Source organism: Gallinula chloropus (assembly GCF_964237585.1).
Source record: "Gallinula chloropus genome assembly, chromosome: 7".
Classification (NCBI taxonomy): Eukaryota; Metazoa; Chordata; class Aves; order Gruiformes; family Rallidae; genus Gallinula; species Gallinula chloropus.
The window spans coordinates 25,633,893-25,778,071 of NC_140092.1; the positions used below are offsets into that span (position 1 = coordinate 25,633,893).

Genomic DNA, 144,179 nt, shown 5'->3' on the forward strand with positions numbered 1-144,179 from the left:
TGCTGAAGTCAAGGTAGATGACATCCACTGCTCTTCCTCCATCCACCCAGCCTGTTATGAGATCATAGAAGGCTATGAGATTGGTTGGGCAAATGGAGTTGTTTGTAACAGATGTATCTTGATGTTCTCTAGTGGGTAAAGCAGATATTATCTTCAATCCTGGTCATTGGAGTACCTGGGCCATGTTTCTAAAATGTCTTGGCAAGTGTTGGTGTAGGCAGCACCTTTTTGTATTGCACATGCAGTTTTACTCTTCAAGCCATTTCTGCTGCAGCAGTTGGTTTTCAGTATGAAAAAAACCTGACCTTTCCTTCTCATCAGTGATGGTCCTGCTGATCTGTAACCTGAAAACCATTTCTTGTGCAGTTCTGTAAAGCAGAACAGAGTTAATTATCTGATGAATTAATTGGTAGACTCTTGTTCAGCATCTTAAAAATTGCTGGCAGGATATTAGTTAAGGCTTTATGCAAAACTGTTTTTAGAGAGCCTGACTTTCTTCGTGTGGATACAGTGAAATGAGTGGTTTGAAGGTTCTGTGCTTTGCTGAGCTTGGGCAGGGTGCAAGTGCAAGTATAACTCCCCTGTGAGAGGACTAGTTCACTTGGAGTCTGTGAATGGAGCTGAATGGGGATGTGGGTCCCAATAAAATATTTAAGACATTTGGATGCTTGACCTCTCTTTACTAATTATTTTAATTGGCAGCAACATTTTAAGTTTGCAGTGATATGAAGACCTGCTTTTTACTTTAATGCACCATTCTGAGAACAAAATCAACACAGTCCATATTAATAACACCTTACAAAAGGTAGTGCAGGAAAGGATTGGAGTCCTCAGAGTTCAGAGCATGCTGGGCTGTGTTCCATTGTGTTTCAATGTCAGGTTACATCTCTGAAACCAACATCAGCAAGTGTAGGAGAACATTTTGATCAGCCAAAGGAGTTTTTGGGTGTTGTTTTTGTTTATTTGCTGAGCAGTACAACATTGATGCAATATGAGATACTGAGGCTCTCCACATGTCCTGAAGGAACACTTATGTTTTCTGGGTGAGGAAGGCTTTGGTGGTGCTTTAACATATGATGGCACTGCTCATGAAAAACATCTGGTATGTGAAGCTGAACCAGCCTTCCACTTCTGCTTGTAATAATTTCAGCATGTAAAACAGCCTGCTGAACAGACACCTAATCACAGACTACTTGGTCCCTTGTCACAGCTCAGAGCCACAAGTTTAATCAGCATTTTAGATGGTTGAGGGTCTAAACTGAAAAAAATCATCCATATTATGTTGAGGATAAGTGGGTATTGACATGGGAAGAGTTGCCAATACCAGTAAAATGATCAGCAACAGTTGCAATGTCAGCAGTGGAAAATGTTCAGAGTGAATTTCAAATTGAAATCCTAGAGCTTTCATCTGAACACCTGCTGCTTAGAATCAGAATACAAAGCATGAACTGTGATTGCTTCCCCCTCACACGCCCAAAAGGCACCCCAAACTGAGCAGCTGTTTCTCCTTAAATTAAGATTGTTTAACATCACTTTAAAAATAGTAATACTAGGGCTGTGGTTGGATTGTGTACCAAGTTCCTAGGGTTCACTCTTTATGGCAAAGTAAAATTACAGTCTGCTGATAGATCATTGAGAAAATAGATGTGATTTCTTGTGAAATGCAGCCTGTGAGAAATGAGGACACCGGCCATTTTGCAGTAAAGTTGAGCAATGTTACTGTTCACTATGAGGGACAAGAAAAGAGCCAAGAAATACTGCTTTGGTGCCAAATTAAAAGGCAGGTTTTATGTTCCATGCTTAAAGCACCACATATGTTCAGTGAATATCACCAGATAAGTTTATCTAGTATACTCATAGCCAGGATATGTGGTAGATATTGCAGTATAGCATGGGCTTTACAAAGAAGTGCTCTTGATTTCAGAAATAGAAATTAATGTTAATATGGACAGGGCTCTGTTTCTGCTGCCACATGTGAGATCCTTCCCTTTTTAGCTGTTGATGGCATTTGTAGAAGGCTTTGAATCATTTTTGTACAAGGGACTGAGATGACATTTGCTTAGTTGCCCATGGTATTTTGCACTTGAGATTGTTTTCCTGTATCTTTAGTTTGTAAAGTACAGGAGATGTACAAGACTTGTCAAGTACTTGGCAATAAATGGCTACAACATATTATGCTGTGATCTTCTGTATTGATGTGAGATTCACACAGAATCACAGAGTGGTGGGGGATGGACCTCTGGAGGTCCTCTAACCCAACCCCCTGCCAGAGCAGGATCCCCTCGAGCAGGCTGCACAAGACAATGCCCAGGATCATGGGGTTTGGATGTCTCCAGAGATGGAGACTCCCCAACCTCTCTGGGCAGTCTTACCCAGGACTCTGCCACCCTCTCAGGAAAAAAGTTCCTTTTCAGGTTTAGATGGGGCTTCCTCTAGTCCAGTTTCTGCCCATTACTTCTTGTCCTGTCCCTGGGCTCATTGAGAAGAGTCTGACCCCTTCCTCTAGATAGCTATCCTTTAGATATTTACAAGCACTAAGATCCCCTCTCAGTTTTCTCCAGGCTAACCAGCCTCAGCTCTCTCAGCCTTTCCTTATGCCAGAGATGCTTGAGTTGCCTGATCATCTCTGTAACCCTCCCCTGGCCTCTCTCCAGTACTTCCTCATCTCTTTAGAACTGAGGTAGCCCAGCATGGAACAAAGCACTCCAGCTGTGGCCTCCCCAGGGCAGAGCAGAGGGAGAGGAGAACCTCCCTTGACCTGCTGGTTATGCCTTTCTTTGAGTATAACATGGGCTTTAGAAAGAAATGCTCTTGATTTCAGCAATATAAATTAATAAAAGCGGGGCTCTGAGAGGTATTAAAAAGCTACCTTTATTTTAAAACTGAAGTTAAAGCAAGGTTCTCAAGGATTCCACTCACTTTTGAGTTCCTAATGGAGGAATACTTTAGAACCAATAACTACCCTGTGCCACTTTCTCTGTGTATTTCCCATAGTAGAGTATGGATTACTGGAATTGATTTAGTTTATCTGACTGTTCCAAATATCCGTATGGATATGTGATTTATGTTTGAGATTTCCAATTCTACCCTCATTTATTTGGTGTAGAATAGCCTTGTTGAGAAACGCATGTACAATAGTCATTTACAATAATCTGAGCACTCCCAGATCACTGCAATGTAAAAATTCCAGCTCAGGTAAAAGCTGCCTCATCTGGGATTGTTGGATCATTTAATCTCTGAGCATATTGTGTTTTCTTAAGAGTTACTGGTTGGGTCAATTATATTCCAAGCTGTTTGTCCTACTGCACTTTATTTCCTTCAGTATGTTATCTTCTCAAAATGCATCTGTTTGTAGGAGGTCTTTGTCATAGACTGAAGTTTGCACATAAGTGATTGAAGATGTAATAGCTTTTTGAATTCCCTTTTGTGTTTTCCTTAATGTGGCACAGCACCCATATTTTACATGACAGATCTTCCTCATCTGACTTCTGTTTATTAGTATGTTCCTATGGTGAGAAGTAATTTCTGACTTTCCTTTCTTGGCTCTGGTGCAGCGTGTTTGTGCCTTAGTTAATGGTTTGGAGATAATATTTTGCAGGAGTGGCAATTGTTACATAGGAAAACAAAATTGAAAATGTCTTAAGGGTCTGTGTTATTTTTGGTTTACTTTGATATCAGTGCTTCTCACTTTCTTTAATACAGTAGAATTTGGGGAGCATCTTACTAAGATTGTGATGAATTTTCTATAGATATTAACATGCTAATTAATCTGTGAGATGTCCCTTTATTTGGAGACTTTCCTATATTTGCAATGGCTTCATCACTCTTTATCCAGGTTGCTGCTACTTTCTGTGCACATTATGCCATCCAGGCCATACATAGGTACCATATAATAAACACACTCACATCTATCTACTGCTAGCACATCTACTTCGGTTGTCAATGTCTGGATCCAGAACTGGGTTCCTGCAGTGTGTAAAAGCTTAAAATGCCACTTAAGTGGCCTGTCTACAATTCCAAAATTCCATGGATCATGGTGGTATATTTAATATCAACTGCAGGAAGGAGGAAGAATATAGTTATTGTAATAAAAACACTTTGGCAGTTGACTGGTTAAATGTTTTCATACACATAGGTTGATCTATCCTGGAGAAGGTTCAGATAAGCAATGTGCTGTGAGATATGAATATTATTCATATGCTTTTTTCCCCTTGGAACAGCTGTTGATATTTTAAAGACAGCCAGAACTATGGTTGCCTACGGCCCTTCCAGATGAAGCTTACTGTGTTGTATCAACAAAGTAATGTTATCTATTGTAGAGAAAACAAACAGAATAATAATGAAATACGAGCAGCCTGGGATGATTGTCCCCATTTGATTTTACAAATGCTTGTGTTGATTTTAGGGCAAAAAGTATGGCTTGAAGCTAAAGGAGGAAGAAAGTTTTCACTCTCGAAAGGAAGATCAATTAGTAAAGTAAAGGAAGGTGGTCACGGAGACATCACTACTGCAAGTAAACCATAGCTTTCCAGGTCAAGTTTGACAAGGTGCCACACAGAGCACAGGCTGATCTCTACTAGCTGTTTTATGCTGTGCCTGTAACTTTACCACGCAGATTAGTTGTTTTCAGGGAAATTTCTCTAGACAGTTGCAATAGAAACTGAATTTTATTTTTGGTTATGACTGTGAAAAAAGTGTCCTTGCATGAAGATTTAAGGGTTTTTTTTTAAAGACTAGAATTTAGGACAACCAGTGAAATAATGAAAGGGACATTCTATTCTGAAAATGATTAGTATCCTTTCCATTTCTTCACTGATTTGTGAAACAGTCAGTTCCTCCAATTTACATTTTGATACATTGAAAACACCCTTGTGTTTTAACCCCAGAGGAAAAAAACCTTTCAGAACAGTATCATGCCTACCTCTTGAGTCAAACTCATTTCTGGAATTCATTTCATAGAGTCATTGAATCTTCCTCAGGCTGAACATCCCCAGTTCCCTCAGCTGCTCCTCACAGGGCTTGTTCTCCAGGCCCTTCACCAGTTTCACTGTCCTCTGGACACACTCCAGCACCTCAGTGTCCTTCTTGTAGTGAGGGCCCCAGAACTGAACACAGTATTCAAGGTGCAGTGCGGAAAGAACCAGCAACTCCTGTAAACTCATTACAGCAAAGAATCATTAAGGATATGATCAGACCTGTTTATATCAGATTCACATTATGATAAGCTTTCAGATTTTCTGTGTAAGTAGAAATGCTGTAAAGAAAGTGTCTACACAACTTAAAGACAATCTAGGGACAATATTTGGGAGCAGGAACTGTTGCTCAAGGGGGCTCAGCTACAAGAATGAAGCTCTGTAGTAAAGTCAGACCAATTAATTTTTAAAGCAACCACCAGTGCCCATTCAAGGGTAACTACAAGATGGGCTGCTGTCTGAGGAAAGGAAAATATATTGACATTTGATTTTTTTAATGCTTTAAACTCAAGCTATATGTAAACACATTGAATGACAAGAAGAAAAAAAAATGCAGCTTTTCTGAAGGAAGACCATCTGTTTAGGCATTTCTCATTTATTCTACATTTTGTGTATTTGAGGTGTTTTTTCTGTATGCACGTATCAGGATGATCAGACACAGTTTTGGTTGTAATATGCTGCAAGATAATGGCCCTGTCCTTCCATCCATACTCCCTTCTTGTTATGGCTTTTCACAGATATTTTTCTGTCAATGGATCAGACTGCGTTACTGCTCTGGAAAGTTCTTTGGGTTGGCTTTCTATAGGTTTCTGCAATTTGCTATTGTCTGTCCAATATTTGTGCTATAGTAAGGTGTCTGAGTCTGGTATGAGATGTGGGTAAGCTCACACTGGCCTTTTTAGACCAGAGTATGACATACAAAATAGCAAAGTGTGTCTGTCTCTGGTCTGGTTTCTGGTACAAGACTGTCTATAGTTCACAGTCCATTCCCTAAACCATGGCTTATTAAATGCTTTGACTGATGTGGCATCACCTGAAAGAAGGGGGGAAGCTGAAAAGTCCCTCTTCAAGAATATGTCCCAAGGCTCAAAATAGTTTTGTTCTGTGTCAGTTGGAGCTGAGTTTCAAGGGGTTGGTGAATTATGACCGTTTCAGTTGGTTTGGTGTGTGTTAGACTGAGTTGCTGTCAGAAACGTTTGTTACGGGGCCTTTGGACCACTTTCAATGTTCACTAATGGATTATGACACCTGATGGAATTACTTTTATTTCAAGTGATACATTGTGCATAAAGTTGTCCAGATGTTTTACAAAACTGGTAAATTCGTGTAAAACAGTTTTTGGCATTTTGTTTTACAAGGGAACTATCCTCCTTTACTATCCTCATCACTATTAAATTGCAATTGTAGAGTAAGAGGCATCATAGGCAAAGATATTAGAACTTCTGCCTTCCCAACAAAGTTTTTCATACCAAGTGTTCTTTTTTTCACCTCAGGGAACCTAAAAGATTAATCTCCTGAATGCACTCTGGGGTCTTACATTGTTTTGGCATGCTAACAACATCTGTTGCTTCTCTAGAATGTGTGATCTGTGGATCAAGCTGGTTAACTTTCTTATTTTTCTCTTAATGAAATTGCTTTCTAATAGTCACGTGTAATATTTTAAGGAGTGGAGAAACAGATTGGCTAGACTTGAACTGTCCTAACATTCCCAAGCTCGAGAAGAGGGCTAAGAAAAAGCTTGTCTACACCAGACGTGTTGTTTCCCTTAAACAAGGACAGGCAGAGAGGTATTGTCTTAAGCTTCTTCCCATGTTGTTTGGCTCAAAAAGTAAAGTTACTTAGATTGGTCCAGCAAATTGTAGTTTGGGAAGTGAAATAACAGGCTGTATTATAGCTCTAACTTTTATTTAAGGCTGCAGAAGGGATTTTTTTAGCTGTTTAGGGCACTGAAAAAAATCCCAAGCACATCCATGTTTTCTAGAAACAAATTTTTATGTTTATCAAGTCACTTCATCAGCTGCTTAGTGCTGAAGTTCTGCTGCAGTGCTGTGTTTGCAGTGACATTATCTGTGCTGCACAAGACACAAATATCAGGGAATTTCTGCTCCAGTGAACTCCCATTCCAGAAATCAGACACAAAGAACAGGTTGACTAGCTGTACATCCCAGAGGAAAGAGGTGATTGTAGATATAATTCCACCTAATTAAATAATTTCTGGAAGGTTTCCCTTTGCTTTCAGCTTTTAGTGATTTTTGGTTGGCAGATACAGTTTACAAAACAATTGGTAGTGTCTGGGGGCTTTTCAGAGTGGTTTCAATAACCTCAGGCAGGGTGTAGAAGAGTTTGCTCCTTCTGAAACAAGTTATAGTTTTGTGCTTTGGTAGTTCCTTACTTCCAGTAGTCATGTGGGATTGGCAAGGATTTCCTTGCCTGCTGACTTAAGTGGAACGCGTCCTTACCTTCAGATGTTAAGGACTTGTTTCAATTCAGTGCCTAAATTCTCTGAAAGTTGAAGGAAAAACTGCTCACTGAAAGAAGTCAAGGTCCCTTTTCCTATTTGTATAGAATTGTGCTTCCACTGATTTGACAGATAATCCTATCATGACAACAGCTGTCATGTGACTACTGTTTGCTTGTTGTGGGAATAATGGGAGATAAATATATGTTGAAATAACAAAGATGTGTGATGTCCTGCCTGAAATGGACGTGGATTATCTATCTAGATTGCTGCTAAAAAATAATTCACCTTCATAAAAATAGACTACTCATATAGCTGTATCACACAGCTTTTTTTTGAGTCTCACTGGAGAGGGATGGATAGGAAGAGCCAGTATGGACAAATTTTTCTCTAAGGACTTTATTGTCTCTAAAATTATAATCAACAATTTAATAAGTTAAAATCTAGTGAGTTGAGAACTCTGGCAGTGAACAGGCTCATGGGGTGAGGAGAAATAGGAGTGAGCCCTACAACCCTGAAGGACATCTGGAGGTGCCTCTCTTTTTTTCTCAACAATGCCCTGGCCTGCCCTTTTGGTCACTGTAGCAAAGTTAGGAATCCTAAGATCATTAACACCAATAATGATAATATGATAATAGAGCATTAGAAAAATAAAACATAAAGATACAAAGTAAACGTAATCAATGTGTATTTTCAGCTTTCTAGTTGTCATTTTCATTTTCTTTCATTATTTTCTTTCTTTATTGCTGTGCTACTTACTGCCATTTTGGCTAAGCACCTCTGTGAGGCACAGACCCCGTCTTTAACATGTGACTGCTCTATGAGAACTGCTCATATAGCAACTGCCATAAAAAGCTCTGCCTGCCTCCAGCTGCAGTGGAGCACTAACAGAGCTTTCCTGCTCAGGCGTTTCGTGCTCGATCTACAAGCTGTGAAAGTGGGCAATGCTGTGCCACAGCAATAGCTTACATCATCAACTGCTGTATTGTGTCGTACTCTTAATAATGAATTCAGCTAGTTACCTGGCCAGACAACAGATTTTATTGCTAAAAATCCATACAAGTAAATTACTCCAGTTAACCCACAGGGAGATTTACATGGCAGCTGAATGTATGCTCAGTTATAGAGTGAAAAATTATAATCAGTCCTAGAAATCACAACATTAGCAGTGTGGGCGATAAATATGCTCTGCAATATTTGTTTCTGTTTGCCTCTTCTTCACATAGGTTAGGACCAGGCAGAGCCTCCAGACTTGGTGGTAGTGAGGTTAGAGCCTTAATGATGCTTCTGAATTTCTTGTCCAAGCTTACCTGCTGTACCAGTCACAGGTAGATGACGACTGTGGTTGTAACTGTTTACCTGTTGTCTTTGTTGCAAAAGGGAGGATGTATTTGCCCGAACAGCATTCTGCTCTGAGCAAGTCAGCACTGTAGTGGTCTGCTCCCTGTAATCCAGACTGACAACTGTGCCAGACATCTTGGCAGTCCTTCAGAAGGACAGCGTTTATGTTTAAGGAAGGTGATGCATTGTGAAAGCTGTCCTGTTACGTTGTACTGATGGAGGAGCCAACTGGAATTACAGAGACAGAGCTTTCTTCAATCATAGTAACCTGTGATTCCTGAACTGAAAAGCTTTTTAAAAAAAAACAAAAAACAGTGAAAATGCATCTTTAGACACTTGGAGCTACAAAAACTATAAATACTGACCATTGCATACCTAGGGATCTTTGTCTAAATATGTCAACTGCAAGAACGATTATGAATGAATTTTTTGTCCAGGAAGACAAACCTATGAAAAAAAGATGTAAAAAGTAACTGAGTAATGTTTAACTAAGGTGCATGGTATCTAGGTCAACCAGTTAAATTTCTGACTGGCGTGCTTTTAGATACTGCCTACAATCTAAAATAAAATTCTTGGCCAAAGAAAACAATCTGATCATACCTTTGGAGCTTCAGTGTTTGCTATTGAGATGTCTCTCAGCAGCATTCATTATTTGGGGCTCGTTGCTGGTGGGAAGCAGTTGACTTATGGGATCCAGCAAGGAACTATTTGGATTTGATCATGCCATCATACAGCACATCATCTGCTCACCATTACTGTAGGACTGGTTGCTAAAGTCAGCTTAGAGTTGCCAAATCCCAAGTCGGCAGCCTTGTCCTGCAGGCTGTTCCTTCATTTGCTCCAGTCTGATTTATAGCATAATGTATGAGAGGCTGTATTCAGGTGACGTGGTTGAATGTAGGGGTAGAGGCCTTTGGTACTGTATAAAGTGAGGTAGGTGGCTCCTACTCATTTCATTGTCTTGCTTGCCTGCAAGTCCCGGACGGATGAGGATTAGATGAGGAAATGGCATCGGCAGCATGATAGGACTTGTCTGTGACTGTGCACCCTAATGCGATGTGTTCAGTTGTAGTGAGCTACTGTGCTATGCAGTTACAGTTAGTAAGAGGTGGCACCAGACGTGGCTCTCCCATGAGGTATGAGCTCACTGCGTGAGCAGTGACAGTGTCAGGAGGTAAATCTTGTAGCTGAGTCACTGGTTTTACAGACCTCTGGTGCAGTGCTACCTCATCTGCTTATGCTTTTTCAGCTTTCTAGAAGATGCGATGTAGTAATGGGTATGATTTTCTTACTAGCAATACATACTGTAACTTATCAGTCTCTTGGAAACTGCTCCAGCTGCAACAGCTGAAGATGTAGCTTGGGTGGTTTTAGTGGGTGTTTAGATTTTTCTCATGGAAAAATATAGAGAACTTTCAAATATACTTTGATTGTGAGTTTTTATTTCTCATAGTTCATGTACTGACTTAGGGAGGCCCTTGAACGAAGAGTAGCTCCATGGAAATACCCAACCTTACTCTGTAGTCCTCTGACTGCTCTTCAAGCCTCACTCATTGTTCCAAGTAGTAAGAATTCAGTATTTGCAAGGTCACAGTACACCTACAAAAGCAGCTCCCACATTGGTTGGTATTCATGTTACCACAGATCACAAAGAAAGGAAGGAGTAACGACATTGAGAGAAGATGAGAAACACACAGCGCAATGCACTCGGAGGAGACCACAATTATGGCCCAAACTAAGCACAAGCCAGTAATTTCACTTTGATATTTCATGTTTTAGACATTCTGCTGCTTCTCTTATGCAAAATAACTTTTCAAAGGGTGGAAGAGGAGACAGAGCTTGAAGTGCTATTGTTCATTCACACTTCTCTACCTGTGTTTCATGCAGACCTGGGCACCAAGAGCATGAGCTAGCATTTAACTGAGAAGTGTTTGTCTGATAGAGTAAGCCCTGCAACAGTCTTTATAGTTACATTATTATCCTCTCAAGTTTAAAAAAAACAAAACAAAAACTTAGGAAAGATTCCTTTGAGTTGTGAAAGTGGCTTAGAAATGAAGGTTTGAAAATCACCAGTGGTGGAGCTTTATCTGACTTACGTGGTTTGTTTAGGGTGGGGTGTTTTCTGGAGATGTTGGGCGAGTGACGTGGACTGGGTTTGCTTCAGATGTCCGGCAGCCAAAACACTTGCTTTGTGAATCAAACTTAGTGTCTTATTTCAGGCATGTCAAAGGTGGGCAGATACGATCCTGATTCTTACAATTTCATCTGCAACACTGCTGTTCTTTTCCACGTTTGGTTGGTGCAGCATCTGGTTTCAGTAGTTGTTTTAAACTCAACACTGTTTCATTTTGTATTTTAAACCCTAGAACCCTGGTGGCAGAAAAGGTTTGTATCTATAAATAAATAATAATACTCATCTATGTCTGTGATATAGCTAATGATACTTTAGTAAATATATATTAATGTATTAAATATATTTAATTAGAGCATGTGACTTTATTGCATGCATGTATTTTAACAAAATATGAGATGTGGCCCTTCCATGACTGTTAAGGGCTTGGAGAAATAATTATTAAATTACCAGATAACCAACAGTTCACCATAAAAAATTTCTTAGCTGCCTGCTTACAGCAGCAACAGGACGACAGAGAATCGGCAGAGACTCATCTGCCCAGGGAAGGGTTCTGGCTTTTCCCGCAGTAGCAAGACTTGTTCTCCATCTATTCACTGTATTACAGAAGGAACTGTGTGTGCCAGGGTTGACTAACGTTGTCCATTCCTCTGTGGCATTGCTTCTTCACTCTGGCCATTAACTAGGATGATGGCCCAGTCCATCCTGCAGCTCGGTCAGGAACGTCACACTGATTTATGTTAAAAGGTGAAGAACCACAAGTTTCTAACTTCCTTTACTTCTGCTTTGTATTATACAGCTTGGCTAAAAATGTCCCTGACCAGTCTTAGATATTAGAGAACACTTAATTCTAATAACTTTTTCTCTTAAAATTACAAAATGTTCTTATATGCATACCACTGATGGGAAGGGAGAAGAGAGCTAATGAAATAAGGATGTTTTAGTTTAAAATTCAGCTTACCAGTTAAGCAATTTTCAGTTTGATTTCTAGATTTGTTATGTAAAGTCTTTAAACGTATCCCTGAGGAAAGTAACTCTCTAGACTAATTACTTTGCAGAATGTGGACTGTAAAACATAACTGAAAGGTATTAGACTGGTGCTGTAAATCTGAGGACTCTATTGCAAACTTGAGCACCATTTAATGGCACGATCCAAAGCCCAGTGAAATCAGTAGAAAGACATATGTTGAATTCAGTAACTCAGTGCCAGACCAAGTGCGACCTGCAGTCACCTCTTCTGAGGTTGTTGATGTGCTGTATAGTCAAAAATGAGGTTATTTAACTGGCACAAAAGAATATGCCTCAGGTTGAAACATCAATATCCATCACAGGGAAGTTTTCTATGATTAGTTTAAGAAATCTTGTATTTTATATTAATAATATAATCTAAAAATGAGATACCACTGGTATTCAGGGAGTGAGGGTCAACGATTCATATCAGCATCTGGTTGTAAAGGAAGATTTATATTGCTTTTGTTTTCCTGCTGGCCTTTCTCGAGGTTTAGGCTGGATGTTAGGAAGAGGTTCTGTACTGAGAGGTGGGGTTGTGCGCAGGCTCCCCACAGAAGTGGTTACAGCACCAAGCTTGGCTGAGGTCAGGAATCACCTGGATGATGCACTCAGTGCCCTGCTCTGGCTGGGCTGGGCCTGTGTGGAGCCAGGAGTGGTACTGAAGGGGCCTTAGGGGTCCCTCCCGGCCCAGGGGATTCTAGGATTCTGTGATTCTCCACATTGAGACTATAGATGTTAAATTTTTGCCAAGAACTTCTGGTTCTTGTTTGTTTATTTGAAAATACAGTTTCACAGTGGCATATTTTGTACTTTCTTTCCTAAGCCTGTTATTTTGTAGCTTCAATTAAAACATGAAGTAATTGAGCAACCTATTACTTCTGGCTGTGTTGAGATGACTTGGGACTGGTCTTGTACTTCTGCTTTCCCTTTGTATGTGTGTAGTTGCAGTGTTTTCACTTTATTAGACTCGGCTGTTGTGCTGTTTTTGTTTTCACTGTCTTAGTTTTGATAGAAAATAAATGCAGCCTTACAGGTGTGTTTGTATCCTTACAGAGTCTATCAAGTGCTTTGATCATGCAAATTTTTTATCACATTAGGTGAGGTTTAATGTTGCAGCATTACTGTCCGTTTCTGTTGACAAGACCACATTTTTGGTATTGAGAGAATATTAGAGCATTGTTCTTTTCCCCCCATTTTATTCTCCGTCTATTCATTGCAGATGTAATTCAATTTTTCAGATTTTTAGGTACATTGCTATGAATGGATCTTATTTTTCATTTTTTTGTTTTCATTAGTTTCTATCTTAATATTTATCTTTCCCTATTTTTAACACAATTGGTAGCAATGTAAACAATTTCTCTATATATGAAGTGCTGGGAAGCCATAATTATTTTCAAGTATCTGTATGCTTTAAACTGCTTGATGTACAGAACTGGCTCTCTTTTTAGTTCTCTTTAAATGTATGTTTGCACTGTAGCCTGTGCAGGTTTATAGTGCATGTGCAACTGGGTTTGAATTAGGCCAGCTGAGTGCTGAGAAGAGTAGAGTCTCTTCAGTATGGAACTCATTATAAGCTGCAGCAAAAATGGGTTGATGCCGAACTGTTGATGCTCATTGGCATGCTCCTGTGGCTGTTGTATCAGCAGTGCCCAAGATGGCTTGTTCAAAGCTGGTGTGCTCTGTGTACCTGAGCCGAAGCCACAGCATTCTGAACTTACTGATAATCTAACGTGAGAATGCTGAACCTGTTGTGGAGCTTGGAGTTGCTCACAACATTGCAACAAGTAATGTGAGACCTAATTTCAGAAGTTGGATTCATAATACAAGTTTGTATCCCCCTGAGACCTGAAGGCATTTGGATTTAGTGTCCTAGTCCAGTACAAACAAGAGAGAAGATCTGAGCTGTCAAACCCTGTCCTTTTCAAAGGGAGTTGGCTCCTGTGTCCTTATTTATCTGTCTCTAAACTTTACCATGTGCTCCTGTGTGACACACATGGTTGTAGCAGTGGCAGTGTGTGGCTGGAATTTTAATGAATGCTTTTTGGTTTGTTTAGAACTTTTTGATGCGCTCAAATGCATCAAGAATGTGCATATGTGACAGTACAAAGAGGTAAAGGACAAAGAGCCATTCTTGCTCTCTGACAGAGAGGTTTTTGAATAGCTTGCCATTTGATGTGCTTCATGCCACTGCAGAGGTGGAAAACCTGTAGAGTCGTTTCTAGCAGGAGTGATCTAGCAGCATGCAGAGAGAAGGAGCTGTGCTAAATCCCAGAGAGATGTTAAAATAGCTGTCCCATTGTGTTTGAAAAAGATGCTAACTGAACTTTTCTTGTGTGCCTTAAAAAATTTGCAGAGTGCTTTTGTAATCCATTTACTTATGGACAGGTCATTGAGCCAATTCCAATAGAACTTTTTATACTTGATTTTTCATGGCATGTAAAGAAACAAAAGTTTCTGCTAAATACGGATACATTTTTTCAACTGACTGTCTCCATGTTGCCAAGAGTGAGGGACCTTTCGGAGGCAGCGGTGTCTCCCTACTTTGTTTCAGGTAACAGATGCAGAAGTGTTGAGTCTCTGAAGACAGTAATTTTTAACCCTTCTCGTCTGTAACTGGTGATAACTGGATATCGACATTTCTTGCAAAGACATCAGCATCTCTTGGCTATTCATTCCTTCAGCTCCTTGAACATGCATCATCTGAAAAACCAGTGCTGAGCAGCACTTCACAAAAGGTCAATGAAGTAAAACATTAGATTGCATACAGTTTACCAAAATTACATAAATTTGAGTAACTCTACAAAAACACGTGCTTGTAAGGTCTGTGTGTTAATATATTCATGGACACCTGCTAACCTAAGCTTATCTTTATATGAGTTACGATTAGAATTTGTGTTGCTTATTGCATAGAATGCAGTGGATAAGTTTACATTTGAAGTAGTAAGTTTGTTGTGGTTTTTGAGTTTGTTTTTTTTACTTGCAACTACTGTATCAGGTAAATTCACTTCCTAGAATTTATAAGATTGCCTTCTGTTTACATTGCTGTTTCTGTTCATGTTGCCTGTGGGCAGTGACTTAAGACAATGTAATTATGATCATTTGTTACTTTTTTGAAGGACAGGTAGTGTGTGCTCATTTCTCAGGCCTGGGGAATCCCAGAGGTAACCTTGCAGGCAAGTAATGATGAGTCATTAGCACATGGACCTGTATGAACTGAAGTCTTTTCAGATTCAGACAAGGTGGCTCTGGGTGCTGTAAGTAGAGAGGATCGGTATCTGTTTGGCAGTGAGACCTAACGGCCTGTAGGTGGTGTTTCTGAAAGCATTCCTCTGGTAAGAAGTTGAGTTTATATACATTTTAAATATGTATAGTCCAAGCCTGCTATTTAGGTACTCGCCAGTGTGAATTAGATATTTATCTGTGGTTTCCATGAGATAAGTAGGAACATGGAGTAGAACATGCTGATGCCAGAGCATGAGCTTCATTCTATCATAGTATGCAGCTAGTAGTTTTATTCTCTTTGAGTAGAACCTGGGCCAGTCAGTGTAGTCTGTCACAGCTGGTTGTAGACCAGCTAGAACTGACAAGAAATGAGAAATCCAGGGCGTTAGCATGGTACTTCTGTGATCTGCAGCCACGTTCACGTGTTTGATTAAATAGTGCTCAGCGTTTTATCTGTTATCTGTTCATTACTCATCTAGTGTGAACAGAAATGAAGAAATCTCAGTGTGGTCAAAGATGCTTAAACTGAGGTTTAACTCTAAGATAAGACCAGCTTTCATTGCTGAATTGGTTATGCATCTTGTAAGAAGAAAATCCTGAAGGAACTGGAGACAACTGCAGCTTATCCTAGGTCATCTACTTGCAGCTTCAGCCATGTATAGTGTCTGCATAAATATAAGGAGGGGTGCTCCTGAAGTGCCCAGACACAGCCGTCCGTACTCAGACCAGTGCGTCACTGGGACTATGAATACAGCTGCAGGCCCAAGAGGAGAGGTTGGTTAGCGAAGCTAGGTGACTGCTGGTACTCAAAGGAAATCTGTCCCTCCTCCAGCAGCTAATTGCTTGCCTTCCAGACATGGGAGTGTAGGAAAGCTTATAAACTTCTGTCACCTACATGATCTATGCTATCACAATGACGTATCCTGACCTATAAGACTTTAAACAGCTATTTTGCAGTTTTTAATTATGTATATTTAACCTTGCTTTCTTTCTTTCCCTCTGAAGCAGATAGACAGTACCAAAATAATTCTTTGTTTTTTCTGTCTTTTGATGTGACCCTGGAGTCTTTCAGGCCCTCCTTTTCAAAAGAACACGTAGAAATCCAAAGTTTATAATTTTTGGTTGAAGTTCATTAAAAAAACCTAAACCCACCAAACAAAAAAGGTGACAAAATATATTCTTCAGAAGTTAAAATAAGGGGGTGTGAGGTGGAGAGGTTGTATCCTGGGCGAAGACCTACAGAGTAATCAAATTATTTTCAGAAGACTTGTCCGTCCAAAACCAGACCACATAGTCTCAGCCCAAAACAAGGGTGTACAGTTGCCTCTTAGTGACCAAACTAGATATAATCTTTTCATGAGTTTTTACAGCTCCATTTTCTTACTGCTTTTGAATCTTTCATAGGTTTATAAACATGACCTATTGGTGTTGTAAAAGATGTCTCCTAAACGTTTTGTCCAATCTTTAATCTTAATAGCTATTTTATAACCTGCACTGCTAGGTGCTTCGTGGGCTTTAGTATGTCAGGAAGATTCAGAGTATTATCTGTTGCTTACCTACTTTGTAGTAATTTTGCTGGATTCAGTGTCCATAGCAGAACAAGTTGTGGGTTCTGCTGTGAAACAACCCTCTGCAGAGTGAGAGCAGGGCTGAACTGCTTCATGGGGGGGGTGGTGTTTCAAAATAGACTCATTGATATTGGAAAGAAAACAGAGTCAGCTCCTCTCCCTTTTGCCCTTCTCTCCCAACTATAAGCTGCTTAAACTTTAGTTCCTGCTCTTCAGTGTTTCCTCAGTGAGCATCCACTTGCCGTATCTGGGATTCATTAGAGGTAACTGTGTAAAGGCTTTGCATGATTGTACAAGAGAGACAATAGGTCTGAGTATGGCAGCACTGGTGCTCAGGGGGATCGGATAATACCCACTGTACAAAGCTGATAAAATCTCATCTCGCTGAAAGCTCCTGTGTGATCTCAGTAGAAGAGGTCAGTGAAAAGATGAACTCAACAAACCATTGCAACTACCTTTGTGAAAGGCAGTCTCCTCTCGCACTGAACCATGGTTCAAACAAAGCTTATGTACTACTCTGAAAAGAAACTCGGAGCGACCTGATCTAATAAAAGATGCCCCTGTCTGCAGCAGGAGGGGCTGGACTAGATGATCTTTAGACATGCCTTCCAACCAAACCATTCTATGGTTCTGTAATTCGTGCTTATATGTTAAACATTCATTCTGATCCCAAAGTTTCACATCATTAGCTACTCGGATACTTGGCTGGGGCTTTAGGAGAGGAGTCAGCCAGAGAGTATACCAGTTGTACTCTGGCTTTTTTTTTTTTACCATCAAGTGTTCCAGAAAGTAGTCAGAGATTAGGCATGGCCATTGTACGAGGTCCCTAACCCTGGCAGTGCCATGATTCAGCAGAAACTTTTTACAAGGCTGCATGTGCAGAGCAGTATTTCTGGTTATTATGGGCATAAATTTGCCTGCTTACGTTATTCCGGCCAAATCTGTTATTAATACACGTGTTGTTCTTGCTGAATACATCCTGCATTGTATTGTATTGGAGTTTGTTATTGTAACAGGAGTATTATACAAAACACAATATGATGCTCCTGTAATACTGCTATTATGACAATAGTGTGCTGTATAAGGTTTTGAAGTTCAGTGTTTTCTGTTACTATCAATCTTTGAGAAGTTGTCTGGAGAAACGGGGATGACCGTTCTTATTACGGACAGCGTTTTATACTTTTCATGCAGGTCTTTTCTTTACACTTTTTCAATGTTCTTTGTCATTTTTGTCACATTTACATAAGAATAATTACACTGAAATCTCATTAGAGTGCCTCTGATGCACTGGAGTAATTTCTGACAAAGAAAATGCTCTCCTATAAGATGAAGCCCTACAGTTCCTCTTTCACATATGATTTTTTTTCAGATGATCCCAAAAGATTTCAGTGCCACACTAACACACTTTGCTTGGGCTGCAGTTGACTTATAAACTGATAAGGCTTGTGCTGCAGTGCTCACAGTCACAGCGTAGATGCGATTTCATCTGTATTCTGGCTCTGTGTTACTCCAAGCTTACTCTTGGTTAATGCTGCAGAACTATATTTCAGTGGTAACTTTTCTCAGCAGATTAATTGTCCATCCTGCTCAAATACCTTTAGACTTTACACTTATTCTGACCTTAATTTTCACAATCATAATGAAACTCTTGTATAGAGAAAAATTGTTTATCCTTCCCTAGTAGTGACTGATATCAGTCACCACTGAACCTGCTTTTCCTCCCACTGAAATAACCAGTGGAGTTTCTTTTAAGTACTGATATTAGAGGAAGGAGTCTTTTCAAGACAAAGTACCCTGAATTTATGGCTACAGGTTGGTTAAATAAGTGTATGCCTAGGCCTGTCTTTCATTTGCAAAGTGGATTTTTGTCTCCATGTACTCATAAATCATGAGACAAAGTTTCAAATTATTGGGTCATTTTGCTTTTAGATAGAGAATATGTGTTGTTGTTCCTTGTCTTTTGAGACTGTTGAACGTGTTCCCTGTTGTCTTTAAAATTCTTTTAAAGGTAGGTTAAAATTCTTAATCTGAAGCTTCTAGAAAAACAACAAATAACATTGGGCTTTGTGATACAAAGCTCTCAGCACTTGCAGTGATGGTGATAGGAAAAGAAAGTAAAGGTTGCTTGTGCTTTGTGGTGGCTTGTATCAGTTTGGGAACAGCACACACCTGAAACTGGAGGGGCTACACTGTGCTTATGGATGGGTATATGCAAATAAGTGAAACATTTCTGCTGCTGAGGATTATTTATAATCACAGCAAAATTCTGCTTCTGCACTCCTAGTGTTTGGTTTTAAAGTTGCCCTTCCATTGCAGCTTTGAAATTTGTCCAGGAAAGACTTGTGGTAACTTTGGTGGACTTGCAGTGGTCACATTCTTTTTCTCCTTCTTCCCCTCTCCCCTTCCTACTGAAAGGAAACTTCTTGCAAATTCAGCTTCCATCCTGTCAGCAGCGACAGCTGCTTTGTGCTCTGCTGACTCTGCATGTCTTTGAGAAGTTCTGCTTCAGAAATTCTCTTCCTTTCCCAGTCATGGAAGTGCTCCTCCTGTGGAGCTGGGTGTAGTGTACATGTCATTTTATTTTTATCTTCATTGAAATGCAGCCAGGACCAGGCATGAATCCTCTAAAATGTCTTGGAAATGGAAATGTCTTTCTGTGACTGGTATAATGCACCTTTCTGATTGAGAATTGCAGGCATCCATCTTGCTTTGATGAGCTTTTTAACATCTGATTCATTATTGCTGACGCTGTGAATTTCATTTTTACATCTTTTTCAACATATGGACTGCTCAACTGCATCCTGCTTAACAGTAGGATGGAGATTTCTTTTCATATCATGGTTTAATGTTCTTCAGGACTGCTTAACTATTGAGCAGCATATGCTGGCTAGTCTAGAAAAGGATCTGGTGATGATTTGTAAACATTCAAGCATTGCAGGTAAGTTCTGTCTACCAAAAATCCCCAACCTCAAAAACATCTCAAACATCACAATATGTGCTCAGTGTTTTACATTCAGATGTCACTTTGACAGCAAATACTGCCTGTCTTTTGCAGAATCACAGAAGGTTAGGAGTTGGAAGGGACCTTGAAAGATCATCTAGTCCAGCCCCCTGCCAGAGCAGGGTCACCCAGACTAAATCCCACAGGAACACATCCAGGTGGGTTTGAATGTCTCCAGAGAAGGAGACTCCCCAACCTCTCTGGGCATCCTGTCCCAGGGCTCCCTCACCCTCACAGGGGAAAAGGTTCCTCCTTATATTCCTATGGAACCTCCTCTGCTCCAGCTGCACCCGCTGCCCGTGGTCCTGTCGCTGCCATCCCTGAGCAGAGCCTGGCTCCAGCCTCCTGACTCTCACCCTTTACATATTGATAGACATTGATGAGGTCACCCCTCAGTCTCCTCTTCTCCAGGCTGAAGAGCCCCAGCTCCCTCAGCCTCTCCTCATGAGGAAGGGGTTCCACTCCCTCCATCACCTTGGTGGCCCTGGCTGGGTTCTTTCAAGGAGTTCTATGTCCTTGAGCTGAGGGGCCCAAAACTAGACACAATATTCCAGGTGCAGTCTTTAAGTATGAAGCAATTCTATTAGATGAAAATGGCTTAATTTGTAAATTTAATTGAAATAATAATTAGTCCAGAACTAATGCCCTTCCTGCAATTTAGTAAAATTATTTCACTGATAGTATATGATGGTTAATTTGGGAGAGGTTATGTTCTACTATAGGACAAATGGATACAAGTGTCAGAAGTATGGTTGCTTGTCACCCACCCTTCTGTGAAGGGCAGTGTGACTATTCTGAAACATGCCTCTGAATTAATGGAACTTTTAAGTAGTGAAATGCAGTGAGATGTTTTTGATGAAAGCATTCACTTTTGAAGAAGGGTCCTGTAAGCTGTGTCTGCCTGTGGCATACTTCATTGCTACCTGTGTGGCTTTCCTAAAACCTTCAAGATGTTAACATAGTGATGTCTTTTGCATGCCTGTGTCTGTTTAGCAAGAGTGGTATCGTGTTAAAATGATTATACAAGTTACCAGTAAAAGTGCAAAGTCAGGAGGATTATCTATGTGACCAAGGTTGGTGTGGTTTGTACATCCCATGTAGTAGCTGCAAAATAAACACAGTGCTCTTGTGCTGGAGATTTCCTACAAGTAGAAAGACAAGGGGGTAAGTAGCCTGTCCTGCTTGGATACTGTTGTGAAGTCTGTAATATAAACCTTAAGTTTCTTACATGGTAGATGTGAATCAGCATTAGGAAATTTCACCCTTGTTGAACTCTGTAGCATGCATTGGCTGTTTCACTCATCTTGCTCCAGGTCTGTGGTTTGTCTCCAGTGACCTGAAGCCAATGGCATTCTGTTTCTTAATCTTGAGGCACACAAAGCAACCCTGGAGTCACTTCACAGAAGTTGGGCCTTAAAAATGCCATGGGGAGTGTCAAGGGCCATTCCCATACCAAGGAAATGCTCTGCAGCAAGATGCTCTTTCAGCTGCCATGTGCTTTCTTGTGTCTTCGAGATGCTCTGTGACCTCTCAGAGAAGGCACCCATCCCATGCTGAGCAGAAATTGATAATTACAGTGGTTGGTTTTGAAGTGATGCTGATAATTTAAAAACAAACCAAACACCTTCACTCCACACAAACCAACCGTAAGCAGTTACGGGTTAATAGGCCGTGTCTGGCAGGCTTTCAAAATCCAGGGGCAAATGAGCATGTGAACACATTCCCTCTCAATGTTGTTAAACTCGATGCAAATGTGGTGGAAAAGTGCTTTTTGGAGCCAGAAGATGAAGTCCTGCTGGCTGCAGTTTCTCTGCTTTATTGTGAAGTTGATAGAAAAACAACTCCTTGACTTAAAGGAAACATTGAGCTCCTCTGGTTGGGTTCATTAGACTGGTTTCATCATGTTACAGAGATTCAAACACAGAAGCTGTTCAAAATGATATTTGGTATGTGTAAGGCTACTGACACAAGAGTGTAGTAAGTATACAGGCTCGTCAGTAACAGAACCACAATTTTGCAGAGGGCCAGTTCATCGTGGAGATAGGTGTGACCCTGATTAACCTTCTTGACAACGGTTTATTTGGTCCAGAGTATGTGAATTTTCTGCGAGTCCTTTTATATCTTCATGATCCTGGCATTCTGTTGAGCGCTGTTCTTCTGATGGTATGGATTTTAGTCTGTGTAAAATGGGAGCTTCTGCGCTGGGTGGGATGTGAATCACAAGGGCATGTTCCGTTGTGAAGAATAAGTTATGAAAATTTCTGTCAGAAATAATTACAGTTGATCCTGCTCTTGGGTGGGAATAGAGACTGGATAATTTACTGGTGTGTCCTCCAGGATTTTCTGTAGTTCTGCTACCAGAAATGTCAGAATTTAACTCAAAATGGTGAGAAAAGTATAAAATCACAAAGGTTATAAAAGACAAAGGTTATTACATCTTTTTGGACTTACTTTTCTGTGGCTGTGTAGAAAACAAAATGTGCTGGTGGCTGCTCGTTTTGGAGATGTGGAAGCTCTTGAATGTACTTCCCTGTTTTTCCCTGACACCTGAGGATGTCTTAAAAGATTAAACAGCTGTTTATTCCTTTTCCAGTTTATACCTTCACTCAGATGTGGTGTATGGTACAAGCCTATGCAGGAGACCAAGGGCACAGGGAGGTTGTCTGAAGGGTGTATTGTGCCAAGAGTGACTTCTGAGCAGCCTGTAGTTCAGTTAATCATGGTAATGAGAGAACATGACCACTCAATGTTCCTTGCTCATGCCCTCTGTGCTGTTTCAAACTGTTGCATGGTAAAATGGAACAAATGGTCCCAAAATAATTAACTGTCCCACCTCAGACCCAGGCTTCCCTAACCCTGCATGTCCTTGTCTCTTTTGACAGCTGTCTTCCGCCAGGACAGAGGTGAAGCTTCTCCAGACCACGGTTGTTGAGCTGTGGTCCCGATCTGCAGCTCTGCTCAGGAAGGATCTTGGGACATTTACAAGGGCATCACTCAGACAAAATGTAAAGCTTGGCTGTCGGACTGTCCTATCCCTGGTAAGGCACCTGGGTGTACTGCTACTGAGCTGTTGGGTGTTTAAAATGTTCCTGTTGTGCTGTGGTGAATATACTGTAAAAATACAGGCAAAATATCATGAGGAGAAGTGGTACAGGAAAAGAAACACTTCCTAAAGGTGTTGTGTACTTCGTTGTTTGTAGCTGTTTAGTGTAGTTTATCTCATGTGAGTGGGAACTGATTGTGACCAAAGCCTTCATTTCTGAAAAATGCCTGAGAGTGTTATGATAGAGTTGGTTTGGATTTGGCCAGTCAATGAACTGTTTAAAAAAACACTGAATGAATCTGACATTTTGCATGATAGCTCTAAGCCCAGTTAGCGTGCTGTTGTGGTCTGTAGACCTGACCTATTTAGCTGCATGTCTTCCTGGTGAAGTTTCACCTCTCAATCTAGTTCCAGCATTACTTCCCTTATGTGAGCATGACTGGGCAGCTGTGGAGCCTGTGCAGAACCTCACACATTTGCCCCTGGTCTAGAGGACATTAGCCATGCTGGTATTTCCTTTAGGCCCACATTTAAATTTTTGCAAAATTAAGGTCTCAATACACTTGCAATATTCTTCTCTGCGCAGCATAGATGTCTACTAATATGATATACATTGAATATAATAGTAATGTAAATTATAATATAAAGCATGAGTAGTACACTGTACAATGTGGCTGTTCTTAGTTCATCTTAAAGTGCCTGTACACTATCATAACAAAGATTAATCATGATAATTGATAAAACCTAGCAAGGAATAAGATAATTCTGAGTCACATTCTGTGCCAAATTAATTTATTAGGCAATGCTGAGTACAGCTACAGAAAATCAGTGTCTTCTGGTAGCTTATGTAGCCTATTTTTTTTTTTACTTGAGTGGTTTTCATGTTTTAACTTTGTTTATTGGTTCATTTTATATTTTCACTTTGATAAACATAGGTAATTAAGTATAATGTGACTGGGCAAACATAGCTTCCTAGGTACTGGTCCTACTGCAGTTACAACTGTTGACTGCATGCTATGTAAATCCATGGGAAATAAGAATAAATGATAAAGTTCCATTCTTAGGTCCCCAATACGTCATTTTAAGATGATCTGCTACTAAATCTTGGGCAATGCTGGAGAGGAGGTGTTAGTGCTGTTCCACCTGGTATCACTCCCAGGTCAGCCTGGAAACCCTGGTGCAGAGCCTGTACTGGGAATTAGCTTTGTTAGAAGCAGCACTGTCATAATAATGTTCAGATCTGTCTCACCCACCTAGGGGAGGTTAGAGAAGGGACACAACTTCCCATCAGTCTGTCATAGAAGAGTTGATGGCAGCCCAGAATGTAAGACTAAATCTGTGATTATTAAAGAGTTCCTCTTCTGTCTGTCTATCTTGAAATGGGGAAGAGGAATCAGTGAGCTGTCTCCCAGTGGGATAATTCCTTGCAGGTGATGTCAGTTCAGTTGGATTTAAGTTGATTTGTCTTTTATGCAGCTTCTATGGGAGCTAGAAATAGTATCAAAAATACTTAGGGACATTCATACCTGATTCCCCGTGCTCTTGTTCAGGGAGCAGGGTTCAAGCTTATTTATGATACAGGAAATCAGTGTCCTTCAGTGAATTTTTTCAGCTTGGCATTGAAAAATCCAGAGCTATCTGCTTATGCTTGTATTCTGGACACATTGCCTTTGTGAAGTTCAAGACAAGAGGAAATCATGGAATTTCCTAACCTGGAAACAGGAACAGAGAAAGAGGCAGTCTGTCTTAATGTCCTGTCAAGAGAGTGAGAGCAATGGCACAAGAGAGTACCTCTTGCCCCACCTGTGTCACTATCCTGACAGCATTCTGGCTTGTATCAGCAATGGTGTGGCCAGCAGGACTAGGGCAGTGATCATACCCCTGTACTGGGCACTGGTGAGGCCTCATCTAGAGTGCTGGGTTCAGGTTTGGGCCCCTCGTTAAAAGAAGAATGTTGAGGTGCTGTAGCGGGTCCAGAGAAGGGCAGTGGAGCTGCTAAAGGGTCTGGAGCACAAGTCTGGGAGCAGCTAAGGGAACTGGGACTATTCAGTCTGGAGAAGAGGAGGCTGAGGGGAGACCATATCATGCTCTACCACTACCTCAAAGTGGGGTTGTAATGAGGTTGGGGTTGGTTTCTTCTCCCAAGTAACTAGCAATAGAATTGAGAGGAAATGGTTTCAACTTGCATTGAGGAGGCTCATACTGGATATTAGGAAAAACTTCTTCACTGCGAGAGTGCTCAGGCATTGGACCAGGCTGCTCAGAGAGGTGGTGGGGTCGCCATCCCTGGAAGGTGTTCAAAAAAACCTGTAGACATGGTACTTACGGACATGGTTTAGTTGACATGGTGGTACTGGATCAACAGTTGGACTTAGTGACCTTAGAGGTCTTTTCCAGCCTTTGAGATCTGATGGTTCTCTCATCATGATAGCAGCAGCCACTAGTCTTAGAGCAGATACCTCAACGTGATCAGGACTGGGGTCACAGACTGCCAGTAGATGTAGTAGACCACAGTAGACAGTTTTTTCAGAGGCAACATACTCTAACTAGCTTTAAAGTATCTCGTTCAAATTCCAATTGCAAATTAGGGACAACAGCCTGTAGTGCTCAACTAGGTATTTGTACATTAATTTTTTCCCCGAATATTTACAGAAATTGTTAGTAGGATGAGCTACTAGCCCATGGTATTTGCCAGGTAGGTGCTGGAAGGTTGCTCTTTGCACTTCTAAGCTGGATTGCAGTGTAGAAATAAACCAATATGAGGGTAAATGATGAAGGTAAAATGAGGGAAGAGATGTCAAGAGCATGATAAATATGAATGAATTGAGATTGGTGCATATTATTAGCAGTGTTGTCAACATCTCAGCTGTCAGGTCAGTGTAATTAGCAGCAATCAAAACTGCTGTCAGTGGTGGATGCTCTTATTGCAGTGACCTGGAACTTCGTTCACTGTTTCATGTATTCATGTCCATTATAAATTAGGAATAGTAATTTCTGGAAGTTCTTCTTACTTGGTTTCCTAATTGATGTTCAGTCTTGTCTTCAGCTAGCTTGTTTTGGTGGCAATTATGGCGTTTCATGAAGTGACCTAGAAACTCTACCTCTTCTGAAGGTAGCAGCCAAAAACATTAGACCAAGGTATGGGTTACAGTACTTCTTGAAAAATACATGAAAGAGCTTACATTTCTATTTCAGCAGTAGAATAAGGTTGTGTTCTTTTACTTCTTAAATTCCTTAGTAAAAGTAACTCATGTAAAATACGTGTTTACCCTGATCATGGCAATGTATCACTTTGTGGTATGCATCTTGGCTCTTCCAGGCCGAACTCTTCTGAAGTAATACAGAGGTTTGTCATTTAAGCTATCTTTTAGTTGTTCTCTCTTTTGCTTCCCAGCATTAGTCACCACGTGGTTTTTCTGGTGGCAGAAACTTTCTCCAGGATGCTCAGCTTGTCCTTGTTAGGATGCACCATACCTTATTAATGGCAGTGTTCTGGGGAGAGGAGTCCTCAGTCCCTCTGGTGTACCCAGGTGAATTACACTTGTGCCTGTGCTGTCCTTACGCCTCACGGTTTACTGGATCAGACACCCCTATTTGTTGCTCTTCACCTTTTGCTCAGCTGTGAGGGAAGATGGGATACAAGAAAGAATACAGATGTCATTTCACATTTGAATTATATTCAGTACCTGTGAAAATCTTGATTTCATTCATATGAGATGTTTGACCTTGTGTGCTTCCATAGATTTTGAAAGCATTTTATCCCTGCCTCTGAACATCTGGTTCCCCAGCAGTCAAGTATTTCTGAAAATGTGACATCTCCCTGTGAATATAGGAGTCAGACAATTACCTGTTTATCTGAACTACCTGCATCATATCTCTGCTTTAATGCACTTACAGTGATTCTCTAACTGTGGGGGTGCCCATGCTTTGAGATGGTGCTATGTGCCTCTGCCTGGCAGAATCAATTCCACATTGCTTCTTCCTCACAATAGGGCATCTTTCCATATATCAGAAAGACATAGGAATGTCTCTGTGCCGTGGTGGTGATGAGGAGGGGGGAATTACAAAACAGCCTGTTTTGATTTCTGTTTTCTTTTTCCAAACTGTTTATTTGGGAAATTATCCAGTTTGCCTCTTTGGCTTCTTTGATTTTACCAAAGCTCTAGGAGAAGCCCTTCTGGTTAAAAGGACCATGCTAAGAGGGCACCTCTGCCCTTACACTTTGGGCTTTGTTTGCAGTGATGACAGTTTTGATGTTGTTACTGGAATGTTGATATGCTGCCTTCCATTTCAGCACTGTAAAAACTGCCCTGTTGCTGTATTTGTTCACCTCCATGAATCATTTATTCTCTTCCCCTCTCCTGGTTGTTTTAATGAATGGCTTATGAAAAAAATGCATGTAAATGTTTTTCCATTTGGACTGTGTGACACATTCTGAAGTGTCTGATGTAACAGGCTGGGCTGGAGGAGGGCAACACCTGCTGTTTGTACCCAGCCTAACTTGAAGGGACCCGTGGTTTCTTCAGCCTTTCTGCAGTAGCATGACATATGTTCTGAACAACAGCAGCATAGTTAAATGGATGCTCTCTAACAGCAGACAAGCTCTTCTTTCCAGTCTTGCATGGTATTAGATTTAATTACTGAGCATCAGAAGCACAAGGCCTCTTCTTACTCCATGAAAAATTTTCTCACATACTTTAATCAACACAACCTAGAAAGTATCAAATTATTTTCTGTGTTTTCTTAAACAAGTTGCAACTTGCCAGCTGACATTAACAGTTTGCAGTACTTTTGTAATAAATACTGTTTGCGTCCCTGAGGTGAGTAGTTCTAGTAGTGGTTTTGTTATGGGAGTAATTAAAATTGACAAATGCTAAAGCTTAGGAGGGGGAAAAGCTTTTCAGAAGGGAAGGAGTCTGGATTTTAGTTGTTTGAGAAATAAGCTTGTTTGTAGCTCCAGAATTTACAGTGTAATCTGTGCATGGCCACAGGCTTGTATTTCAGAGCTAAGCCTCTTACACTTTTTACAGTAATAGTAGCTACTGTGTTAACATGTGAATATGAACCAAGGAGGGAATGGAGCGTCCAGACTTAAGACAATTGCTTCAGTTGTTCCCAGGCTTTGAGCAGCGAGGGTAGATAATAGATTTCCCAATGTCTGTTCCCATGTGAGTGATTCTGTGAGTCTTGAATAACTGAGGTGTAAATTGGCTGGCTGACCTCAGTGGCCAGTTATGACCCATCCCTGGAGGTGTTCAGGGCCAGGTTGGATGAGGCCCTCGGGAACCTTGTGTAGCTCCAGGCCTGGATGTTGGTGACCCTGCCTGTGGGAGGGGGTTGGAGCTCTGTGATCCTTGGGATCCTTTCCAACCCAGACCACTCTGGGATTCTATACAATTGTGTCAAAGTTGTGCTGATAAATGTGGACGTGTCAGTTGAGCAAGTTACTGTATAGTCCTAAACAGGTTTTTTGTATCTCCATCATACAGACTCTGCTATAGAAAAAATGAGCATCAGTAGAGTGTATTTTTTTATCAAATAAGTAAAAGAATGGCAATTTTTTTTTTACATAATTTATTCCCCTTGAGTCACCAAAGCCATACATTTTTCCTCTTCTTGAATTGTGATTTGAAGGAAACTGTCAGAGAAATTGCTGTTTACTCTAGTGCCACAAAATGAAGGTACCCTGATTCAGGATTTGTATCTGATGTAAGTGCCCTGGCCTTTCATATATTTATCCTGAAGTTGAAGTTTTGCTTTTGACTAGGATATTCTTTTTCTTATATGCACTTTTCATTAATGGGGTGGTTAACTTGCATAATGGAGCAGCATATTGAGAACGAGATCCAACAGGATTCAGCTCAATGTATTAGAAATTAATTCCAAACTGTTGGCTCTTAGAATATCTAGTTTAGTCTTATGTATTACTTGTATTGACACTGCTTGATGCAGACACCAATTGAGTACTTTTCTCTACATATTCTATAAGATATATGTAATTTTCACTACAAAATAAAGTGGAAAGCTGCTAGCAAGGCCAGACATGGAGCTCCTCTGTTCATATCTTCTGCATGTGACCTGTGATCCTTAGTAAAACCCACTTATTGGTCCCTAATCATGATGGTTTGTATGTTCTTTTTCCTTTCATGTGTGTTTCCCCTGAAAGCTCTTTCAGTGCTGTGCCTCAATTCTTTTTTTACTGCTCACTTCTCTCTTCCAGCAGCTCAGTTTGAGCTGCTTACATGATTCTTGTGAATTTTTACATGCCATGACTTCTCACCCCAGTGGAAGATGATTTGTTTCTGCTGGGATTTAACCTCAGTAATTACTCCATTAGCACTGCTTCTTTCCCCACTTATTCCAGGAACAATTAAAATGTGGGTATAGGTGCAACAGAACACCCTTTCACAGTAGAACAATTCACCTTATCAATTATTAATCCACTTGAAAATTTCAGTTCCAATTTATCCTCTGTCAGGACCTGAAGCTTCTTGCCAAGCAGTGGGTCTCATTGAAGCCGATCCTGGAAATGCCCTGTTGTTGCAGTGCTCTAAATTACATGTGAAAAAACCTTAAGTTCTATAAAAATTGCTGATAAGCCTGAAGGTCTGGTTTTTGAAGGCCAATTTGATAGGATATTTGGACATATATATCCTGATCATAACTAGCAGCAATTATTTGAAAAATTTGGGCAAATTGCACCCTTCTTTCTTGATCCAATGTGTTAAGACAGAGCCAACATATGAAGCTCCATGGGCATCTCAGGGTCAGAAATTCCCACTGTCTCCCAGTATGCTTTCTCATGCTACGTGACTTTGGTCAGGTCTTTATTTCACACATGTGAGATACAGAGATGCTAAATGGAAGGATGCAGTATACTGGCAGTGTCCTGTAACTTTTTTTTCTTCTCCTTGTGGTGTATACAGGGCAAAATAGTCAAATTTCAGTAAAGGAGAAACATTTAGAGCTCCAGAGAGCTGATAAGCTACTGTGGTGAGCATGTACATCTTCAGATGAAGAGAGGAATTCCAGTTCTGGAAATGCATAAAATGATTCAAACACATTTTCAAAACAGGAAACATTAATAATTCATAAATGATAATCTTTGAACATTAGTGTTTTTCCAGAAGGTTTTTATGTGACAGCTGAATTGATAATTTGCCCTCTCTCATTGAAGTGGGGCAGGATTATTTTTTTTAAATAACTTTAAATGATTGTGCCATTTCATGAATTCTTTTCATGCTCTGAATCTTTCTGTTCATGAATGAAATATAGCGAGGCAGCAATAAATACTTAATTAGCCCCTTGTAGCACAAGTATAGAACTACATGTCTGTGAATGTAGGCAGCAGAGTCCCTGTACCCATCATGCACATGTGATATATTTGAGTTGTAGTATCAAATAAGCAGAAATGCTGAGTTTGGCTCTTGCTGTGAATATTTATAGCTTCCCCTCGTTACTGAGATTACCACACTTGATGGCACTGGGAATAGGTTACAGTATATTATTGGGGGATGTCCTGGGATTCTGTTAAAACCTGCTTGTTTGCAGCCATACTGTGCCAGGTTTAAATCTGATGTTTTAGATGCAGGTAGTTCTGCCTTTATCTTCAGCTGCCATTTGATTTCTGTTTAAATTAGAACTTGTACTTCCTAACTTTTTTTTCCACACAGGGTTGTTATTTTAAATTAGGATTTGAAAGGCTTGTTTCCCATTTGTGGTGGTGTAGGATGCACAAGTACCTCTCAGAGTACAGCCTTAGGAGTGTGGTTGCTGGTGAGAACAGAGCTGCTGCTAGTTTGGGCCTTGATTCAACTGCAGAGACTCTGGTTTAAATACATGTCAAAAAGCTGCTGCAGCTTTTCTCATCGTGAACCTTGTTTCAGCCTTAGATCAGTGTATTTGACAGTTGAATTTGCTGAAGGGTGAGGTGAAGAGTCCTGTTTATCTAGACTGTGATGAAGAAAGAAGTATCATGGTGGGGCAGCTGGCTCCTCCGTCTCTCTATTAAAAAGTTATATGGAACTTTCCTGGGGCTCCGCATCTGTCTTAGGAATTGTCACAGAAATCTTTACATGTGCTTTGACAGGCCAAGGCATTATCCTTTGGGCATGGCAAATTTGCCTGTTGATTAGGAGACAGAGGGATGAGAAACCACAGTGAAGATACTTTTTAAAAAGAAAGTGACTGTGATTCTTTCCCCAGACAGGAGAACTTTGTCAGTGTCAGCTAGAGAAGCCCCTTAAAGGCAGGTGCAATGCTGTGACTGTCCTTGGAACTGGACAGCAGCAGGTCAGGCTGTTCAGCATCAAAGTTTGCATCTGGTGGGCCTCAGGCATGCTCAGGCTCTCCATTCATGATCCAGAAGCCAATTAAGTGACGAATAGTTTGATTTGGGAAGGAAAGCAAGGCTCCCTTGGCCAAAAGACTGGTAGCCCTATTACCTAAACATTCACTGAGTACCAGCATCGTATAGCTTGGAGGATGAGGAAGGAATTCAAGGACAAACAGAAAGGTTTATTGCAGGAGGCTGTATTTGAGAACTACAGTTGTTATTGGTTTTATTGTCTGCTTTGTCTTCTGTCATTGTGTGGTTTCCTCCCTGCACTCAGTAATTATACTAATAGTATCAATTTAATCCTTTCAGTCTTCAAAGAGCTGTTTGAATAATAGCGAGATAATCCTCCTTACCCCTGGAGAGAAAGATAAGCATTATTAAAAATAAACATTCCTTCTCCAGAAAAGACAGATTTAGTAGCAGGATTGAGGGGAAGGGGAAGTTCATGCCCGGAATTTGGGCATGTTGTTGCCAGTGTTCTGTTTGGTAGTGTAGCTGTTGGTAAGGGAGGAGGAATGGAGCGGATAAGAGGATGGCAAGACAGCAGGCAGGGTAGGGCCAAGCATCATTGGTACCTTCTCATTCCCAGCTTACTGGGGGGCTGTGCCGCTCCACAGCTCAGGATTTTCAGGATTTTCTTACTCTTGCCTTTATGTCTGCTTTCCTTCTCCTATTTTAGTGCCTTCAACTTCTGTCTCTCCTGAAAATAGATGATGCTGTTGCTGCTGAGCCTTGGATGTTTTTATGGGTTCTGGCATACAGATGTCTTGATGCTGATGGAAACTGGAGACCCAGTTGTGGTGTTGGTGTTTCATAGCCACTTTTCTCCCTGTGATGTTACTGCAATCCCTGGCTTCCCAGTTGGATGCCAGTATGGGTTATTACAAGGTGCTTTGTTGTAAACAGAACAATGTTCTATTCTCCCAGTTCTTCCCACCCTGGGTGATTTTGCTCAAGGTCAAAAAGATAAAACATCAGTTAGGGTAAAGAATAGTGAGTGATGCTGTTTGTCAGTGGTGCCCTGTTTTATAACTGCTTTATGATAACTGCTTTATGTTGTGACACAATTATCTTGGCATCAGGCCAGTTACTTGCTTTACATGGACACTTCTTCAGCATCTCTAGTGATGCAGTGTCAGCTGGCACTGGAGGAGGTATCCTCAAGGATGTGTATCATAGAATCACAGGGGTTGGAAGGAACCTCGAGAGATCATCGGGTCGAACCCCCCTGCCAAAGCAGCTCCCCAGCTCATATTGCACAGGTTGGTGTCCAGATGGGTCTTGAATATCTCCAGAGAAGGAGACTCCACACCCCCTGGGCAGCCTGTCCCAGGACTCCCTCACCCTCACTGTGAAAAAGTTCTTCCACATGTTGGTGTGGAACTTCCTGTGCTCCAACTTGCAGCCATTGCCCCTTGTCCTGTCTCCACAGCCCACTGAAAAGGGGCTGGCCATTCCCTCCTGCAGCCCATATTTAAGATATTTATAAAAATTAATAAGGTCCCCCCTTAGTCGTCTTTTCTCAAGGCTGAACAGTCCAGCTCACTCAGCCATTCCTCATAGGGGAGCTGCTCCAGGCCCTAAATCATCTTCATAGCCCTCCTTTGGATTCTCTCCATGAAGAAATTACAAGTCACATACATATGTGATTCCTTACAGGGCACTGAAGGGAATCTCGTATGGATTCAATATGTGAAGACTCATGCTATGTAAGACATGAAGTCAAATCTGGTTTGCCCTGTGTACACAGTCTTAGAGACCTCTGAGCTACATAAAGGTACTCTAGTTCCTGGTGTATGATTGGAGGACCACAGGTGTCTAGTGATTCATTTCACATATATACAGGGGATTACAAGTATTGATGTCATACTTCTATTATTTTATAAGCAGCGACTGCATAGGACAACATCATAAATAGTAAAATATATTCCAGTTCATAAAATTCACTAGTCTATTGCTCTGCTCAGGGTGACTCTCAGCTGTTAACAGTCACTCCTATGGAAAGCTGAGGAGCTCTGGATGACTGGTAATGCGTATCTAATACAAAGTGATATACAAAATTCAAAACCCCCAGCATGCCAGGATGGTTCTCCTGCCCCTATGCTCTGTCCTGGGGAGGCCCCATCAGGACTATTGTGTGCGGTGCTGGGCTCCCTGGATCAGGAAGGACAGGGAGCTACTGGAGAAGGGACTGAAAAGGGCTGCTGAGATGCTGATTAGAACATCTCTCTGATGAAGATGAAGGCTGAGGGACTTGGGACTTGAAGGGGGATCTTCTCAGTGCTGGTAAGTCCTTGAGGGGGTGGGCTCAGGAGGATGAGTCAGTCTGTGTTCAGTGGTGCCCAGGGACAGGAGAAGGGGTGATGGGCACAAACTGGAGCAGAGGAAGTCCCACCTAACCCTGAGGAGGAACTTCTTTGCTAGAAGGGTGGCAGAGCCCTGGGCCAGGCTGCCTGGAGAGGTTGGGGAGTCTCCTTCTCTTGAGACATCCAAACCCCATGATTCTGGGTGCTGTCCTGTGCAGCCTGCTTGAGGGGACCTCCAGATGTCCCTGCCAACCCCCACCACTCTGAGTCTGTGGTACTCAGTAGACCCTTGCAGAAAATTGAGTGAGGAACCAAACTTACCCAAGTCCCTCCCCTTCCTTCACTTTCCACTGTTAAGACTGTCTTGCATGTGGCACGCTATGACCAATGACACTTCAGTCATTGGTTATTACAGCAATATAATGCATCCAGCCAACAGGATTTCATAGTGTATATATCTGTGGTGAGAGCCTATGTATCTGCTGGCTTTCCAGAAATCACTGGCGATATGACTTGCCTTAAAAGCTTTTTTATATCTGTCTGTCTTCTTCTCATTTTAATGTAAGCCCTCTGTGGAATGTAAGGCTGTGGGAATGACTCACTCAGCAATGAGGCAGCAGTCTCAGGCATCATAATGTGATGCAGAAAAGGTCATACAGTTGCTTTCATAACAGGATTATTCATTCATTAAAAATTAAATACATGTGGGAGCATTCAAGTTAGCAAGTGTTGGTGAATAGTTTCTTGTACTTTAAGTCCTGATCAGTTTGTGTAAACTGAAGTTACTCCAAATTAAGTCTGGTCTTATTTTGTGGCATTTATGCTAGTTACTTAATTGTTCCTATTGAAGAGGTGTGCTCTAAGGAGGCATGTAGTATCTTGATTATATCTTAATGGAGTCGTCATTGCATTTTTTGGTTTTATAAGTCTTTGCAATGAGCTCATATTTAAAAGAAAACCATGAAGTTCTGTATTTATCTCTCCTGGTCTAAAAGTTGCTGAGTTTTGAATTGTACTGTTAAATGGTTGGTTGTTTTTGTGAAGTGTGGTCATAGAGAAAAATCAAGGTGCTCCAAATTTCTTGTGACATAGCGACCCACGTCAGCCGGCTGGCATTGCAGTGGGATTCCTTCATTGCTGACCCATGATAGAATGTGGCTAGGAAAGGACTGGTTAGTCAGAGCTTAATTCCCTGGTTAGTCAGAGAATTAAGTTAAACCAGCTGTAGGTGGGTATGTAGGGAGGTCTGGTGTATGGCTCCCTTAGCTGGTATCAGGTGCTCATGAAAGAACTTGAAAAATAGGGTGAGCATATAGTGGCGGACTCTGACTCAGGGTTGTTTTGAATCAGACATGATATTTTGGAGGTTAATTGCCTTCAGCAAATGCCTTCTTATGAGAAGGACTTAGGATAACTTCTGGCATCCATGGCAACATGAGGCAGGGACTTTCACTGTCCCATGAAACGCTACAAGAATAATTCTTTCCTATTGCTGTTTCCAAATCTGTTCTTTGATAACTTAATTTTCTGCTACATCTTTTATTTTTAAAAACCCCACAAACAGGGAAGAGTGTTTCTCATTCCAGTTGTCAGCATGTCACTCATTTTACAGATCTCCAGCGTATCTCCATTCAGACAGCTCTTTTCTAGGCTAAAAAAACATCTCAGTCTGTGTAGTTGTTTCATGCAAGGAATCTGTATTTGCTTTGGACTCTTATTATTGCCCTTTTCTGTAACTTTTCTCATTGTAAGGTGTTAAGATGAGACCCAGAACCACACATAATATTCATAAAGTGGTTTTGCCATGAACGTATACAGTGATGCAGTCTTTCCATTTCTATAACTCTCCTGATAAATGTCAACTCAAGAGTTGTTTTCCTGCCTGTGACAAGAACTGTCTCCCATTCCTACATTCTTTAGAATGTTACTGACCTGATTTCTGGTTTTGTTGATGAGGGAGCATAGAAGTGACATGAAAAGCTTTGAGGTAATCAATGGCATCAGTAGCTGTAAAACTTTTCAGCTGTAGCCAAGTCATATTTAAAGACATAAACTTGGGAAGCATCAGAAAGAGTTTAGAGCTTGTTCACAGTTCAAGCTGATTTCTGTTTTCACAAGCTGGGTAGCAACTCAGGCTGGTTTTATGATAGAGATGTAGGTAGAGCTGCACTTCACTGCACATCAATAGACATACAAGATTCCTATGTTTGCTTTTCTTTAATTGCAGGTATTTATGAGCCGCCATTTCTTGTATTATTGTGGTGAACCTACTCTGGATGTGAAGATTGCCTTTTGTCAGGTGTGTGTTCCTTACAGGTAAAACAAGGTACAGTATATACTTGTACTTCATTTTTGCAGTTTGTTCCATAATAAAAGAAAAAAAAATAGAAGTGAATTTCAGTAGCTTACTGCAAGTAACTGTTCATAAGGATGAGAAAAAATATAGATGATCACACAAATTCCCTTTTGCTTCTTTAGTAGTTTTCTCTTGGTGATTTTAAAATTTTTTTTGCTAAAATGTCAATTAATGTTCTCCTGAAAAAGTTGGCTCTATGCTTAGTAAATCATCAGCTCTAGGATGGATCTGAGCTATTCAGTTTGACAATCTGTTTCTGTCTTTGCTGTCCTTTTTTATCTGTGGTACTTCATGTGCATATGTTTCACAGGCTTCATTCTTCTACTGCTTTTCAGAGACAGAGTTTTCTCAAACACAGTTTCTGTAATTTTTTGACAGTTTGCTTGCAAAAAATATTGCAGAAAATTGCAAAAAAGCGGTTTTTTTTTTCCTCAGATCGTATTAAAAACTTCTTACTGATGGAAAAGTTAGTTTTGCTGTGAAGAAAAGTTTTTTGCATAGCTCTGCTTGCCAACTTTCCTCTCATTTTCACTTGGACCATAACAGAACACTTCTCTTTTACACGTGTGCTTCCTCTTGTGTTCCATGCTCCTTCAGTCTTGGCATCGATCAGTGCGGGACAGTGAATAGCCAATGCTTTCTGTGGCTGCACTCTGAGTTCTTGATTTAGTGGAAACATTCCACTGCAATTATTCCTCTGCTGTCACCATAACTTAATGAAAGGGGTTCAGAGAGGCACATACAGAACCAAGTCTATTTACAGTTTGTTAGAGTGTGTGTATATATTATGAAATGAACAGCATTTTGGATGAATATTGATCACTGTAAGGAACTGATTAATATTTGACACTTAGAGCAGGTACCCAAAGTAGAGTCATTTAATAAATACATGCAAGAGCTACTGTCCTGATGTTGCCAGAAACAGGATTCCATCCTTCGAGCACTTACCACACAAATACCTCTTCAGGGTCTTCAGATCTTCACATTTATTCTCCTGAACAGGTTCAGGCTTTGTGTAAATCTATAAACAAAGATAGGCCCGAATCCAAATACCAGTTAAGCACATAGTTAGCATTAAGTGCAAGAACAGTCTCTAGATTGTGGTGTTGTATAAAACCTTAGCTGTCATAGATGCTCTTCATTTGTATTGGATAAGATGGGACATGAGTTCTATCTCTATCCTGGTAATAATTGGTCCAAACATCCAGATCTTTCTTTGCAATCAGTCTCTGGGTAGTAACAGTGTTTATTCTATGTAAATATGTAACAGGTGAGCATCAGGAGGATGGACCTACTGGAAAACTTCATTTCACACCTAGAAAAAACAGCTAGCTTCATTGCTTTGCTCTCCACTGATTGGTTGATTCACCTGGTCTAGTTTTTAATTTTACCCTAACTTTGATAAACCCCTTGAATTACAAATAATACTTTAATCAGATTGGATGGAGTTACTACTTTGACCATGAAAGAAACTGTCTTGATGCAGAATGTCCTGTGATTATGCCTCCTATTCAACAGGAGATTAACTGGTATCCACAAGCCAGCAACAAGCAGTGACCTATATCTTGGATTTCTAGTACTAAAATGATTCTTCGTGGTAGCAAGAGCTTTTTCTAACAAAAGGTGTGATTAAACTATTTAGCTTCTTATAGTCTTAGAAAAGGGAGAATCTTTTCATTAGCTGTTGTCTTCACAGTGAATACTGTAATTACGTAATTCTATCAAGAAATTTAATTTCTTAATTCATCGGTGCTGTAGTGACATGCTGCTCCTTTACCGGTCCTTTTAAAGGAAGGCATGATATGCATCGAAGCATGGCATTTCATGCAGTCAGTCTTCTGGTTGCCTTGCTTGCTTACTGGAAGAGAGCTTCTTAAACAATCCCCAGTATTTCCGGGTAATTCCAGTTTCCTGAGAAGTGTAAACCATTGGAAGTGTGCTATATTATCAATATATGCAATAAGTAAAGAGATGTTACTCCCATCTTGGCTCTCCTGTGCTTTTAACACACTTTGCTTCCGTGTTCCCTTCACTGCTGTTGATAAATTGAGTGTCCTTTTCAGTTCTGGGTGCTGCATTGTTTTGGCCAACTTTTAGTGATCCCATTTCTCTTTCCGTATCTTAACTGTATCTTGCTTCTCCCCACATTATTGCTGCTTTTTCAAATCTAGGGTCCCAGAACAAACTGATTAGTACAAACTGCAGAGTTTCTTTTCTTGCTCCTTCTCTTGTGAGTTAGATGTGGCTGCTGCTGTTGTACTCCTCTGTTTTGGACACAGTGCCTTTGCTAGCTTCCTATCTCTGTAGCTGTGCCCAAATGAGATGTTTTCAAACATCTTTACCATAGCTTTCTCACCTACTCTTAAATCTTTTTCCTGTGTTTCTAGCTACATTTTCCATTGGATCATTGATTAGTTGTTGTCCAAAAAAAAACCTTCCTTCTCAAGGAATCTTTTCTCTCAGTGCTTCTTGATCAGTTTTCTCATCCTTACCTTCACTGGTATAATGACCAGGCTTGGATGTTACCCGTGTGTCCATGTTGAATTCTTCAGGCATTGGGGAAATGAGAAATCATTTTCAAGTAGTTGTTTTGATATGCAGACTCTTGCATGTTACTCTTCTCTTAAGAAGTCTGGCCTGGAATGAAGCAGACACCTTTGGGTCACAGGGACTTGTGAGAAGCATCTCATACCACAGTTGCTAATGAGCAACAGAAATGTTATGCCTCTAAGAAAGAAACAAAAGTAGTTAAAGCTCCATGACCATGTGGTGAATGAGTGAAGAATATATAAATAGTGCTTAGCTTTGTGTTTTGAGTAGATACCAATAGGCTGTCCTAACTAGGTAAATGCCAGTTCTGAAGCTGCTGGGGTTTTGATATCTCAGAAGAGGTTAGGCAAGAACAGTGTGTTTAAACAAAAAAACAAACAACCCAAAACTTATGGAAGTTGTACTCTGATGTTTTAATATGAGTCTTTCAATCATATTTTAAAATCAAGTTTTAAAATAGAGTGAACAAAGCAAATACACTAAAAAGATCAATGATTAATCAATCAAGGTTGAGTTGCCTGCAAGTGTCAGTTGGTTTCTTGGAAGGCTGACTTCATAAAGTATTGTCAGTTGTGTCTAGGAGCTAGGACATGACAGCTGGAGAGAGAATTAAGCTGTTAAAAATCCCACTCAAAATACAATGAAATCAGGAAGACTGGGTGACTAATACAACCCTTATAAGATAGGAGTGAGGTGGAAGAATGGGCAACTGTGGTGTGATGTGGCTGATAAAAATTTGTGATACTACACCCAAACACACACTATTTTCTGTTGGAGATTTGATCACTGTCTGTGGAGAGCCAAAGTGAGTGAGAAGTCTGGCTTGATGGTGAGAAAAATAGGTATTTCTCCCATAAATGTGGCATACACAGAATACCCAACAAAAAATAAATTAGCGGGCCTTTCTATGTAAAGATACTTTGTATAAGGATACTTTGGTTTCTCAAGTGGTGGCTTCTGTGGCTACCCAAATTTACACTGCAAAACATGTGGCTATTGAATCCAAAGCAGAGGGTTCATCCCAGAGTTCTGGTGCTTGAAGATTCTGAGAATTGCAGTTGTACATGTGGGAGGATAGCCGTTAAATGAGTCGTGCTGCTGCCTTATCAGATGCACACAGCCGAGCAGGGGTTGCCTTTGTGTGTGTTTTTGGAGCTGGCAAGAAGACTCTGAGGATTTTACCATCCTTCAGAATTTCAATTTGTATAATCTCAGCATCTGCCTTTGAAGGTTAAATCGTGGCTTTAATTTATTATTCTTTCAGACTGTGAGGGAAGCGAAGGGCATCCACCTTTGAAACGTGCTGTCTCCCATACTCGTCTCTTTGTCTGAGATAGGGTGGAGGCATGGGCACCCCTGGGGAGCCGTTGTGATTGCTAGCTCAGAACATCTCTCTTGCATCCTGCTCATCTTTGGTGCTGTGCCAACTGCAAATGAGGAGTCGGTCTTTCAGTCTTCCACCTAATTCTTTTCCTCAAGCTGCACTCAGGCATGTGGGGTCACTTAGTTGTTTTCAGTAGCTGTGAATCATAGCACCCTTAAAAGTTTGATGTGTTCCTGTAGGTATTTCTGTGTGCAGAGAGGGAACAATTCTAATATTGAGGTAAAGTCTCTCCGCAACTGATGCCTGCTAATAGGCTCTGTGACAGCACTCATCTTAGAAATGCAAATGAGAGCAATTTAGCTTAAACTGCCATTAGCATGGTTTGTATTTGTGAAAGCTAAGATGTATGAGTTACAGAGCTGTAAGAATTTGTGATATTATTGAGCAATACTGTTCAGAAACAAAGATGTGTTGGTGAAATGTAATAAAACCATTTGTGGGGGAGAAATGGAGAAGTAAAATGGGCTATCAGGAAACAATTCACCTTATGGTACAGAAAACAACATCATTTTGTTTCTGTTAGGGTAGGTAACCTTGTGTTTGGTCTGTATGTTGTGAAACTGCATCGGGGCCAGTTCTTTGATATCTTTATCAGTGGTCTGGATGAGGGCATTGATTGCAGCCTCAGTGAGTGGTGTTGACACCAAGTTGGATGGGAGTGTTGATGTGCCTGAGGGTAGGAAGGATCTACAGAGGGATCTGGACAGGCTGAATCCATGGTCTGAGGCCAGCTGTATGAGGTTCAGCCGGGCTCAGTGCTGGGTACTGCACTTGGGTCACAACAACCCCACACAAGGCTACAGGCTGGGGGCAGAGTGGCTGGGGAGCTGTCTGGTGGAAAAGGACCCGGGCGGTACTGGTTGTCAGCTGGCTGACTGAGCCAGCAGCATGCTCAGGTGGCCAAAAAGGCCAATAGTATCCTGACTTGTATCAGCAATGGTGTGGCCAGCAGGCCCAAGGCAGTGGCCATCCCCCTGGACTAGGCATCGGTGGGGCTGCACCTTGAGTGCTGTGTTCAGATTTGGGCCCTCACTACAGGAAGGACACTGAGGTGCTGGAGCAGGTTCAGAGAATGGCAGCAAAGCTGGAGAAGGGTTTGGAGCACAGTCTGATAAGGAGTGGCTGAAGGAACTGGGGTTGTTCAGCCTGGAGGAGGCTCAGGGAAGACATTATTCTCTACCACTTCCTCAAGGGGGTTGTAGTGAGGTGGGGGGGTTGGTTGTTTCTCCCAAGTATCAAGCAATACAGCAAGAGGTAGCAGCCCCAGGTTGTGTCAGGAGGTTTAAATTGGATATTAAGAAAATTTTCTTTACAGAAAGGCTGCTGGTGAAGGTGTTTGAGTCACCATCTCTGGAAGTGTTGAGAAGCCATGTAGATGTGGTGCTGAGGGACATGGTTTGGTGGTTGGACTTGAGATCTCTTCCAACCAAAAGACTTCTGAACCAAAAAAAAGGAAAAGAATACAACTTGCAGCTGTGTGTGAGGCAGTAAATCATCTGGGCTTCATCAAATCTTTAAGTGATTGTTCTTTGAACACAAATGTATGTTCTAGCATCTAGTACTTGTGAGTGTATCTTTTTCCTTCACCTCAAATGCTTAAGCCTTGAAAGACAATTTCCTTTGCTCCTCCCCAGTTGTTGGGATAGAAAGCAAACATCAGTGCAGATATGGCTATGCATTTAAGTGACCCAAGAAGGAGAGCGATGTTTTCAGGTCTGAGAAGCTTGCACTCTTAAATTTCTCAGTATGGAGGAAAGAGAATGGCATCAGGTATGTGATAGAAGTTTACAGGTAGATACTGAAAAGAGAAAATAATGTGTGTGCATTTCTCTATATATGTGACATGACACAATTCCTGGTCAGGGTTGACACAATGTGATTCCATTGTCCAAATATTTATGGAAACCAAGAACAAATGAATGCATGCTTTGTCTCTGAGAAATAATCTTTCATGTTACCAGAGGTCAGAGAAAATAGATATATTTTGTTCAGTGTGACAAAATGAGAAATTTACCTTTGTTTTACACCTGCAATGTTATCTCTTTGGGGCCCCAGTATTGCAGCTTGCACAAATTTATTTTAACTTCACCTGAAAATTTATTAACTCTGTTTTCTGTACACGATCCATGTAGCTTTAGTATGTAATCCTGGAAAGTAACCCTGATCACCACGTGCATGTATACCCTCCCTTTCCCTAGCTAATTCCTGATGAAGTATTACTCCCTACTTTCTCAAGATGTCAGCATCAATCAGATTGGAAAGAACTTTGATTTAGGTGTGTATACTGGAAACTCCTAGCCCTGTATTCCTTTCTGCTGTGACATAATCATAACTTTAACTGAAGCTGCCAGTAAAGAACTTGTAAGCATTATACAGTAAAAGCTGAGTCTGAAATGGCCTATGTGGTGTAGGTGGGTTAGGGAAATGTGATATAACTCTTATAGCAACACCAAGGCTTCTGGAGGGGTCTGAGAGAGCATCAAGTGTGTAACAGAATGAGACCAAAATGTGGTGTGTAGGGTTCTTTAAACTCTATGGTTTGGAAGACTTTGAGAATACCATTTTAATCAGGTTTGAAACTAAAACATCCATGTGTTCTAGTAAGAGTATGACTTACCTTGCTAATGAGAACAGCTTTCTTAGCTGAATTTCAGAGGGAAGCAAACCTGCCCTTTCCTTATCCTCATTTAGGAAGTGGCTGTTGTGTCAACTTGGAGGTGGTTCATGCTTTGATTTCGTGCCATGGTGGTTTGGGATCTGATCAATTGTGATTAAACCAATAATGCCTTTAATTCATTGGTTTAGGGATTTGATTTAAAGTGTGATTGACAGGGGTAGGTTACTCATCTCCTGGTTCTCAATGAAGTAAGCAGCAATTTGGACTTAAGCACTAGGCTTACTCGTAATTTTGTTTATTTAGGCTTTTGTAAAAATCAGCAAAATATAGAGAGTAGGGTTTGGGAGCTTTTATGGGGTTTTTTAGCAGTTTGGGTTTAAAAGGAGGAGGCAAATTAGTGGATGCCCTGGTGACCATTTGGACTGTCCACTTCACAGCTCACAGATTTTTAAGCAGACAAGCTTTGAGAAGAATATTAATGTAAAAAGAAAAAAAATCTATTAAATACAACAGCATTTACCTTTCCTACTCACAGTTAGGGTGGATTGTCCTAGGAACAGTTGTGTTATGCTGAGGAGAACTGCTCATTGGGACGCTTGTGTGCTGTGGCTTGTGCTCTTCTGTGTCTTGGTCAAGATGGCTTTAATTGCTGTTGGAATGACTGAAGCAATTGCATACATCAGGTATCTGAGGTGCTACAGAGTGGTGGTTCTAAGCTGGTTAAATTGATTTTTAAGACATTCCTAGATTTCAAATAACCACCTGGTGGTATGGCAGCAGCTCACAAAGCCTGCTGTTGGCAGCATGGGATTCCTGAGGCCAGCAGGTCACGGAGTCAGTCTGTCTTAAAAGCAAGTAATTTTGATGTGTACAGGATTTCTAAATGTAGTGTGATAAAGGATATTTTCCCATGTAGTTCCATACCCCATGAGGAACTCTTGGGTGCCTCAGGAGTGAGGATGCGAACAAGTTCTGGCAGGCTTAGCTCACCCAAGCCATAACACAGTCATCTGGCTTGCTTAAAGAAGTCCCTCCATCTGTCCTTCCAGGGGAGCTGGCTGCGGGTCAGGCTCACTAAGGAATGCAATTTTTCTGCTGACACTTTATATAACATGGGTTTCAGAGTAATGGGTGTTAATGCTGAATATAGTCTGCATTGTTCTGATAATGACATCAGAAAAAACCACGCTGCAAATGTGTTTGTCTGGCCAGAGGGAGCTGGGATTATTTCCTGTCTGTCAGGAGCATATTATTAGGATAAAGCCTCTCAGTTCCAGGCCTGGTCTGAATAGCTGAGCTAGCTAGATGTGTGTGCATCTCTTCATGTAAGAGAAGGAGTTTTAAGGCTAAGGCTGCACAGTGTGAATCAGATGCAGTCTGTCTGTCTTGAGCTCAAGCATTCAAACTTCTTTTGGAGTCATTTCACTCTCTATAAGCTTGAATTTAGCACTGTGTCAATGTCTGTAAGTCTCTCACTTTCTGTGTTCGAAAAGAAAACAGGTGCCTTGTCCTGTGTCTGGTTACCAAGTAAATGTCATGTTTCTTGTTGCTCTTCTGAAATGAGGTTTTCATATTTGAATGGACAGCTGCATTTGAGTGTTTCAAAGTCTCTAAATGAGGTGGTTAGGATTAACCAGCACTGTCCAGTGACAATGGGCAGAAAAAAGAACATTAATTGTCCCGAGACATACCTGAGAATCCAAGTTCTCAGTAAGGTCAGGTCCCCATTTTTAAAGAGCAGCTTCATGGAACAAAGAAACTACGTCCTTTTAAACTGAAAAAGTAAGATTCTCAAAATTGACTTTTGATTGATTTTTTTTTTTTCCCTGCTCCATCAATACTCAACTGAAGTCCTAAGTCACATCATGTGGTTGATTATTCAGATTTTGGGGCAAAAGCAGAGGCTGAAAGAGACACATCTGGGTTTTGCCTCTCCTTATAGAAGACATTTGGAAAGCTCTTGACTTCTGTCAACTGCTTGAGGACAGTTCTGTTGTAATATGTGGAACTGCTGCATCCTGTGCTCAGCATCGCACAGGACAGAATCCTAAATTGCAAACACTAAATTCTGAGTTTTATTTTATAGGCTTTGCTCCATGGTTTTGATGGAACTGAGTTCACTAGCAGTCAAAACATGGTTATAATGTAACTTTCATCACAGTAATTGTGCAAATGTGGGTGAGGTTATAGCTCTGCAGCATTAGCTTCAGGGCAAGCAGAAGAAATTTAAAATAGCTTCTATTGGTGTCATGAAAATTAGCCTTTGCTCAGGGTGTTTGTCAGGTCACGAGGGCAAATCTCCTGTCCTTAGGAACTGAGGACTTTGGAAGGTCTCCTGAGGTACTGAATACTCTCCATGATTCTGAGCCATGTCAGGTCAAAGTTCATCTCAAACAGCTCTGTTTCTTTTCTAACTCCTGCTACAAGGTTTTCAAGGCCTTTGTCATATACCTAAGGAAAGTTTAGCCCTGATGTGAATAGACTCATTTGCTCTATCTGACCAGCAATGAAGAGCCTAGTTCCTATGTCTCTTGTCCCATTGCTATGCTGATATAAGTCTTCTAATTTTAAAGATATTTATTGCAATACAAATGAGGGCAGAATCACCACAAACACATAAGCTAGTAGTCATAAATCAGCAGTAAGGGCAAGCAGAGACCAGTAGGTGAGAGTTCTGTCTCTCAAACATCAGCTGGAGAACTCACTGTCTGTCTTTAATGAGTAGCTTTTTAAGGCTCCTTCCTGGGTAAGTGTGTAGGCTCAGTCTTAGAGAGCGTTCGAGGATTCATGTAGATCTATAACAACGAGCCTAAAATCACAAGAATTTGCAAATTAAGCTGACCATGTTTTATCAGTATTTTGATGTTTCACCAGTCTTGCTTTCTGTGTTTTTTCCACTCCCTCCCCCCTTTCCTTCTTCTGTACAACAGGGATTTGGGAAACAAGTGGATGTGTCATATATTGCCAAACATTACAACATGAGCAAAAGCAAAGTTGACAACCAGTTCTACAGCGTGGAAGTAGGTGACTCGACCTTCACAGTTCTCAAACGCTACCAGAACTTGAAACCTATTGGCTCTGGGGCTCAGGGAATAGTTTGGTGAGTATCAGCAGTTTCTCTTATGCTTTAAATAGGATTTGCCTTTTGCATTTCTTCACAGTTTGCTAACCACAGACATTGTCTAAAATTGCAAAAATAACAGTTGAGCAACAGACATCCCGAGGCAGGAGGATCCCAGTGGATTGCTAATGCATTTTCCTGCTGGTGAGAACGATAGCACTAGGTTTGTTTCTCCACAGAGCAAAATACAGCTAGCAAGGAAGCAGGAGACAGATCTTATCATAATTGACAACTGTGGCACTGTTTCCAGAGGCAGCACAAGGAATATCCCAAGTAAACCCTGTAATTTTAGTCTTTGTACAGTAAAAACAAAAGCACATCCCATAATGTTCGCAAGTATTCAGAGTAGAAGCCTTGGGAATCAGGGTAACTGCTAATGAATATGTCCTTTATTTCTTAAGAGACATTGCAAGGATGTGAGTAACATCCTTGATGTTGATGCAAAAGATGCAAACTCAGTGGCTCTCCTAAGTAATGCAAAAGGTTTATGGAATCCAAAATGATGATGTTGGAAGGTTGTGATACCCAGGCTGGCTTCGCCTCCGCATTTTTAGAGACAGCTCTTACATTTCAGTGACGTGTATTTAAATGTCAATGTCCAGGCTTTTGTTACCTGCTTAATTGTCAGGCATTAGCACAATCTTTTACCTTTGACATGGTCAGAGATCAAGTCTAATTCCATCCATCATCTTTATTTCTGACATCGATGTAGTGTGCTACCTCACAGTTGGAAGCAATGGTAAAGCAACAGGTTCCTTTAGGGGTGAGTGGGCTTCCATTGTTACACTGCCAACTAGAGTGCCAACAATTAGCAACACATCCTTAGGCCTCAGTCTGTCACCTCCAGTGTTTACAGAATCACAGAAGCTCAAGGCTGGAAGAGACCTTTAAGATCATCAAGTCCAACTGTTCCCATCCTGTGCTAAACCATATCCCGAAGTACCTGCTCTAAATATACTTTGTTTAATATACTTTGATGCCATGCAAGTCCAGTTTATCTAAATGATCAAGCACTTTTAACACTCTTTAAGATCTGACAGAAAGGTTGGTATAAAAATCAGCTTGGGGAAAGAAACATACTTAGAGTACTATTAACATTCATTTTGCACTATTTGTCAGCTTCCATATATAGCAACAGATGTTCTTCTTCCCACTTAGTACCCTTTATTAGTTTTATAGGAAAATCAGATTTTGTTGAATCTCTAACTTCTTAATTGCTGTACAGAGCAATTGCAAGCAGCAAAAAACCCCATAGAACTTAAGCTAAACAAAATCAATAACATCCTGTGAATTTGGCTTTTATACTGGGCATTGACAGACAAAAATTAAGAGTTTCTTAGGAAAGAAACTCAAATGAGGAATAAGGGAGTACAAGTGAAAGTGAAACAAATCCCCTGAAGAGGCTGAGTGGCATGGAGAGGCCATGAGGCCTTTTATGGTTTGATGATCCTGCTGGAGAGGGGTTACATGGTAGATGTAACAGAAATACATAAACCAACTATAAGGAAAACATGAAGAATCAATGCTGAAGGGATAAATCAATGAAAAAATTGGAATAGATATATGTAGTTATGATTAAAAAAACCTTTCAGTTGTGTATCTCCTTGCATAATAATGATTATATTAATAAGTTTACATAGTGTAAGTTTCTGTTGTGGAAACACTCTTGATAAATGGTAGGTATTTTGATGGATATAGGGATACATCTAGAAAAAGCAGATTAATTTTAAAAATATATTGGAAAATCTGGCTATTTGTGGAGCACTGCTGGCTCTGGTTGGGGAGGGATGTCACCCTGCTCTTGTTATTTTGCAAAGAATACTCGTGAGTAATGTCTCTCCATAAACAGTGTGAAAAACACAGGTTATTGTTTTTTCTGGATCCAGTGGTCCTGTTGATACTTCATGACTTGTTGTGCAAGAAGTGTAACAGATCTGGGGTCTGATTCTGTCGCTCAGTGCCAGAATTAGTAGAAGTGTAGGAGTTGAATGGGGCTTCTCATTGTTCCCTCTACCAAGGGCAGACACGAGATGGTTCAGAGGGCTTTAGGTTCAGACTTCTTACAGCTTGCACTACTTCTGGATTTTGCTTCTGGATAATTCTAGATAAAAGGACTCTACCTGTTGTCTGACTGGTTACCCAGCTACTGGAGGTAGCTCTAGTGCACAGAGACATCTGTTTTTATAGAGTGGTAAAAGTATTATTAGTAAATGTTAACTACCCTTTCAGGACTGAGCTGCTGCCAAGCAGTTGCAGCCAGTGATCTGCTTCTTGACTAGTATAAAGTTTTGTGGCTCACTGAGTGGAGTCCAGGCTGCCCTCCCCATGCTGGAAGAGCTGAACTGCTGATGACTCTTCTGCTTTGTCTTGGATTTGGCCACACAACCATAATTCCCCCATCTTGAAGGAAAAAGTGGCCTATGTAATGAAAATCAATTTTTCAGTAAGTTGACATCAGATGTCTCAGTGCCAAGCAGTGCAAGATACTCCATGCCTAGGACTTAAGGATTGAAGGTTCTTTCCTGGATGTGGGACCCCATGTGCCCAGTGCACTGGCTGCCTCAGCACCTTGCCAGATATACTTGGACAAGCAAGCTGTCTGCAGCTTGAGATGCACAGGGGGATGGAGAGAGATGATGCTTTTCAGGCTGCACTGGAAGCGGGTGGTTCCTAAGCAAAGCCACAGAGCACTGGGAACTTTCACATACATCTCTAAAAATAGATGTCAACATAAACAGGGTAATTTTAATGGAAAATACTTCATGTTGTAGAACAAGAAGCAGGCATGGGAAGTGGGGAGTGTGGTTCTGAAAGCACTTGGGCCTTGATTTCGCTTTATTATTCTGAAAATTACATCACAACCAAAACAGTTTTCTTCATATGGCAGCATCAATGGTATTAAGGTCTTCAGGGTATGATAACTTATTAAGTTGTGTGAAAGAGTGAGAGGTGTGAGTGCTGGTTGTAATTGTCATGGTGCCCATGTGCAGTAACTATCATCTCAGTGGCATTGACTGTAGACATAGGGCATTCGGTATCCTGGGGAGTGAACTGTGGGAGCTTTCAATGGGATCTGTGTTAACTGGGTTCACCGCACTGTTTTTGCCAGCAGGAGAGGAAGCTGCTGGGAGTCTGTTGAGCAGGGAAGTTTGTCTTCACTCTGAAAAGCTGCTCTTAATGGAAGTGTGGACTGTTTGCTCACTGTACATCACACTGAGAAGGACTATGTGGGGTGTGTTTGTGTAAAACTTTCACATTGTTATAGGCATGATGACAACAGGATGGAGCTGAAACAGAACCTGTAGCTTATTAGACCAAGCTGTAGTTGTAAAAACCATGCAGGCTTTCAACTACACGAGTCTGTGACAGAAACAGAAAGTGTCAAAGGTAAAATGAGTTGAGAACAGTTTCCTGAGTTCAATTAGATACCACTTGCACCACTGAGAAAAGAAGTAGTTGATAGCCCTCTGCAGTGTTGGGAGGGAGATGACAACTAGCTTGTTCATTAAGGGGGGCAGGAGTGGAGAGACAGGACACTTGCAGCCTGCAAGTATGGATGCTGCAGATGAGGGTGGATGGGAAGAAATTCTTACATTCCATAAAATCAACAGGAATATGCTGATGTTGGAGTGGGTGTTTCTTTGTGTTTTAAATGATGCTTTTTACCTGGAAGCAAGGCAATTGATCCATAGGTTTTCTGCTGTGCTTTGCAAGCTATCATTTCTTTATATTGCCTGTGGTATTTTTGATACTGCCTGTGATGTCTAGAAAAATGATGTTGTACAGGAATATTTCAAAAGCAATTTGAAGGGGCTGTGATAGTTTTTGAATTTATGATGGAAGCAAGGGTGAAGTCTAGTTTTCCATGGCAGGCAGCGAAGACATTACTTATAGGCTTGAGGTTACAAGTAATTAAAATCTCAGAAGCAGCTTCTGAAGACATTTGTCCTGGTTTATGACTACATTGGTGACTACACCTCTGCGCATTCAGGAAGAAGTGTTAGCATGGAAGACTAAGTTGTTTAAGTGTCAAATACATGAGCCTGATGGCTCTTTTCTGAAGAGTAAAAGCAGGCTGTCATGCTGCATGATGTTGTGATGTGGTCTCATGATGTCAGCTGTACCCCATGGAGTGTTACCTGGGAAGTACTTCATGCTGTCTAGTTTATGGAAGAAGTTCTTGTGTCTTGGAGTACAGTTTGGGGGGAGGAGAATGGGAGCAGGAGTGATGGTTTGAAGATAGTTTTGGAGAGTCTTGGTAGCTCTTTCAGTGAACACATGAATTTAGAAAGCTATTTCCTCTGTAATATAAAGGAGACTATGAATATATTCTCAAAGTGGTAAATCAGGTAATTTGTTGTTTGTTTTTTCTTGAAATTAGTGATTTGATAATATTTTTGAGCATGAATATGAAGGAGACTGCAGTCTTTCTGTGTTCCCTGTAACCGGCAGAGTCAGCAAGTCAACTGATAGCTTGCTGTGTTGCCTAAGGTTACTGTAGGTTTTTCTTTGCTGGTTTAATTGTAATTTGGAGGTTGAATCTTAAGGGGTGGAGAGTTCTTTCAAATCAGTATGTTGTGATGGTGGTGCTTGTTGGGGCTAATGTAACTCCTTGTTTTTTCCCTAAAGTAATCTTAGAGCCATAAATAATTTAGGTTGGAAAAGACTCTTAAGATCGTTGAGCCCAACCATTAACTTAATGTTACCAAATCCACCACTAAATCATGTCCCTCAGCACCACATCTACATGTCTTCTAAATACCTGCAGGGATGGTGGTTCAACCACTTCCCATAGTGTTCAAAGGCTGAAGGAGGAATGCAATAGGTACTGTCCAGTACCTGATGTCCAGTATGAAGTATTTATTGTTGCTGTTCTTGGGACTATCACAGAGAATTGTCCTGTTGTGTCATGATAGTATGGAAGATTTGTTAACACAGAGTTGGCTAAAACTTCCTTTAATTCTCTGTAAATTCATGTAACATATATACTAAGTCAATTATAGGGAAACCTCTTCCATCCCATAGTGCTCTAGTGGAGGTCTGTGAAGATACAGGCATTAGTCAATCATTAGAACCACTTAAATAGGTTTTAATTTGACTGCCTTGAGTGGAATGTGCCTGTAAATGATGGAGAGGATCAGATCTTGGAGTTTGCAAAAGCACTTGAACTCTTTCATATGACGGTTGTCCTCCAGTTCTGGTATTGTGTGGCACAATTGACTCCTGGTCTGAGCACAAGGTTCTAAAGGGATATTGCAATGAGAATAATGATAAAAGCCACAGAAAAGAGGAGCAGACACTTCTGGGCATAACCAATTCGGAGCCCACACTGATCACAGAAGCACAGGCTATGCTTCTGCTGTGGTGCAGTGGAAAAGAAGCAGAGAATAGTAGGCATTTCAGTGTCTTACAGGCAAGCACAATTTTATTTGTATTGTTTAGCTGGACACTAGTGTATCAGAGCTCTTGAGAGATGAATGTGTTTCTCCATTGTGACCCTGCTGTGCCAGTAATACTGGTTTGGTTTCTTGATGCCATTGGATTGAAGCACTTTATTCCTTGAGGGAGGTCAGCATTTCTGCTTGTATAAACTGGCATAGCTCTGCAAAGTTCAGAGGTGTTCTTATCATGGGATGGATCACTCATTTTCCTCACAAGAGGAGAACCAGAGATACATGTAATTCAGAGGAAAAACCAAAGTGAACCATGTGGTCAGAAGTGCCTCAAATTCCAGTGGCCCTGAAGGCAGTGGCAGCAGTTATGTTGTCATTCCTGGCCTCTCCTGTTGAACCGCTGCTGAGTGATTTCACTTACTTGTGACTGTGTAACTGAAGTGCATCTTGCAGAGCTTTTGTGCTTGCTACCCTGTGGGCTGGAACTCCAGATTTCTTCTGTTCTCTAGAAGATTCACCAATTTGTATCCATTAGTTCAGCTGCATTCTCCTCGCACTGCCGTGTGATTCACTGATGTGCTTTGACACTCTGCTCCCGAGGAGGCATTTGAAGACAATCTGTAGAGGTTCTTACAAGTGTTTAGTGAGAGTAATGTAGAAAATAGCTGTCAGTTTGTGCTGTGAACTGTTAGTGAAGCAAGTGTGTCAATTTAAACAAATTATTAACATAATCTCTTACAATGGCAACACCTGATTATTTTTTTTCCTTCTCAGAACAAGTGGTTTAAATAATTGCCAGAGTTTTTTTCCCCCCTTTGGAAGTTCTTAAATTTTTAAATACCATAAGTAGACTCAAAGCCTCACACATTTATTTGTACACTGCAGGGTTTTTCTCCAGCTACCAATTTGCATTCCCCTTGTAGCATTCTTGGAAATTTCTGGCATGCTGTTGCTCTGAAATGCCAAAAATTTAATTGCATGTATTCAGTTAGTTGTTGATCACCATCTGATGTACATCTAGAACAGCATGTTTTGCTTTGTTGTTCTGATATATCCATGCCTTTGATTCTTCCCAAATGTATTTGGAATCTGAATCACAAGTTTGTGAATTTTAGGGTGCCAGTGGGAACAGCAAAGATTGGACTTGAGCTCCAGAATATTAAGTGAAGATGCTTAGCTAAATTGGCCAGATTTGTTTCTTAAGGTGGTGATGTTAGAAATGGCATAGGAGCATATTCTTAGGGACAAAGATCTTAGCTTGGATGTGTAGGAAACTGCCATTAGGATCATAGGGAACAGCTACTGTATGTCAAACTCTGCATATCACCTCTGAAAAATGAGATCAATGCCTTTATGAATAAGTGACTTCTATTCCATGTTTGTTTTGGTTCTTACAGCTTCTTCTGTCTACTGGTATCTTCACTGTAAGTGGGAAAGAAGCAAAAAAGTCCAGTAGTGGTACATAAAAACACCTGAGGCAGGAAGAGGAACCATGTAAATACTTGCAAAAAATATTTATCTTTTTTTTTATCATGTCCTTTTTCTACCTTACTGCAGAGATTCTTGTTAGGCAGGAAGTCACCACTATTTCATCTTTGTCTTCTCAAGTCTCATTTCCCTTTGCTAGTACACAGAAATCTAAAATGTAATTTAGGTTCTGTTAATCCCAAACGATGTGTAATAAAACATGCCACAGTTTGCTCTCCTAGCAAAAAGATCAGGGTCTCTGTTTCTAAAATCACTCAGACTGCCTAATTTCTGTTCTTTTTTATTTTCTTTTCTCCTTAACCTGTACAGTTTCCGTGACAACAACCATTAAGCAGACAAAATATATTCAAAATTTTCTTTCAGCAGCCTTATGGAAACAAATGTAAACATGTTGGTGTAGAAACTATCTCTGCACAACCTGTTGTTGTGAACCCTGACAGAAATATTCTTCATTTGGTCATAAACTACAGTACTGTAAAGGTACTGTGAGGCTCCCTTGAGAGCGCTGACACCCAGGATTTTCAGTTGGATCAGTACAACTCTTTGGTATAGAGCAGGTTAGTTCATAGCTATGACTGGGTAAGCATCGTCTGAATCAGAATCACAAGGTGGGAAAAGCCCTTGAAGATCATAAAGTCCAAACATTCCTGTCCTATGCTAAACCAGATCCCTCAGTACCTCATCTACCTGTCTGTTAAACACAGCCAAGGGTGGGGACTCAGCCCCCTCCCTGGGCAGCCTGTGCCACAGCCCCACAACTCTGCCAGGGAAGAACTTTTCCCTCCCATCTGAGCTGACCCTGCCCTGGCACAGCTTGAGGCCATTGTCCCTTGTCCCATCTCCTGTCCCCTGGCTGAAGAGCCCATCGCCCACCTCTCTGCACCCTCCTGGCAGGGCAGTGGAGGTGGGGAGAAGGTCTCCCCTCAGCCTCCTCTTCTCCAGGCTGAACACCCCCAGCTCCCTCAGCCGCTCCTCAGAGGATTTGCCCTCCAGCCCCTCCCCCAGCCTGGTTGCCCTTCTCTGGACACGCTCCAGGACCTCCATGTCCTTCTTGTGGTGAGAAGCCCAGAACTGGACCCAGCACTGATCCTGTTAGAGCCATTAAAATAATGATCAGCTGTTTGGAAAGTCTGTGGCTGTGGAGAACTAACTGATGTTTGTGCAGCTTAAGCTCTTCCTGTGTTGCCTAAGCAAAAACTCCATTTCATTTACACTTTTCACTATGGGGCAGTAACATCTTATAACGCCCTTTACCAGTGTCAGGCACCTATCAGCTCCTTTTGGTCACCGCCAGACCTCCTTTCTCTCGCATCTGTTTTCTCCCACACCTACACTTTGACACTGATGGATTTTATTGGAATACTGTCCATGCTTCTCCTGTTGTCTTCAGTTGTCCTTCTGGACTTCATTTGCTGACATATTTCCATTGAAGGAGGAAATAGAGGTTCTAACTAACTGCTGCCAGTGTGTTGCAGCTGTTCCTTAGCTGTGTTCAGATTTATCCTTTTATTTACTTTCATGAAATCCTGCTACCACTGAAATGAAGACTGTTGCATCATCACGAATGATTACCATGTGTTTAACGTGAGAGCAATTGCACTAAACACTTCTGTTCCCCCCTTTAGGACAAGGGTTTTCTCCCATGCTAGGAGAACAGCTGTGACCATATGGATTCAGAGAGCTGTAGGACAGAGCACCCAAATAAAAGGGCACATATCAAACCAAAGAATTAATGGAACCAGAAACTGAAAGACTTTTCTGGGTTTCCTGGAAGCATGCAGGCTCTCTTCCAAACCCAGTAAGGACAGTGAAATGCTCTTATTCATTGCAGTGGCCTTTGACTTGTATTGTCTGGGGGTCAAACTGTTTCTGCATGTTGATGCATGTATGGAATTCTTCCCTTTTACGCTTTTTCCCAGGAAACATGCACTATTTTTAAAGGTACTTTCTGGAGAGAAGTTTCAATGTGAAACACAATTCTTTTTTTCTGTTTAAAGGTAGTGATAGGAGAGAGGAATATGCCCTAGAGAAACCCATCAGTGTCTGCTTTTAGAAACTCCCAACTTACGTGTCAGAGAGGGGAAAAAGAACAAGGTCTAATTTCTTAAAATTTGGTCTGATGAGATCAATATCAAAAGGAAAGAAACAAAACCCACCAAAAAGAATGTACTGGAATACATGTTACTTAAAATTTACTCAAAGCAAATACATTTTTCACTTTTTGATAGGGTGTTTGCCTGAGATTGGACCCTAAGTAGAGAGAAGAAAAAGCATTAAAGTACTTTACAGTTGGTTTCTTAAACTGCTTTTACAGAAATTCTGCTTGATAGAGGAAAAAGAGATTTGACTCTTGTCATTCTTAAAAAGAATTTCTTTGGAAAGTGCAGTTGTGATAGTTGTCTGAAACCAAGGCCAGGGATTCTGAAGGCAAGAGAAATTACTGTGAGAAGGGTTTATATATACAACCACCTATGCTTATCTTGTTATGTATATGCGTGTAAATGTTTCGATGTGTATCTGTCTGTGGATAGAACATGTTTCCCTCCATGTATCAGTGGTGGTTTTTGAGGATGAGCTATCATTACTGCTCTTGGTAAAGGTGATTTTCAAGGTTACCAGTGACCTCCCAATGGAGATCTCAGCATTAAATAACTGCAGTGTTTCAGATAGACCCATCAGTGCTTTAACTAGATCAGTTTCAGGTCTGGGATGAAGGAAATAAGGTAAAGTGCTAATGTCAGTGGCAAAACTATGTTACATAGAAGGATCAAATAATGCAGGTCTAAATAACAGTGATTCATCACAAACTGAGTTGCAGCTGGAGTCTTTCTGGAGGAAGACAAAGATGACTGAAGCTTATCACTTAATATCACAGTCACTTTCTAAAGTAGCTTTTCATATTTGTTGCTATATTTATATGTATTTATTCTGTGTGTATATATATATACATATATATGTAGTGATAGGTGAGAGGAACATTTAGTGTGCCTTGGATTTCTACAACCTTCAGTGAAGAGGCTTTCTTAACATAGAAAGCTGTTTGCTGAGATTGCAGAGAATCTCCATTTCACAGCCTGCCCCGGGAGACTGGAAGCTGGGAGTTCCCTTCCTGTTTCAGGCTTCCACTCCATCATCTGAGAGCTAGTAATAGTATTTTAATGAAGTAATAGCTTGAGAAAGGGTAAGCATCATGAAAAAGATGTGAGTGACCCATCCAAAGACTCTTGAAACCAAAGACTCACCATTTGTTACCCTAGGAACCCATCTCTAAAAGTCAATTTAAAAATATGTGCAATTTTGGCAGTCCATTCTGGGGTAGAATATCATGGAAATGCTAAGTATTAAGTTTCATTGCTGCTTAAAAGAGTTATTCCTGTGTGGGAAGAGCAATTTTAAGTATTTAATTGGTGTCTGTTGAAATAGAAACTTGGACATGATGCTAGAATGTTTTCCTTTGCTTTTCAAAGCAGGTATGGAAATGAATGCCTGATTCTTCCAGGGTACAACAGAGCCTTGCTCACTTATCATTAGAGCCTGAACTTGCATACAGTATTAGTGACAAATGATGATCTGGGTTTATGTAAATCAGTCTGGAATGAGTTTCATTTATTTCCTTTTCTTTTTTTTCCTGCTGAAGTCAGCAGATAGTCTTGTTAAATAGCTGTAATTATATATATCTCTTGGTAGTCATGAATTTATATCTGCATCTGGCTAAAATTTTTTCTCTCTCCTAAATAGGTTTGTTTCAAATTATTTACAGTTGAAGAAGGCATTTTTAACACTAACATTTACCCTGTCAAACTAGCTGTAAACAGAATTTACAGGGAGTTTATTTACTGTGCAGCATCAGCCTGTACAGCTGCCAAAGGTGTGGTAGTAAACTTGGAGGATTTTTCTGAGCTCATGTTGCTGTAAAACTATCGTTTTATTACAAGACCAGGGTGAATTATGTTCTTTGTTATAAAAACAGGGCTCCTGTATAAATTAAAAAATCCACTCATAGTTGAGCAAGAGCTGTTACAGTAGTTTCCAGAGAAAGAAGCAGGGGCTTTTAGTTGCAAGTCCAGTCTCTTATTGGAGAGCTTTCAACTGACTTTCACGCTCAGCCTTTTCCTAGCAGTTGGCAGATGCTCATTACTCTGTCTTGGTCTTATTCCTTGCTCCCTTGAGTCATCTGTTTACACAGCCAGTCTTCTGCCAGTGACTGAAGTTTGTCTTAAGAAGGCTGATATATTATCAATACTAACCTTGGCGTTCCGAGGTAAGGATTTTGTGTGGCAAGCACCAGAGAGGGCACCTACGTGTGGTATCTGTAACTTCACTGTAGCAAAACACGTAGTTGGCTGTCTGCAAACAAAAGCTGCTCTCTGGTGAATAGAAAAAAAATCAGTGCTATTAATTTCTTCAGTGCAATGAATTTACCTATTGACTTCCTGAAGTAGTTGGACACCTTCCATTTGCTAGAAGACAATGATAAAACTGTAGTCAGGATCCTTGTATCTCACAGTAAATATCCCTGTACAAAGCATTACTTGAGTTGTTTTATACTCCTCCATGGTATGTAAGGAAGCCTTTGGTTTTCTGGTACTGGATGGGTGGGTTTCTTGTCTCTTGCTTTGATGGAGAGGTAATTTAGAAAGACAGAGATCAGAAACTGGAGGAAAAGTCTGCCCAGACAAACCTTCAGTGTTACTGTTTTCTAACTTGTAGTCAGTAGCTTTATGATGTAACTAATGAGATTAATAATCTTTCTTCTTATTATTTTTTAAGTGATCCAAAGTACTCGTGTAGTCTTGTATAGGCTTTTCTTCCTAAAAGAAGTTGGGTGATCAAGCAATGTGGATTAGCAGAGAGATTTGTCATCTGAAGTATATTTCCTGAGTTTTATGTTCACAGAAACAAAACATTTAACTGTAGAAAAATGATGTTTTTAAAATCCTTTGGCTTTTCATGTTGTTTGTTCAATACTTTCTTAATGGAATTAAGGGGCATTTTAGTTGTGGCTTTTATGACACCCTGTTGTGGATGAAGTAAGTGAGAGTGAAAGACACAATTCTGACTGGTACAGAAGGTCAGCTGTCTGCTGCACACTCTGAGGCTGTGAATTCCTCCTAATGTAAGGTTTAGTTGAGAGAAATTCTCCAACCAGAATGAAGTCAAGTCAGACTGGAACTTTGATAGCTGTATGACCTAAACGACTTTAGCAATTCAGTGCCTTTGTTTATCCATGATATTAGCTGGGTCATAGGTTATATGCCTTATTAATGGAAAAGAGAAAGAATTGTGACCAAATGACAGAACGGGATGATGTTGGAGAATGCCTAGTCCGACCCACCTGTTCAAAGCAGGTTTGCTTGGGAAAAGCTTGACTCCATCATCTTTACTCCTCCCATCAGATACTTAAGAACAGTCATAAGGTTCCCCCGAACCTTCTCCAGGCAAACAACCCCAGCTCACTCAGCCTCTTGTATGACAGATGTTGCAGTCCCTAACCATCTTCACGTGTTATCAGTGAAATTGCTCCAGTACATCCCTATCTTTCTTGTGCTGGTGAGTCCAGAGCTGGACCCAGCGCTCCAAATCTGCCAAATCTGGCCTTAGTAGTGGTGAGCAGAGCAGAAGGATCACTTCCCTTGACCTGCTCCCAACAGTCTTCCAAGATGCAGCCCAGGATGCTGTTGTCCTGCTTTGCCATGAGGGGAAAATTGCTGGCTGATGTTCAGCTTGTTCTCCACCAGGATCCCTGGGTCCTTCCTTGCAAAACTGCTTTTCCAGACTGTTGGCCTCCAAGCCCACAATGGTGCATGGACTTACCCCTCCCCAGGTGCAAGACTTGGTACTTCTCAGTGTTGATGATTTGGGAAGATCCAGTATTTACTTTTTCCTGTGAAATAACATTTTAACTGGAATAGTTTCACTATGAAGATGTTAAGAGGAACTTGGGACAGTTCTCCTGACTGTCCTTGCAAGTAACCTGAGCTTATTGTTTTTCCCTCTGAACATATTTTTGGGGGAAATCCCACCACACTGCTCCAAATGTTAACAGCAGACTGAAGTATTCTTTGCAAAACACCTCATCACCTTTAGTCAACATCTATTCTTATTTATGGGATGCATTTGGTGTGTTATTTTTGCAGGAGCAGCATAACTGAAATATTTCTTAATCTTCTCCACCTCTATGGTTTCCAAGATATAAATTGCCAACACTTTTTTACTACTTTAGATCTTCTTTTTTTGTACATCTGTGTTGGCTTTGAGACTAAGCTTCTGATGTTTGCATGCTTTCTGCTCTGTACTCACTCAGTAAGACCCTGTGAGGGAATGTCTGTGAATGTCTAGACTAAGAAGGAATTAATAAGAAAAAATTACAGGATTTAAAGTATTTAATGCTTTAAAAAGTCATTCTTTTTAGAACAACTAGTGTTTGGATTGATTTGTCTTTTGGGGAATACACTGTTGCTCTTGGAATAGCAGAAAACTTGTGCTTTTCCTTGTTCTTGGTAACAAGGAAGATCAGGAGGAGAGTCTGAGAACTATTGGGAATATTTAGAAGAATTAATGTGCTTTGTGAAATGTAGAAGTCAAACTGTAAGTAATGAGATTGGAACCACCAAAATAAGTGTTTCAAGTTCTTAGGAGCTGAAGATTTACTAAAATAACTGAAAATTGTACAAAACATATAAGGGTTTAATGAGAATTTTAGGAGCCCAGCTTTAAAAGTCAACTTTGAAAACTAGAGCCTGTATTTCTCCATGTTTTCACAACTTTTAACTAAGTGTATGTAACAATTTTTTTCATTAGCAGAAGGAAATGGTAAGGAGGTTTTGTGAAATGGCTCTGTTCCTAGGTATGTTGTTGGAATTGGATTATATGGTCTTGAAGAATGATTGAGTGACTTCATTCTGTGAAAAATATAAGGAAAATACAAACTTCATTCTAGGTAAAAGTGGGAAATTGTTCATTGAGCAACTTGCTGAAGGTGTCCTTAATCATGACAGAAGCAGAAGCCTCGCCACTGTACCCAACACACAGAGTTGCTATATGAAACATTTTTTTTTTTTGTCTCATAGATTTTATTGTATTTTTATTTGAAGTTTCTTGTTTTTTTTCTCACCCCTTGAAAATAAATGTTCGATTTCCTATGGAACTGGAGTTCACAATTAGTGATGCATGCTGTCTTCTGCTGATGTGGTGGTACATGTTTCCTTTTGACTTCGTCTCTTTTTCTTGCTTGAAACTTTCCTTCTTTTGCCACAGTATTTTTCTCAGTGGAAAAAAAGGGCACTAGTAGACTTGAGGCCCAGGTATTTGCCATGAGAAATGTAGGCTATCCTCTAAGACACGTAACACCTACGTTTGTAATTGCTGCAGTGCTGCATATGATGCCATCCTTGACAGAAACGTGGCCATTAAGAAGCTCAGCAGACCATTTCAGAACCAAACTCACGCCAAGAGAGCTTACAGGGAGCTGGTCCTTATGAAGTGTGTGAATCACAAAAATGTAAGTTTTCAGCAGGTGACTGGAGCGCTGGTATGTATATTGGTTTGTTAGAAAGAAAACGGGTTTGGTGGATGCCTTTTTAAAACAGAAGAAATGGAAAGTAAATTATGCTCAAGGGCTACAGCCTTTCTGGTACTACAGGCCCATGAGAGGGGGAGGATCATCACAAAGGCTATGCCAGATTGAGGTGTTGATAGTAGGGTGATAGAGGGAGAGCGCAGAATGTGTTCTTCTTAACTCATTATCCAGAAATGCATAAGTGGTGGTTGGAATCCTGTCTCTGTCCTCTAGTCACTGAGGTTTGTGACTCAATAGCAGTGTCTCTTGAATTGGAGTACCTATGCATACACATCTTTGTTCTGGACTTGATCTGAAGCCTAGTCATATAGCATCATCACAGCATGCTTTGGTTTGAAAGGGACCTCAAAGATCATTTAATTCCAACCCACTGCCGTGGGCAAGGATGCCCTCGCTAGCCCAGAGTGTACAGAGAAGTGCAAAAGGAGGAGAGAATTGTCAAGGCACCTCTGCAGAGGCAAGAATCAAACAGGGTGTGTTGAATAGACAGAAAGAATATTGAACCACTCCTGTTAGAAAGTCTAGAGCGGTGATGGAGGTGAGGAGGGAAACATTTGGATGTTGCCTTCATGGCTGCTGTGCTGAGACCTTCTACCTCTCTTGTCACACAGAAGGAAAGCATAGGAAATCCATCCCAATGGATCCCATTGGAACATGACCCAATCCCTGGGGTCGTGTTTTTCCTCTGTGCTGTTTCACACATACTTATCAGTGTCTTTCAACACCCCAGCCCATTAAAAACCCAGATGAACCAGGAGTTGAAGTATGCAAGATCTCTTTGCCCAGAATGTGTCTACTGTTTTAAAGTGCTTCTACTAAAAACTGGTACCCTCACAATGGAGTTTGTGTCAGTGTGTGCACACACGTGCTCCCAAAGGAATCAAGGCCATGTCAGAGAGAAGGAAGGACTTCTAATTGTTTTTAATAAAATGGTCCTTGATTATTTGCCCCCTCAGATGAACATTCTTCATATGTATTTCTGGCTGTAGCACAAGGACTGCTGTGCTAGATTGAGCTGGTCTTTGAATCTGTAACCTCAAAATTCAGAGGACTGTCTCGCCCTTAGTGTTTTGGTTTGTCACTGGCCACTAATCCTTTTCACAGAAAGCATTTCAAGTTCTCCTAGAAGAAATCTTTGAGATCTGTGGTGGTATATTTTGAATGTTGCCAACTTTTTATTCTTCTGTAAAGTGTAAATTAAACAGTGAAAAAAGTTTATGCTTTAACACACATGTCAGAACGGGCTCAGCTCCTTACATTTATCACTTCTCTTTATCCTTTTGTCTTGCCTTACTTTTCAGATTATCAGTTTATTAAATGTCTTCACACCACAGAAGTCTCTGGAGGAGTTCCAGGATGTGTAAGTAACACAGGCAGTAATTAAACTAAGGCTTTAGAGACCTGTGGAGCAGGTCTTGAATACAGTAACTCAGCAAAATACAAAGGTTAAAAGCCCCTCTAAAAACGATCGTGTGTAGCCCATGCTGTGGGTCAGTAGATATTCGGCATTCCCACACTAAGAACACTTCTGATGCAAGGTGCCAAATACTGGGTTTTCTGAGTGTTATAATAGTTGCTGGTGGCCCTTCTTGAAAGGGTTGGTTGTCTGTATTTGCCTTCACATAGAGAGGAAGGGCTCTGGGAAGGCTTGCTAGGATGCTCAAAGAATGGTGTCTCTACAGTGAGATGGTGCAGTGAGAAACAGCCACCACAGTGATACCGTTGTGAGTGGGCCCAGTCTCCACCTGTGTTATTTCCACTCATCAGAAGTGAATTTTGAAGAAAGGAAAGGGATTTTTATTTAAGATGATGCTGCAGTTCCTCAATACAGACCATAAACCTATGACTTTGTTTTTTCATTCAGTTACCTGGTAATGGAGTTAATGGATGCCAATCTGTGCCAGGTCATTCAGATGGAGCTAGACCATGAACGAATGTCTTACCTACTGTACCAAATGCTCTGTGGTATCAAGCATCTTCACTCTGCAGGAATTATTCACAGGGTAAGAGGCCTTTGGTTTGAAACTTAGAAAAGCATGTATCGTTTCCATGAGGATAGAGTAGCTTTATGCTCGTGTTAGGAATGAGATTTGTGAACTCAATCAGACAAAAAGGTAATGTGATGAATGAAACTGTATAACAACCAAATAGTAAGTACTGGAAATAATCAAAGCGATTATGATCTCTGAAATGTGTAGATAAAAAATATTATTTCTCCTGAAAATGCCTCTGGCTACCATGCATGACAGACAGATTCTTTGAATTAACATTGTGGTGTGGTCCAAGTATGCTTGATGAAGATCTGCAGAAGTCAGGACATATGGAATTGGTGTCTGCCATCGTTTGTGTGTGCTAAAACAAATGAAAAGACTGCTAAGTCTGTATTAAATGCATCCTCTCATTTTGCTTTCCCACATCAGAGTGCTGTGTCTGATATTCACAGCCATGCACCACGTCCATGTCAGACATAATGCCACGTGTGGCTGTTGACAACAGAAGGGACGGTTCATGTGACTCTGAGCAGGAGGCAATTCTGAATGGATGGAAAATAGCCCGAGTTTATAGAAATGTGCTTTACTAGTTTGGGATTTCCAGCTGAAAAAACAGATCCAAAAAGGTTTCCCTTCCATTAAGAGAGGAAGAAAAGTAGGGCTGATAAGGTTATAAAGTGGACATTGCTTTACAATATGCAAAGGTCTCCTCTCTTGGCATGTTGTATGGTTAGCAAAGGATGATGCGTTTGGCTTCCAGGGAGTCATCCAGCAAAGGATGAGTTGAATTATTATAATTGAAGCATTAAGGTGTGTCCACACAGACAGTTGGAATGTCTCTATTAGGCTCACAGCAGTATAAAAAAAAATACGTACTCCCAAATAGTACTGCAACACTAGTCTCAGTTCCTGGAACTGCTACCTGCAGTGAACACCAGCAGGATCCTGCGATCCAGGTACAGCCTCACAGTATGCCAAGTTAGAACATCTTCCAGAAGAGTTTGCTAGAGGAACAGGACCAAGGTTTTGCTGTGTATTTAGAAGTATTAACTGCAAGTGTCAGAAGAGTAAAAGGATATCAGACCATATCACAGCTCTGTGGGGCTTTGCAATGGACAGTCATATGTCTTTTCACTATCTCTTGCAGGACTTAAAACCAAGTAATATTGTGGTAAAATCTGACTGCACGTTGAAGATTTTGGATTTTGGTCTGGCCAGGACTGCAGGCACTAGCTTCATGATGACTCCATATGTGGTGACACGTTACTACAGAGCACCAGAGGTCATCTTGGGAATGGGCTACAAGGAGAACGGTAGGGCTGCAATTTCATACCAAGCACTGTGCAACCTGAAGTGTAAGGTCTGCCTTACACTTGTAAGGGGCAGCAGAAGGAGAGAAAGAAAACAGAATGGGAAAGGACCCCTTGAATTTAAAAGGCAGGTCATCTAAAGCAGTTTCTTGCTGTTGCATACTGCAGCTGGAGAATGTAGCTGGAATGCGATGCCAGTGAATTTATCAGTGGGAGATTGCAGAAAAAGGAGGAGCTTGTTCTTTGTTATGTTTGAACTTAAATGCTATTAGCTCTTTCTGACCAGAAAGTCTTTGGCATCTGTGGCTGTGAAACAGTGTGGAAAACACTGGAATTCCTGAAGAAGTGATGTGTTCTAAATTTGTCTGGGTCTCTGAAGTAATTGTTTGAGGGAAGAAGTACAAATTGAGATGGGGAAACCTGGTCCTTCCAGAGTTTCTCCAAATGTAGAGCTAGATGTGAGTTTCAGGAGTGGTTTCTGTCTTTAGGATTGGTTTAACTGAAGTCCCAGGTTTTGCTGACAGGTTTCTTGTGGTCCAGATCTAGGTATAAATTTTACAGTTGGAGTCTCTCTTCTATGGAACGTAGAGTTGGAGAGTTGAGGAAAAAGCTGAAGCTAAAAAACCATGGGACTAATTTGTATGGTTGGGTCACCCTAAATATAAATAGGAATTTGCTCTCAACACTGCATGAGGGATCTAGATACCTCTTGGTCCCTGGAAAGATTGGGAAAGCAGATAGGGGTGCTGACTAGGGAGAAGCAGCCAAGGAAGAATTCACGTTGCAAAGGATGAAGGTGACAAAACTGAGAATTCCATTGGAGTGCAGGGCAGACCAGGTAGGAAAGGAGGGGATACAACATACAGTGAAGAAAAATCCACTATGACTCAGCTTCTGCTGTCAGAAGAATCAACAAGGAGACTTTGCAGTGAGAAATACGGCAAATGTCAAAACCAGAAAGTTATTAAAAAATCTCCTACTTAATTTGTGTTAGAGGTTAGCTGACATGGGAGAACTTCCATTGCATCCCCTAAAGGCCAATGATTTTGAGACTTGATTCCGTGACTTAGGCAAGAATAAAGGTGTGCTCACACAACCTCTTCCAAAATTAGGAAGTGTCTGCATGAATTATTTGAAATGTTTACAAATTTATAGTACACATTTTAGTATGGAAACCTAAAAAGTTGGAGAATGATTAGGCAGAGTCTAAGCCTACAGAATAATTTCTAGAAAAGGAATAATCTTCTTTCAAGTATTTTGTACTTGATAATTCTGATAAGTGCCACTAGGAATTTGAAGCAGGCTCAGAATGTTTTAGATAGTTCCTTAGTCAGTATTCAGAGTTCCTTATGTTGTGAAATGAATTTTGTCATTTATTTTTTTCTCTCCAGACGTTAAGTAGATGATTACTGTTGTTGTTGTCCCTGAGAAAGGACAGAGAAAGCACTTGCTTTTCACATGATTAAAATTGCACTAAGAAAATGTTCGACACGCTTTTGTGATAAAGTACACAGCTGGGAAGGTACTAAGAATGTCTGCCACGTCCAGAGGTCCCTGATCAAATGTCCATTGAAGTTAACGTAGAGGCTTCCTTTGACTTCCCTGGGCAATGAATCTGGCTCAAGATGAATGGTCTTGCCTTGTACAAAGGGAAAATAAAGTAAACTGAGTAAGAAAAAAGAAAAATACTTCAAAATGAAGGTCAGCTCTGAGGAGCTGGTCTGCAGAATGACTTTGATCAAGCTCCCAAGGAAGTCAACAGAAAGGGTTGGTCTTTGCTTCCCTGCTCTGGCCTACGCTGCCACATTACTGAAGCTCCCCTACTCCCCCCACCCCAACCCCCCCTTTACTATGTACACTGCCTGTGTAAGGACTGTTCACTGCTTTCATTTTCTTTCTGCACTTGGTTGGCTAAAGATGCATAATTATCACCAGTTTGCTGCACTTCTGCGGGAGGTCCCAAAACTGTCACTGGGAGGAAAAGCCTGCCACTGCCTCAGGCATGCTCTTGCTGTCCCATGCCCCAATCCCTGTACCCTCCTTTTCCCAAGTGGAACATTTCACCTTTACTTTGTTTTACCAATTGGTTGGTTGTTTCTTTGGTTTGTTTTGGATTGCTTTGGTAGAATAAAAAGGGGGAAGAAAAAGAGGAGAAACTGGTTGTGTAGGTCAGATGTGAGCACAAAATGAGGATTCAAAGCTCAGAAACAACATAGTCTTTGGAAAGGTTAGAAAGCAGATTTTTCCCCTTCACACAGACTACAGGTTGTCTTTCTGTGCGTGCTGTGTCACCATCGATCTGGCCCTTTTTCTTCTGAGACTTAAAGGGCAAAATAAGCCCCCCATTCGAGTCAAGCAGAGAGTGTAACTGTGGGTGTTGCATCTAAAACCTGACAGCAGGATCAGGAAGATAAGAAATGGTCTCAGTCTTGGTGGTACTTCTCCTGTGAAGCATCTGTTGTAGCATTCAGAGTGCTCATGCAGTAAGAAGCAGAGTCCACACAGGTCACACTTCCAGTTCTTCCCAGTCAGTATGCCAGACCAGATGCATATGGACAGGGGCTTAGAGATAGGACATAGGTACCGGGCCTGAAGCAGGAGCTTTAAATCACCACTAAGAGTGATGTTTATCCCTGTGGCCTTTCCTTGTGTGAGCAGTTCTGGTTGGAAACTCGTGTACTGTAGAGAGACTCAGTCCTGCAGAACAAAGCCTAGAAACTGCCTGGCTCCGCATAGGATTTGTTCCAGGTTATCATTGTCTGGGTTTGCTTTTTCTGCTTTTGTTTTTTCACCATAAACTCAGTGTATGCTAAAGGTCTGTGCAGTTGTTACTTGATCTTTACTTGCTAGCTGTGGGCCTTTTCCCAAAAATGTGGATTTTAAACTTTTTCCACCACTGTTCCTACCTACTGTTGAGCTGACACAGCTGTGACTTATTTATTTTAGCTTTTGGTGAGGCATGAAAAAACAACAAAAAAGCCAACAAAACCACAAAACAAACTGTACTGTTCTGATCAACCTGCTCTTTTTCCCCTCCTTTAGGAGTGAAATGTCGTAGTTAACTTTGCTTTTTTTCCTCCTTCTTCACTTCCCTGTCTCTGCTGTTCTAGTGGATATATGGTCTGTGGGATGCATTATGGGAGAAATGGTTCGCCACAAAATCCTCTTTCCAGGAAGGGACTGTATCCTTGTGCCATTTGCTGCAGCTTCACCTATTATTTGTTCCTCTCCTCCACCCCATCCCTTTCACCATACAGTGACTATACCAGGACTGTAAAGATAGAAGCAAAAAAGTCGAATCCCAGAGGTATGAGTAAATAAAAACAGTGCACTGCTGATAGGAACAAAACTGAACATGAAAAACAGATGCATGGAGTTATTTCAGTCAAATAAATTGCTTTATTTTAAAAGCTGTAATCATTCCACGGTATGTAGTCTTTGTTGTACCAATAAGTGATATAAAAAACAAACATTATGATTGCAGATTGGATTGCTGTGCTTATCCTTCAAGGAAAACCAAGCAAAATTAATAAGGAAAGAATCCTAACTTGGCCCACCTGGTTCCTGTAAATCTGTTTTTCTGCTTTGATGTTTTGGAAATAGTGATTTTATAACATTTGTGGTGACATCATAATCTTTTTGCTTGCTAATGCATCATGGGTTTGGATTCATCTCGATGCTGTATGGGCTCAGAGCTGAGTCAATACAACATTTTTTTCTTTAGAACAAAATGAAGAATTTGACTCACCCAGTTTAAGGCAACAGTTTATCTGCTGTGGTTTCCAAATTGCCCTGAAATCAGCTTCTCTTGATTTAAAAGTGAACTTTCCTTTACTTGCATGGGGTCTTGTGTCATTAATGAAACTGTATTTCCCCCCCATCTTGTTCTTCTCCTCTTGGCTCATATTACTTTTACCATTTCCAAGGTGGTAAAAGCAATATTAGAAAATGAAAACAAAAGAGGAGGCATCTCCTTAGCCTTCAGTTTATCACAGGCTAAGCCAGGTAACCTGCTTGGGGTGGCTGGGAGGTGTAAGTACCGTGTATTCTGCCCATTGGAATAAAAGGTGGGGACACAATGCTTTCAGAAATAAAGCAGCATCTGATTTTCAGCAGGTTGTTGGGAAGGCACAGCACAAATCTGAGAGAACCCAGCTTTTACAGACACGTAGTCATGGGAGTAATGTGGGGGTTCTTACTGGCTCTTGAGTGATTCCTGCAGTGCCTCTACTGTTTCCACCTAGCCTGTTGAATTTCTCTGAGGACGGAGCTCTGCCCCATAGACAGGTTAAGGTGCAGTTATACATGACTTACAGGTGGATGGGGAAGCTGCAGGTATCTCCTGTCTGCTGAGGAGGAAGCAGCAACCTTGTACTGCCTTCCAGTCTTATAGGAATATGGACTGGAAGGTTATCCAGTTGCAAAACATGACAAAGAAGTAATGTTGGGTGGGGTTGTTTATTATTATTAGTGGAATAGGAATGGTGGTTTTTACTCATAGTGGGTAGCTTTGATTGTCACTCCTTTGGTGCTGAGCTTTTCCCACAGGGTGTGGAGCAGGCTGCACGCCCGCCTTCTGCTGCCATCTGAAGGTGCAGAGCAGCTCCCAGTGCTCATGGGACCTCAGTCGGTGGGATAGCTGTGTTCCAGGGGTAACACCACCTCAAACATGCTCAGAACTTCCTCCACATCCAGGCCTCTTTTCCTCTCTTTTTTTAATGTACATAGAAAAACTAAACAATCTATAATATACTTGAGGCTCAGCTGTAAATACTGAGGATATTTCCACTGAATCTATTTGGAGAGAAATCTGAGCTTTCAGTTGATAAGACACAAAATACAGGAAAAAAGCTATTTCAGTGCAAAAACATAGCACTATGGACAGTAGGATGTTATTCTTTTTCAACAAGAAAATATGTTTGAGTCATGTTCTTCTGCCCATTTCCAGATAAAAATAAATGCTGTGTAATTTAAACAGCATAGGTTTAAGCAGTCATTCAGAGGTGAGAATCGCTTTGTCTGGCTCTGGGAATGACGTCTTGTGGCAGTGTCTGTGTTCATCCCTTCTGTATATCCCTGACTGTATTCAGCAGAGTACTTTTTAAATCCCATTTCAGTGTCAGTTACAAATAGCAGTTGAAGTTTTGAACAAGGCAGAAAACATTTTGTAAATAGTGGGATAGTCCTTGTTTTTAAATCATTGGAAATCCCAGACCCTGACATGCAGTGTGTGTGTGGGCCAGGTCGCAGCAGCTGCCATGTTTTAGTGGTGGGTTTATTCAGGTGCACTGGAAGCTTAAAAATAATTTTTAAAAAACAGAGAAAAGAAAAACATGGAATCTGCACGTTCATTTCCAAGTCAGTTCTCATTTGCTAACCAGTTTGACCCCATGAATAAGAGTTTTCAGTGTTAGAAAGGCTGGTTTGTGTATGGTCCATATTATTTCCCTTCTCTCTATGGCTGTTGATGAGCATATCTAGTTTACCTCCCAGGTACAGGAAGAACTGGAGAAGCATTTATGCAGCTGCAGGTAAACTTCACAAAGCAACATGACAATAAGCTTCCCCTAGGCTATGAGAGGCCTTCCAGCAGTGGGTTTTCTGGCTGAAAGAGAAAGGTCTGTCTAGAAACTAAAAGTTTCAGTCCTTTTCAATTATTCAGAAGAATGTCTACTGTGTGCTTGTGATCAACAGAATGAGCTTCCTCATTTCTAGCCTGGAGTAAGAACATTCACGTTCCTATGGCACAGTGTTAGAAAAATCTCAAAGCTGAGATGTAGGGGAAGAAAAATGTTAAAAAAATAACTAACCTATTGCCCTGAGTTATTCCTGAGCGCGTAGGTACTGCTGACATGAAATGAAATGGCAGTTTTAAAGTCTTCATGGAAATTAAGCTGTGAAGAGTAATTTCAGATCATCTCATCTCCATAAAAATGAGGCAGTTAATATAAGAAGGCTCTGAATTGGGCATAGGCCAGAGGTACCAGTGTGTGATGACTGTTTTGCTTAGTACCACCGTGAGCGATGCATTTGCCAAAATAATGTCTGTGATTCTTATCTTTATTAAAATATTCTCTGAACATGTGTTCTGTTCACTGCTGTTTTCATCAGCAAAAAGCCAAACAGTCCATGAAAGCGATTGCTTGGTGAATACTGCTGAGGTATTTAATCTATCTGACCTAGGAGGACACCTGAGATACAGCAAGGCTACAGGATTGCTCCAGTTAAGTGGATGAGCTGGATAAGCTGGCTGATTTTTAGAAAAATAAAACACCTACCAGCATCCTGGAGACTACCAGGGAATTGGACAGCAGATTGTCACTCACCTAGAGCAGACATATCAAAATATTTGTCAGAAGTCAGACCCTTGTGAGAAGAAATCCATCTTTTGATCCATTTCCAGATAGATTTACAGAATGTTCCTGGCAAGTTCTAGTAAGCTGTTGTAGTTCACTTCTGAGCTCAGTATTTCTTTGATGCTTATTCCACTGTTTTCTTAGTTAAGTCAGAAAACTTGAGCAACTAAAACTCTTGGATGTGACTGGAAATGTGTTAGAGAACTGCAGGACCTTCCCCAAGGTGGTGTTCAGCTCCAGCTAAATGTCTTAAAAATCTCATAAGATTTCAGTTTAAGGATTGGAAATATATTTGTGTTTTGTTTTTCCCTTTCTTTAAAAAAAAAAAAAACAACTTAAAATGGACTGAATGCTTTCATAATGCTATCTGCTGAGGCCATGGTGATGTCCTAAAGGCACACGTGATTGACTGGGGAAATGAAGCAATTCAGTACTCTTCAGTACTGGAGAAGCATGTAAAGGATGGTAGGTACTCTAGCAAGTTCATAGAATCCTAGAATCCTCTGAGCTGGGAGGGACGCGTAAGGCCCCTTGAGTCCCACTCCTGGCTCCACACAGCCCAGCCCAGGCAGCGCAGGGCACTGAGCGCAGCGGCCAGACGCTTCTTGCCCTCAGCCCAGCTCGGGGCTGGGACCCCTTCCCTGGGGAGCCTGTGCCAGCGCCCGACCCCCCTCTCAGCACAGAACCTCTTCCTGACACCCAGCCTGACCCTCCCCTGGCAGCTTCACGACGTCCCCTTGGGTTCCAGCCCTGGGCCCCAAAGAGAGGAGAGAGATCGGCGCTGCCCCTTCGCTCCCCTCGGCAGGAAGCCACAGACCAGTGAGGTCTCCCCTCAACCTCCTCTTCTCCAGGCTGGACAAACCAGGGGACTCCTCAAACAAACCAAACTTCTTGTGAGGCTTCCCCTCCAGACCCTTCATGTGTGAGTCCTTCAGCTGATCCAAAGGGAAAGAAAGATATAGTCATAGAAATGTGCTGTGATAACAGCCAAGCGTTGTAATTTTGGCTAGGCCTGGATTACAGTGATCAATATGGAAGACAAATCTCCTACAGCAAATAGCTTAGTCTAAGGTAGTCAAAGGATAAGATACCATTAAGAAAGCAAGAAAGAAAAAGCCCCAGTCCTACTCTGTGTAACTGTGAACAGCCAAACTGGATTATGAAGAGAAATTAATGTTTTCTATGACCAGATCTTCAAAAATTCCTTTGTCTCCCAGCTGTCTTTGAGAATAGTGGGATTAAGAGATGCTCTTGACCTCTGTCAGAGAGTAATCTGTTGTATTCTCCCAGGAATTTGTATGTTACAAAAATTGTTTGCCTTAGGGGGGAGAAAAATTAAATCAAGAAAGAGTTTTAGGAAAAGGCGTTGCTGTTCCACCACTCAGCAGAATATGTCTCTGCATTTCAATTACAATTTACATTTTTTTAGTGGGTTTAGTCCTAGTTTTGATTGCGTGTTGGGGTTTTTCTGGAGCTTTGGTATAATAAAACACCTGCCCTTTGGTCTTTAGTGCAGTCTGTTGTTTTTTCTGTTCTCAGTATTATTCCCTTAAGGCCAACAATGAGCATCAGGATTACTTAAAAGTCGCTGTTAACAATGGTTGGCCTGGGTCTCCAAGTTGGATCAGCCAGTATGCATTAATGGGCTGCCTAAGTGTCTGCTGCCTATGATGGCATTGATGTCTATGTTGGGATTTTGTTCAGCTGGATAATTCCTTCCTGGGTATTTGGTTTTGGACTCAGGATTTTTACTGGGAATATAGCAAGGGTTTGAGTTATGATGATTTTGTTGGGGAAGATTTGCTCATGTGAGATGAGGTCGCTCCCAAAGAGAGTTCAGTGTAGCTGTGAACCCAATTCAGCTGTTGCCATTCATTTCCTTTTTAATTCAGATGTGTGTACTCTAACAGTTTACAGTGCAATTTGCATGTAGTATTAAGAGCCCCATGCTGTTTGTGATCTGCGTGGCCCTTGGAGTGGATCCCAGCTGCTGTGCTGAAGATGATCCATGGCTCATTTCCTAACACTCACCTCAAGGATTTGCAGCGTGGGTCTGAACATGCAGATTCAAAAGCTGCCAAGTGTTGACATGTAGACATGTGCTACACCTACAGCTGCCTCATATGAATTTCAGCCAAGGCAAGTTGTTTGCCTTTTCAGACATGTAGGAAAATTGGATAGTCTCAAATGCCTTTTTTATTTCCCCCCCTCCCTTTCTTTCTATGCCATTAATCAGCTTTTGCTTGATGACAGCTGGAGTAAGTTGAGCAGAGTTTCACTGGTATGGTCAAGCTGAGAGGTTAGAACTTGTCTATGAAACAGTACTGAAGTGTCTGTCAGAAGTGTACTGGGATGGAAGTAGAGGACTGGAACACACTCAAAATCATACGTCATTTATCAGATATGAAAATATGTAAGTATACTTAAATGAAATGCTAATCTGTTTGCATTGTAGCAGGAGAGACTACTTGAGGGGTTCCTTCTGGAATAGGAAAAATGAGTGCACTTGAATACTCTTTGAGACCTGGGAAGAGGAGATACTTCAAAGTCAAAATTCAAATTAAGCTTAGAGGGTCTGAAGCTAGCAACTACAGGATCTGCAAAGCATGTTTTAACTGTTAGTCTGTTAGACACTATGTGGTGTGTTTACATTCCTTGGCAAGATTCACCATGGGGGATCTCTTACCTCAATGATTGATTTATTTTTTATATAGTTCTATTCAAAAGAAAATGGGAGACAGGGAAGGGTATGAGTTATTCCTTGTGCTTCCCCTCATTCTTGAGCTTGCATCTCAGGACTCCTGTGGCCTTTTCTTAATATATTGCATGTGCTTCTTAATATCTTGTGATATCCCTCTGCAAGCTCAGCTCTTCTGAAAGGGACAGTGGACCACAAATTCCCAAGGAGAAACAATAGTTTTTTCAAGCACTTGTTTGGCATTGCAACCTAGGAGCCAACCTTTGAGGAAGAGCACGGATTTCTGGGTGGGATTTGTCCTTTCTTCTGCATTTTTCCAGGTGGGCCAGGCTCTGGCCACTGCCTGTCCGCTGCAGATCAGTTCTGTCTTTGCCAAGTGAAGGTGACCATCTGCTAGTCTTAATCCCAAAAAAATGACAGCTCAGCTATGTCATAGTAAGGCACAATGCATGCCAGTTTGGAACTCGCAGAAAGCTTAATTAAAACAAAGAGAAAGGTTCACAAACTGGTTTGAATCACCCCACTTGTAAAGTGGTGGCAACTCCCTTTCTGTTCCATCTAGAAACTGTCAGGACAGTGGCTGTGCTCTGCGGGGTTTTGCAGCTTTGGTTGCAGGTAGTAAATTAGAAGCCAGGGATGCAACGTTCAAACCCTTTAGAACCCTGCTGCTGAGAAATATTAAGCTTTTAATAACATCTTGTGGAAAGGAGGGTTTCAAATTAGAAAGGCAAGACTTTCTCAGGAGGTCTTAATGGATTGAACTGATACTGCTCTGAGCACGTATCAAAGCATGTTGAAATCCATGTGTATAATAAATACAAGCATGAAGGGGGAGGGTTTTGGTATCTCAGTGAGAAGCTGAGATTGGCATAGCGTTCCTAGGATTTACACAAAATGGAGGGAGGAAAGGGTTTGGTGGGTTAGGGGAGCTTTTAAGCTTTTTCAAGCATTTGAGACATCCTCACAATTGTCACCAGGAGCATTGTACATCACAAACGTGCCTTGGCATTAGCAGTCAGAAGCCTTTGTGGCTGTGCTATCTGGACCTTCTGAAAAAAAGCAACTTTGCCTGTATTTACCAAGAATTATCAAATGTTTTTATAAACCACATCTTTTTTTTGTTGTAAAGAAATAACAGAAAAAGCTGTAAAAAAACCAAGGTGCAGCATTGAATACAGACTCCTGTATTTTTCTTCCTGACAATTCAAGAAAGGGCTTGGGAATGGTTCTTCAGGGCAGACCTCTGTGCAGATCTGCAGGAGATGGCAGTAAAAGGAGGGTCCTACCCAGTGTCTGTCCATTTTAGGAGGATTTGGAGAGAGAAGCTCACTCTGTTATGACAGGCGCGCTCAACCAGCCTGAAATTCCACTAGATTCTGCACCTTAGCCATTGGGGAACAGTGTTGTTTGCTGAATGTTTTGGACTAAGTTACACAAATAAAATCAGGTATCGTGATTTGCTTTGTAAATACATCTATCATCTTCCCAAGTCAGTGTTGAGGAGATGATCATCTTGTTTCACCTTGCAGAGGGGTGATTCCTGCATCACGAAAGCAGGAGCTATTAGAAATGTGAGTGTTTGGCATTCTCATGTTCTGGGCAGAGAGGGAAAGTGCAAACTAGCCCATGAAGTCTGGAAAGAGAGCACAACTTGTTCTGCTGTGTGTCTATCTCTGGTCTCCAGTGTTTCATGTGGCATGCATTTCATGCATTTTAATTGGGATATCATGATTTTTATGGTATGCAAAGCACAACTGGCAGAGTGCAGGAGTGAAGAGCCACCTCTGTAGGAGTTTTAGGAACAGCAGTTGCAGATTCTCCCTATGGGCTTCATTTTGTTGTGTTATTTCAAGTCCCAGAAAACCTGCAGTTTCGCAGGGGGAGAATTCAGGGCTGTTACAGGGAAATGAGGAAGGACCTGTGATGTCTCCAGCATCAGAGTGACACCTCTGCTTTTCTGGATTTATCCAGCGTGGTATGAGCAGCCTTGTGCAGAAGCAGAAAAGGAAACTGCATCCACAGCTGAGTTACAAGGGAGGTGTTCATGGAAGGTTAGCTTGGATCCTTTCCAGATAGAAATATCTTTGGCTAGTTCTACAATTCCTGATCCTTCTGCAGTCTGCTGAAAGGAATCTGGAATGGATGAACAAGCACATTTGGGTCAAGAAGTGTGTGAGTCTAAAGTTCAGAGAGGAACCGATGACTTACTACTATTCTTCCATCCCACCCTCCCTTCTCACCATCTCTTCTGGTGCCCTTCCCTGTGAAGGGTCATGTCAGCAGCCAGACCAGACTGCTTCCCCAGGACACAGGAAGGTTTTAGGGGCAGTGGACATGCATGCGTGACAACAGGGTGGCTTCTGTTCAGCATCCCCAGGGAGATTCTGGAGGTTCCTGTGAAGGACAGATTGATTCCCCGGATGTTTTGCAGGAGACCCCTGGCACAATTAGCTGTGGAGGGTATTTCTTAGCAATTAGACATGGAATCAGAACCAGGAGGTGGCCCAGAGATGGAGATTTGCTGTATGAGTAGAATATTTCCTTTGTTGAGAACACATACATGTAGTTTGTGGTGGTTATTTCTTCAGGCTTGCTCTGGCAGGGAGACATGTGGTGTCCTTGAGAAACTTGCCTGTATTTTGAAGTATACAGGCACACTCAGGGATGCATTTCAGAGCAGCTCTGTGCAGTAATCTGGTTTGTAGAGGTTTGAAACAAATTAAAAATCCCTTCAGTTTAATAACCCAGAATATGGGTATTCTAATGGTGAGGGGGCTTCTTCTCAAGGGCTGCCTCAACCTCAGCCATTTCACTTCAGGGTGAAAAGTTGTGGCTTTAATTCCTTCACTCTCAGTTTCATGTGATGCTAAAACATCAAGTAGTTGCTAAGACAGAGAGACACAGAGGTGTATGTGACACCAAGTTAGTCTGCAGTTGGATGAAGCTTGGGGTTATTCCATGTAGTGGTAGAGCATGGTCAGTCTTGGAATATCTTGGGTTTGGAAAAAAAATCTTGAACTAAATGTAAATTTTCAGGGCTTTGGAGGTGGTGTGTGACATGTCTGGAGATCGTGGTTTGATGATGTGATGCTTGTAGGACTCAGTTACATCTGGATTGATGTTAGGCTGAAGGGAGCTGAGTTTTGAGGCTCAGGTCTCTGTGCTGCAGTCCCCTATGGAGCTTTGCATGAGTTGTGGTGCCTTAACTGGGGCTTCTGACAGCTGCTGCTGCGTGTGCTGAAACTCCTAACCTCCAACTAACTACTTTCCTTAACCATGCAGTGAAACTTTGCATTCTAATTTGACTTACTGCTAACTGGCTCAGGAGAGGAAAAAGAGGCAGCAGTCGAGAAGGCACAGTTGTTTTTCTCCTTCAGATGTTGATTATATTCAGATGTTCATCTTTGCTTCTTCTGACTTGGAAATTTTCAAAGAGCTTCCTTCCCAAAACCTCAGGAGTAGAGGGGAGTAATCACCTCTGTTTTCCAGAGCTCACAGTTTAGTAAGTCACCAGGTGAACTTCTGTGTGTGCTTTTCAGCACATCACAGAGCAGTAACTACAGAAGGCGACCTCTGAAAATGAAGAGGGATTAATAACAACAGATGAACAACCAACTGCTTGCTCTATCTTTTCCTGATTCTTTGCATGCCCTGTAGCTTGTGATGAAAGCAGCAATAATTTGCATCTCTAGGTTTGCTTATTGCTTCCAAACAAGTAGCCTTTTATTTATTTCTTTGTTTATTGATTGATTTATTTATTGAGGAGTGATGAAGCTTTTCATATGCTAAATAAAGCAACAGGGAACCTTAGACCCAGGCCTGTCAAGATTTCCACAGATAGGATGTTTGTCTTCGAAGTCAAATCCACTTTAAACTGTTGCTCAATATGAAACTTCAAGAATAAATTTAACCAAGCAGCATGACGCTTTCCATTTTTTTCCCTGCAGTTCCTGGCCCTTAGGGACCAGTCTGTCCCTCTCCTTGCTTCCCTGCCCTATGGCTAATCATAGAGCAAGGACAGCAGAGGTAATGTGGTTTCATGGTATTGATATGGGGGGAAAAGCTACCTTAATCCCATACTAGATATAAGGAACCTTATTTTCATCTTGTGTGGCTAGTTTTATCTGACCCAGCTGAACTGCTGCTCTCTCTACGAGGTAAATAGTCCCCTGGTTTGCTCTGGATTTCAATGCAGAAGGCTGTCTTAGCCCTTCTGCGTCTCAGCTGTCCTCTTTAGAAATCCCCCTTTCCTATCACAGCAAATGGAAATCTTACGAGATTCTCAAGCCCCCTATTACAGCCTGCTGGCTGCACCCAGCTTCGGTGGCAGTGAGCCAAGAGGCTCTAAAGCAAGCCTGGAGTCCAATGAGCCCAACCAATTCTATTCATGCCCCTGAATAAGAGGTGGATGTGTCTTCACAAGGACCCAAGTTCCTTTTGTGGCTTCTGGCAGTTCAGCTTGTGGAAATATGCATGGATCTCTGGTAACTGAAAGGATAAAGGGAAAGCAATTTGCATATCCTCACTGAATACAGAGACTGGCATTCATTTACAATACAAAGCGGTATAAGCCTAGGTAATGAATGCAAATGAAAACTTAAAAAAGACTAAATTAATTGGTAAATTTTAATTACAAAGTCGTATTATGACACAGTAGCCACCCGTGGGTCTCACTTGGTTTTCTGTATTTAATAGTATTGTCTTTCATCTCCACTGGGGTAAAGAAAGCTGTTGGAGTCTATTCTTCTCACACCTGCTATGTTGTCATGAAACCTGTACACTCAAGCAGAAAGGCATCTGCAGAGGGCAAAAGGCAGGTCTGTGTCCGTGGTGTGGGCTGCAGGCTCGGTGCTGTGGCATGATTGGATAAGTCTTCTCATTTATTTGTTGTTCTGTTCCTGTTTTCTTGTTTACCTTCATTTCATTTTTGTTTTCAGTTGACATGTGGTCAGTAGGGTGCATCATGGGAGAAATGATTAAAGGTGCTGTGTTGTTTCCTGGCACTGATCGTATCCTTCCTAGAGCTGTTTTGGCCTCAGTAGGTACTTCCAACCCTTTTCCCTCCAGCCCCTTCAAACTAGTGCTGACACACACTTGTCCTGTATCTAAAGAGCTGGTTACATCCCACTGCAAAATCCTTGCAAGAGAAAATGTCAAGAAACCATTGCTGCCACTCAAAGTCTTGGGTGGAAACCACAGTGGTTATAGCTTAAGGGGATGGAGAACAATGTCCTACATGGATCATCAGAATCACTTTCAGAGCCCTTGACCACTTGTTTTCAGTTTTGTTGCTACAAATGTCTGTCTGTTAAGGGGGGGGGGGGGGGCTGTGTCTTTCATAAATGTCAGATTTTTTTTTTTACATTCAGGTTGTAGCATCATAGGCACGAGTCACTTTGCCTTGGGATGGTGTGTGAGAGGGTCTCCATTTTAGGAAGAAGGTATGTTAACTTGAACACCACTTTTAGGAGTGCTTCTCTCTTTGTTCACCCTACAAGTGGTACTGAGGAAGGAAAGCAGGAATTAGCTTCAATTTGGGAATGATTTCTGATTCCCAGGATTGAAATTATCACTGAACTCTGTAGCAATTTGATGACTCAAAAGGCTGGGAATTTCTTTGGAAGCTGTTGTAGTTGACCTGAGTAGTGTCATCCTCTGTCAGAGTGTGTGTAGCTATTATGTGACAGCAGAATGTATTTTAGACTTGAGCAAGATGTGATTTATAGATAAACTCATTAAATCAGTGGGCAGCAGTCTGAGAGCAGTTTATGTACCTTTTCCTCAGAGGCTCTTTGTTCAGGACTGAGGCAGCAATAATTTTTGCTTTACTTGATGCTTTATTAAAGCTTTGATAAATACTCTTCTTGCTTATCAAGATTGTGAACGTGGTTTCTTCTCGTGCAGAGCAGCAACTGAGCTCCATGTGTGCCTGGTGTAACTCCAGAGATTCAGGGTCTATGACATTACACAAAAGAGAAATGGAGATGACCTGGGTGCAAGTTTCCCCTCTAATTTAAGCCTGGTACTGAGAAAGATGCAGAGGAGTCTCCAGGCATTATTCAATTGTATGTAACTTTCTCTGACCATGTGTGCATGTACACTTACATGTAGTTGTGCTTGAAAACAGCCCTGAGGAAAAGGACTCGGGGGACTCATGGATGAGAAGCCTGACATGAGCCACCAATGTGCATCTGCAGCCCAGAAGGCCAAATGTATCCTGGGCTGCATCCCAAGCAGTGTGGCCAGCAGATGGAGAGAGGGGATTCTGCCCCTCTGCTCTGCTCTGGGGAGGCCTCACCTGCAGTGCTGGCTCCAGCTCTGGAGCCCTCAGCACAAGAAGGACATGGACCTCTTGGAGCGGGGCCAGAGGAGGCCACAAAAACGATCCAAGGGCCAGAGCAGCTCTGCTGTGAAGCCAGGCTGGGAGAGTTGGGCTGGTTCAGCCTGGAGAGCAAAAGGCTCCGGGTGAACCTTATAGCCCCTTCCAGTACCTGAAAAGTGCCTGTAGAAAAGCTGAGGAAGAACTGTTCCTGGGGCCATGGAGCAATAGGACGAGGGGTGATGGGTTTAAACTAGAAAAAGGGAGATTTGGGTTGGGTATTAGGAAAAAGCTTTTCAATTTGAGGGGGGTGGATCACAGGCACAGGTTGCCCAGAGAGACCCAGAGAGGCCCCATCCCTGGAGACATTCAAGGTCAGGCTGAATGGGGCTCTGAGCAACCTGCTCCAGTTGAAGATGTCCCTGCTCACTGCAGGATGGGACTAGATGGCCTCTAAAGGTCCCTTCCAACCTTACACATTCTGTGATTCTGTGTGTGTACACACATATATCTCCTTCCTTACTAAATCAATTCAGCATTTCACTTTTGGCCTTATTCACACTTCAAAGGGTTTAATATTTTGATTAAAATGTGTGAAAAGGAATATTTGAGGAGCATTAAAGGAATGGAAGTCAGCAGTGATGCCATTAGTGCTTTCCCAGCCTGGTAAGATCCCAGTGAGTGTTGTGTCCAGCATGCTGGACGATCACATGCACAGCGAAACGACTGCTAAGACTCCGATGAGTTCTCATACGTTCTGGGGCACATCTCGTCTGTGAGCCTTTCTCTTCTATGTGTTCATGTTACTTGTTAAGATTTGGCACACATAGTGCTAAATTTAAGTGGGGGGGGTTAGAGTAGTTCAGTCTTCTAGTTGGAACTGGTTTGATGTTAATAGACTGAAGCTTTTTTAAGGTATCAGGTAAAGAAGCCCCCAAGGAAGTACAAAAGAGAACTGAACATGTCCTGTGCAGCACTTCAGGAACTGGTTTCTTTGAGGCAGCTGCATGCTTGTTAAAAAGAAATCATGCAAAGCCTCCATAATTAAACCATTATGTGCTGTTTATTATTGCAGCCCCACTGAAATTGGCATTGCCAGCTGCTGATTTGTTTGGGATTGTTCAGTAATTGAGTTCACATTCTGTATTTGTGTCTATAATAAGCTGCTAAATTTGCACTGTGCTTTGTGTACTGCTCTGCTTTGCTTCTGCTGTCCTGGGAGCGAATGGAGAACAGTGCCATCCCTTTCCCTCAGGGCACTGAGCATCCTTTCTCCAAACCCAGCCTCCTCACCTCTGCCCTGCTGCTGGGCACCCCTGCCACTGGGTTGGCACTTCTCCTTCCTCTGCCCAACTATGCAGCTGAAACTCATTCAGAAAGGTGCACAGGCAGACGCAGCCTGCTGGGACTGACGACCTCGTGGGTACCCTGGGTCTGTCTGTGTAACTGCACAGAAAATCCTTGGCACTTCTGTCAAAAGCTGAATTCCTCAGGCACATGATTGGATTAGATGGCAGTATAATTCTCCTGGCCAGGGCCATGAACTCTAAAAGCTTGAGGGCAGCTTACTTAAGGATGTATTTAAGTGTAGAAAGTGCAAGAGTAATTAGAAATCTTTCTTTAAAAAAAAAAGCATCTTTTTCAACCTAAAATGGATTAGGACTGGCAGTGTACCGGGATTTTTTCTCAGCAATTTTTTTTCTTCGCAGGCAGCTCTTCCTTTCACAGCCACACTGTGATTTGAAGAGTATTTAATACCAATTTGTGTCCATTTTTATGCCTAAATAACTGTGAGAAGCAGATTCTGAAATGGGAAGGTGGAATATTCATGACAAAAGCACTGTCAGTCGTATATTGGACTTGAAAAGTTACCATTTGCCAGTGGTCAAGGCGTGTAGGGCATTGCATATTGCTTCTGTTTCCAGAACTGAAGGGAGCAGGCAGCTAACTGCAACAACTCCTGTAGTGAAGCTGGAGCCATCCGATGTGGTGGTGGAAAGGAGGAGCAACAGGCAGTGCCTTTGAGGGGGACGGGAGTGCTTGCCTAGGCTGCAGCTCTGCCCCACTCCTGCCACCTGTTCGAATGGGCTGAAATCGTTTGGGTGGAGCTGAGAACAAAATCCACCCCTGTTCTTTTTGAAGTTCCTGTTGTGCCTGTGAATGCTTTGCACTGTCCAACTCCTCTGGGCCTTTCCTGGGCCTTGCATTTTTAAGATTTCTCCACCATTTTTGCCTGGGATGCAGTTAATTGTGAGCCAAAGCTTTTTTGGTTTTCTTGCCTGAAAACTCTTCTCAACGTTACCAGCAGTAGTTCTGCTTAGTTATGAAGCTTGGATATACTTCTGCCTCTAGCAAGGAGGAAAGGCAATGTGGGCTGTTGTGTTGCCTCAGAGTAATTTGGACATCTCACTGTACCTCTGAGTGGACTCTTGTTGTATATGTCACTCTCAAAATTCTATGAGGAAGACTGTTCTTCTGTTCTCACCACTGCACAAGTCATCCAGAGGAGTTAAGAAGGTCCCTCAGTCCTCTGGAGATCTGCGAAAGTGGTAGTTAGACATGGATTTTTGAGGTTTTTTTGAACTGCTGAATGCATTTTGGGCAGGTAGGGGAGGATGTGCCTTTAAATTCTTCGTTGAGGAATGCTCATGGAGAGACGCGTGTGTATTCCATAGGGAGATGTGAAGTTGGCATGATGTCTCTCACCATAAATCCAGGTGGCCATACAAAACTACCTCTTACTGAGCCCACACCTGCAGTCACTTTACATGTCACAGAGCTTGGGGTGGAGGCTTTTGATTTGCAGTTCTAAACTTCAATGAAGTTTAAATACCTTCATTAAGAAGGTATTTAAAAATACTGACATTCACAGGCAGCCTCATAGGCTAGGTGTGTGATCCTTGTGCATCCAGCACTGCAAAGACAGAAGGGTACCACAACAGAAGGTTCTAGGAGCCTGGAAACAACCTGGGAGTGGTCCAAGGAGATGCTGCAATGGTGAGGAGACATCCACACGGGGAATGGTTGTACTTCTCTGAGGGTGGGATTGCAAGACCTGGACTAGAGCACTGTACTGTTTACTGCTGTGTAAGCAGGGGTGCTCAGCAACCAAATGAAGTTGCAGCTAAAAATATATAGCAGTTGAAAATGTTAGTGGAGATGTCATGATAGATGAACATCCAAAGGTTCCATCACAGCTGCACATCCAACACTGCTGTCTTCAGAGGCTAAACAATCAATGGGAATCTGGTAGAAGTCATTTTATTTGTGTGCTACATGTTATTTTTAGTGTCACCACATGTAGCATATAAATAGCATCTCCTGTTCCTGAAGTGGGAAGGTATTTTATGTTGCAGTCTAATTTTTGCATATGTCACATTCTCCTCAGCACAGGAAACGCTCTGCAGTTGCTGTCTCCTCAGATGGTAATGTTTGGAATTGATTTTATGTGTTTTTTTGTCAACTGTGCTGACATTGGTATGTACATTATGGGACTCTGTAAAAAAAATAGGTGTCTGGCCCTGATGCCTCCCACAGTGAGGTTGGTTAGTTTAGCTTTTGATAACAGATTTTTAATTTTTTTTCAAAAAGGTCCAATTTTTAAAAATGAGTTGGGCTATCAACTTCACAGTTGGGGCAACATTTCACTGTTGTGGAGGGAAATAGTAATAACTCACGGTAGTTATTTTAATTTTGACAAGTTAGGAGCATCAAAAATTTGTACCTCAAGCAACACAGTCAGCTTTCCTTGGTGGAACATGCACGCTAAAGCAGAAACCTTGCAGAAAGGAGGTTCCTTTAAGATTTTGACATTGAAAGATGAACTAGGGAAGAATGAACGGGCTTGACTGTATGTGCCCCATGACATGTTATTTGTATTGCAGTGGAACTTAACCATTGTACTGCAAACAATATCTCCTCCTGCAAAGCCTTGCTAGTGCACATAAGATACAATCCCTCAGGAAAATGTGTGATTCACACAGACATGACATGAGAAGGAAAAAATATTGCCATCTTGAGGCTAGTTAACTTAAGTGTGGAGACAATGATGTGTTCCCTAAATTTCCTTTTTTAACCAACTGTAGCATTGTTAGCTGAGGAGGGGAACGTGGTGGGTGGCTCTGCCGGTTCCCTTGGCTTTGGCTGTCATCTTTGCATAGATGATTATGGCTCGTGAAGCTTCCTCCATCTCTTAAAATCTTCCAGTCATGGGTGGTAGCCTGCTTGTCTGCTGTCTCGTAGTGGGAGCCTTTCCTTCAGCTTAGAAATGTGTGCAGCCAGCACTGGCCTCTTGGACAAGGAGTTCTCCTCCTCCCCTCCGTCATCACCGTTGACACTGGTTCCCATCCCATAGACCCTCTTCTGAGATCTATTTTTACTCTTCTGTGTTATCACACACATCCTGAACGTCTTACTAGATCTTCCTCCTCAACATGCCCCACCACATTCTGTAATCCAAAAGATCTCTCTCCTTTTGGCCTCTGTTAAATGCCAGAGAGATGGATAAAGCCTGCTCTGTACAAGCGTAAGCTTCTGACTTCTGCTTTGAATCAAGTCCTGTACTTGGCCCTCCCCATTGGTCACTCAGTTGGCACAGGTAATGCTTCCAGTGATGCTTTTGTAGCCTGGCTTTCTCACCCATTTAGCTTCTCTTGGCACAACTAACAGCACCTTCATTTCTGTATTCTCTGTTTTTCTCTGCAAAGCATTTACATGCTCTGTATTTTCAAGTTACTCAGATACCTGCTTCTGAAGTGGTCCAGCCAGCAAACAGTGAGGTGGGTTAACTGGAAAACAAGTTTAAAATGCTGAAATACACTTTCTTTTCCAAAATAAATACTTACTGAAATATTCAAGCTACTCTTTGGGGGGTATAGCCTTGGATAACTTTATTGTTGTTGCAATTCTTTCATTTTCTGTTGAGAGAAAGATATTTTTCGTGGGCAACACGGGATGCAAACAACTGATGGAGTGTAGGGGGACACACATGGAGTGTTCTACATAAATCTTTGATTTAGTTTAAAAAAGGAAAGTTATTCAGAAAAATCTTTACAGACCACTGCTATTTCTAGCAAGCTTTTCCAGTTGAAATTAAAACCATTTAAAACACCACTTCAGCATTCTTGAAGCACATTTAAATTGTTTCCATTCTTAGAAACACTTTTGATTAGCAAAGCTTAAATTTTTAAATTAATTACTTGATTTTCTTCAAATAAGGATGTTCAAGTGAAACCAAATTAACTCTGTCTTGACTAGTCAAGTTGTAGGAAAACACTGTTTCCATTTCCCTAAATTAAAATGCTTCTCTACCACAGAGCTGCTTTTTGCCTGACTATCTTTTTTTCTCTTTATCATCATTCTGTTGGTCTAATTCCTCTCCTAGATTGTGAGGAACTGCCTTTAGTATTTGGGAAACTCCTCCACTCATAATGACAAAAATTTAGCAGAATAATTAAGAAACGCCACAAACTCACAACTGTGCTGAAATGCTTTGAATGTTTGGGTTTTAAACCTTTTTTTCCCGGTAGGTATTTAACAGAACTCCCTTCATTGCATTCCTTATCATCGATGTGCCCATGGCTGCATGTACTCTTCCATGTTTTTTTAGTTGTCATCAGCTTCCTCTCACTGTGAATGAGCGTGATGTAGAGACTGTACTAATTGTATAGGTGTTCGCTTAATTACTAGGGGGGGTTGTCTAGTAAAGCTTATTCTGAATGTGGCTGGAAGAGTTACAAAACACCTATCAGAAGCCTGATTGTTATTTCAAGAGAACTAAAAAAAAAACCCCCACCCCAACACACACACACACACACACACACTCTGTATCCAATTTCTTTTCAAGCAGGAGAACCCGGTTCTTGGCTCTTAGCAGTTGGTGAGAGCTTCTCACTGTCCCAGCAGCAGCTTCTCACTGTACCTGTCACATTTGCAGCTAAAGAGAAATTTCTGCCTGTACTTGAGGTGTCATTTCCCTATAGAAAAGGGTTCCTAGTGCTGCCTTACAAAATCAAATTGCTCTTTAAGGGTTGCTGTTTGGGTGGTTTAAGTGACATCAGCACCAATAAAGCTATCGGGGAGGGTGAGCATAGAAGTGTGGAGCAGAGGAGCTGAAGGCGACTTCTGTGCTGTGCAGAAATCCTTTGAGCCAGCTGGTTGGTGAACACATCGTCCTTCCTCACGGTGTCCACGTAGGCCAGCTGTCACAGAGCTGATCACCTGCATGTAAAAAAGGGGAACACAAGTCTTTTGATTACAAATTAAAAATAAAAATGGTAGTAGGCATTGACTCAAGGAGAAGGAGCTGTATTTTCCTGTGGTGGACGGTTTAGGACTGCACAGTGCCTTCAAGTGAGTATAGCTGTGAGAGAGAGAGCTTTGCCTGTTGCAGGCAGGACTTGGGGGCATAATGAAAAGAGATGGTGGCTGCAAAGATGTTAGGAAGGAAGTTAAACACCTCTGAGGATTCCCAGAGAAAACTCAAACAGAGACTACGCTGGAGTTTGCATTTTGTTTTCCTTAACTGCTGATGTTCAGATATTGATCAGTGGAATAAAGTTATTGAGCAGCTGGGAACACCCTGTCCAGAATTCATGAAGAAGCTACAGCCGACGGTACGGAACTACGTTGAGAACAGACCCAAGTACGCTGGCCTCACCTTCCCCAAACTTTTTCCAGATTCTCTCTTCCCAGCTGACTCGGAACACAACAAACTCAAAGGTATGTTTGACATGGGGACATGGTTCACACAACAGTTACCATGCAATGAACCTTGTTCTTCAGTGTTTCTTTGCTCTCGTTGCACAGCCTTTTAATGTGGTTAGTTGCAGAGATGGGGACTGCATGGGTTTTGCTCAGCTGAGAGAAGCTTTTGGAAATTATTCTTGGAGACACGGGTGCTTGGGCAGCCAACATTGTCTTGGAGGTGTTGAGCATAAGCCCCCTGGTTTCTGTGAGATGTTTCTGTACCAGGAGGGACTGACGTGTCCCTTTACCCTCTTTCTTACACTTGTAACATGAAGTAACAGTAGAACTTCCATCAGAAGACCTCAGTGCTTGCACCGTTTTATTTTAGCTGAAAAATACCAGTTCAGCCTGATGCCTGCCCTGTAGCTCTACCTTTACTAGAACACGGAAAGACATTAGAACCATCAGCCAGAATGGTCTTGGTGGAGCTGGGGTTTAGCATCTGTCTTGGGTGGATTCCTCATTTTGCAAAATGCTGAGTCAGGTTGGATAAGTGAAGCAGAGCAGTAATTTCACTATGCTGTGACCAGATATATATGATTAAAATGATCCCTATTTCTTGAAGTCTTGTTTTACTTGGGCAGGGTATCGACCTTCAATTGGAAAGAGCAATTAACATGTGTTTAGCACAGAAAGGTTTTTTCTCCCATGTCTGGGATCCCTGCAAACTCATACTGCGTGTTGGTTCTGCAGCACTTGAGTACTTGGGGTCCTTAGTAAGGTGCCATGTAATGGGTTTTGGTTACTTGCTATTTGCATCATTACATGACCCAGCATGCTCTTCCAATTAACCAGTATTTCATAGTGAGGCTGCTGTAGTGGCTCAGGGAGCGTAGGGAAAGACCTGAGCAGACATTTTTGGATACATGAAATTTTACACTCCTGCTACAATAAAACTGCAGAATGGAATGGGCTTGGATTTGGAGCTGAGGGACACAAATGCCCATAAAATCCAGTGCTGTCCTCACTGGGATACAGGCAGCACGTGTTTGACCATAGCAGATGTCAGTTTAGAAGATATACTCACAGATGAAGCGGCAGTGCATCCCAAGAACTCTACTCATACATCGTTGTATCATCCCATGCCCAGCCCAGGTATTTCACATTATGTAATACTAATGGTTTCAATTGATATTACTTTTACTTACCTGTGCCTGATGAGATACCTAATAATATTGTTGCTCTTATATCTCTTTACATTCTTTTTTTCCTTTAATTTTCATTTCAAATTTCATTGCTGGTAGCAATACTAGAAATGTATATTGGTACAATGTTTGTGCATGGGTTTAGATGGCACTGTATTTGTTACAAACTCAAAGCAGTAAAAACAATTTGGGTAGTAGAAGTATGAGTTTCTGGCCTGATGGGCACAATGGGCTATGTTATCAGGTTAAACACATCAATGTTGCAGCATAAAACTCAATGTATATATGAAGTTGTGCATTTTTGTAGCAGAGGAGGATGTGTTCTGCTAATCTAAACTGTTATCTGGGACAAACAAGACTTAACAGTTCCGAGGCACTTACCTACCATTATGTTTTGATCCCAGACTACAGATTATTGCTCCTAATGGGATGCCCTAAAATAAGCCTGATACCTATACCTCACTAAAATATTTTCATACATTTTATAGTATATTCACCAGCAGGCTGGGTGAAAAACTGTAAAATGTACAGAAAAGTGCGGATGTTTTTTCTGAGCCACTGCCAGAGTACCTCAAAGTTTCAGGCTTTGATTTGGCAATACCATGGCTTTAGACTTTGTTATGCAAGCTTTTGGTTTCTGATCCTGGCATTAATGCAGATACCTCAAGCACCATCTGCTTGGGTAGGTTATCCAGCTATCTACATGGAATCTGCATACAATGTGTGGAATGTTTGGGGACTTAGGGTGTGCAACGCAGGTGATGTCACCTTTTAATGAATCCAACCTGTAGTGATTACTGACAAATTGTTTCTGTAACAAGGCAAGGGGTGGAAGTACATACAAACAGTCTTTAAAAGGGTTGTGTCATTGTTGCTTTCCTAAGCCAATTAACCCTCCACTGGAGGCAGTGATTGGTTTGTACTAATACTGTGTTTATCTGATTTCCTTGTTCTAGCCAGCCAAGCCAGGGACCTTTTATCAAAGATGCTAGTCATTGATCCAGCCAAGCGAATATCAGTAGATGAAGCCTTACAGCATCCATACATTAATGTCTGGTATGACCCAGCAGAAGTGGAGGCGGTAAGTGAGGTGTAACTCCTTACTTCAGACTGCTAAACGTGGATACAATTGGTAGATCCCTGCTGCTTTGCTGCATGCTGTAAAGAAACAATGATGTTGTGACTGTGGTGGGCTTTGGAGTTAAGTGGAATGAGAACTGAAGGGATAGGATATACGTCTTTTAGATTCACTGACAATAGATGGGAGAAGCAAAACCACTTTGAGCATTGGGAGCCATTGCCTGCTTTCTTCCAGACAACATAAAGAAAGGATTTTGAACCTGGTAGCTCACCTGGTTTTTGAGCTATATAAGCCAGTCTCACAAATAATCTTTCTCTCTAAACTTTTCCTTGTGGAAAACAGGAACATCACTTGCTACGTTTGTGTGAAGGATACATGTGCAGAGGAGGATTAAACAAAACGATACGAAATCCCGAAGTTGGGATTTAGAAAAATCTTAGGAGGACATAAATTCTTCCTTAAAATGAAGCAGAGACTTGTGTGTTTTCCCAGGCCACGTTCAACCTTCAGTATCCTGTGCAAACAGAAATGTACCTTTTCTTATAAACCCTGTCACACTCCAGACACCTCCCTGTATACATTTATGTGGCTGGTGTTAACAGGAATAAGTGCAGCCTGTAGGCACTTCAGTGATGTGGTGTAATATGCAAAGGTGTAAGTTTGGAGACATTCTCTGTAATACTAATCACATATGAGAACAGAGCTTAGTATTTCAACAAGTTTAACCCCAAGAGACCTAAGAGCCCCCACCTTGCCAAATGAAATCACTGCTGGTTTGTGATATGCTCAAATTCAGTGTTTATTCTTGAAAGTACAGTAAACTTGGGGTAAACAGACTGAGCAAAACCCCATCAAATGTCTCACACGTCCTTTTTTTGCAGAGTATGTTACTTAGAACTGCTCTATGGGCGATGGCTCTGCAATCTAGAGAGTTGAGCTTGTGTCCTGTTTAGTTTTCTTCAAGAAAAATATTTACCAGGCTGAAGCATAAACAGTTGATATCTTGCTGTATTTTTACCCTGTATCATGTACGTTTTAGTTTGACATCCCACTTAAGGATCTCGTTATACAGACGTGTGTATCTATGGCTGAAGAGACAGTGGTTTGATTTCTCACTGTACCATAGAGTCCTCAGGTGATCTAGAACAAACCACATCCTTTCTTTGGATCGTGACTGTAAAACAGGAATAATATGAATAGGCTGGAATCTAATGAGCCCACTGGCTCTCAAAAGCCTGCTGTAATTACATTACAGCTCACTGAGGTGTCCATCCCTCACGTGCACCTCCTGTCACCATAGATAGCTGTACAAACATGGTGCCACACACTATCAAATCACATTCCTTGCATTTCCACTGTTGGCTGCACTTTGCTGCTTAGTAAATGACTACAGTGGAAAACCAAACTGTCTTTGCTCCCACAGCACCTCAAAGAACAGAGGACGTGCTGAGAGGAAGGGACAACCTTAAATGTTCAACCTTAAATGCTTGATGTTGTCCCAGTTATTTATAGTTCACATTTTTGTCTGAATTTTTAGATAGTCCACTGTTCTCTTCACCTGCCTGGTTCTTTGCATGGTTATTGGGTAGCTAACATGAGCTGAATGAACATCAGCTCACTAACATACAATAGAATCATACTAACACTTCTGTTTTTCAGATAGATTCCCAGGAGGGGGGTGGCTTTCTGTTCCATCTCAAAAGAATGTCCTGAGGTTCTGCAACTGCTACGAGCTGTCAGGTTCTATGGGGAGTAGCTGTTGTTACACTGGGGAGAAAGTTTTAGTTGGGCATCTCTATTACAATTTGCTGCTTCTGGCTGAACACTTGATGTCTGATCAGCTGTTGGACAATGAGGTACCTGTGATACCCTCATTTGTTGGTAATACAAGGGATTTTGTGCTTCAAGCATGAAATAACTTGCTTCCTCTTGGAAAAAGCTGTGTTGGCATGCAGGATGGGCCAAGGGAGAGTCTTGCAATCTGGCATAATAGTAAAGCAATGGAAAGAGATTGAAAAGATGTGGAGCACAATAGCCATTCTTATTCAAACTAACATCCTTGACAACACTTGCTAAAGTCTTCTGTGTCCCTTGAAGCTATTGCCTCATATTTAGGTTATCAGGAGAGTGGACACTCTGACTCTTCACTGCTTCAGTTTCCTGACAAACCAGTTAATGGGTTTCACCTTTGCACATTCTGAGTATTCAGCTTTATTCTTGTTTTCCATTGTCTTTGCTTAGGATGAAATTCAGAAATGCTATTTTTATGATGTTGGCTGTTTTTTAAGCATCTTTTGTTAAACCAGGTTTTCGGTGAGCATGTGGGTGCTGTATTTCACTAGAAATGCAGTTGGTCAGCATCAGATTTGGTCCTTTTTCGGAGCATCCTTGCTCTGAAATTAATGTGAATAGTATTCCAGCTGAGATCGCTTCTTTTTTCAACATGTTTCTAGGAAAGCATGCAGATAGTGTGGGTTCATGATCACGTGGAGCCCCCAGTGTTTTAGGAACTCGTGAAATCTGTTACCAGTCTGCACACCAAATTTCTATGTAGAGAAATCTGTGTTCAAAGGGAAAAGTCTTATTTGCTAATACTACACAGGAAATCTATTGTAAAGTCAGAAGAGGAACCTTTAGACCTTACTTCTCAGCTTTATAGTTCAGTTAAAGGCTCCTCCTTCCTGTATGTTATATGCAGAACCTGTCTCAGTTCCACTTGTAAACAAATATGATGTTTATTACTCTGGTGGTATGATATTAACTTTACCTACATAACAGCCTTTGGGCTGTTCTCACAACTAAATGAGCCACATGATACCTTTTCTCTCTCAAAGTGCTCTTCCTTGTTTTTTTTCAGGGAAGATATTTCCAGCATCTCTTGTCTCCATATGTAGACTATCCTGTTTATCACAGATCATCTCAATATCTCCCCGATGGCTTATTAGCTTCTCCATTTTCTTGCCTAAAAATGCTGTGCTTGAGACATTCATTTACACAGCTGCCTTTTTCTGAAGTTGCTGTACACATTTACCCTTCATTGAGACAACCTCTGAATGAATCCCAAACCTGATACTCACTGGTTTATGTCTCCCTTAGTGCAGATGTGATGCTGCCTATATGCAAGTCACTGGTTTATTTCCAGTTTGTAAACTGTTTGTGAACAGAATGGATTCCTAGACACGTGCTTTAGAATAGCTTTAGCATCATCACCTGGGTGGCTCTGTAATCAAATTCCTGTGCTGGGTGGTCTCTAGGACCGTGTTGGCTTGAACCACCTGGTCACCAGTCTGCTCCCTTCCATCCTGGTGGCATTATAAATAATTGTGAATGGGAGAGAGATCACTTTGACACTGGATAAGTAGGTATTCTTGGGCAAGACTGTGGCTGCTTTCTATCCCTTCCCTTAATTCTTCAATTATTAAAAATTAACCAAGGTGGGGGGTTTTGGCCAAAAAGATTTGCTTGCAGATACTTCCTTAGGAGACTTACTTTGCTGTTTAGGGGCAGTAGTGTAGGACTGAACCTTGCACAATTTTTTCTTCACATATAAATAATTTAGGAATCATGTTGGTTTGAAACCTTTTGAATATCCCTGTGATCTCATATTGGTTCCTACTTGGGATCAGTATTGGGCTATTCCACGGGAACAAATCTAGTAGTAAAATTTGCCATAGATTATTATCTGATATTTTCTGCTACCTGGTTTCAAAAGTACCTGGTGCTGCTTGCTATTTGACATGTGCTGTCCATTAGAAGAAAGATTTCTTAGAAAATGGAAAAAGCAGTTGAAAATGTTCCTTTGAAGCATTTCTCTGTGTTGACAGAATTTTACAACAGTGACAGATTTTGGGGAGGGGGTTACTCACTGTAACTCAAACTGCATTCATTATGGGCTTTATTTTCCTAGGATTTATGTTTCACTGGGGTGTCTCTGGGGACCACCCACGAGGGGCTGAGTGGTGAATGATGGTTCCTTTTTTGGCATGTGCCACCCTGTGTGTTACCTTCTAAAAATGAGGTGCTGCTCAGGGATATGGTTTAGCACAGGACAGGAACGGTTGGACTCGATGACCTTAAAGGGCTTTTCCAACCTTGGGATTCTATTTCCTGCAATTATTATGAAGAGAGGTTGGTTTGCAGGTCTCAGTCAGAGTTTCTGTGCAGGATAAAGTGCTGCTGTACTGTCTAAGCCCTGTATAAACTATCTGTGACTACCTGTTAAATGCAACCTGTCCAGAGGAATTTCAAGTTTCAGAGTTTGTCACAAGAAAAAAAAAATATCACCCATCTTTTATTTTGCTATTGAGTACTGAGCATCCATGGTGATGGAGAAGCACTTCTTGTGAGCTGTGGGACCTTGGCAAATGCCACTTCGAAGAAGGTGTCACCTTTGTTATGTGTGACACTTTGTGGCAAACCCAGGGCTCTCAGGTTGTGCATCTTTTCCAGTGTTCTTTTCTTTCCCTCAGCCCTGTGAGTATAGCTGTTGTATCTAAACTCCTTGGTGATCTGCCACAGGGGGTTTAGCAGTGGGTTACAGGCTTTGGTTTTCCACTTAGTGGTCGCTGTTGTGCATCTGTTGTCTTGCAGAAGTTTGCAGCTCTGCTCTGTGTACAGGCACCGGTATTTCCTCAAGTCAGCAACATCTACCTGTTTGTGGCTCAGTAATTATGACAGCTGAATGGGGCTTCTGCAGCAATTGTCATTAATTTCAGGGAGAAGCAGTGGTTAGAGAAGAAAGAGGCATTTCTTTTCTTCTTCTTTCCCAGCTTATTGTCTGGTCGTCTTTGTGTAGCTGAGCAATCTGGAGACCTGCTGCACGGTGCCCTTACAGCCCAGCTGTTCCAACAGCTCAGAGCACCAGTTCTTTGCATACAGATTCACAGAATTGTAGGGGTTGGAAGGGCCCTCCAGAGCCCATGGGGTCCAACCCCCCTGCCAAAGCAGGGTCCCTAGGACAGGTCACACAGGTCAGCGTCCAGATGGGGCTGGAATCTCTCCAGAGAAGGAGACTCCACACCCCCTGGGCAGCCTGTCCCAGGGCTCCCTCACCCTCACCGGGAAGAAGTTCTTCCCCACATTGGGGTGGAACTTCCCGGGCTCCAACTTGAGGCCATCGGCCCTTGTCCTGTCCCCACAGACACTGAGAAGAGGCTGCCCATGTCCCCCTGTGTCCCACCCTTCAGCTATTGATCCCCATTGATCAGATCCCCTCTCAGGCTGCTTCTCTCCAGGCTGAACAGCCCCAGCTCACTCTGCCTTTCCTGGCAGGGGAGATGCTCCAGGCCCTTCATCCCCTTCGCAGCCTCCGCTGGACTCTCTCCAGGAGATCCCTGGCTTTTTTGTCCCAGGGAGCCCAGCACTGGACACACAACCCCAGGTGGGGCCTGACCAGGGCAGAGCAGAGTGGGAGGATCCCCTCCTTTGGCCTGCTGGCCATGCTCATTGTGATGCCCCCCAGGATCCCATTGGCCTTCTCAGCCCCTTGGGCACACTGCTGGCTCAGGGCCAACCTGTCACCCTCCAGGACCCCCAGGTGCTCCTCAGCAGAGCTAGTGCCAGCAACTTGCAGGGTTTTCCAAAAGGCTTTGCAAAGGGCCCAAGGACTGAACTGGCACAGAGGGCATGGGAGAAGCCCAGGGAGAAGTCCAAGGTGAAATCCAAGGCCCTTGATGCTTGCCTCTTCAGCTGAAGAGGCTCTGGCCTCTGGTGACAGCACACCGGTGTACTTGGGCTTGCGCTGCAGAAATAAATCAGTACGTGCTCTCAGTGATGCAACCGAGCTTGTGGCAAAACACACATTGTCATCTTCACCTCTCATGAGGATCTGCGTCACGTAACGAAGTGTTTACCCTCACACCATTAATTTTCACAGCCCCCAGTGCCTCAGGCATTTGTATATTGCTAATTATGTCCTCGCCTTGTGTGCCACTCCACAGCTACCACTCCAGACCCTGCAGTTCTGGGAACAGAGGCAGAATGAAGCATTGCTCCTGCCAAGCCTTCTAAAAACAGCTCATCCCCAGGTCTTCATGCTGCTGGCACGGGCTCTGCAGGCAGGGACAGACACAGCAGGCTTTATTCACGTGTGAGCTCCAGCACGTTCCCTTTGCTTTCTAGCAGCAGCAGCACACAAACCAATCCATGTGGCTTCAGGGAAGTGAGAGTACACCAGCCTCAACATATGTTTTGCTTTTATCCGTGGAGAAAAGCTTTTTCTCCTTTGGATATCAGGAAGGTATTTAACAAATCCAGTAGACTCCTGACATTTATCCAGCCGCAGTCTCTTATGGGCTTTGGGGTTTTGTGGCAGGGGGTTGGTATTTTGGGGGTTTGTGGGGATATTTTCCAGGGTGTTGGGGTAATTTTGTTGTATTCAATGAATGTTAGATGTAATGCAAAAGTATTTTAAAAATCTAATTGTAAAAGAGAAGAACCACCAAAACCAAAAGGAATTATTGCTATACAAGAAAAATACGATCCATCCCTTCTCTTCCACATCCCCAACATTGCCTCTCCTCTTTGTTATGCTTGCTTGTATGGATGTGATGTGGGCAGGAAATGGCTCCCTCAAACCGAAGCGAGGTGCTGCCACCCATGGGCTTGTTCTGCGCTCTGCTGCGATCTAACGGTAGTTAAATGCTTTTCCTGTGCCACCCAACCCGCGGAGCTCTCAGTTGGGATGTGCTGGATGAAGGATTTATCAGAATGTCTGTGGTACTGCAGCTGCATCCACACGGAAGATTAATTATGATGAACTCTGTCATTTCCTAAGGCATTTGATTAAGCAGCAAAGTGATTTTTTTAGGCCAACCTGGGCTGAAATCAGGCGCTGGGAGGACACAGGATGGCAGCTGCTCTCTCTGCTCCGCTGCTGTGACAATGCTGGTGTTAAAAACCTCTTCTCCTCCCTCTAACTTTAGAAACTGTTTTTTAAAGGCAAAAGAAAGAAGTTAACAGAAAACGGGGCGGTCAGCTGGGAGGGGATTATCTAGCTTGATAACAGGGTGGTTCTTGTTAAGATTAATGAGGATTGTGGGGAAATCAATCAATTTCTGAAGTGTTGTGGTATTCGTGGCTCAGCTCTGTGCCTTGAATCGATGGACATGTCATAAGGGCTCACTTCCTTCTATCAGGGAATTGAGATGGGAAAGCTTTGCTTCTCTAGGAAATAATTACTGCTGCTTTTCCTTGTTGCCTCTTAGCCAATTAAACTGGCTTAAAATTAGAAGTACTCTGAGAAGTTTGTATAGCTGAAAGTACATCTAAAGAGCAACTCTAAAATGAACATAGTCGTGTTACTACTAGTTAATGTGGAGTGGTATTGGTGTGGTACCCTGCCAGTACTTCCTCTGCCAGTGCGGACAGCCCGTGTGCGGAGTCTCTGGGCTCAGTGGAAGTGTGGTTGCTGGCCTGGGCTCCAGCCCAGCCATGCCTTTGTGTGAAAGAGGAGACAGGAGAACTATCTTGATTTCTTCTGCATAAAGAGTTGAATTCAGGAAGTGTTAATCCCTCCCACGTTCAAATGCCTTTCATGTGGTTTGCATGTACAGGCTGGAGAACAAAGAGGGAAAAGAGAATTTATCTTTATTTAACTAATTACTCCTAATTATTTGCAATAAAATGGACAGTTGACTAAATAGCTTTGTTTCTCTCCTGCAGCCCCCTCCTCAGATATATGATAAACAGCTGGATGAAAGGGAACATACAATTGAGGAATGGAAAGGTAATCAGAGTTTAGAATTATATGGGAAAGGGGGTATTTTGGTGGGAAAAGGGGTATTTCAGTGGGAAAGTAGCCAGTTGTGTCCATAGGAAACCAAAAGGAGAATGCCTGTGACATGAAGACTTGACACAAGGTCTGTGAACTGGTGCTTTGGTAATGAAAGTGTAGGAAATGTCCTGAAGACCGTGGTTATCAACACGGGTTAATGTTAACGCGGGAGGTGCAGATTCCAGCACTTCATTGAAACCAAAGGATCATCTGGAGAACAGGATGATGTGGCAGGATTTTACCCACAAACTGGGTTACTGTCCTGCTTCATCTGTAGATAGTACAGTGTTACACAGCCCGTGTGTTCTGGTTTAACCCCATTTGTCTCAATTCAGCTCCAAAAAGCTGAGAGGAGGGGAAAGGGAGAAGGAGATCTTAGGCGAGTGGAGTGGTCAGACTCATGAGGACAAGGTAGGGTGGGAGGGGAGCCCATGTGAGGGCTGTGACACTGTGTATCACAATAGTTGTTTTGTTCCTCATCACAGGCAGTAGCTCCTGTTTGTAACTGTGGCAATTCTCTCTTCCAGAACTCATCTACAAAGAAGTAATGAATTCTGAAGAAAAGACAAAAAATGGTGTAGTAAAAGGACAACCTTCTCCTTCAGGTACTCAGCCCCCTTGAACCACTTCCAGGTGTTTTCTGTACTGACAAAGAGACACTTGCAGTTATGAGTGAAGAGGTGTTTATGAAATCCAGTGCCAATGGGTTGAGCTTGACTAATTGGGCTCTGGTGTCATGTTAATACTAAAAATTGGTCCATTTGCTAATTGAGGTATAGTCACTGTGGTATTTTCTATGGAAAGATGAGTGGTTGTAGAGTCTGTTCCTGTGGGTGGGAGTTTATCTCATGCTATTACTGTTATACTGCTCATGAATGGATTAACTAAGTATGAGCTAATACTCTGCTAGTTGATTTAAGCAATACTGGTGATGCCAGCACATACTATCTGTTGGACACCCGCTGTGTATGGAACTGGTACCTTGCTCTGGCAGTTTCTCCTTTTAGAAGTCTGTTAACACTAAACCAGCCTGCTGACAGGCTTGGTTCACATTTAGGTGGCAAGGGAAAGTTGCCTTCAAACACAGATTCTCTAAGCCCTGTGGCAAAGGAAACACAACTAAGTTTTATCAGAGAAAAAGTCACATCAGCAGTCTTTTCACAGCAGCACGAAGTGTGACTGCTGGCACGCAGCAATACATATTTATGAAGGCACACTTCCACCAGCAGGCTCAGAGTGCCCAGCTTTTGAGCACAGTGTTCCAGTAGCATCTATGGGTAAAGCTGACTGCCTTTTGTAGCCTTTCCTCAAAGTAAAACCCTTTCATTCAGCGCCCTTTGCATATTTTCAGTGAGATACTTCGGGGTTTTTGCATTCTCATTTCTCACTTGCTGCTGAGCAAACAGCATCAGAACAAGCATCCACCATTAGTAACTGACAGGACACAGGGAAACGTGACAACAGAGGAGGATGTTTGTTAACTGCTGCATAGCAATAGTTAGAGTAGTAGCACTGTGCTCGGATTTTGACATTGATGGAGTAAGATGTCAAACACAGTCCATTGCTGGAAGCAATGTTATCAGCACAGGGACAGAAACCCTTGTCTCCTGTCCATAGCATCATAGCTTTTGTCGATGCTGCATAGATGGCTATTAATTTCCAGATTAAGAATGTATGAGCTTGGGGGGCAATGGAGGTTTAGGTGTCTTCTCTTGCTTTTTCAAATTAATCCATGGTAATTTCTGTCCATTTTGAGGAAATGGAGATTTGTAAAAGTTAGCTGAGAGAACTTGTCAGCCCTAAGACTGAAACGGCATCAGTCTTCAGAACAAAGGTCTGTGTGTCACAGCAACAAGCTGCAACTTCAGGCAAAATTACATACTGTGTTATCATGAATATTCAATGAAAATTAATATATCCCTCCCAAACTGTTAACTATGATGGAGAGAGGACAACAAAATGTGCCTGAAAGTTCAGTGGAAAAAAATACCAACCAAACTGTTTGCTACTCTGAGAACTTAAGTACGAGTTAACGGGCAGAGTGACAGCTGAGCCATCGTAGGTGCATGATAAATACCTCATCAAGCAGCTCAGTGTTTACCACAGAGTTATCTGCACCTATAGAACAGATGGTGCCTGATAATATTTAGGGATGTGACACACATTTGTCCAGGATATTGATAATCGCGTGGAGGTATGTTCTCCATTTCCCAAAGTCACGGTGATTTTTGGATACTACCTGGCACTGTCCTCATTTCACAGAGGTAAACTTGGATCCAGAAAAATACTGTCACAATGGAAATCCTGGGCTCAGTCTACCTTGTCCCTAAGAGGAAGAAACCAGCCTTGCCTCCCACACAGCCGCCTTCTCTGAGCTGCCACTGGGTGACTTGATGCCACCCGTTCTGCTAAACTGGGATTTTAGAAGAGTGTGGAGGATTGGGTCTGGTTTTTAAATTACCTTGTTGCTGCCTGTGTGATCCCAGCAGATACCTGACCATTGGGTGTTCTGTAACCTTAAAAAGATGGAGGGGTAGACACGTGAGCTCTAGCTCCCTCAACTGTTAAGGGAGAAGATTTCCTGGTAAAACATTATCCAGTGCCTAAAGCCTGCATGGTCCTGTTTCTTCTAACACTTTGCCATTGTTTGAAATGCCTGTGAACTTACCCTGTCACTGCAGGGCAAGAATCCTTTGCTTTTTAAAGTGTGAGAGGTTTGGGGGTTTCAGGTTTAATCACGTTGGTGTTCGTTTTCGTAGCACAGGTGCAGCAGTGAACAGCAGTGAAAGCCTCCCTCCATCCTCATCTGTCAATGACATCTCATCCATGTCCACGGATCAAACTCTGGCGTCTGACACAGACAGCAGCCTGGAAGCTTCTGCGGGACCCCTCGGTTGTTGCAGGTGACTAGCCGCCTGCCTGCGAAACCCAGCGTTCTTCAGAGGATGATGTAATTTAGGAGTACAAATTAAGAGGAGTTAAGAGATGAGAAGGAAGAGAAATAAAATACAAAGATTTAAACAAAACAAACAAAAAATCTTTTCAGCCTGCTTCTCCTACAGAGTTATGTAATGCAGCTAAGCTCAAGTGTATATTTAACTTATAGTTGCTCTGCTTTGGTCTTCTTCCAATGATGCTTACTGGGGGGAAAAAAAAAACACAAAAGGAACTGAAAAATCCTTTTTTTTTTTGCCCCCTCCCTATGAGGTGTAAAATTAATGGCTGCAAAACCAGCAACCTGCAACTGTCCTCTTCACACTGGCATGACAAGGTGCGCAGTAGCCATTCTCACACATCCAGGCGTGTATCTTCCTCCACTCCCTGTTCTGTCACCTCCTGCCCGCTGAGGCAGGTGGGAACAGCCAAGCATCTTTCTCCATATACAACACACACATTCTGATAGAATTCTGGCAGCGTATGCAGGTGTTGTACCTACAGGAGGAACACGTGCACCTGTGTATGTCCTTAATGTGCACTCCACAGCTAAATGGCCCATTGCAGGAGAGCCACAAAACTCCAGGTGGGAGATTGCCAGGATATATTCTTTTCCTTTGTTTCTTGATGAGGTTGTGTATCTTGTACTGAGGATTTGTGGAAGTGTAAATAACCACACTGAACTGTGACTCCCTCAGACGCTTGAAGATGTAGCACCAAAATTTCTGCTGAGAGCTGTTATATATATATTTTGAGATAAGAATGGGTTTGTATTGAAAAAAGATGCCACAGAGCTTCATAGAAAAATGTTTGTGAATGTTAAGACTTGTTCTGATTTTTAGAGCAGATACGCCAAGCTGAGACCAGGTTAGAAGGAAGCACATATATCTTTGCAAGCTACAGGGAACAAGAATGAAGGGGTTTTTTATGCATGTCTAAGTCCAGAAAAGATTCATCTCAGTAAGTGACTTTTCCTGTCAGTGTTAGGGGAATACTTGTTTTAGTTCATTGGTAGGCTTGCTGTTAGGAAATACATGTGTGTTTGTGTGTTAGTGAGCGTGACGCGGTTGGGAATGGGCAGACTATGGTCCAAAGGACATGCAACAACTTGTTTGATTTTAAAACAAGATCTTCACTAGGTTAAACAGAGAAAGGATTTGCAGCCAGCTCCCTCTCCCTGTGTGTTTGCAGCTTAGAGATTGTTTTCCCTTTAAACCATCCCTTGCAGGGATCACTGCTGCTAAGAACCCAGGCCTTCTCCAGGTGCTTTTGGCTCTGTTTGCTCACAACAAATGAGCTGACTCCCCAGGAAGTTTTATGGGCTATCTTACATGGAAAAAAACCACATGGGTCTAGTGCTCTGACGTTCTAAGTCATCACAGCAGGTACCCATCAGCTCAAAGGGTCACAACTGGGCTCTTGGGCAGTTTCAACAAGTTCCAAGGAACCCAATGGTGACTGAGCCCACCAGGTAACGATGTATGGAATTCCCAGTGTGAGGTAACAGCAAATGTTTTCACCAGGGGCTGGTGAAACACCACAAGTATTTTTCCAGCTAAAGAAGCAGCCAGCATTTCTCCGCTGCAAGGTTGGACACAGCCTGAAATCGGAGTCATCTCTCCTCTTACCAAAGCTAAGCCCTGTAAACTGAGATGAGCTTTTTCACATGTCAGAGAGGAAACCATTTAGAACACATCACTGGACATTTTACATTCATGAATTCTTACATCTTCAAAATCCTACCACAGCAGCACAGTCCTGTTAGGTGGTGTACAAGTCTGCCTTTCTGTGGGAGGAAAAAAATGTGAGTATCAAGTCGGATCTTGTTCAAAGGGAAGAAAGCAAAGGAGAAGAACTGTTCTCCATGGTGGGGAGGAGGGGAAATAAAAAATAAGTGGATATAAAATAATTTCAGCCTTGGTAGGTCTGAGCTGTCACAAAATTGCTGCAGGAAGTGTATGGGTTTTTTTCCCCCAGGTATATTTTTGGTGGATTTTAATGGAATTTCTTTTTTAGACTAAAATTAGGTCAATAATTTTCTGAAAACTCAGAGCAGTAATTTTAAAAGCAATAATTTAGTACTGCTAAAGATATTTAGCAATATTCTCTCTTAAGCCATGAAACATCAAGTCATTGTCGAGTGATGTAACTCTCACTTCAAAGTCAATGATCACAAAGGTATTGAAAGGTAAACAGCAATGCTCTGTAGGTACGAAGGCAATAACACCAAGGGTGACTTCTTAGCAATAATGAAATGTTTCACCTCCAGATTTAATTCACCATAGATATATATGTATATTGACCATATTCAGGTAACTAGGATCTGCTTTACATTCCTTAGCGTGCCCTGCTGGGGTGTGTTATTTAAACAAAATGAAACAGAACAGCCTGTCTCAGAGGCAAAGCTGTAAGAGAAATGGAAAAAATACCACAGATGGTGATTTAGAAACTAGGAGTGATCGCAGCTGGGTGTCAGGGATGTTCTGGAGATGTGGCATAGGCAAGAGCAGAGAAGCTGTCGGTCACAGACAGATGCTTACACATCTCCCACATTTCATCTATCCAAGCCAAAAAAGTCCTCTCAAGTCCCATGGTATAATTCAGTCTTGTTTGGGTTTGTGAGTGCTGGGTGGAGAATCAGTCACCGTGGAAGACTGTCCAAGTGATTGGCGCTAAATGAACTCGCAATGGTGAAGTTATATAGCTTTATTCCCAAAAGCCCTGGTTTCATCTAGCACCAGTGCTTGTACAGACACTTGAGGGTGACAGAGCCCTGGGACAGGCTGCCCAGGGGTTGTGGAGTCTCCTTCTCTGGAGATATTCAAGATCCATCCGGACGCTGACCTGTGCAATATGAGCTGGGGAGCTGCTTTGGCAGGGGGTTGGACCTGATGATCTCTGGAGGTCCCTTCCAACCCCTGGGATTCATGGAGGCTGTAGGGATGCATGTGTAATTTTAACTAGCTTTTGTCCTTTGCTGGGCAGCGATCATCATCAGCATGTGCTTAAGCACCTTGCTGAAATGGGGCCGAAATGAATTCCTGCATCCCTTTCTGTCCTCAAATTAGTCTCCCCTATGCAAAGCTCTGTCTGAGGGAGGAGACTTGGGGCTGTCCACATTGGACACTAGAAAAAAAGCCATCAACAAAGAAAAGCAATAGCTCCTCACAATTCTGGTCCTTGCATGTCCAAAGGGAAGTACTGACCATCGAAGGAGAACTCCTTTGTTTGCTGCGCAGTCGGGAGCTGGTGCTGTGAGCTGATCAGAGAAGGCACGTAGTCTTGAATAAAAGGTTGCAGTGATGATGTTCTGGATCTGTTCTAAGATAAACGAACATTTTCTTTTGGATTCTGGAAGCTTTGATACCCTTCTCTTCAAGTCTGTGCCCCTTTATTTCAGTGTTATGTTCAGTTGCAGAATGACAGATGCTTTTCTTAGGTTTCTTGCCAATGATCCTTTAAATGTCCCTGTTTGCAGTGTAGATAGTACCTCAGTAACCGTTTTCACCTCATTCCTTGAGGTCTGCAGTTGTAAGCTTAATTGCCACTGCTGCAGAGATGTTCTGAGGTATTTAGGCACTAAAGAGGCTGTCAGAGAGCCCACCCCAGAATCTTCCATCAGCATGAATGACAGCTGGGCACCTTGGCAATTTTTAATCTGCTGAAGAGCCCATTGGTATCACAAGTACCGGAATACCCAGGGAAATCCATTCCCAAGCAGCCCCTTTCAGTCATGCAGGCAGCCATCAGCAGGGTGAGGAAAATGGCAGAAGCATCTGGACCAGCAGTGGGTGCTCAGAGTGGCAGCAGCAATAGTAAGAAATGGAGAAGGTAGAGAGGAAAGTCGCTGCAAAACATTCCTGCTTTATTTTCATGTGGAGTAGTTCAGGATAGCGTGAGGAGCTGGAAAAGAAAAAAAATAAAGAAGTTAGAATTTCTCAGAGAAGATCCTTCCTCCCTTTTCCTTCTCACAGCTGGGTTTAGGTAAGGCTGAGGTGCTACTTTGAGTCGATGTAAGGTTATGCAATCCAGAATTTTCTGTGATCTTTGAAACTGGTCTTTGGATACTGCCCTGGTCGCTGGAGTAGTAGTGTGTGAGGTGTGATTTCATTCCACTGATATACAACAGATGTTCAGAGAGTTCAGATGTTTGAGTTGGTCCCGCGCTGATTGATGTGAATCATGTTGCTGCTGATAATTCCCCTACCCTATCTAGAATTCCGCAGCACAGCTGGGTTCAGGAGTCACAGCAAGCTTGTGTTATATAGAGCTGAGCCTAAACTGGAGTGCAAGTACAGTAACGTGTCCAGAAAAACAGCCACTGACAGCCTGGTCGGGTACTTCCCAGCTGATGGTTTCCTCTGGAAGTTACTGGTTCCTGCATGATATTTGCTTCCAGAGATTACCCAAGACAGATGATCATGGAGCTCTATTACTCTTCCAAACTTATAACCAAGAATAGATTCATATATATGGTTTTATCCTGACACTCGTTGCAGCACCTTTAGGAAGTTTTCCTGAACTGCTTTGGATCGTGTTCTCATGTCTGTCAGCGAGCACCAATGATTTCTTTTCCACCAATAGTCAATTTTAGAACTGCCTGGGAGAGTCAGTTTCAGCAAATCTCCCAAATGTTTAATTTAGGAGGGGGGAATAAAGGGAAAATGTGGTTTGAATATCCAAAAATCACAGTAAAATGTCATTGAAATACTGATTTCAAAATAACTTTTACTAACCAATGTCAGCTCATTTGTATTACAAGCTTTGCAGCAGTCTAAAGGATCAAAATTTGGTTTCAAATCTGTTCCCTTCTATCAGCTTATTGAGATTTTAAAAGTTTTGGGTGAATTCAAACATGCAAAAGCAAATGAAGAAAGGTGATGCGCAGCACATGGCGCTGTCAAGGAGAGCAGCAGGAAAGAAAACCTGCAGGGGAGAAATTAGACTTTTATTAGCCTGGCAAACAGCCTGAGTTGAGGGTTCACTCTGAGTTACAGGCTTTTTATTTTCTTTCCTTCCATGTGTAGGAAAGAGGGGGGCATTTTTACAACCTGTGCTCTGGTGGGTTTTGATCCAAGTGCTCTGTGTGGATCAAGAGCATCACTGTGACCTCATGCATCTTCAAGAATCTGATGGCTGTGCTTATTTGAACTTCCACCCCTTGAGTAAGGAGGCAGTTGGCTAATCACAAGCTCAAGGTGATCTTTTCATTGCAGACACACAAAGGAAAATCATCGTGCAGTGGGTTTGAATACTCCACAAGTAGGTTGTGTCTTAATTAGTAAGTTGGTTGTGGAAGGTGGGGGAATGGTGAATATATCATGTGAGTGAGAAAACAGACCTGTGCAGTGGAATTTAGTGGAATCTCCCCGGTGAATTAGGGTGTTAGGGATGTGCCAGTGTGGCCTGCTTTTTTTGGTTTTGTTTTTTTTTTTTAAATTAAGGATTGCTTGCAAGAAGTGAACTGTTTAACTTTGTTTCTGTTCAGACTCATTGACCCATGGCAAGTGTGATTTTAAAGAGGGGTTGATTTGACAAACGAATGTTGAGAAACCACACCTGAGGCTAATGGTGCCTTTTTTTTACCCAAGAGCAGAAAGCTGCAAAGCACACACTGAAGGAAGCCAGTCAGTTTGGGAAATAAACCTGTACCTACCATGCTTATGATTTCAGACAGGTAAGCCTGTCTCCTTCGCTAATTTTCACTGAACGGGGCCATTCTTGTCTTCTGGAAAGCAAGAGATTTGTAATGTAAATAGTTGTATTGATTTCCTTTTTTTCCTTCCTCTGTAATTAATATGTAATAATCCAACACTCTGTTTCTTTGAAATCTTTTACAGTAAGGCCGCTGTATGCTTAAATATGGTTGACCTCTGGTCTTTTCCTACCTCAGTCACGTGCTGAAAAGGAGGGGCCGGGAGGTTGCAGTGTACATATAGAATCATGTATATTTAGTAAATTGAGCAAGTGGGACTTATGGCCAGTATACATTAAGCCACAACAGTAACAAAGCTCCAGAACTTAACTAGCAAAAAACCAACTGTTCACCTTGCCATGTCCATCCTGTAATAAGATCTAAGTTGCACCTGCCTGTAGTTCTGCATGATCAGACTTTGAAGTATAACTACCGAGATCTGTAATGTATCAGTGTTGATAAACGTAGATGTACCAAAAAAAAAAAGAAAAAAAAGAAAAAAAAAAAAAGAAAAACCCAAAAAAACTTGACCAACAAAAGAAAATCAACAAATCAACATCAGCAACAGTTTGGTGTCAAGACTGGAAGATGAGACATGTCTGATTTTGTTGCGCAGTTATGGCTGAAAAGAACAACCGGTGTCGGTCAGCGTAAACGGACTGCAGTAGTGACATGTGTTAAGGAACCAACCTTGCTTCCACATGGTTTTGTTCTTCCCCCATTCTCCATTGGCCACTGGTTGTAACCCGTGCTCAGCACAGGGGAGGTCAGCGGCCTCGGTCACCCGTGTCCCGTGGGTCAGTGTCGCATCAATGAGTTCCCATTTCTGTGCGTTTTTAGCAATTACTGAACTGAGGTGAGAATCTCGTGTTCTCCCACGTGTCAGAAGGAATCCTACCAGAGCTTCCTCACGAGGATGATGTTCTTCTCACTGCTGTCTTGACTCCTGTCGCTGGAACGACTTGGCGGGTTCCCAGCACAACGCAGCGATCTGTATTGACTGAGGGCTTCATCACGCGCATCTTGCGCGCCTGTACTGTCGCGGGGGGCTCCAAGTCGTGCAGGGACAGGACTCGATGGAAACATGGTATGTACTCTATGCATGACGCCTATATTACACCTTTATGACCTTATAGTGGTAAAACTGCTGATCTTGTGGATTCGGACCACTTCTTTTGGAGGAAAGCTGTAGTGAACCTCGGTCCTTATCCCACAAAGCACTCGCTCCTACCCAGAGCAGCTAAGTGGAAGTTAAAGGGGTGCAGGGGCCTTCTGGGGGCTGCACACAGAGGTGAATTTCATGCTGTTTGAATGTGATCTTGCCAAAAAAGCCTGTATGTCTAGCAGGGGAGACTGTGACTGTTCTACGAGGAGTGTTTGTGTTGTTTACTTTAAAACAAGCTTTGCTAATTAAAATAGTGTGTTCCGGAGTCCTATTTGAATGGTGTGAAGGGTATCAATGGAGAAGACACAAAGTTTGCTCCCACAGCTCTCCTGGCTGCTTCTTTCTTTTCCTCCAGCCCATGGTAGGGGCACAGATAAGGCTGTAAACACTTGGTAGTTGCCAGGATTACAAAATCCAGTTACTGCTCCATGGATGTGCTTCCATTGCCTTAGTCCTGAATGCCACTGTTCCTTAAAGAAGCATTTACAGGGCTACAGAAATGTAAAGGGATCTTAATGTGTATTGGACTCAGACTTCTTGTCTTTAAGTAGCTTATGAGTTCATTCCTCTGGCTGCCTGCCTTAAAACATTAGGAGACAAAATGACCAGGTGACTGGAAAGAATGAAGACAAACACCCAAATAAAAAGTAGTCTCTCTCTCTCTCTTTCTCCCATCTCTTCTCCCATTAAAAAACTGTAAAACCAAATCAAGACAACAACAGCAAAACCCCAAAGCCACTGTGCCAACTGCACTTATGATTTGGGGGCTGAATTTTTGCAAGTCGAACGTGCTTCACTCAAGTGAAAAGAGAATAAAAAGGAGATAGGTGCTGTCTTCTGGAAACTTCTCAATTCTCACACAAGCTCTCTGCACCTGTTGTATTTATGTATGTACTTATGCTTGGAAATACAAACCATAATACACAAAGGTCATTATGTTTAGAGATGGAAAGAAAAGTGACAAACAGCCTTCTGTCAGTACAGTTTGGGGGGGGGGGGGGCTATAGAAAAGTGAATTAGAGCACCTTGCAAGCACTGTAAAGGAAGAAATTCTTACAGCTGGTGGTACTAAAATGCCATTTCAGACGTACTGTGCAGAGCTCATGCTCTTGCTCTGACTAGTAAAGCAGTTTGTATGTGCAGAGACTGGCTAAGCTGCAACATAAAATATGGACCTTGGATTTGCTGTGGGTAGGGAATTTCATGATTCTTAATACAAAATGGGAATGACAGGGACCAGCTTTTTTGTTTTACTGGGTGCCTTTTGAAGCAGTTGAAGATTCAGCTTTTTTTGAGAGGTTTGTTCTTTTCAGGCCTCAGAATTTTTATGACCATATTTCAGTGATTTACACATCAGTGAATCCAGATCTGAAGCTGTAGCTGTGATTTAGCTTCAAATAACCCAGAGTCTTAAATTCCAGAACATTGTATTTGAACAAGATGGGCCTGTCTCCTACAATGCTCCTGGGTACTCCATGGAAGGACCTTTTGTAGCAGCAGACCAGCCTTGGATTTGTCTTCAGTCAGCCTGTGTGGTGGTATAGACATCCGTTTGGTAAGAGGGAGGATGTGTTTTGTGCTGATGAGCTGCAGCAAGTGAATGGAATCATCTGTGCTGAAGCAGAGGTGAAGGAAGGAGACCAGAAGAATGCTTCTGCAACACTCCCCATCCCTCTCTGCTTGAGGGAATAAAGGTCAGTGAACAACTGTTGTGCTCAAACTGATGAACACTCACTGTGGTGTAGTGAAGCTCGTTTAAACACCTGGGATCACAGCGTGTGTTCACAGTCCCTTTACAGTGTGTATGACCTCTGTGATCTGCAGGTGGGTGTCCACTTTCTAGTCTGATGGCAGAGTTGAAGTTGTGCTCCTCCTGTAGAACCATCTGCTGGAGGCTCTTCAGCTTTGGCTCCGTTTCTGTGTGTGTGCTGATGCTTAGAAAGCAACAGTTCTCCACGTACTGCCCTGTGGCTGGGACTCTCTTCAGGTCCATACAGATAAAGACCAGGATTATCTTGCTTTTCAACGTGCTCTTCCAGCCCCTCTGCTGATGACATAGCTTGGAGCCCGAACTGCAGAGCTGCTGTGCTTCCAAGAAAACACGATTATCCCTATAGAAGCCAGGGAGGAAGCACAGCTGGTTAAATGAACACTGTTTCCTACTGCAGGTGTCTTGTTTTGAAACTGACTGTGGGGAAGGAGTAAGTGGTGTTGGTCTCCTGATGCTTCCCTGTGATGTTCTGTCCACATTCCAGGAGCACGTCTATATGGAACGGTAATTAGAGTGCTGGAGAAAACAGCTGTGTTTCTGAGTGCGGGTATTGAATGGATAGACTGGGGCTTTTGTTAAGTACATCCTGTTACAAGAGTGGCTGACTGTTGCTGTGGGGCAGATTTTAGCCTCTCCTCCATCATGAGCCTGGAGTTAACAACGGGGCATTTAACAGTTCTCTAGGCTCGGTTTTAAACGCGTGAAATTCCTCCCACCCCTACTCCACATCTACCACTGGAGAGTAAGGGGAATTCTCTTTGATTCTGACAAACTCATGAGACAGAAATTACAAAGAAGTAGCTGCCACAACAAAATGCCCCTTTCATGTTCCAGAACAATCCCTGGTTTGATGTGGGGATGAGGTAAAAGCTGTGCAATATCCCCTTCCTGCTGCTCACCCTGGTGAGGTAGAGACACGTCTGACATCGTAAGATTAAGCTGTGTTAGTAAGAAATGGGTGGCTGGTACTACAAAAATGTCTTTAGGTCTTGATTTGCCATCAGTTCAGAGAGATGACCTCTGTGCTGGTTTTGGCTTGGAAGGTACGTCTATGATTTGTTGTCAGCATTCACTAGATGATATTCCTGCTCTTGGAGTAGTCTCAGCTTTTCAGTCCAGTTCCCTTATCTTAGATGGGAAAGGATATTTTTAAGTGTTCTCATCAGAATGCCAAATCACAGCTAGAATAAATGTTCACTTTTTTTGTTTGGGGTTTTTGGGTTGTTGGGGTTTTTTGTATGACTAATTACCCTAAGTACTTTAATAGCAAAGTCACTACAGGGTGCTGTTACATGTGCCCACCTCTGTTTTTCAGAGAGTGGTCTGCCCTTCACGGAAACTTTTGTGAATGGTGTGGAAAGGGAGACTCTTAATGTCAGCCTTAATCCAGGGTCTGAACACAGAGAAATTCAGAGCTTGTACAAAAGCTCTTTTTGGTAAAATTGGAAGTACTCTGGGGCTCAACATGTAACTGAGCGGACTGAAGGATGAAGCTCTGGTTTTAAAATCAGTGAAAGTTAGGAGAAACAGCCCAGGAATCAAACCCTGTGCCTGAACACCACTGAATTCCAGAAATCCAGGTAGCCACAACATGGTCCAAGTTCTTTTTCAAAAGCCTGGTGCAGTGTATGGGGTCAGACCATGCAGCCATATTCTCACAGCAGGGTTTCACTGAGACTTTGGGTCTATGTTTTACTCAGAACATCAGTTAGCTGAAGAATTATTCTCTGCATAGAGGAAAACACTAATTTTTGGCAAAATGCAAAGCTCTCATCTCATTTTTCACTGGGAAGGAGAAAAGCAACATCATCTTGAACAGCACTGGGACTCAGCACCATGCTGGGAACTGCAGGAATGCTGCCCAGGTTTCACTTTACTTGTTCTCATCAGTTCTAGTTTTCTGACTCTGTTTTGTCACAAGCTAAGACAGGGTTAGTGGGCATGGCAAGATTACAGCAAGTATTGCTAAAATAACTCATTTGCCATCAGTGTTGTGTGATTTCTGAACTAGACGAAGATTTAATTTCCCTTTTTGTCCATAATTACTAGCATGAGCAAACTGAGAGGATAACCAAGCTGCCCATCAGTTTTAGCACTGGGTTTTTAAGCAGTTGGCACAAGGGCAAACACTCACATGCACTGCAGAGACGCGCTGCCGCTCCTCCGTAACGCTGAATCCACAGGGACCACGATTCCACATCCAATTTGGATGGGACCATCCAGTAACTGGGGAGAAAACATTAAAAAATTAAACAAAATCAGTGTGTGCAACGTGGAGTTGTGTTTAGGGCTGGGGGAGGAAGGCAACCATGATTATTGCAGCTTCTGCCCAGTGTTAGATCAGAGGTCACAGTTGTGCTCATCTAGTTCCTCTACCCGTGGTATTCAAGAGCTGCACAGACACAGCTCCCCTGGCAAGGAGGAGGCACGGCACGGGGGAAGAGTGCCACCTGAAGGCAAAACTGAGCTGAAGGCTCCAGCCAACCTTGAGCCAACCCTCCAGCCTGTAAATCATCTGCTTGGTGCGTTTCTTCTTCGGCCGGGCTGACCCTGGGCAGTTCATCGTGTACTCGATGGTCTGGAGTGTTTCTTGGACCAAGCCTAATTCTACATTTTCAGTAAGTTTTCGCGAATTTTTCTTCATTTTCCAAGAAATTTTGTGTATAAATGTGTGTAAATCTCTGCCTGTAGCACAGGGGGGTGGCAACACAATGGTCAAAGGAGCAGAGCTGAGGGACAGATGACAGTGGTGCTAAACCGATCAGGGGTGGGTAGATTTGGTCACCATCGATCTCTTCAAATCTGTTTGAAGTCCTGGAAGTAAAAGGCCACAAGGAATTTAGGCAATGACCTTTTATAAAATTTCTACAGTCTGTTCTGTGTCCAGCTTGAAATTATAGAGTGAAAGCTGCCACTGGAGCATGCAGTGATAGATATCCCCAAACAGATGCGCCCTATAAGCAGGTTGCTCCTTGTTTTAGACACCTCAGCAGTAGAATAGGACAACACTGTCATGCTGGGAAGTTGCTTTATGTTCAGTTCTTTTCTGCACAAACCTCTGCTCTGGCTGGTTTCTTATTACATCCCTGTTATCAGAAAGGCATTCTCTGAGCCATATGTAAATATGCCTTCCTTCAGACTCTGCTAATAGGAAGAACAAGGGGGAGCTCTCTCACTTACCACAGTGCCTTCTGGAATATGTGCAGTGCTTTCTTCTCGGGTTAACTTACTATATTTAACTCAGAGTGATTCCCAAGCAGGGAGATGTTCCCAGTTGCCCTTTCGTGTTGTCTGAGGACTCCTCTTCAGTGGACTCTGCTCTGATGGCACATGGGGTCCCTCCAGCCATTCCGCCTGGATTCACTGAGGTGCTGTAGAATGAGAGGCACGTAGTGAAACTGGAGAAAAGGTAGCTACACATCCATAATGGTATAAAGGTAACTCTTTCCTGGAAAAAAAACCAGAGCAAGATTGCCATGGTGTCTGTCATTGACCCCGTGTTTACTGTGCATCTTCTTTGGAGGCTGAGGAGTCCTATGTCCAGAGTGGTGAGTAGTGCAGTGCCGTCTGCCTTGGTAACCAGGAACGATCATGGAACGGTTTGGGTTGGAAGGGCCCTTTAAAGGCCATCTAGTCCAGCCACCCCCTGCAATGAGCAGGGACACCTTTAACTAGGTCAGGTTGCTCAGAGCTCTGTCCAACCTGACCCTGAATGTTTCCAGGGCTGGGGCATCAACCACCTCTCTGGGTGACCTGTGTCTCACCGCCCGCATTGTAAAAACATTCTTCCTTCTGTCTTGTCTAAATCTGCCCTCTTCCCATTGAAAGCCACTACCCCTCGTCCTGTCCCTCCAGGCCCTTACAAATGGTCCTTCCCAGCTTTCCTGTAGGTCTCTTCAGGGACTGGAAGGGACTCTGAGGTCTCCCTGGAGCCTTCTTTTCTCTAGGATGAACCACCCCAACTCCCTTAGCCTGGCTTCACAGCAGAGCTGCTCCAGCCCTTGGATCATTTTTGTGGCCTCCTCTGGACCAACTCCAACATGGTCCATGTCCTTGTGCTGAGGGCTCCAGAGCTGGACCCAGCACTGCAGGTGACATCTCACTGGTACCACCAAACTATAGAGAGATGAACCTTGGCATGTACCAGTCAGTGCTTACCTCTATCACAACTTCTTTAGCCGTGGAACCAGTCAGGATTGGCTGATGGAAGCTGAAAGAAATCACCCCTGACAACTGTAGTACTGCTTCAGGCTGAACTTTCCTTCAGGTCTCTGCAATAGAACCTGATGCTACCACACAGAGCAAACTTTATAACATTCTAGAAAACATTGTATTGCCAGGTGATCCAGCCTGTATCTTCTGGGTTTTAGCTCTAATGCATTTATTTATTGGGGGCTACTCCATCAGCTCAGGAAACAAACTCTCTTAAAGGTAACAGCATTCAGTAGTTCTGGCATCTCTCATGTCACCATGTCTGAGAAGCTGCTTAAAGTGATTACACCCAAATTCCTGCTACATCGTGCCTGCAAGATGCCTATTACAAGGCAAGAAAAAACATTACTGCATCAACATGGCAATCTTGCTGTGAGGAGCTAGTTAGTGACTTGGCACTTCAGAGCGAAGCACATGCAGAGAATGATACCTTCATTGATCTGATGTAGGTCATGCCAGTTAACATGCAGGGAGCAGCTGCATAACAGAGTAAGCACACACAATAATGCTACTTGTTTGCTAAAGAGCACTAAGCACCAAGTTGGAGCAGTAACAACAGAGCAACAAGCTGAAAACTTGCAATTAACTCACCAAGTGAAACGGGAGACATTTCCTCACCAAATGTTTTGGAAAGCAGAATGCAGAAGGCCTCTCCTGGGCAATGAGCTCCTATCAGGTGGTTCTTCAAGTCCAAATTACCTACTACAGGCATTGTGTCTGTGTTAGTAAGTCATGCTCCAGTGCTTAAAGCATTCAAAGGCTACTTAGGAAATTGAATGACACTCCATGGGCAGCAGCTGCTTTAAACTGGTGTTTGGGGAACTATCCCTGGATACATTTTGGCACAAGGGCTTTTCCTTGTTTAGTTACAGCACCCCACTGAACCAGGCCACAGACTCAGCCCCACGTCAGGGCCGTGCAGTGGGTATTTTATGTGCTCTGCCTTTGGTTCCTTCGCTTCCCGAGGAGCACAGTTGCCTCAATTAGTAGTAACAAATTAATCTACCCTGGGGACTTTGTTTCTTTGCAGTGATCAAGTCTTGGTGTGAGAAGGCACTGGATGTATTTTTAGGATTTATTTTTTCTGTGCTGACAGAAAACACTGCAGGTTAGGAGGGTGGCCAGTGGTTGTAGCTGAGCTGTGTGAATACCCAATGCTAATTACCTGACACCCCGCCAGGCTGCCGAGCAGCTGCCTGGAACAGCTCTGGCACTACAGGCGGTTTGGTGCGGTGTTCGGAACGCCTGACAGCCATGCTGGGTACAGGCAGCACGCTTTTAGGAAATACCAAGTTGAATGAGCACAATAGAACAAAGCAAAACCTGCTAATTGGAAACAGCCTTCCTGTAGGCTGTAAATTATACAAAACCAGCAGGACTTCACCCTCAGCCCAGGTCAGAAGTCAGTTCAACACCACGTGTGCTGCTGGATCGTCAGGCCTTTGTAACCTCAGGTAAGACTAACCCCCCCAAACACCCCCATGCACATCAGGGGAGGGGAGAATGGGAAGCTGGGGGTGGTCAGCACATGGTCACGCTGTGATGTGAATATGAGCACACTGGTTGTGCACTGCAGAGCAGCAGTGGATGGCACAATGTTCCTCTCTGCGCCAGGAGGACTCCTCCATTTCTGCACAGCGTTCTGAGAGCAATTGATGGCTTGAGGGTTGTGGCTTTTGATGTCAAATAATTTAACTTGTAGGTTTTGCTTCAGTTGACACGTTTTCCCTGAGGTCCAGTACTGCAAACTGGAATGTTTATTGTCACATGGGCTATGAGCTAATCTTTGGTTTGCCCATGGGAGGCCTCTCTGAGCCACCTCACATGGCTCTGACCTACCCGTTCAAGGGAGCTTCAAACTCTAAAGACCAAGGCAGGCAGTTCCTAAGGGTGAAAGAAAATTACTGTTCTTCAACTGAGCAGAAACAGCAATTAAAAGAACTAGCATGATGGTGATGATAGTCTGGGTGGTGTACATTTATACTTTAAAGTACCCTTTCAAGTTTAACCCTTTCCCTCCACATTCTTGACACACTGGAATCTTCCTCTCCCCTTTCAGGACAAAAATGTTGCAGTAGGAGCAGAGTTTACTGAGTTTACTTGTGTGATGTATTACAGTCTCCTCCTCATCTCAGTCATGGGGGACACAGCAGCTCAGAGTTAAGACCTCAGTGAGAAAGGGAGACTGAGGTGTTTGCTGCAGTCATCCCTGCACTGCTGGCCCCATGGGTACATACCTCCTCTTCCAACAACACACAGATCCAAGGCTGCATCACTTGCAATCTCATCCTTCACTAAGAGATTTGGCTGAACAAGGAGGTCAGAGTCAAGGTCAAACATCCACGGATGGAGGTGGAGAAAGAAACTGTTTAACTGCTGAGACTCAATGTAATAATTTTCTGTATAATAATTAAACAAATAGCAGCTCAGGTGGGTTTTGGTTCATTTTTCTTTTGATTGTGAGCGATTTTGTTCTGGTGTGAGGAGCTGTTAAACACACAGTTTCTCTACAACAGTGCAGTGTCAGAGTTCAACAGCCCTATCCCCTCCTCTGCTCCCTGAATTTCAACTCCAGCCACAACCAGAGTTTTCAGAAAAGTATAATGATTTCAGGAAACAACTCACCTGTGTCTCCTATCCTGAACTAATTATATTTTTTTAGAAGGAAGAACCAAAAAGACACTCAAGATTTTAAAAGTTCCTCTGTATGAACTACTGTATGTGATGAAAAATAAAGCAAGCCTTTGAAATCAGAACCAGAGTCTGGACTGCTTCATACACTTTCACCTCTCAAATGCTTCTTTTAAAGACCTTTATTATTGTTGTTGTTATTGCTATTATTATCATCAAATGTAGCACAGTCATATTTGGCAGTTTCCTTTGGAGAACAGCAAAGCAAATACTTTGCCTTCCAATGTAGAGCTACTGGATGTAGTTGCTGTCTGTGTTGTGGTAACACTGTGGCCTGTGGTGGTAAACATCTGACCTGATAGAATAGTTTCAGTCACCTCCTTGATAAGGGAAATAAAGAATTAATTCTGGTTTGGTTTTTTTATAATCCTTTGATATTCAAGAAGGGTATAAAATGTTTGCTAAGCTTACCTTACTGCTTTGATTGCAACCATTTCTCTAACGATTCAAAACCATTTACAACCTCAGCCCTGAGGAAAAACATAGTTTATCCTCCAGACATGGTTCATAAATTCTTTCCATACAAAGCTGTAACCTTGATTCCTTGAGACCCTGAATTAGAATGGAAATAGGAAGGGAGGAATTCTCATTTAAAAAAAAAAAAAGTGAAGTGTTTTTCAGGTTGTATCTTGGCTATTCGTTATCTTATGATTTTGGTTAGAATAGTAGATGGGAAGGAAATGTCTCACATTTCCAACAGTGTCCTGAAGTTTCACCACCATCAGGGTATTTCTTCCAAGTGATTAACAAAATAATTTGGTTTTGTGGAGGGAAATCTGAAACTCATTCTGTATTGACATTACACTTTTATAAAATTTTTTACATCTTTTTTTTTTTTTTAGTCAAGGACAGCTCTGCTGGCACAAACAGCAGTGCACCCTATTGTTTTAATAACTACCATTATATACATTTTTATATAGATATAAGGGGGTTTTAGGTTGCCAGGAAATCCATTTTCTCTACAGGGTGCCCCTGTTTGGTGTGTTTCTGTCTCCTGAGTGCTGCCATACCTTGAGGGTGGCTGTTTGACAAATGCTACTGCTCTTTTGCTATCCATAGCATCCTGTGATTCCTCACCTGTCTTAGCAGAAGTGTTACAAACATACCCAACACATGCTGCAAATTCAGTTTGCTATGTTGGGAGCCAAACTTCCCAGATGGCTACATGTCCACTCAAAATCACGTGCAGAAACCTACCTACCTGTCTTCCTCACCTGCTTTTATCAGAGATAAGAGTTTGTTAAAGGTGTTGCAAATAACGATGCTACGATTAAGGAACTTGTGTTGTGATGATGATGATGATGATGCAGTATCTTTTTACTATCCCACAGCAGTCTGAATTAAAATTTGCCTGGGCCTCCCTGTATTTAAGAATCTATGAAGCCTGATATTCATCCTTATCAGATTTCAAAAGATGGCTTGCATTTCCCATAGACTGGAGAAACAGAGGTAAGAGATTTGTTATTAACTCTCCGTGAACACTAAAGCCTGCAGGAGATAGCAAAAGACCAAAGTAAACTTAGTTAGAGAGCAATAAATAGTACAGAGAAAATACATATATAAAAAATATTTAGAATACATAATTCCAGAGCTTCAGCCATGCTCATCTGTTTATTTAAATGGCATTGTGGAACCATACTGTTTGGGCAGAAACAGGCTGTTTCAGAAAGCTGTCTGTGCTGGTGTTTTGAAGGAGGCAGAGATTTTGGTGGCAGTACCCATACTAATGTTGTGCCAAGCAGGTGTTGCTCCTCTGCAAGTGCTTGAAGCATATTATATGAGATATAAAACAGGCTCAACACACAAGCACGCAGATGGCAACATATTAGACTAACTGCTGATTTCAGGTGCCTTTCTTAGGCTATCTGACTTTGTTCATCATTTGCTTTAATAGTGGAAGAGGTCCATGGTGAGAAGGGATCTGCTTTGTTTCACTCAGATTAGAACAGATGTGCACCAGACTGCAGTCCCCAGTGTAAGGAGTGCATTTTGGCTCTGCATCGCTGCCAGGATAACAGTAACAATCAGCTGAGGGTCAGATTTGTGTTCTTGAACATTGAAGTCACTTGACTAAAGTGTCTGAGGAACAGCCTGTGCTTTGCAGTAAGGTGTTTCTGAGACAGAGGAGAGCACCTACAGTCACAAGTGGGCAGGACACTAAAATACCTGCTTTGGGACCACTGTTTTGTTAGTGTTCTGTAATAAAAAGCTCTCCAGCAGTGCTGTAAAAAATATCCTCTGGAAGCCTTTTTAGGTAATAATTACACAACTAATGGTAACAAGGACTTTACTCTGAGCTTTAGCAGACCCAGCTAATCAGTGCAGCTCTGTTAACTTCAGTGTGTTTATGGCAATAGCAGTAAATGATCTTTACTTGCAACACCTCCCTTCAGAGAGAAACCACACTGCCTTCCGCTTTCTCAAACAGCATCATTGTTCTTACACTTCCTATGCTTCGTGCCACATTTGAACATTCAGAGCACTAGTTAGGAAGGCAAACAAAAGGCAGCAGCATTGGAGCAGACAAATGCATTTAAAACAAACAAAATCTTTAAAATGAGATTTTTTTTTAGGTATAAAAAGTAGTGGATGCTGCATTGTTGGTGGAAGCAAGTCCCAGCTAGAGCAGGACAGGAGACACAGGGAAAGAGCCAATGGGTGGAAACACACAGGATGTTTCAACTGAGATGGGTCTGTAGAGGATTACAAAGACACGGGCACAAGTTTTAGTTGGGCATGGAAATGGATAAGAAGTCAACCAAGAATGAAGTCATCGTGAACAAACTCCTGCAGCAAGAGTGTAGCTGTGCCACAGAACTTCAACCTCCCTGAATCTGGGAATTCCTTGGAAAGCTGCAAGAACGGGATGTGTGGGGGTGTGGGGGTGAGTATGACTGTCAGGACAGTCTAGGTGCAGGAGATAGCATCAGACAGGCAAGATGGGAAACTGCCAAGGGATAAGTTTGTTTTCTTAAATGTTCCAAAAGCAGAGAGCATTGTCACTGCATGTGGGGACATCAATTCCAAGCTGGTTATCTCCAGTGAAGCCTCCTGTACCACCTCAATTTACACCAGGCAAGAAGATGGCAGGTCCAGTGATGTAACACAAACCCTGATTTGTTGATGGATCATGTATATGGTATTTTTGAATTTATTAAGACATCCCTCCTGTGTTTTGGGTTGGGGTTTGGAGGTTTGGAGGTTTTTTTGTATTATTTCTGCCTGAGAAACACACAGACAACTCTTCTTCTCAAATCCTTTATACTTAAAAATATCCACCCACACAGTGGAAATCTGGAAGGAATCCCTCCTTTCTTGCCTTTTCCCAATTACATAATAATATTGCTCCCTTATTTCCTTTTTGTAAGTGCTTTTCTTCTGAGTACCATTTTATGCATCATAATACTCCCATTTAGGACCCAAAAAGCAAGAGAATCTTGGGGTGGTGGTGGTGGTGGTCCTCAATTGCAAGGTACATCTGCTTTTAGCCCCCAAATTTAGGTTGTCTCCTCACAGAAGAGCAATCACCACATTTGACTTGGGTTTGCAGTCACTTGTCTGCCTGAATAAATCCAAAGACTGAATAACCAAACTGTACCTGTTTTGAACAAGCATGAGCCATCCCCAGGCTCATGTTTATTTACACACACTACTGATCAGAGCACTTAAAGAATAAGTTCACTATTTACACGCAGAGAAGCCATAAATCAGAGGGCAAGCTCCTCCAGCTAAGTACTTCAGAAACTTCTGAGCTAATGTGGCTTCTCAGCCTTGTTCCACTCACCAGGTAAATACTCTGCACGTTGCTTACACAGACTAGCCTACTGTCAAGAAGAGGGTTGATTAAAATCAAATAACACCATCTCTGCTTCTCTCTTGAAAAAGAAACAAAATGACAGTGTAATAATGGAACTCATCAGGCTTTACTTGTACACTCTTCAGGTGGCTTTAAGGCAGCCAGTGAGTACAAAGCTTAGAGTGTTTGTAAAAATACTAATATATTCCCCAGGAACTGTGGGTAGAGAAGTTCTTCAAGTTTTCAGTGATCTCCAGATAGATTAATTTTCCCTAATTCATGTCTTTATTCTCCCACTTTTACACAGCTTTTAAAAAATGGGTTGTTTTCCTCTGGTGCTTTAGTATTTAATGTATCCCTATGTCTATCTGGCAACACTGAGTTCATTCAGACTAAAAAAAGCCATGAGAAATACATTCTTCTGTATTTTGTTGCCTGCATGTGCCTAACACACAGTTAAGTTTGCTTGCTTAAATCTCTACCTGATAACCCTGGGGGACAATGGGCCTGTTAAAAGTTGTAAAGGAAATAATTGACACCAAACAGCTTCCTGTAATAGAAAAGAGACTTCTCCCCAGCACAACGAGCCAGGGATCCCGGCCAGCGTCTGATTCTTCAGCTTCACCTTAACCAGCACACAAACCAGGTGAGTTACTGACAGATGGGATTGCACTGTGTTTGGGGGCATTTCCCTGGGTTTTGGTGGGATTTGTTTTTTCAAAACAGGAGATAAACAGAGGGTGCTAGCCAGCCTCTATTCATTTTCTTTCACATTGTTTTTTTTTTTCCTTTTTCTTCCAGTAATTGCATGACCACTGGCCAGCTTCTGCCTCTCTCAATGAGGCTTCCAAGTCAAGAATCTCCATGGGGTTTTAAATTATGACGACTCCCTCAAACCCTTAAAATACTAGCACTTTGCAGATTGCATGGCAAATCCTGTTTAATGGGCAAACCTCACAGAATCATAGGTATGTCCAGATTAGACTTCTTCTATTTTCCTATACTAAATACTGTACTGTCACACAGAATCACAAGGTTGGAGAAGACCTTTAAGATCATTGAGTCCAACCGTTCCTGTCCTGTGCTAAACCATATCCCTGAGCACCTCATCTCCCTGTCTGTTAAACACATAGTACCTCATCTACCCTTTTTACCCATTTTTAAAACACAAATATGTGTCCATTCCATCTCAGTGAGGGAGCTGTCAGTCATAGAAGCTCATGCCTTGCTTTTAGGGAAACCATATGATTATGGAGCTCTGGTTCTCTGAAATCCTTGGTGCTGGCTATCTGGAGGACCATTCACTGTTGATGGTGTGTAGAAAGGGCAGAGAGTGTCCCTAACAAGAAAGAACAGTCTCTGAATGCTTAAATGGAAAGGTCATAGCTGGGGAGAGATGAAGGAAAAAGCAGAGCATCGCCTGGCAGCAAAACAAAATGCAGGTAGTCAGAAAGAGCAAGAGTCATTACAGGAATGGGCTATCTCTGTGCGTGTCTGTAGATGGAGAAGGGACACCTTTACCATAACAAGACACAGAAATTCAGTAACAAGAAAATATACTGCTGCTCCCAAGCCCAGAAATAGCCTGCTCTTCTTGAAATTGTCAAGATATGACTCTACAGAATTTTGGTACATGAAAGTCAGAAAATAAGTTGTGAAAAACCATATGCCAGTACTTTTCTTTGTCAATAATGACAGTTTCCCAGTTCTGACCTCAGGTAGAACTGCTATGACAAGTCTCACAGGGGACTAAGTGTTCTCTGTAGTCGTGCAATAGTCTTAAGTAATAAGAATACTCTGGTAATGATGACATCTATACTTTTTTTTTTCCCTTCAGCTTTAACTAGTAATGTGGTTATCATCTGCTGTCATGGCACAGTGTATGATTTAAATATACCCCTCTGGTATATTTTGCATTCATGGTAAGTGTGCCTTCCCTGGGGCACTGTTATTTTCTATTTCCACACAGTGGGATAAATTAGAGATAGATGATACAGTGCAAGCAAATCCTAGCACAATAAACAGAGGAAAATTACATCTTTTCTTGCTTAAATGGGGATTAAACACTTTACAAAGCTTCTTTGAGGACTGTAATTTTAGAATGAGATTATTCTTTGCACCAGTGGTAACAAAATACAGATAACATTTCACCAGTGGCCCTTTTTCCCTCATCACACAAATGTCATGGCATGGACTGTGCTGTCCAGACACAGAGCAGACACTTGCATTAGTAGACTTTCTCATTCCCAATGCTACGTCTATCATGTATGCGCCTGTCTCCAGAGCTGCTGCGAATGTGGCAGGCAAGCACTGCCTTGAGACTTGTCACCAGGTCTGACAGCTCCTCATCTGTCAGACCAGCCCATGTTCTGGCCTTGCTGACACAGCTCTGCTCTCCTGTCATGAGCTTTACCCCCGGCCCCCACACGCACATCTCCATGGGCCTCCAGCACGGAGTCAGCTCAGCCCCAGCAGGTCCGATCCCAGCTGAGCGCTCTGACCTTCGCAGCGCCCAGACACTCATTAGCTCCGGATCTGGCCCCAGCAACACTTGCTTTCCACCAGCAATCACAGAATCACAGAATTACAGAATCACAAGGTTGGAAAAGACCTTTAAGATCATCAAGACCAACTGTCCCTGTCCTGTGCTGACCCAGATCTCTCAGTACCTCATCTCCCCATCTGTTAAACACACCCAGGGGTGGGGACTCAGCCCCCTCCCTGGGCAGCCTGTGCCACAGCCCCACAACTCTGCCAGGGAAGAACTTTTCCCTCCCAGCTGAGCTGACCCTGCCCTGGCACAGCTTGAGGCCATTCCCCCTCGTCCCATCTCCTGTCCCCTGGCTGAAGAGACCATCGCCCACCTCTCTGCACCCTCCTGGCAGGGCAGTGGAGGTGGGGAGAAGGTCTCCCCTCAGCCTCCTCTTCTCCAGGCTCAACACCCCCAGCTCCCTCAGCTGCTCCTCAGAGGATTTGCCCTCCAGCCCCTTCCCCAGCCTGGTTGCCCTTCTCTGGACACGCTCCAGGACCTCCATGTCCTTCTTGGAGTGAGGGGCCCAGAACTGGACCCAGCACTTGAGGAGCAGCCTCATCAATGCTGAGTACAGGGGCAAATCTTTATCTGGGGAGGAAAACAGGCAGAAGGAGCAGCTAAAGCCTGAATTCTCCTTACCTGTTCAGGGCGTATGTGCCATCTCAGGTGCGTGATAAAGTAACACTGGGTGGTTTTGCTCATGTCCATCATGTCCATCTCTGTTCACTGATGATACTGTGCTGTGGGCTGCCATAGTTCACTGGGGAAAGAGGATGTAGAAAGTGTGTGAAAAAAGCAATGAGACTATGGAATGGATGGTACCACCACATGCTGCTGCATCAGCCCCCTCTGTATTGCCATTTCTCCTATTAAGGGACTCAGCCATCATTGCACAATTAATAACACTGACTGATGGACATAGTAAGATATATTCTTAGAGCACAAAGTAGATTGATTGTAATTAGTCATGTGATAAGTATGCAGGGTGCATTTTATGGTTCTTAAAAACACCAGCAGTTCGACAAAGAGAACGAGCTGCTTTGATTTTCAGATGGCACAGGTAAATTAGTCAAAGTAGTGTCAAAGCAAAGAGCTGCAACCTCAGAACAATGGAATTTATTCAGAAGATCAGAACATTCTTCAACTCTGACTGCACTCGTACCCACTAAATTCTGTTGCAGACGTAGCCTGAAATGCTCCCTGTGTGCAATGCCCTGTAATTTCTAAATATGCTGAGTAAAGATTTTATTTAAAAGCATAAACTGGTGGTTCCACCATAGGGAAGTATTTTACAAAGAAGCCCTTTGAAATTTAAATAAGATAGTCTTGTACCTAGCAATCTCCACAGTTGCAGGGATAAAAGGGCATGTTTTAATTTCAAAACAGTACAGGACATATTATGAAAGGTAGTGGAGTGAAAACAGATTAATAATTATTGCTTTGTGTGGCCAGAATAAAACATTCCAGAGGCAAGAGCCTGATTCCTTCTGGACTAGCACTTCTTCTGTAGGAAGTGTGTAGGACTGGAAGTCAAAACTTCCAGTGCTTTGCACCAAGTTTCCTGCATAACCCAGAATATTTCAGGTCATGCCTCATTTTTTCCTCCTTTGAAATGGGAACATTATTTCCTTTCCATATCTGTTGTGAGATCCAGCATATCAGGATAGCAACCTGCTTTGAAAGCTTCACAGGGTGGGAGTTACTTATGGATGTTGAATTATCAGGCAGAGAATGACACATTAAAATATATAGTTGGGATTATAAAGCCAGAATTGGAAATTAAGCACTTCATTTACACTTGACCCAAATGTTCAAGTGTTTATAGGGATTAAACAATGACCTGGCTTTTAGAAGTGAGAAACTCTTCCAAGGGTGTGTTTCTGTTGCAAACTGTTTTCCATCTCTGCTTGTCTTAAAGAGTAATTTATGGCCAGGGGACACTAAAGAAATCTCTCTTTCTGGCTAATGACTGTTACAAAGTCTGTTAAGGTTTCCAGTTGTGGAAATACATAGTACAACTGCAACATGAAAAGGGCTGCCCAACATACTATTTCACCTGCTTCATGCTAATCACTGGTTAACAAAGCAGTAAAACGTTATGGAGAATAGCAGTGTGACACAGCTAAACAGAAGTAGGAAAGAAGTTATGTAATTCTATTAATCAATAGAATTCTTTTCATTTCCAAAGTAAATATGCAATTTCTACAGGTATTCACATGCAATTCTTGCAGAAACCAGCTAGAGTGGCTGGCATATGCATTACTGATGCTTACTCTGTGAGGAGTTTTCTTCAAAAGGAAGTGTGGGGGTTTTTTGTATTTTAAAGACACTTGATATAAAATCCATGAGAGCCAAACTAAAGAAAAAAAAAAAGCAGTAACATTACCAGGAAAGCTTGGTGACAAAAAACAAGTAAGAAAGCAAGGTAAGGAGGGAATGTCATGAAAGAATGCCTGCTCAAATGCACAGGTATGTACAGTTATTCCAATAAAATTAACAGTAATCCCTTTCAGTGGGCATAACTCTGACTAGGTTGTAACTTCAGTCCTCTCAGTTTGAGAAAATAAGTTCTGTTTGAGTAGGTAAATTGTAATGGGCTATCCCAGCATGGAGCTTTTTAACAGATCAGTTTTGTGAAACTTATTGAAGTTAATTATTAAAATAATCCTTGTTCTTATATAAGAGCAGAGAGGCATTTCTTAGGCACACAACAGGTTTTTGGTCAAATTAATTCACAGCTTTTTCTGGCAAATATGAGCAGAAATATAAATCATAGGTGTTTATAGAGTAAGGAAACAATGGGGAAACAAGAGGAGACAATGATTGTCCCCTACAGAATCAGATTATGGTTACTGTAACATCAATGTAAATCTGGAGTAACTCCACAGATTTCAATGTAATTACTCTGGATTTATTCTGAGGGAACTCTTGTAGGGAATAATCCCATTAAAAGATTTACAGACAGATAGAAGAGCTTTTGTTGAGAATGGAAATAAATTCTAGCACCATTAAAGGGAGAACAATATTTCTAAGGCATTAATGTCTTTTCTTTATTTGTTTACTTTTGACTCCTTGATAAGTCTTTCAGTCATTTTTGCAGCTTTGCCTCTACCCAAAAGTGCAATGACTCAGGTTTTGTCACTGAAATGATTGGACTGGGAATATAAAAAGTATAAAGAAAATACTAAACACAGTTCCCAGACCAGAGCAACCACTGTTGCTACAACCAGCATCCCTGAGTGAATGTTATCAATGACAGAAACAGCAAAAAATTCTCTCTGATGTCAGCAAAGGGAATCGGTGATAAAAAAGTTCTGGGTTCTGTCAACTCAGCTTGTATATATCTTTTAGAAGGTAGCAAAACCACTAATGAAAGGTACTGCAATTAAAATTATATTCAGTGCCCATCCCTTCCAGTTAGGTTTAAGATCTTGCATCCAAGTAGTCAAAAACAACAAAACTGCAATCCTTAAGGATTAGTATAAGAGACTGAGATTCCAGTCATTTCCATAGAATCGTAGAATCCCAGACTGGTCTGGGTTGGAAGGGACCCCAAGGATGACAGAGCTCCAACCCCCTGCCACAGGCAGGGACACCAACCTCCAGGCCTGGAGCTACCCAAGGTTGCCCAGGGCCCCATCCAACCTGGCCTTCAACACCCCCAGGGATGGGGCACCCACCCCCTCTCTGGGCAGCCCCTTCCAGCCCCTCACCACTCTCTCTGCAAAGAACTTCCCCCAGGATCTCATCTAACCCTTCCATCATCTTAAAAAGTGAGATTTGATGAAGCAGAAAAATTTATCTGCATAGCCTTAGGAATCTGACCAGCTCTGGAAATCCAATACAATGATGCAAGAAGTGTAAGTGCTGGATCTACACGTCAGATTGCTCCTCTGCCAAGAGTCGCTTACTGAAACTGTCCCTGTGTCATGACATTGTGTGACATTAAGGACACACAGACAGACAGGATGACCCCCCGCCCTTGCAGGTTACAGAATTTGACAATAAATGAGCAGAATTTCTTGTTGACTTGTGTGAGTGACTGAAAATCAAGCTGTCATCTGTCCAAGTCAGAGCCTTCTCCGTTTAAGGGCAGTGTGAGGCTGTTCCGCAGCAGTCGCAGCAGCGCTTGCACACAGGGTGATGCAGAGCTGCACTGCAGCAGAGCAAGGAATTTGCTGAAGAGGGACACAACGACTTCAAATGTTGGAGAGCTACAACAAAGGAACAGTCAAAATCCAAACTGTCTGCCTGGCCTTTAAAATTCAGTCAGCTGAGAGTAATCAGCTATGGAACTGCAGAAACACTACAATTTTTGGAAAAACCCTCTCTTCTCCATGTCCCCACTCCCTCCCCCCTCCCTGCAACTTGTCTAGACTTCGGTCTGTCCTTCCACACAATCTAGCTACTGTTGATGAGAGAGCCTTTTCTTCAAAACAGGCTGTAGTCTGCGACAGCCTTTGTGTATTACTCAGCCTCGGTGACCCTTCATCTCATTTCAAATCTCAAATAAAAACAACTCCTCTTCTCCTACTCTCCCTATACATTTTAATGTCTCTCTTCCGCTGCTCTGATTTAACTGTTGACTGTAATACTCCCAAACAAAACCTTCATTAAGATAGACTCCAAAGTTAAATGCAGGAAGGACCTGTTTGAACAAGTAGTTTCTGTCTGGGCAAGATTGTTCTCTACTGTGTGTGTACTACTATTTCAAGCAGTCTGGTTTTAAGAATCTAAAGCTAATTAGCTGCTGTAAATTAGATTTTCTCAAAGATTATCCTCAAGAGTCGTAAGTCTCAGTGTAGGAAATATTTTCCTAGTTAAATCTCTATTTTTTTTTTCTGGTTTACATGGTACATACACAACTATACACCCAACGATGTTTCAGGCCTCTTCTCTGTGTCTGTACCGATACAGGGCCAACAAGTGTGCTTTAAACCTCCCTGGTATTAGCCTAACAGATGGGTTCTGTTGCAGATGGGGGCCAAAAATGCTTCATTTCTCTCTCAGACATTCAGCCTCATCAAATGTCTGTAGGAAGTGTTCTCCCTGTCCCCTGACTCAACATAAAATGGGTAATAGTTCTAAAGGGATGTGTGGATCAACTTCAGACATCACTTATTGTGTACTTCTTGAAAATAAGGTCCCTGTTTGGGCACCAAAACTGGGAGACGCCCCAAATTAATCGTCGCTTTTGAAAATCCCAGACAGTCCCTGTACAAAGTCTTAATTTCTCAGAGATTTAATCTCTGTGGTAGCTACTTCTGTTTGCTGATTCCTTCTGAGCAACTCATATAATTTCCTTAGGACCTGTTAGATAATATAAAGACAACACCTAATACCCTAATACAGTCTAACTTGAAAATAAGGTGATTTTTTGGGCCAAGAACTTGTGTGTGACTTGGCCTAGGATGCAGTTATGTTGGGCTTTTTTCCTTTTTTAATGGTTTTCCTTAGTCACAAAGTGTCAATAGTCAGATTCAGTCTACCTCTAAACCAACCTTTCCATGTACACTGCAGGGTGCCACACAGTCTTTGACTCTTCAGTTACCCACGAGCATGAGATTAAGGGAGGGTTCTAGTTTACATACAGGTTTTGTCCTAGTATGCAGTCAAGGTGTGGCCAGACATGCATCCCAAACTAGGAAATTGGAGGTGCTCTTGAATCCCTCAGCTTAGACATAGATAGAGGCACACCTCTTTATTAAGGAAGTTTCAACAAGAACAGCAGATAATGTAGTTTGGCTTTATTATTTTTGTTTCTTCTTTGTAGTTGCACCACACTAAGCAAAAGCTATGAGTAAATGATGCAAGATTCTGAAGGCAGAGTAATTGGAGTGTGTTTATTTGCCACTCTGCAGGAGCAAATTTAAAGTTTGTAAGTCTGGAAATATTCTCTGAGCAGCTAAGGAAAAAGTCACACTCAGGATCTATGAAGTACTGGCAGGTCAGTCTTTGCAGTAAGTGGAAGTTGTGTTCGTGACACTGACAAAAGCCATTTCATTTTTCCACAGTGGAGGCAGTCCACTTCACTGAGTATAGTCCACTTTATCAGCCTTTGTGCACAATGTTATGCCTGTCTTTTAGTCAGTGATGTAAGAAGCTTCTACAGTTAGGACAATGTTTCCCGTGTATTTGCATCCCTGTAAAATGCACAGTAGGTGGAGATGCAAATTATGCATTTCATTGATCCTACACTCCAAGAGCTGAAGATTTTTTTTAAAAAAAAAATAAATCAAATAGTCTAAAATTAAGTCATTCACATACATCCACAAGGCTAAGGGAAACGCTGTCCCAAATACTCATTAGTAGAACCAAGAACAAGGAACTAAATCTGCTTTAGAGGAAAGTAAATTGCAATCAAATTTACAGTCTCTTAAGAGAGGTGACTTTTTGGAAAGAAGACTTCTATATTCAGAGGCATGTTCTAATACAAGAAAACAATATTGTCTTATCAGGTAGGTTGGGTTTTAACACATTTTTGGGGATTGGACCCGATGATCTCTTGAGGTCCCTTCCAACCCCTACAATTCTGTGATTCTGTGTGATTCTGGGATCTGTAAGTCCCATTTTGCTCATTCTGTTTACTTGAATTACTAAAGTATCTTTGCAAAAAACATATCCCTACAAAAGTTCTCTCCGTGCCCCATCTTCAAATGCAGTTGTGCTGGTTTTGGCTGGGACAGAGTTAATTTTTTTCACAGTGGTTAGTACAGGGCTGTGTTTTGGATTCATGCTGAAAACAGCCTTGATAAGGGAGGGATGTTTTAGTTACCATGGAGCAGAGCTCATATAGAGTCAAGGCCTTTTCTGCTTCTCACTCCACCCCACGAGCAACTAGGCTGGGAGTGCAGAAGGGGTGGAGAGGGGACAAAGCCAGGACAGCTGGGTATTCCATACTGTATGTCATCGTGCTCAGCGTATGAAGCTGGAGGAAGAAGAAGGTAGAGGGGGATGTTCAGAGTGACGGTATTTGTCTTCCTGAGTCACTGTTACAAGTGCCAGAGCCCTGCTGTCCTGGAGATGGCTGAACTCCTTCCTGCCAATGGAAAAAGTGAATTTCCTCATTTGCTTTGCTTGTCTGTGCATTTGCTTTACCTATTAAACTGTCTGTATCTCAACCCCCAAGTTTTCTCACTTTCACTCTTCTGATTCTCTCTCCATCCCACCACCAGAGTGAGTAAGTGGCTTAGGTGCTGGCTGGGGTTAAACCATGACAACAGTTAAACAACAGAACATACAGTAACATGGGTGATACCAACTATTAATTGGTCTGAGGCATGGAAGCAGACTTTTAGGATAAAATCTACTACAAATCATCAATATCTGTAAAAAAAAAAATCTTATTTTGGCAAGACATTAACCTGCAGAAAGAGGACATGGGCCTTTGCCACAGAACATCAATGTACAGAGTCAAAAAAAGAGCTTCTGTTGGAAATGTGGATGCTAATATATTCAGTTCACCTTCAAATCTAAGTAGCTAGTTATCAACTTAAGGAACTTGTATTACGAGAAAATCATATTTAAATTACATAACTAACAACGTCACAGATTACTGTAGCCTCTTAAAATATTAATTAGGTCTACTACTCATCTTTTTGTTGTGACTTACACCAAGTCACCACTACTTATGGCAGACTCACTTTCATGTTGAGTCCGTAATGTTTTAGTTAGCAAAGAGGAATTGGTATTTAGCTACAAAACAGTTACAACCAAACATTTTTTGTTATTTATTTTAAAGCAACTGTTCCTGAAAAAATATTGTTTGGTGGCTTTAAAATGGTGAAGATTCTTCCAGACTATCATTCTGAAGGCATTCCTCTTCCCATAGCCAGAACTCTGGGCCACATCAATGGTGAAACAATTCTTGGCAACTAAAAGTACTTTTCATACCCCGTGACTTCTGCTGTGCAGAAACCCCCGAGGAACCCACTGGAGTGGCTCCAACACCATGGCAGAAGAGGTGACCTCACTTTCAAAGCGTAAAAGAAGCCTACTTTTTAAAAACATTTAACCTAGCCAAGTAGGCCTTTTCCTCACCATGATTTGCCTGACAGACTGAAAACAATCCCCCATGTGTAAAACCTCTGCCGTTAGGCCTTATGTTTGTCTGAGTTTGCTTTGTACAGCTTTTCCCCTCATTGTAGCGCGGATTTGGCTAAGTGATGGGAAATGAAGCGGCTCCTTTCAACACCCTCAGGGATCACAGGATTGTAGGGGTGGGAAGGAACCTCCAGAGATCCTTGAGTCCAACCCCCTGCCAAAGCAGGGTCCCTAGGACAGGTCACACAGGTCGGCGTCCAGACGGGGCTGGAATCTCTCCAGAGAAGGAGACTCCACACCCCCTGGGCAGCCTGTCCCAGGGCTCCCTCACCCTCACCAGGAAGAAGTTCTTCCCCACATTGGGGTGGAACTTCCCCTGCTCCAACTTGAGGCCATCGGCCCTTGTCCTGTCCCCACAGACCCTGAGAAGAGGCTGCCCATGTCCCCCTGTGTCCCACCCTTCAGCTATTGATCCCCATTGATCAGATCCCCTCTCAGGCTGCTTCTCTCCAGGCTGAACAGCCCCAGCTCGCTCAGCCTTTCCTGGCAGGGGAGATGCTCCAGGCCCTTCATCCCCTTCGCAGCCTCCGCTGGACTCTCTCCAGGAGATCCCTGGCTTTTTTGTCCCAGGGAGCCCAGCACTGGACACAACACTCCAGGTGGGGCCTGACCAGGGCAGAGCAGAGGGGGAGGATCCCCTCCTTTGGCCTGTGGGCCACACGCCTTTTGATGCCCCCTCGGATGGATAACCAGGCCAAAGACCATGAAGGGACTCCAAGACCGCCAGTTAATGGGCTGGGAGCAGCCAGGAGTAAGATAATTCTCCACAAATAAAGCCCATCTGTGGCCAAGCATAGGTGGTCGTTATCAGTTTGCACCTGAAAATACAGTAAAGTTCCCAAAGTTCCTTCAAGCTGCAGCCGGACGCTGAGGGCGGGAAAGGGCTGGGCGGGGCGCGGAGGGAGGGAGAGGGCGGGCCTGGGCCTGTGTCAGCAGCTTCCCCGCCGCCTCGGGGGCGTGAGGGGGGGGAGGGAGCGGTCGCGGGGGCGGAGGGCGGCTGCGCGGCCGCCTCCCCGCGCTGCTGGCGGCCCTGAGGGGGCAGCGGCGGGCGCAGCGGTGTCGGACGGAGCTGAGCGGGCAGCGGGGAGGGCCGGGCCGGCGTGGCCGGGCGGCCGCGGTGGGTAGCTGCACCCGCTAGCCGGCTCTGAGGGGGAGCTGCTGGCGGCGAGCCGGCCGTGCGCGGGGGCGGGGAGGGAGGAGAGAAGGAAGGACGGAGGGAGCCGCGGGGCGGGGAGCGCTGCCGCTCCCGCCCTCTCCCCACCGTGCGGGAAAGGGGCGCCGGCGACCGGCGCGGGAGGAGATGCTGCTCCGCTCTGACTCCCGCCCCGCGCTCTCTTACAGGCGCCGACCACAGCCTTACACGGTCGCCGTCGCGGAGGAGGAGGGCGAAGCTCCGGGCTCCTCGGCTCCATCACCGCGCTGCATGCACGTTCGGCGTCGCTAGACCGGCCGGTAGGTCTGCGGCTCCTCGGGCCGCTCGTCTCTGCGCGCCGGGCAGCGCTTCGTGGCCGCGGCGGGGGCGGAGGGAGGGGGTGGTGGTGGTGCCGTGACCCTTGGGGGAGCTGGGGAGAAGTGTGGCGGGCGGGCGGTGCCGGTGGCCGGTTAGTGGCTGCGGCGCCAGGTGAGCGGCAGCTCCTGTGGCGAGGTGGGGGGAGCAGGCAGTGGGGCGGGGGGCAGGCCCCGCGGAGGGGTGCGGGCAGGGTTAGGGGTCGGCCCCGCTCCCGTGCGGTGCTAGCGGCGGGGCGGGGGGAGGCGGGGGAGCAGCCCTGTCCGCCTCGGGTCGTGGCGTGTGGGAGGAAGGAGAGAGGCCGCGCGGGGCAGGTGGTGGCGGCTCTCCCCCTGCGTCTCCTTTGGGGGCGAAGGGGACTCTCCGCGGCGGCAGCAGCTCCCGCCGGGGGTTTGCGGCTGCCGGCGGCGAAAACCTCCTCTTCGCTTAGGCAAAGCGAACAAAGCAACCCCCTGAGTGCTTTAACAGGGGGAGGCTTCTTCGTAACGTTTTTGGGGGAAGAGAAGCGCGGTGTGAATCTGCTGGCCGGCGATGAGAAATAGCGTAGGTTTCACTGGCTTTTTTATCTCCTGGCAATCGACACCTCCGCAGACCGCAGGATAATCTCCCTCATATTCTGGATTGTGTCATTCTCCTGAAATTGCGCGTTTAAAACAACAAAGGCAGTGACTTCATAGGGAACTGCCAGGAGCTGCTCTGTACCCCTCCTGTTTATTGGGGAAACATTTGGGAACCGGTTTGGTTTTGGAGGTGGGATCAGAAGTAAATGTAGGACATGGAAACTGTAAGGTTGGTTGCAGGTAATCTCTGTCTAGCCATCTTATTAAGGTGTGAGTTTTGGAGAAGGGAATGTGAAAGTCTGTGGAACTAGCTGGGGCAGTAACCGTGATGGGTTCACGAAGCCTTTTCGGTGGGAACGTGTTTTACGGAACTAGGGTGAAACTGGGTCAGGATATGCAGATGTTCTCCTGGGGGGTGAGCCTCATGTGAGAGAGCTGTCATTGTTTTTAGGTGTCTTGGCTTCCAAGTCATTGGTTTGGGCTCAGGCTGGTGGGGTGATGATATGTAATACCTCAAGTAATGACTCCAGAGCAGGGCTGCTTTCTGTGTTCTGCTTTTCTGTGTGCCTCTGACACTGTGCCTTGTGCCAGCCTGTCTTTGGATGGCCAGAAACACGGTACAAAGGCACTTCCTCAAGGGTTAGAATTAACCAGGATACAGGTGCCAACAGGAAAGCACATAGTTTGGTTCTTGTGCAGGAAATACTGATGAGGAAAGAGTAAGTCTAGTCTTAGAATGTTTTGGTAGTGTGGTTACAACAGAATTTGCCACCACTCCTAGCGTGATCAGATGCACCTCTCTGTTCAGCTTTCACATCAGGCGTGTGTATTTCATCTGCAGGGTGGTATTTATCTGCCAACAAACATGTCTTTCCATAAATAGTTTTTAAATGTAAGCAGTAATTTAAGGAAAGAAAATAATGACTCCAAAAGATACTAAAACCTGAGGCCTAATGTCTAAAGATATTTTGTTACTCATTTTTAATTTAGAGTCCAGTTTGATGCCTGGAAAGGTACATAACATATATTCCTTCCATACTGGGGCTGTCTTCATTTGCTGTTGGAGGGTTGAAAAGCTGAACCTTCTGTAGATGTGGCAGTTTGTGTTGTTTGGGGTTTCTTTTCTTATTCAGAGTGTCATTTTTATGGGTTAAGAGAGCAGTAAAGGTAAATATTTTTTAATATACTAGATGTAAAAAAGGAGGTAGTTCATATCACAGGGTGTTGTTATAATGGTTTAATTAAATAATTTTTTTATACTGAGACTGTTGTTGAGTGGAGTCTAAGGCTATGAGTGCTACAGGCTTGAGGACACTTGAGTTGTTGGCAGGCATGAAACAAGGAATTAGCTGCAGGAGAAGGACGTGCTGAATGTTAAGGGGTGAGTGAGTGCACAGCACATACTTTAAGCAGGATAACAGAGTATATGGAGAAGGTAGGATACAGGAGCCTTTTTGCAGCTTCACAGGCCTTGGCAAGTGAAAATGGGCTGTGACATGGATGAGTGACAAATAACCACTGTAACTGGTCATCTGGAGCCTGTGAGAACATGTGTATAGCATTACATTTTGGATGCCTTGAAGGGAAGTAGTGAAGAAGCTGAGGAAAGGGAGGAGATTCCCTTGATAACTTCCCACCTGCAGGAATTTGTTAGGATTGCCTGTTCCAGTGGAAAGGAAGGTGGTGTGTTTCTCTGCTCTTTTTCTCCTTTATGCTGGGATTTTTTTCAGCCGTGTGGCTTTTATAAGTATAGAGTAGGTATCACAGTAAAGGATTGCAAGTTAAAATACAGTCTTTTATCTGTGTACTTCTTAAAGAGCACAGAAGAGCAAATATTTTCACTTCTACATGTGCAACAGAAGTTGTTTGCCACGTAGTTATTTTCTTCCCAACCAAATGCAGGTATGAACAACAATAATTAGCAGTTGTATAGTACAATACACCTTCAAAGTGCCTTCAAATCTTAATCAGCAAGCCTTAATAGCATGCTATTCCTGCAGGAGAGGTAGGTAACTAGACAGAAAAAATGAGACTGGGCAGACTTTTAAATGGAGTTTATTGTTGAAGTGCCAGTCAGTTGGACAAAGCTGTTCTTTATCACTCAGGTCTCTGAATACTGCTGTATGTTAACTGGCTTCAAATGTTTACGTGTTGAAATACGTGACAATATGGCCCAGAGGGGCTGGTTAATACAGACATCCTCTCCTTCCAACTCCTTTGCAGTTAAGGAGACCTTATGCTGAAGAGGCTCTCTAGTGATTGTTCCAGAGCACCTGTCAAGGCTTGTTAACTCGAACAGGAGTGAGGTCAGCTCTCTAAGGGGGATGAGTTTCCTTTTGAAGAGCTTTCCAGTTTACTCATGCGATAAGCTTGAAATGTTTAGTCCACTGATGATATTGGTGGAACTTAAAGTGGTTCCACCAGAAGTCTGTTAAACCTAAGTACATGAAAATACTGATTTGGCTGCCATGTTTTGGATGCTTTTGAGAGGGAGCAGAGGTTAGCAGCCTTATGCTCTGCCAGTCACCTTTCTTTTTCTCTTCTTAGAGATAAAAAAAAAAGGCTGGAATTCTACTGTTCTAAAATGAGCTTCAGTGAGACTAAAACACAAGACTTGGGGTAGTGTGTCACAATGCAGAGGATATTTGTGAGCAGTTGCCCAAAGCTGTCACTTACCATGCATGGGACAAGCGTGGATGGAAAGCTATGAATACCAGAGTAAGTTAATGTTGTATGTCGCCAGTTAACTATTAATGAAATCTCTGCATCTGTAAAGAAGGGTGGAACTTCTAAAAGAAGTGTTTCCCAGCCCCACCTCCTCCTGAAGTGTAGAGAAGGAAGCTGGCATTTACAGGTGGGAAGGGCAGAAGAAGACTCTTTGGTGCCGTTTTTATTTTGTCCTGGCTTCTGTTTCTCCTGTGCCACTTAAATATCTGCCGAGCAACTAGGCATCTCCTTTGTGCATCATTATCTATTAAAATGCTTTCATAAAAGGCAATGAATTGAGTAGGCTGCCTTGGGACAATGATATGCCTTGTGAATTTGAAATCCAATTGCCAGGATAGGGATCTGCTCCAGTTAGCTTATGAAACTCGTAGGAAGGCTAACAAAGGTGAGAAGGCTTTGTTCTGTTTCATCTGTGCTTTATCTTTTTATGTGTAAATTTAATATGGCAGAGAAAAGTCTGCAAGTAAAATGTCAAGACTTAAATGAGACCTAGTATTAATACTTCTGAATTTTGATTGCTGATCTTTATAGGGAATACTGATGTTTGCAGGACACTGAATGTTAAGGATTTGTAGGTGGTAGGGTAATGTCAGATTTAGGATGAGGTGTCATATCAGCTCACTTTTCCTACTTTAAACAGCCTATGAAGTTAGTTGAGATGGAGTGCTTGGAGAAAGAGAGGTGAGCTTTACCTCCCATTTTATAGGTAGAAATAAAGTATGGGGAGAATAACTGACTGGATGAAGAATGATGAGAATTTAAGTGCTGAAGTTTGGAGTTGAACACAAACATCTTTGTGGACTAATCTGATGCTGTTGAAAAAACACTTGCTGCTTTTTTCAGTAGACTCTGAGATGACTTTCAATTTCTACATACTTCTGTTTTTTCAGAGGAGGGACATGGTTTTCTTTGGGGTTCTCCTGAATCTGGATAAAGAATTTTATTTCTTTTAAATTGTCTTGGTAAAGACTATTTGGCTATACTGGTAACAGAGATATGGGACAGCAGCATAGAGCTTGCTGAGGTTTTTAAAAGCAAATCTGAAAATGATTTTCATGTGATGTTAACATGTCCTCTGAGTATTTGCATGTAGTGTGGGTACTTGGTTCCAGGCACATGCACAGAGAGATACCTCAGAAGTGGCATCTCTGAGTATCTGTTTTATTTAGGAAAAAAATAAGTCTTCAGCTGGAAGGCTACTTGGGTGACTTTTCTTGACCAATGCCATTGCAGGTGACTTATATTTGTGTGGTAAGCTTGAAGTTGATGCTGAGTTTAAACTGAAACACTGCTGTTCAATTCTTTCTCAAGTAAGAGGACTTAAACAGAGGCTTTTTCTCACTAGATGCTTCCCTGAAATCTGGTTTTGTTTGTTGCCATTTGACTTGTTGAGGGGAGAAAGCTGTTAGATCATACAAATTCCTTGAGTTTTGATGGTAGAATGTGCTTCAAATCATAGTGAATGCTAGATATTTACTTGATGGACGAACACCATGTTCTCCCATGTTTCATAGTATCACAGCAGCTGTAACAGCTGTTTTAACTACATTGGGAAGTGTATGTAGGTGCAACTGATGTTCTCTTGAGGCCACATGATGGGAGCCTTCCTGGTAGGTTCCAGGATGTCCTTGTGTGTTGGAATCTTAACATCCCTGCTCTGTGCTGCATAAACCTAAGGATACTAGTTCATTGCAATAGCTTTGTTATGCAAATGTGTTTGAAGTCAGAGAACACAACACTTTCTATGCCATTTCAGAATCAGCATTGAAAGGCATGAAGAGTCGGTAATGTAAATAATATTTACAGTAAAGCTGCGTGCTTGGAGGTGGAAGCTTCTCTGAGTCTCATTCCATAGCCTGTCTTTGTTCATGTAATACCCAGTGTTGTTCTTGAGTAGTGGGGAGGCCCTCAAAAACCCCAGGGTACAAAGGCTTTCCAAGTTATTACTGAGCACAGGCAGAACATGGCTTATCTCCTTATCTCGAGGGTTGGAGACACTCTCATGTGCAGCTCTGTGTTTGTGCTGGGGAATTGGTTCCCAGTGATTAGTTTTATGTTTCAGATGAGGATTTTTTTCTCTTATTAACGCTTAAGTTCTTTAGCATCTCAGTAGGCGTGTGGATCGGCCGCTGTATTTCCAGGTTTCCATATAGATGTGAATGGATATAAGGAGGGTGCAAAAAACCCAAATAAACCTGATGCTGGTGGTTCCAGGGCTTGCCTGAAGTCACCAGAGAAGGGTAATGGGACTTGATGTGTAAAGCCATGTCTGGTGTACAGCAAGTGTTCAGAGACCCTGTGGGACATCGCTGTTGAAGTGTTAACTATGAAAGTCCAAACTTGTAAGCTGCTTAATTTGGTGTTGGATGTGTCCTATCTTTCTGATGGGACTGTTGACTTTTTCTGCTGACTGCGTCTCTATATTGTAATTTTAAAAGAATAAATGGACTAAAGAAGGGTCTGAACTAGAGTTCAGAACTTAACCTGTTAGAAATAGTTGTGCCTCCTAGCAAACCTAGCCTGGTTTCAATCAGGAAAGATTTCAGCTTGCATGTTGCCTTATGTAATAGAGTCAGGAAGAAATTGAATATATATATATATTTATCCATGTCATACTTAAATAATTAATTCTTTTTATAAAATTTTTTACTTAATTTCCTCCTCAGAGTATCAGTACTGTAAAATCTCTTGCAGATTCTTCGTTGGTCCCAATTCATCAGGTGTAAGAGTGTATTATTGCTCATTTTACCCATTTCTCTCTCCACGTAATTTAGTGTTTCAGCAAAGAGACAAGTTGGAGAAGGGAAAGGGGAACTAATCTTTGTCCTTTCAGTATCTTTACTGTGAAATCAGTAAATGGAAAATCCCTTCCTAGATTGTAGGATTATGGGCAATGAAATAATAGCTCAACTTTCCCAAGCCAATGCAAAGCTGTATTTGCCTTCAATGAATTAACATCAGAGTTTGACTCCCAGGCAAGCAAGCAATACAGTACTACAAGTGTTAGTTTTATTCTTTACTTCTTAACATCAGTGAGTAGCAGCACACAGGCTTCTTTGAGAGACCTTTCTGCAGTGTATGTCGCTGACTGGACTATTGTGTGGTTAGGTTTGTGTAGAGTTAATCTCCAGAAGCCTAATTAAAGACTATATGTAACTTCCTTAAATGGTATGTTTCAACAGGTGATAAGTACTGTCTTGTCCTTCAGAGGTTTAGTTATGGGATTTCTTTCAAGTGCCTTAGTGTGTTTTCACTGTTTTTCAGTGATTGAGGTGCATTTATTGTTTGTTCTTCTGAAGCTGGTTTGCTTTCATCTTCTATATGTTTCAAAATTGGACTTCACAATAATTTGATAGTAAATAAGGGAGTGCTGCCTGTATGTGTGTATTAAGAGATTTGTCAGTAAGCTCTCTGCACTTCTTGGTGAAGGATTTATTATTTCAGGTCTTTAGGAAGAAAGAAATGCTGTCCAGCCTTCATAGACTGTCTTCTAGAGTTTTGTATATCTTCAGTCATCTTTTCTTTGTTCTTAGGCGGTGCCCTCACTTGAAGGAATTTACTTTTAACCATTGATGGAGAGCTGCAGAAATTTTGGGGAGCAGTGTAGGTGAGAGACCTGGGGGTCCCTGAGGACAGCAAGATGACCATGAGCCAGCAATGTGCCCTTGTGGCTAAGAAGGCTGATGGCATCCTGGGGTGTATGAGAAGGGGGGTGGTTAGTAGGTCAAGGGAGGTCCTTCTCCCCCTCTGCTCTGCCCTGGTGAGACCCCACCTGGAATGTTGTGTCCAGTTCTGGGCCCCTCAGTTCCAGAAGGACATAGAACTCCTGGAAAGAGCCCAGTGCAGGGGCACCAAGGTGATGGAGGGAGTGGAACCCCTTCCTTATGGGGACAGGCTGAGGGAACTGGGCCTCTTTAGCCTGGAGGAGACTGAGGGGTGACCTCATCAATGTCTATCAATATATAAAGGGTGAGAGTCAGGAGGCTGGAGCCAGGCTCTGCTCAGGGATGACAGCAACAGGACAAGGGGCAGTGGGTGCAGCTGGAGCAGAGGAGGTTCCATGGGAACATAAGGAGGAACTTTTTCCCTGTGAGGGTGGCACAGCCCTGGGACAGGCTGCCCGGAGAGGTTAGGGAGTCTCCTCTGGAGACACTGAAACCCTCCTGGATGTGTTCCTGTGGGATTTAGTCTGGGTGATCCTGCTCTGGCAGGGGCTTGGACTAGATGGTCTTAGAAGTTGGAGGGGAACTAATGTTTTGTGATTCTTTGAAATTCTTGCAGAAAAAATCTGCTTCTTAATGTTAGAAACCTTTGCTAGGAGTAGCAGCAAAAAGTGATAACACATCTATTGAATCCACTGAAATATTTCTTAAAAGTTTGAAAGTTAAGATTTTAATGATAGTTTTCCTCCAAGTAGCTTTGACATTTGTGCATGATGGTGTTTGAGATCTGAACTGATACGCCCCGAAGAGCTATGAGAAATCCCTGCTAACTTAATGGGAAACTTCTTGGGGTGCCAGTGGAATACAAATGCTGTTGACACCCTTATTGATGTGTAACATTAAAATAGACAATACAGTATATATCTGTACATCTGTGAGCAAAGAAAAAGCCTTCTCTCACAGAAACAGCTATTGTGAAATATGAAATGGCTTATATCTGAAAGAGGGAGAAATTATTTTAACAAGCTGGCTAGAACATACCTGTGTAGCATCTGGGAGTTGTTGACCTAGAAGGCCTAGCATGTGAAAACAGTGTTAGAAACCCAGGATATTTTGGCACTGCGTACTTCCTTAAGAAAGGAAGGTGAGGAAAAGAATTGAAGACTGGGCTCATTCAAGATGTGCTCATGCACCTTCAGTTCCCTCTAGCCGAGATTTGTGGGCTTTATCAGAGTGTCCCTAGCATCTCATGGTGGTGGAGGCTTCAACAAGCTGAGATAAAGGTTGGGATGGGTTTTGAGACCTTGGAACTTGCAAGTACTTTTGGGTCTCTCAGCTTAGTGGTCATGGTTAAGGCCTTCAAAGGTTAATAATTGTCTGGTGTGGTTTGTTGGGATTTTTCTTTTGTTTTCTCAGGGCTTTTGCAGTTTTGTGTTAGAGCTGTTGGTCCTCATCCTTTCTTTTTTTTTTCCCTGTAAGGTCCACACTCCAAAACCAAGAAGCCTGATATAATGATCCATTTAATATGGATTGCAAGAAATGGACACTAAGTTGTTGAGGAAACCCCAAGCACTGACTTAGGTTTCCTGAAAGAGATGCTGTTTCTTCTGACACTGTTTATCTGGAAAAAGCGTGTGCTTAGCAAAACCAGCTAATTCCCAAGAACCTTACATTTCCACCAGCCTAATTTTTCAGTATGCCCTGTCACTGCAGCCCCTTGAATGACCTTAATAAAGGATTTAAAGATTATCTGATTATAAAGATTTGCTAGCTGGCAGTGATGGAAGTTGGTTTCATCAGCGATAGACTCATTTATCGAGTGGCTTTGCAGTTCCGTTATCACGTGTGTGCAGCAGCCACATCAGCCTGGAGCTTCAAACATGGACTAACATGTAGAACTGAGTTACTGAAACAGCTTTTTCACAGCTCCTGTATGTCAAATTAAAATGTCTATGCTTGTGATGATTGTAAAAGGACTCTGGAGTTTCAGATGACTATGATATAATATAAAAAATACCACCTTTTTCTCTGGTTTGCTTTCAGTAGCTTTCAGTGCTGTTGTATCATGTTAGCACTGGTGTTTGCTTTAATCTGTTGGCAAACAGTTCTAGCAAGAATAGTTTTCTCCCTATCCCTTGCTTATTGGTACACTTATATTCTCTGAATTTGAGGAATATGGTTTGTGAAGGGAAAACCCCTTAAGCCTACTTTTTTAAAGCCTGCAAAATATTAAGGAGAACACAAAAAATGGGTTTTATTATCACTTTGTAAGTTTATTTGCAGGTATTGTCTTGTTAGGAGTTGCTGGTTGCTGTGGTGGTGTGCACACAGCAAGAGCTGGCAGAATAAAGCAGTTTCTGTTAGTTTTGGTAGCTGCAAACACTTACTGCTGGGTGGCTGGTAAAGGTTAGGTGACTGTGTTGTGTTACGGGGGTCCTTCAAGACCCTCTGCGTGTTCTTCTCCAATGAAGTTTAAGAAGATAGGTTACTGTCTTCACCCCAAACAAAAGAAATACTCTTTTTGTGAGCTGCTTAGTTACAGCTGTTAACAACAAAATGCTACCTGGAGTAAAAGTGTTAATGTGCTGGGGAAGGGATTAGGGAGATTAACAGGACAGAGACCATTAGTGACCATTAGGGCTGACTGCAGCTCTAACCTTTGGCTGGGGAACTCAAACTGGGGGTTGCCAGGGAAGGGCAATGGGGGAAGTTCTCTAATTCAGTATAGTGTTTTTGTATTGAGCATAGTTTAGGCTTCAGAGACCAAAATAAATGGAAAGCTCCTCCAAACTGAAGACTAACCTTCAGGGGGAAAAAATCAAAAGCTTAGAATGTATTCTGTGATCTGCCTTTGAAGCTTGTGTGTGTCCACATGTGGCTTGCTGCTTGGAGAAGACCCCTCTGAATGAAAGGAATCCAAACACTGGGAGCTGCTCTGCTGTCTGTGAAAGTCTGTTACAGCAGTGTATTGGTTAAGTCAGTGCTCTGGATTAGAGGCATCAACCGTGGTCGTGGCTGTGCCCAAAAGATGGGAGAAGTTTCCACCTAGCTGAAGAAACATATTGTTGCCTGGTTTGAGCTGTGGTTCCTTGCTTGGTTTTTTGTATTTTCTGTCCTTAAACCCTTCTTTCCAGACCCCTTGATGATACATCATTTAATCCCTCCTCTTTAAGTAATGAAGGGAGTTAATTTTCATGCATACAACTCTAGAATAAATACACTCAGGACGAAAGGAAAAAATGACAGGAACACCTTGTGATACCACAAATTTCAGTTGCAGTATTAGCTCTTGTTGAAGAGGAGAGTGGAAAATACACACTACTGGTGGAGAAGTAATTGTCATTTTATATGACAGCACAACATAAAACAACTTCTGGAGGTATAAGTAGGTTCACTTCTTTTACAGATGAAAAACACCTTACTTAAGAACCAAAGGGCATTCTGCAGCGATAAAGGCATTCTTTTTTGTTGCTTGCTCACCTCCCCATCAGATTCATGTTCTCTGTTGGTACTAGTATGTGTGCTGGTTTGTGTAAACATTTTAGTTTCATGAAAGCCTCAGACACCAGTGAACTGGTGGCTTTCAGTGCTGCATCTTAAAGGACAGAATAGAATCAGTTAATTACATTTAACGTGGTACATGGAAATCTTCCTGGCTCCTGCAGAGTGATGAAGGTATTCTGTCATATAGAAGTATTTTTTGTGCTTGATGTTAGCTGAGCTTTTTGATACATGCATTAATTCTCAAGCCTTTGCTTTGACAATAGTTAAGAACTGGAGAGAACAGAATTTAATCTTTTACTGTAATATGAACTGCTGGTTGGAAAATCTGATGATGCAAAATCTGCCTGTTCTGCTTCCCTCTTCAGTGGCTTTGGAGAAGTGGAAGAGAAAGTATTGCTTGGCTAGACTTTAATTTATATATAAATTTACTTTTTAAATAGACAACATTCATATCAAGGTTTATGATGTATTTTCAATGGTAGACTAGAAATGCAGGTTTAAAAAAGAAAAGCCAAAAATTCCCAACAATGTGCATCTCTTAAGTGATTGCTTTTTAGAATGGTTTTGGAACACTGAGGTTTACAGTGTTTAAACAGTTTTCAAAGAAATTGTGGAACTCAATTTTCTTTGTGACCAAAGTGCTAATTGGTGACCAGGAGGCTCTGTCCTTCAGAGCAGCTGACAGTTGTTTGTGACTTCTGGGTGGGGAAGGTTTTTGGGTTTCCTTTTCCCCCCCCATCATCTGTCAGTTGGAGATACTGCTGGAGTTTTTATTGACTGCTTGTAGACTGTTGATGCAAAACAAAGGGTGAAGTCTCACAGCTGCTTTTAGAGAACTCTCATTATTGTGGAGGTAAGTAACTTACAAACCTAGAGAGGTTGCTCATCAGTGTGATTAAAGGCAAAGGCTGGGTTAGTGCCAGCAGTCCTCAGTTAATTTTTTTTCCAAAACTCAAAATTCTAAACTGTAAATGTTAATAATTTCCCCTGTGAATGTTCTCTGCAGTTATTTTGCCTTGAATGGCTGGGGTAACATTCAGTTTCTGGGTAAGTGGATGAGAAGTGGCCAGGAGTGTAAATGAAATAATTGAAATACTCAAAACCATTATTTAGGGCATAAGTATTTTTCTTCTGTAATTGATTAGCAATGGTCAACAGGATGCCTTGGGTTTGCCAGCAAAACTTGGCATCCACAATGATTTTTCTATTTTTTTTTCAAGGTGAAAGTTTCTATTGCCACTGACTACTGCTTTTTAAAGTTGGGTATCTCTTCTGTGGCTAAAACAAGACCCATATGCCTTTGTGCAAGGGCACTTTCTTTCTGCTCTTCCCCTGCTCTCCAATGAAGTTCTGGTGCACTGTGCAGAGGCTGCAGAAGGTTATTCTCACACTGCAGATGGGTGATTCTCACACTATAGACTGTGAAGATTCTACCTTCTTCCTCCTGCCTCTGAGATTTAAATCTCAAGATGGTAACATTTCATTCCTTCCCTCTCTGTGGGTTCTCTTTTCCTTGTCTCCTTTCATTAATGTCAAGTTGGGTATTTCTGTAAGTGGTTAACCCTTGATGTTTCTCACTGATTATCCAGTACTACCACACTAATCTCATAGATAAATGTATGCAGCTTGAGGTAAACCAATGCAACTGGGCCAGTGTGATAACCTGTCATTCAAATTCAGTGTTTTATAGGTAAGGTTTATAAGGGAGTGTGGTGGTAAGACAACATACACCGAAACTGAAAATGGTCAGAAACTGTTGGTAAAACATTCTGAAGCTTTGAAATTTGAACTACTACCCCAGTGCTTTTCTTCTTAAAAAACCTTTATTAACTTTGTGTGCTATATCAAACTCTTTCCTTTTATTTTTCCAAAGTGTTTATTTGGCAGTGTAAGTTGGAAATAAGAGTTGAAGAGTGTCAGCCCGTCCTTTTTTCTTGCACAGGATTCTCACAGAATCACAGACTGTCAGGAGTTGGAAGGGACCTTGAAAGCTCATCCAGTCCAATCCCCCTGCCAGAGCAGGATCACCCAGACTAAATCACACAGGAAATTATACCTTTTTTGTTATCTTTTTTTCCCCTAAAAGCAGGACTTTCTATTAGAAGTTCATGCTGTCTGTATAATGAAATTGCAGTAACTTTTCTATTACCCATTTTTCTATGTTTGCAAGACTAAAATTTAAGTACCATGTTCAGGACTGGAAGAAAATTTGGGTTGCTGTTTAAGTTCAAACTATGTATGGAAAAGTTGAAAGTTCTATACAGACCATGTTGTAGAAGAATTGAGCTCTTGGGTTTTGGAGGGGTGAAAATTTGTTGGCTTCGGTGTGGTGTTTCTGTTTTTTAGGTGGCTCCAGTTAGTGTTTTCTTGGGTCTCTGTGAAATCTGAGTTCCAGGGTTAAGCTGCTGTACATGGCATTGTTAAATTGATTCAGAAGTCAGCCAGCTTTGATACATTCTTTAAGTGGTCTAACTCCCTGTGGTCCAGCTGCGTCAATAAAAGATTGAAGCGCTGTTATACTTACATCCTCCTTTCACTTAATCCCTCTCCAGGGCAGTAGGATCAGAGGATCATACAACCTTCTGCTTGGTTCCATTCCAACACAGCAAGTGGAATTTGTGCATGGGTGCTCTCTGCACATATTCAATCTGCCCAGCTCTCCATTATTGTTCATTGGAATGCTCTAAAAGAAAAGGAAGATGATGCTGTGACTTGCTTTCCTCACTCTGTTTCTAGACCCATAGAGGGGCAGTTTCTGCTATTCTGGCCTTGTTATGCAGCCAAGGGTGTAATACAGCTCTTTGTCCTGTAGTTCTACTAATATGAATGTGTTTATAATCCAGACAAAGCCAAACTTATCTGAACTCTGCTTTTTTGGCGACAGCGGGGTTGGCGTTATGTCATGGGAGGAGGTGCTTGTTTTTCCTGTTTTCTTGGCAGTGCTGTCTTCTGTAGCTTGTTCTGTCTTGTCATCTCTCCAAGTACCAAAACATTATGGAGCACAGATAATGATCAGGTGGAGTCTTTGTCCATTCTAATGTGTGAAGCTAAATCACATCTCTTATACCATGGAGGATCTCTGGCATTACTGTAGGTCAGGCAGCCTGTTCTGTGTGCAGGCTCTAGTCAAGAGCTCTATAAATTATCCTTGCAGGTTTTTCATGGTGCTATCAAATGCTACTGAAGCTCATGCTCTATCTGGTAAGGGGCCTTTTTATACTTCAAATCCCATTCACTTTCTTGGCTCAGAAACTGTAAAGTGGGTGAAGATGTGAAGCAGCACAGCAATAACAGGTAGGTTAATCTGTTGTGAAAGAAAACTGGTGTGTTTTCCCATCTAAAGGGAAAAGGACTAGTAATTGCATCACTGTTGAGAGCATTTAGGACAGGGAGAATATCATGGCTGTAGGACTGAATAAATTAGGCTTAGCCTCTGAATTTAAGGTGAATCATTAATTGGGGGTGTGTTAGAAATTTGTTCAAGGGGCAGTATAGTCAATTTAACAATTGTTAAGTTGTAAACAACGTACTGAATCATGCAGTATTTAATTACTTTTCTGAAGGGCAGTTAACAGTCACAGGCTGAAGGGACTCCAGTAACCCAGTCAGGTTCCAGTTCACTTATATAATTCTGGTACGAAGCCATACGTGCTGTGTCACCTCTTGTTTGGGAGCAAGATCGTCATTTCCTAACCATAGGCATTCCAAGTCTTCAGGTGGCTTTGTCTACTAATTAATCTGGAGTTAAAACCTTGTAATTGCAGGATTTAAAGTAGACAGTATAAGCTGCTCGGGAAGGCTTTGGCCTCCACATGGAACTCGATTAATAAGCAAGAGTCCATGACTAAAATCTCCATGTTCTGTGTGGAATCTTTCAGCTGATAGGTATTGAGACATGAGGCTGAAGTAGTTGGTGATTGTTGTCACAGGGTCGGTGTTGTTTTCAATACTTGGTCTATACCGCATCTAAAGAGTGGAGCAGATGGGCAAACAGTAGGTAAACCTTGATATATCTTAT

At 42.3% G+C, this 144,179-nt stretch overlaps 1 protein-coding gene across 5 annotated transcripts; it reads left to right on the forward strand.

The window, feature by feature from the left end:
- Positions 1-35,619: 35,619 nt before the first annotated feature.
- On the forward strand, positions 35,620-98,208 carry MAPK10 (mitogen-activated protein kinase 10; the record flags this gene model as incomplete). Of its 5 annotated transcripts, none has more annotated exons than XM_084266902.1 (12): positions 35,620-35,691; positions 45,230-45,399; positions 59,673-59,802; positions 61,182-61,240; positions 61,745-61,883; positions 63,019-63,184; positions 66,292-66,363; positions 85,092-85,274; positions 87,403-87,527; positions 95,190-95,253; positions 95,829-95,906; positions 98,066-98,208. In XM_084266902.1, the coding sequence occupies 12 exons, from the start codon at positions 35,626-35,628 to the stop codon at positions 98,206-98,208; spliced, it is 1,395 nt and encodes a 464-aa protein (XP_084123028.1). The 5 variants fall into 5 exon arrangements, with proteins under 5 accessions (XP_084123028.1, XP_084123029.1, XP_084123030.1 ...); XM_084266903.1 differs by having other exon boundaries at positions 35,626-35,695; positions 45,174-45,399; XM_084266904.1 differs by lacking the exon at positions 66,292-66,363 and adding an exon at positions 77,173-77,244 and having other exon boundaries at positions 35,626-35,691.
- Positions 98,209-144,179: the final 45,971 nt, after the last annotated feature.